The following is a 144,179-nucleotide window of genomic DNA, read 5'->3' as shown; positions in this document are numbered from 1 at the left end:
ATTGTCTTTTACTACAACTAAAATAAAGTCAGAATTGAGAAAAGCAACATGGTTATTCTCTTTTATGCTATATATTAGTGGCAGAAAATTTTAGAGTCAATATGTCCTTTCTTATCTGTTGAAATTACCTAATGCACAGAGGTATAATCTAATTTTAATTTTTCAAGATGCTAGCTTTTATTTGCAAGCATAAAATGGTGCCCTGGTTTCCTGAAAGAACTTTTTTTCCACCTTTTATAAGATATCAAAACGGTCTTGCAAGAAAGTTCATGAGTCCAGCTTGCCAAATTACTATATCAAATAATAATAATGAACCTTTTTATGATCACCTGCAGTGAGCTACTTGTGCCAGAGAACAGCTACATAAACGCTTTCTCTTCCTGATGCGCTTGAATAAAAGAAAACTGCTATCTTCAATTCCTCATCAGAAGACCACTGCTGACTAATCTGATGAAGGAAGGAAGTCTATAGAGGACAGCTGATTGAAAAGGTAAAGTACTCCATAGGATATACTATTTCCTTTAAATGTCAGGAGAGAGACTAACACATTTATTTTTCTTGTGGACCAATATGGGAAAATGGGAGCGAATTGTAACTGATCCAGACATTCTATTTTTACCATAAAAATTAGAGATTTGCTTTTTGACTGATTTCAGTAAAGCCATTTTGTTCCGAAAGCTAAAAAGCTTATACCTTGACCTAAGTTTATTGTAATACATTAGTAATATTAGCAAAACCTCTCTAATTATTCATGGTATAACTTATAATGAAAAATTAGTAAAATAAAATGTCAGAAGAGTAATGGGATTTATAAAGTATTTAAAATAGTTGAGATATTAATGATATTAGAATTTTTATTGACATTATTATGGGGAAAGCATATTTATATTGTAAAATAAAATAAAATGGAGCCTAATCTTGAAGACCCCCCAAACAGACAAAATCCAGGTAAGCCACATAAGCAAAATTTAATCTAGCTCACATAATGAACATAAGAAAAATATTTCTTTTAAATGCCTCTGATAAATATAAATGAAACTTAAGTAATTTCCTAAAATGATATAAGATAATCATATTTATCTCTCTCCCTGCTTCTGGACACCTTCCATGGTAATAACCAGTCATTAGAGATAAACAACTTTCTCATTTCTACATTATAAGTCTTCCTGTAAGGTCAGACTCTGATTTTCATACCAGTTTCAGGTTTGAAATCTCCCTGTTTGTGAATTTGTTCCCTGCCCGATATAATACTCAAATCAAGAAAAAGTTTCTGAATTTTCTTTGGAATAGATGTATAGTCAGTGTATATTCTAGAAGTATATACTTTTTTGTATTTGCCCTTTGATTAATCTAAAGGCTAAAATGTAGTAAAGGGAATTTTTAAATACTCATAAGCAAATTTAAGAAAAAACTTTAAGTATATTTTACTGATATGTACAGTTTATAAAAAAAAAAAGTAAATTTACCCTGAGTTACAAAGTCACGTCAATTTTATTTTTTCTCATTGCTAACCACAAACACTTGAAAATTCAGAGACTACTTTTCTTAAAACCTTCCAAAATACTACTGAATCAGGAGTCACATAAACTCTGTCAAAGTAAGTTTATCTGTTATATATAACCATATAGTAGCTTATTGCTAGATATAAAATAAAATTTCTATCATAGAATGCCAATTCATCATAGCAATCTAGTTTTCTCAGCACCATTTATTGAAGAGACAGTCTTTTCCCAATTGTATATTCTTGCTTCTTTGTCATAGATTGATTACATAAGCATGAGTTTATTTCTGGACTCTCAATTGTATTCCATTGATGTATATGTCTATTTTTGTGCCAGTACCACATGTTTTTAAATTATTATAGCTTTAAAGTGTATCTTGAAATCTGGTATTGTGATACTACCAGTTTTGTTCTTTTTCTCATGATTATTTGGCTATTTGGGTCTTTTGTGGTACCATACAAATTTTAGGATGATTTGTTATCGTTTTGTGAAAAATTCTGTTGGTATTTTAATAGAGATTGAAATGAATATATAGATTGCTTTGGGTATATTAGGTGCTTATGGGAAAATTGTATATTCCCTGCTTCCTATTATCATGTAACAGAGTAAAATGGAAATGAACAAACATTGATATTGCTCAATATAATAATAAACGCAAGAGAAGCAGCAGTTGAAATATGTGAGTAGAATTAGAGACCACTCTTGGAAGCCAAACCAAATTAGAGGAAGAGTTGAGAATCCTTGATCCCTTCACTGAACTTGGTGTTCAGATCCTTGAAAAGCCCTAGTCCTTACTGGTGTGACTCTACTTTTCTCATTATGCTCTGAGCCATATTTGCTGAGATATTCAGTTATCTTCTGAGGTGCTCAGGTGCATTTTGGGCACCTGATAGAGTAGGCATCCTCTTCTAAGATGTTTTCAAGGAACATATAAAAAACAGGATATTTCTTTCTGTGCTTGCATGTGTGTGTGTGTAGTCTTATTTATTTATTTATTTTTTTAACTCAAAAGTACTGGTCTTCTTACTGAAAGAATTTTTATAAGTGTAAGGCACCCTGAACTCAAAAAGCAGCCCTTTTGCTTAGAATTTTCTTACCCTAAAGGATATGTATAGCTCACTCCAGGTCTCACCCTAATTCCAAGGAGAAAGAAGGAGATCTGCCTAAATTCATAGATTCAAAGATGCAGTTAAATCTAGCTAAACTCATAATCTGTGATGTGATTCTTATACCCAGAGGTTTCTCTCTTTCACATACACACAGAGAGGCATATCCTTCAGAAGGTGCATAAGCCCATCTTTGTCCCATCTTTGTTGGGTGGAGTTATCACAGACCTTCTCCATTTCATACCCAGATTAATTTTTTTTTCATAACAGCCCCACTAGAAATAAGATCCATGGTGAAAACCGTTTTTAATCTGTTTTTCATTGCTGTCACTCCAGAACTTAGAATAGTGCTTTATGCATGATAATTTCTTGATAGTCATTAATTGAATAGATTGATGAAGACATGTCTCAAAACTGAACTTAAAATGATCCATTATTGGGGTGTAGAAGGAATGTCAACAGAGAGGATTCTATGAGCTGGGAATCAAAGAATGTTTCAGAAAACAGTTATTAGAGCTTTTTTGGCCATTAACATTTATTTAAAATTCATGTTTATCATTTTACAGTTACTTATATGCTTTTATTTCACTCCTTTTTTAATGTTGGACATTTCTTTTAATATTCAGTCATGATTTACCATATTCTTTTTTTTTAATTTTTAAAATTTATTTTCAGCGTAACAGTATTCATTGTTTTTGCACCACACCCAGTGCTCCATGCAATCCGTGCCCTCTCCAATACCCACCACCTGGTTCCCCCAACCTCCCACCCCTCGCCCCTTCAAAACCCTCAGATTTTATTTCACTCTTAACGATACTCTCCTTATGTATGAATTCCTCTAGCATCTTCTATCTCATAAACATTCAGACTACTCAAGTATATCCTGCATTAGAGAATGTCATCATTCATCTTTACTCAAAGTACAAAGTGCTTGAAAATTGTATTCACTCCTTCACCACCCCACTTCTCCATACAGACTACTCACTCATGCTTTCTGTAGCTGGATTATTGACAAATATAACACATTAATCCAAGAGCCCCAGTTCTTAAACTGAGTCTCTGAACCTTTAATTGAACCTGGTTTGAATTTTAAAATGACCTCAAATCCAAATGTTGATGGTGCTGTTTTGTGGGTGGATGGGTCCGGGTTGCATATTGGCTCATCAAATCCCGTGAAATTCTGATTGGCAGAATTTTGTGTGGCATTTTGGATATATTTCAGAGAAGGGCAATCTTCACAGAATATGCTTTCAGCATTATCATATTACCTATCAATTTCACCCCCCCAAAAAAGTGTTTGTATCAACTATCACCCAGGAGGCCCAATTATCATGCTATATAAACATGTACAATTTATTAGTAAAGACTTTACTATTTATACTCATTCTGAATGCTGTTTTATTCATATAACTCAGAGATTTCACAATACAGAGAACATTATTCTAACCATTAACTTAATTACTGAGAGGGCCATATGAATATACATGAAATGATTCATATCTTTGTGGGTTTTGATGGGATAGTTTCTACTTTTATGCCATGTCCTTTCATTCAACAAAGAAAGAAGAAAGAAAATTGGATACAAATCCAAAATATTTTTATATATAAACACACACAAATTTCTTTTTAGCTAATTTATCTATCATTGTAGGAGTTAATTTTTTTTTTTAGATTTTATTTATTTATTTGACAGACAGAGATCACAAGTAGGTAGAGAGGCAGGCAGAGAGGGAGGAGGGGAAGCAGTCTCCCTGCTGAGCAGAAAGCCCCATGTGGGGCTCGATCCCAGGACCCTGGGATCATGACCTGGGCCGAAGGCAGAGGCTTTAACCCACTGAGCCACCCAGGTGCCCTGTTGGAGTTCATTCTTAATGTTTTTTTTCCAACAGTCACTCTCTTTGAGCTCAAGTGTAATTTCAGTTCATTTTCAGTTCTTTTATTTGGAATAAATTCAGAATGGGTCTGAGTTTTAAACAATATTATGCAACTGCTAAGTGTTTAACAGGTATTTAAAAAAGCAAACATAATGTTTTTAAGCAAATTAAAAGTGAACACATTTGACATAGAGATCTTTTTCTTTTAACTAGCTAAACATGTGATTAGCATTTTAAGTCATCTGTGTTGAAAACAGGTGACTAAATGAAAATTGTGTTTAATAGGTAAGCTAGAGGAGGGCATCTAGGTGTCTCGTTAGTTAAGCATCTGCCTTCTGCTCAGGTCATAGTCCTAGGGTCCTCTTTCTCCCTTTACCTCTCCCCTGGCTTATGCTCTCAATCTCTCTCTCTCTCTCTCTCTCTCGCTCACCCCCTCTCTCAAATAAATAAATAAATAAAATCTTAAAAAAACAAACAAACAGGTAAACTAGGTTTTGTCTACATAGCCAAGATTGGTATCTATGATAGTCCTGAAATAGTTGGCCTAGAGTAAAATGGAATGATAAAGATTTGCCTATATTAGCCCTTGTCTTTATTGTAAGTAAGAGGACATTCTACTTCATCAAGATTCAAATAGTTTGGATTAACATCTTCCTCCATTCTCTACCTGTCAATTTCCCTGTTCCCACTATCCACTAAATTTGTCTTTAATCTTTAATATGTCAGAAAAAAAGTCTAAGGTATAGTCAATTCTTCATGAACACTGAAATGTTAGCATTATTATTATGTTTGTTTATTTAAATTTGCATATGCTCCGTGGATATATGAATAAATGAAGAATATACAAAAAAAATTATTTGAATTCAGTAAACACGCAACCAAAATAATATCATGCTTCTTCAAAATCTGAGCCCTCCAAAATATGTATCAAAGTGAATAACAGTAATGCAAAAGTATTTTGTGAAAATAAATGGGGGAAATTAAAAGACAGAATACCTATTTAAAATAGAAATTAAAAAGTTAAAATATGGTGAAATTATTTTTATCTCAATTAAGTATGTAACTTTCCTTTTCAAATGATAGTTCATATTGAGTGCATAGTAATAGGATGTCTTTCAATCGTCCTAGAATTCTACATTTGTACTTTTATGGTAATTTCATGTTAACCTATGATCCTATTGATTATATTATTTTCCTTCAAATTATTAAGCTAATTTGCTAAAGGAATCTTAAATGTTACTTTGGGTTAATTAATTAAAGTATAATAAGAAGAAAGTTTAAAGACTCCTGTGAATAACCAAACATATTTTCAAATTAGAACCTTAATTAAAATGATATGGTCTAGTAATTACAAACTCATTAGTTAAATCCCCCATAGTGTTTTATAATAATTTGGAAGTTATCATATTTATTTCTGTACTTCATATTTTCCCCTCATGTCCTTCATTTAGTGTAGAATAAAAATAAGAACACCATGCTTCCATTGAATCGCTACCATGCCCAACATATAGGTCATATAGTCACGATTTTTTTTAATAAGCCACATAATTTTCAGCAACAGAATCACTCTAAGTAATTTAAAAATATCAACTAATTATTTGGATAAAACCCTTCAAAACAATTAATTAATGAATAGCAAAATAGTTGCCACGAGGGAAGGAGATCTAGACTAGGACTAGTAAATCAGAACTTAGTGTTTTACTGCCAGTTGATTTGTTCTCTTCCTTTTCCTCTCTGGCTCTCTCTGTCTAGTTACCAATCTCTATCTGTAGCTCAAATTTTTTCTTATTTGAGTTATAGTAATGCTGGTGTTTGACTCTAAATCAGCTCAGCCGGAAAAAACACATTAATTTATTCAATAAACTACTTGGAAACTAGGTGAAGATTCAAATTTACCACTCACCTATGTAGCCCATGAACTCAATCTGTTGGAGTTGGTGGATGCTTTACTTTTAAAACAAATGGGCACCTAAACCACAACCAAAGAATTTGAATAAAGAAAAATATTTAATAAAAACATCACCTTCCAATAGCTTCATAAATTAACTTATACTTGGGGAAAAAAGACTAATTTTGATGGGTATAGCCTTTGAAAGTGAGTTTGAACTCTTTAATTTACTATCCTGTGGGTACTGCTAAAGTCATTTAAACTCTGTGAGACGTAGTTCTTTGCCTTATAATGGAAAATGGTTATCCAGTCAGCCCCTCATCCAACCAATAAAAGATGGAAAATGTAAAAAGTTTAGGTTTAGAGTATGTGTTTGTGTGTGTGTGCATGCGTTTGTGTGTGTGCTTTCACACATGCATAAGGGAGATAGTTGATATGTTGTACTTTTATTTGATAATATTTTATTGGAAATGCTCCTGACCCATCCAGTTAGCTGTTGGGTTTCAATAAAATTGGAATGATTAGATTTACATTTTAGAAGGGATATACAAAGAGAATGAGGATAAAATAAAAATAATATTAAAAGTTATAATAATAAAAACAATAGTGATGATTAAGTCTGAGAGTAGACTCTATCTTAATAATTTTAATATTTTAATAAGGGAAATAATAATACTACACAATGAGGATACCAAAAATATAAGTACAGAACTGTAAGAGGGGAGACATGAGTGAAAACATCATAGACCAAAAAGAAAGAGTTTTAAAATACAGTGGAGGGGCACCTAGGTGGCTCACTTGGTTTAGCATCCAACTCTTGGTTTTGGCTCAGATTATGATCTCAGAGTTGAGAGATTGAGCCTGCCTTGGGCTCTGTGTGCAGCACAGAATCTGCTTGAGATTCTCTCCCCACCCCCCTCTCCTCTTTCCCCTGCTCTTGCTCCCTCTCAAATAAATAGTCTTTGAAAAAATAAAATAAAAAAAGACAATGAAATAGTCAATATTCTCAATTTTTGTAAATGTTTCAGGCAATATAAGTACTGAGAAATTACAGTGGATTTGTCTCCAGGAAGCCATTTATTCAGAAGATATTCCAAGGCATAGTGGCAATAGAAATCGGACTTAAATAGGTGCTAGTGAATAAATGATTTGACCAGGTAAATGTGTAACATGAATGTTCTCTCAGAAATGGAAGTAAACTTTGTTAACAAATTAAAAAAGTAAGAAGGACTTGAAGATCAAATGGTGCCCCATATCATTATGTTGTAGTAGAACTGGTCATAGATATTCCAAGAAAAATGTGAAGAAAATAAAAGGTCTAAATAGAGTAACAGAAATAAGATTTTTATTTTACAAAGATGATTCTGTTGAATAAAATGGGGCAAGAATTGAAGAAGAAAATCATGTAGTCTGAGTGAGAGATTAAGTAGGGTGGGCTGAATCAGAATACAGGCTCTATGAAAAGAGAAGAATAACAAGAGTAATGTATATCTTGGATATAAAATCAACAGAGCTTATTTTTTCAATCTTGTGGAAATCTGCAGGTGTGTGATATATCCAAAATTACTCCTATTTTTGTTTTGTAACCAAATAAGTAGATCAAGCGAAAATCTTGAACAAGAAAATTATACAAATATATAAACTAACTCTTACATAAACTTACAGATGAAACAATCAATAGATATTTAAAGAAAAATGAATTGACAATGCAAACATAATTCCATCCATTCTAGGTAATTCTCCTATTTCCTATAGGAAAAAAAAATAAAAACCCTAAAGATACTCTGTGATGAAGTATGGAATAAAAGTAAGGGTAAACTTTAGGAGTCCTTGGAATCACAACAATCATCCCTACTTGGGAAGACTGATGCTTTTGAATCTCTGAATTCTGCAGAAGTTTTCCTGGTCATATGACAGCACCAAGGCTAGACAAAGAATTCTGTTGAAGTGAAGAAATACCTTTGTATGGTTTGTTATGATCAGTTGCAATTCTTGTAAAGAGAATAGAGTTGGTTCATATTTTTTTTCTGTCCACTCAGCCAATCTTGTAATTTGTTGGTATATTTAGATCATTTACATTAAAGGTAATTATTGGTATGTTAGAGGTAATGTCTCTCACTTTATCATCTTTTTCTGTTTGTTTCCTCTAGTTCTCATTACTCTGTTTCTCTTTTCTTTTCTTTCTTCTTCTGTTTCTTTTCTTGCCTTTCTCTTGGGTTACTTGAATATATCTTTAGGATTACATTTATATACACACACACACACACACACATATATATATACACACATATACATATATGGTGTTTTTGAGTATACCTCTTTGTATTTATTTTTACATTTTGAGTATGCATACATATGTATGTGTGTTTGTGTGTGGAGTATGGAAATCTTACTTCAATTTACATGCTTTTACCTTCCTCACTTGTAAATATCACAGTCGTGAGAACCAGATAGTGTCATAATTTTTAATTCAATCACCTATATGATTTATAAAACTTATTAAAAAGGAAGCCTATTATATATAACCATATTTTTGCTCTTTCTGTTCTTTCTTTCTTCAAAGCTCCAAGCCTTCTGCTTCTATCATTTCCTTTCTGTTCCAAGAATTTCTGTTGGGCATTTTTTAAAAGTTCTACTATCAATAGAGTATTTTTGTATTTCATGGAGGATATCTTTATTTGCTCTTCTCTCCTGAAGTATAGTTTCACCAGATATAGAATTTTCATTCAACAAATCTTTTCTTTCACCATTTGAAAATATTGTACCACTTTCCACTGGCCTCTATGATTTCATATGAGTAATACGCCGTAGTTTAAAGTAGTGATTCCCTTTGGGTAATAAGTTGTTTCTCTCTGCCTTCTAGGTTTTTTTTTTCTTTTTCTTTAATTTTCAAAAGTTTAATTCTAATTTGTCCTAGTATGATTTCACTTTCCAAATGAAATCTTTAGTAGTCACTTAAGTGGTAAAACTTGTGTGTGTATGGTCATTTTTTTACAATAACAATAAAAATTAGATACTTAGGAAAAATCTACCAATATACATACACTTGTTCAAGAGAAACACACACGTGTTTGCTGAAAAACATTAGAAAATAGGTCAGTATATTGAACATAAAAATCAGTTAATATTTTTAATATCATAGAAATTTCAAATTTCCTAAGTCTATGTATTAAATAATGCTTCAGTCAGAATAACCTAATTTATTATAAAGCTAGAGTAATTGAGACAACATTATCTGACAAAGTTAAGTCAGTGGTACAGAAAATAAAACCAGAACTTAATGCAGTAGCTTATATAAATATGAAATATGACAGGTTTCTAATGAAAATTAGAATTTCAGGTTTCTAAGGAAATACAGCTGCCTAATAAATATTACTGGTACAATTGGCTATCTATGAACAAAATACTACCTTACATTATATTTTAAAAGTCAATTACAAATGGATTAATAATACAATGACAAAAATAAAATGTTGAATATCTTTGACAAAACCTAGGATAACTTACTTAAGATCTCAAGGTAGGTTTTTTTTCAAGTAAACATATCTTAAAATACAAACCTTTCATTGATGCATACTTTTGATTGGTAACTTCTTATATTGATATCTAGAGCTTTATTCTTTAAAAATTCTGTTAGAGAAGCAAAGGAATATTTCAAATATTAGAATTAGATATTTATAAAAAGCATTGTTTCTGGAATATAAAGAACAACAAATCAACTAGAACAAAACTAATAAAAAGGTAGAAAAAACATTTAAATAGGAAGAAACATCTATGGAAATAGCAAATATCTGTATGAAAAATTATAAACTACATTAACAATCAGATAAATGCAAATAACATACTCAGTTATTATCACTTCATACTCACAATTTTATTAGATTTTAGGTTCGATGCCACCAAGTCTTGCTGAGGAATTGAAGTAACAGTTACAATCACTTATTGCCAGTTCAAATTTAAATGATTGTAATCATTTCATAGAACCATTTGACATTATCTAGTCACATTGAAGATATAAGGTTAATAATTCCACTATTTAGATATAGTATAAATGAATCCTTTTACATTTTAACGAAGAGACATGTATTAGAATGCTTATGGCATGCAATAACAAATAATGTCACTGCCCATCAAGACTGCAATAGATGTATCCACACTATAAATATCAGGTAGTAATGATATTCTCATCAAGTGGAATGAATCAAAACAATTTTGAACACAAGGTAAGTAAGTCATAAAAAATACACTAAATATTATTTCATGTCATCCAAGATGAAAAACATAGGATGTACAAATATGTCATATAACTATAAGGAGAATAAGGGTTGACTAACAGTATTTTTCATGTGGAAGAGAGATAAGTAGAAGCAGTATAGAGGGAGCAACAAAGATTCAGGTAATATGTTTTTCCTGTGATACAAAATTTTAGTAAAAATCAAGTTATTAAAATGCAAAAATCATGATTACAGCTGCATTTAGGAGGAAATATGGGATATAACTGAGAAAAGTCTCAAATGTACTCAAATATTTCTTAAGCTAAGTCATAAGGATTTGCATATTCATTTATTTATTTATTTAATATAAATACATCTCTGTGATCTGTCAAAGTATGTATTCTTAGTAGATTATATAGGATTAGCTATAGCTTTCATATTCAGAATAACTAAATTAGTTTCTCCTATCACCACATTGTGAGTGAAATTTTTCACTATTTTCGTTTCTTTCTATGTACTCTCTCCCTGTTTAAGTATTCAGTTTCACACACTCTTGTGTGTTTTTAATATTGGTTTGAAAACAAACACAAATGGCTATTTTTTCATGTTTCCAAGTGTAAAAATTAAGTGAAAAGTGAGCTTTTCCCTCAATATTGGTTCTTTTGGGGCACCTGGGTGGTTCAGTGGGTTAAAGCCTTTGCCTTCGGCTTGGGTCATGATCCTGGGGTCCTGGGATGGAGCCCCACGTTGGGCTCTCTGCTCAGCGGGGAGCCTGCTTTCCTTCCTCTCTCTCTGCCTGCCTCTTTGCCTACTTGTGATCTCTGTCTGTCAAATGAATAAATAAAATCTTTAAAAAATATATATTGGTCCTTTTGTGTGCCAAAATTAATTTCAAATATTTCTAAAGTGCCTTGAAATGAAAAGGGATTAGAAGCACTCAATATAGCTACACTTAGTTCTGTTTTGTGTTAGAGCTAATATAATACATACATATAAAGCATTTTTAAAAAAACAACTAAATTTATATGTGACAAGAGGTAAAAGTACTATAGTTATGGACATTAAAGTCTGATGTATTAACCTTCATCGATCCAAGTGCATTGAATTGAAACAAAACATTTGAATATTGAATATTGAAAATTTTAAAAATGAGGCAATGATATTTTGTTAATAAATCAATTGACATTTTGGTGAATAATTAGGACAACATCCAAACCATGCCATAAAAAGAAAGGATGTTCCACTGCATAAGTACAATGAACAAGAGAGTCTGAATAACTGTTGCATGGCAAAATATTAAATATGTAATAAAATGACTTTACATCACTCAAAAGGAAAGGAAATCAATAAGAGAAATACACAGACATCAAATACGCAAAAATTGGAATCCAGAAAAATAAGCATCTCCAATGCTCCAGGTATCCGTAGGGATAACTGAAAATCTCTAACAACTTGAGTAGACTTTTTTTTTTTTTTAAACAGGAGGCAGAGACCTTCCCATATGGAGATGAAAACATAGAGCTGCAATATCCAAAACTTAAGTTTTTTTATTAAAAAATAAACTAGAGGGGCGCCTGGGTGGCTCAGTGGGTTAAAGCCTCTGCCTTCGGCTCAGGTCATGATCTCAGGGTCCTGGGATCGAGCCCCACATGGGGCTCTCAGCTCAGCAGGGAGCCTGCTTCCTCCTCTCTGTCTGCCTGCCTCTCTGCCTACTTGTGATCTCTGTCTGTCAAATAAATAAATAAAATCTAAAAAAAATAAAATAAACTAGCTTAAAATCAAATCCACATGGAGAGACCATAAGAAATCACCTCACTGTCTCAAACAGAGAAGAGTTGGAAAGTAGGGGAAAACCAACATAATAAAACTTAGAAATTTTACAACCACAAGTCACATGTGAGTTTGCTACCCAAGTATGAAATAACCTCAGATCCAACAATCCTGGAGGCAAGAAATTATTTTAAAACGGTCTTTGGATGTTAGGAAAGCAGGTACCTAGGAAAGCAAACAAAATTCTCTCTAGAGGACTTCTTTCTTCCAAGAATTGCCACAGGTAAAGTTTGATCACACATGATCATACAATAAAAAAATCTCAGAATGCATGGGAAAATAAGGTCCCACCATGGAGCGCTGGCAAAAATAGTAAGCAGAGAAAGTGTTATGGAATCATCAGATACAGAGTAAAATACTCTCTCTCTCTCTCTCTCTTTCACTCACACACACACACACACACACACACACACACACACACACACACACACATAAGCAGTTGAGATACTCTTTCATATGTGTGCCAAAATAAGTTACCTGGAAAAAAGTGTTTATAGCAGCAAATGCATTGGAAATGGGAAGTATAGCTCCGAGTGCATTAACAGCTTGTTTCTTCTTGCTAATGACAACCACGTATCTTTCCTCAGCCATCCTTCTCTCCTTTTATTGCATCCTCCCTCCATGATTACAGGAGGGGATTTATAGGGAATCTTGGGAATTGTGAATATTGTATCAAAAATTTTATTTCCTAATGCCTCAAACACCATCAGGAAAACATTTGCTTTCTTACAGGCTAAGGACTGAGCATTAGTTAAGGAAAACAAAAGGTTCAGAATAATAGAGTCAAAATATTTGAGCAAATAATAGCTGTGATATTTGAACAAATAATAGGTATGATGGGGTTTAGCTTTGATGTGGTCTTATCAGAAGGGGATCTACATTTTATCATCACAACTTGCTTTTCATAAAGAGGAGGATAAATAAAGTTGTGGTCAGGGATGAGTAATTAGGAAAATTGTCTTGTGTATGGCCCGGTATGGCATCTCCGGGAGTAAATCCTATTAAGTACTGTTCAGGAAAATGATTTTAGATCTCACACACACAAAAAAAAGGATTACAGGATAAAAAATGTCTGAACACATGAGGGGTGCCTGGGTGGCTCAGTAGGTTAAAGCCTCTGCCTTCCGCTCAGGTCATGATCCCAGGATCCCGGGATCAAGACCCACATTGGGCTCTCTGCTCAGCAGGGTGCCTGCTTCCACCTCTCTCTCTATCTGCCTGCCTCTCTGACTATTTGTGATCTCTGTCTGTCAAATAAATAAATAAAATCTTTAAAAAATATATCGGAACACATGAAAGGGATAACTACTTTGTGAATGAGACCTTTCTTTCTTTTTTATTTTTTTTTAAGATTTTAATATTTTTTTTTCTTTCTTTTCAGTGTTCCAGAATTCATTGTTTCTGCACTACACCCAGTACTCCATGCAATACGTGCTCTCCATAATACCACCACCAGGAAGATTTTATTATTTATTGAGAAAGAAAGAGCAGAGGGGAGGGGCAGAGGGAAAGAATCTCAAGCAGACTCCCTTCTGAGCATGGAGCCCAAGGCTGTGCTTGATCTCACAACCCTCCGATCACTGAACTGAATCCAAGAGTCAGAGGCACAACTGACTGAGCCACCCATGCACCCTGAGGTCTTTTTAATATTTAAAATTAGTAAGCTATGAATGTACATTTGACATTTTCTTTCTCCTAAGTGTTAGTGAGAAAATGAGAAAATTTTAGGTTATACCCAAGGGGTTATTTTTTTTAAATCTAATTATGTATATATATATATATATATATATATGCTCATTTTTAATTTTAGTGTATTTGAGTAGAGATAATTATCAGAGATTATTAAATTTGAGGAGTATATTTTCTGGTTTTATATATCATATATAAGATAATATAATTAATATATTTTTCTGGTATTTATATTATGTATAGATGTGTTTCTTTATATAGACACGATGTATGTTTATGAATAGTTGTTTGTGTAGCATGCTATTGTGTATTGGCTTGTGGTGGTATTTTTGCTTTCTTTCAGTTTTATGTTTCTGCTTGATTTGATTCATGATATTTTTTTGTAATGAGTACATCTCAACTTTTAATTTGGCAACTTTGCCTTTAAACAACATTTAACAGTTTTTATTGCTGGTGTGTCTTTCCCTGAGAAGGCTAGTTCTACTTTCTCAGAAGCAACTTTTCTTTTTAATCTTTTTGAAGATATGAATCACACAATTTCTATGTTCCTGTCCTACTCTGAACAATAAATCTAGTTCAAAGAAAGTTATTTCTTCAATGCTTTAAGGTAGCCTTCTTATATATCTTTCAATAGCCCTTTTTTCTTTTCTTTCTTTCTTTTTTTTTTTTTTTTTTAACTGCTTTGGCTTCCTGCTTGTTATGTGTCTTTCTCTGCTATGGAAGAGCATCACCAGAAAGTTTTTTTTTTTTTTTCTCCCTCTTTAACAGTCTCTTTGAAACCCTCTCAATTCGTTGGTGTTGGAAGAGTTTTATCCCATTCCTCACAAGTTTTCCTTCCAGCTATGTTGCTGTTACTAAAAACAGTTTTGTTGTCCAATGTAGGCCTTTCTTTCTTTCCCCCTTTTTTTCCCTTCCTTCCTCTTTCTTTTTCTTGGCTAAGTTTTATTTAAGAATAGGTAAAAATTGGATCCAAATTTTATGTTCTCATTTTTTCTCAGAATTTGGGAAGAGGAAAATTAGAAACCTTATGGCCATTATGACCTTGCAAATAATTCAAATATTATACTAGAGAAGACAAGGAATTTAATTTTTTTTATTCATAGAGAAAGGTTATACTCCATATAATCATGGCTGAAAATATCATGCTATATTCAGGAAGAATACTGCTTCTGAAAGTCTGGTACACAGTATCACATAATGTCCCAATCTCAACGTATAAATGACCTGGCATGTCACTGAACATTATATAGATTCTTAGGAGGCATCTCTGTATGACCACTCTTTGACTATTTTATGTCACCGTATCACCTTTTTCTTCTATGTTCCAGAAAGCTAGTACAAAAATAAATTCAGTGAAGCAGAAACTTCACTGACTTGAGACTGAACTCAAGAAATATTGTGAAGTTTCTATATACTAAAAAAAAAAAAAAAGTCTTATCTACCAATATGTTTTGGAAACCAAAAGAGAGAACCAATTGAAGAAATTATGATATCAAAGATTTTTAGAAATTGTGTTACTTAAGTGGCACAAGAAGAAAAACAAAGATAAGGTAGACAAAGGAGTTATCTCTAATTCTGAGATACTAAGGAGTTTCTGATGGTGATTATACAAACAACTAAAATTGCTCAAAGGGCAGCTGCAAAAAAAAAAGCTAAACTGCTATTCAGTAGATATGACTAGATTAAATATAGTTTTCAATTTCTGTGTTTCTTTAATACTTTTCCTTATATATTTTCTACAGCTTTCAATATGCCATAACAATTTTAAAGTAAAAGTATCATCCAAGAAAAAATGTATAATACAAGGAATAAAGCATATATTTTTGCATTTAGCAATTTGTTAACATCTTTAAAATAATAAATTCTTATAGAAGTAAAAATATTCAAAAAAATACAGAGAATTCTACCAAGAACTCACAATAAAGCTGAGGCTAATTTAAGCATCTATATCTGAAGTCTTTTTTGTTGTTCTTGTTTTTTATTGTGACTATAGAACATTTGCTCCTGGCATCTAGTGAACAAAGGCCAAAAATACTGCTAGATGTTTTTTTTTTTTTTTTTAATTTGACAGACAGAGATCACAAGTAGGCAGAGAGGCAGGCAGAGAGAGGAGAAAGCAGGCTCCCCGCAGAGCAGAGAGCCCGACGCGGGGCTCGATCCCAGGACCCTGGGATCATGACCTGAGCCGAAGGCAGAGGCTTCAACCCACTGAGCCACCCAGGCGCCCCCCGCTAGATGTTTTATAATACCTAGGACTGTTCCCACCAAAGAAATGTATAGCCCAAAATTTTACTAGTGCTAAATTTAGAAACTTGGATGTATATTAATTTAGAAACGATATAGTGGAGAAAAAGAAGAGAGAGGAGTAGAGAAATGATATAGTAGAGTGGAAAAGTAAGAGGAAGAAAAGGAGTAAAGAGGAAGGGAGAGGAGAAGGAAGGTGAGGACAAAGAAAAGAGGGAGAGAGAAAAAGAAGGGAAGGAAGACTAGCGATGAGGGAGAAATGAGACATTTGGTTGATATATTAAGGAAGGAATCAAAGGCATTTTCCAATTGATTTTCAGGTTTCTTTCTTAGCCTCCCTATATTTGGAAAATATTCCATTCCAATCATGGTCTAATAGAGGTCCTTTATGTGATTATCTTCAGATTTCTGAAAATTACGAACCATTGCATTTTTCCCTAGACTATCAAAATCTTGAAGCATGAGTTATACACCAGAAACAAATTATAATTATTTATCATTACAGATGGGTGAGGAAAAAAAAAAGCTTCCCAGTAATCATGAGTGTTGAGTTTTGTACAGAAATATTAGGAAAATGTCCAAATTGGCACACTTAGGAACTTCTTGATTCCTGAATATTCTTCCCAATGTAATTAATGTGACTGATAATTGTATTTAAAGATTTAAATTTCAGATGAGGAATTAGTGAGTGTATTTCATACAGCATTATTTGCATATATTATTGGCAGTTTCTTGTAAATGGAAAACTAAAAGAGTAGTTCTCTTGTAATCTGGGAGCAACTGCTATTTGGTTAAAATATTACTATGAATCAACAGAGAGAGAGAGAGAGGGAGTGGGATGGGGAGGGGCAGAGGGAGAGAATCTCAAGTAGACTCCCCACTGAGCACAGAGCCCAAAGTGGTGCTAAATCTCAGGACTCTGAACTCATGACCTGAGCCAACATCAAGAGCCAGTTGCTTAACCAGCTGAGCCACCCAGACTCCCCTGGCCTGTTCTGAAATATAGATTGGATTAGCATTAGATATTATTTTCTGACTCTTAATTTTATGTAAATTATCATAAAGGTGATCTTCTTTCAGAATTAATATTTGTCAGGAGTAGTAAGCTTGGGCTATATTTTTCTTCTTGAATTCATTCCTCTCAATAGGGAGGCTCTTCTTCCTAGAACTACATACACAGGGCAAACTGAAATCTCTAAATCCAAACTGAATTTCTGACAGCCTGTCACTTAGTACACCTTTGCTCAATGACAATAGTGACTCACTTATTTTAACTGTTTTGCTTTATTTCTGATAATGAAATAGAGTACATGCAAATATTTATTGGAATATTAAGGAAACTATAGGTAGGATGCCCATATATAGAAAATATACAATAAAACATATTTTAAGTAGGTGCAATAGTTATAAAGTAGATTTAAAATAATGTAATGCCCTATTTTAGTGAGGAAAAAAATGGATTTTGATTCAACTAATTAAAGTTCAAAAGTAATGTTTTCCTCAGATAAATTAGGGACGAAAAGCCTATCTTGCAGTGTCTTTTGAAGTTTAATTAAAATAATTTGCCTTTAGTATCTAATGTTGTAGCAATATGTCACAATTTTCCAACATAAGGCCATTGTCCCTCATTAATCATTAGTTTGACTTGCTCTCTCTCTCTCTCTCAGTACCTATCTATATCTAGATCTGTATCTGTTGAGAAGGGTATCTGTACCTAGAGTCTATATCTGTTGAAAAGGAAAAAAGAGGGAAAGAGAAGAGAAAGTCAAATTCATGAGAAAAGTATGTGTTTAATTAATTAATCAATAAACAATTCTTGATAGCAAATCAAACCATAAGAAAAATGTAATCTATATCTAAGGCATGTATAATTCATTGGAGGCAGCAGGGCATTTACAAATGGAATGATATTTCTAGGCATTAAATAATGACTTGCAGGTCGGAGTCATATAATTTCTCAAGGTTTTTTTGAGGTTGATGTTATTCAGTGCACCACTAGGGACTGATATGCACTTTGTTCACAGAAACAGTGCCAAAGTAGTTTCTGATATTTGTCATCATTTAATGTTTCCCTTTATTATGATGATAATTAATAGTCACTAACTTTGATTCCTGGAAGCATAAGAAATTCAAGTTAGGACAGTGCTTTAAGGTCAACCTGTCCAATACATTCATTTTGCCAATAGAGAAAGTTAAATACTTTCTTTCATTTAATTTTGGAATGGCTGAGAATTAAGGTCAGATTTATAGAACTTCATAACTGCACTCCCACATCAATTGGTGTGCTTCTATTATTCTATAATTCTTTCTCCTCATATTTCTTCCTCCTTAGTTTTTCTTTTGTTTCTTTCTCCCATTCTTCTTTCACAACTCACTACAGTACTCTTTTCTGAATCTAGATAGACTTATGTTACAAATATACTTCTCAAAATGTTATATTCTTTCTTTCTCTATGAATGCTGTATTAAGAGTGATTCCAGGGACACCTGGGTGGCTCAGTTGGTTAAGCAGCTGCCTTTGGCTCAGGTCATGATCCCAGCGTCCTGGGATCGAGTCCCACATCAGGCTCCTTGCTCGTCAGGGAGCCTGCTTCTCCCTCTGCCTCTGCCTGCCATTCTGTCTGCCTGTGCTCGCTCTCTCTCCCTCTCTCTCTCTGACAAATAAATAAATAAAATCTTAAAAAAAAAAAAGAGTGATTCCACAGGAAAGAAATAGAAAAAAAATTCTATATGTACTTATTCATATAGCATTTTAACAATTGTTTGATTAAATAGGAGTCCAATTTCTAATTAATAAATATATAAAAGTATAGAATAACTAGACATAAGCTAATCTTGAACAGAATGCTATTGCTCTGTTTTTAGTAATTGTAGATATTATAATCTTGGTTGTATTAGTCAACTACTATTTTAATTATTTTATATATCTCTATATTAGAAACCTGAAATGATTCTTTGTATTTAAAGTTAATAAATGGCTTATTTTTAAAAATAAAAATTGTGTATTAAAATATTGCATTATAACAAATCCTATGTGATAATACACATTGAAATGAACATACCCCTAAAATATCTTTGACTATAAATATATGTCATAATACTAAGATTGTACAATAGTTTTATGGTTATAACTTCTGTTCCTTTTTATTAACATAGAAGAAGGAATCTTGGATAGAAGAATCTATTCTACCTATTAGGGATTTAGGTAAATTGTCTCAAACCCCCCAATTTGACTTATGACAACATAGAGATAACCACAAGATTTCAATGAATTAAGAGTTCCTTCTTCCCTATGATCCCATGAGTGTTTCTTTACCTGTGTGCAAGCAGCCCATTTCAGTTCCATCTTTAACCACCTACTGGACAAACTCAACTGTCTTATTGGTTCCTACAAAAATCCACTAATCAAAATAATTAAAAGGATTATAAAACTGTCATTTTTAATGTATTACTGTTAAAGGATCATATCACATAGGCTAGTCCATGGCTCTCTGACTTTCAAATCCCATAAGATTGTGCCTCCTTTCTGTTACCTTCTCTCTATTATCTCCCTAACATCTCTGGCTAGGCTTGAGTTTCTTTTATTATTAGCTTCTGGTGCCAAGTACTGAGGGTATAATATTTCTACCATTACATTAAAGAAAAGTCTGGCATGAAACCTTAAACAGATTACAATGAATAGTCAGAGTTATCTTTTATCATGGAGCATTATTCTGGGTCATATTGGAACAGCAACATTCTTCATAAGATTCAAATATCTCCCATTGAATTACTTTTATATGCAGAATCTTTCTCTGATCTTCTGTATAAGAACTTGCACTATCTTCCTTCTAAAACAGCTCTAATATGTTTTTGTTAAATTATTTCTCAGCATTTGGGTTTTATCATATACATATTACAAATATTACTTACCAGTGGACCTGGCTTTTTCTATCTCTTCTTCCTTATGGTTTTATTGATGATGTATGTGCTTTAAGGCCTTTTTTATCCTCTATATCATCAGCATTTTCCGAGCACTATTAGTGAGGGGCTGTTTTGAAAACCTTTTGGCAGAAGGAGTCCTTTCCTGGTTGAAATATCATCTAAAAAATTCATTCTGTCATTAATTTTTCTTTTTAATATTATTTTTCTTTTTAAAAATATTTAATACTGTGCTTCACTCAAAAATATTCCTCTTTGGATGCTACATAACTTGTGTCAAATCACTATTCCAATTAGGAGCTATAACAAAATTTTAATTTTTAATGTAGTCCACCACATTGTTAAGTTTATCAAATAGTTCTTCAAACTCTAATATTGATTAAATTAACACTTCGCAACTACATGGTACTTTTTCAAAGATATTTTTTGTCTTTAACTCCTGTTTTGTCTAAGTTGTTGACCCTATATGACCAAGGTCTTTAGTGACCTAAATGTTTCTAAATCCCATGGGCATAATTTAGTCTTAGTTTTGCTTGCTTTATTTTTGCTTTTACAGCAATAAATGCTCTTGATCATTCTTTCCCTTATGCAATAATGAAATATTATTTTCCCCTGAGTTCCATGCATGGCATCCCATTTTCTTACACTTTTTTTTTTACTGTTATCTTAGCTACTTTTGAGAATTCCTTATCATTTATGCTTCTTTTAGCTAACCCTGAATTGTTGAGACCAACCAACATTAAATTTTAGTCTTATTCATTTCCAATTCTAAAAACTTTTCAGGCAATATCATCTACTCCCTTTTCTTTTCAATTATCATCCAAATTATGTGTCTTCTGATTCTTTGTCTACCTCACAGCCATTTAATCCCATTTAATAAATAGATATCCAAAATATCCAAAATAAATTTTCTCTTTGGGAATTTTTGTGGTTTTTTTTAGTACAGTCTACTTTGTGCAAGTCACTGTCACCCATGCATTAGCCCAAATATCCATTAACATGAGTTATTCCTAATCTCTCTCTCTCTTTCCCTACATACTTTTACCAATTGCCACACTATTTATCTTATAATTAGATTTTCAAATATGTTAATTATTTATATCACAAACAAAATCTGTTTAGTAGTGTGTACTGTCTTCACTTCACTAGAACACTGCAACAGCCTCTAAATTCTTTTACTTTATATTGGTATTTTCTTTATTAAAACAAATTTTAAGTTCTCCAGACAGAGCTGCATATCACACTACATTCCTTTGAATCATTCCATTGCTTCCTTTTGAATTTAGAGGAGAATCCAGAATCCTTGTTTTTAACTCTGTCATATTTTCCTTCATAGTCTCCCATCTTTGACTATGCTTACATTCTTTTGGCTTTTGAAAGATTTTCTAGCAGATGTTTTAATGTAGCATGTTCTTTCTTAGGTCCTAGGCTTTTGACATGTTGTTCCTTCTTTGTGGAACAACTCCCCTATTTGCTACATCTGACTAACTCATACTCATTTCAAGTTTCAATATGAGTATACCTTCCTTGGAGAGGTTTTTCCTACAGTCTTTCTTTTTTAAAGATTTTATTTATGTATTTGAGAGAGAGAGACCATGAGCAGGGGGAGTGACAGAGGGAGAAGCAGACTCCTGACTGAGCATGGAACCCAATGCAAGGTTCCATCCTAGGACACTAGGATCATGACCTGACCCAAAGGCAAATGCTTAATCAACTGAGCCACCCAAGCATCACTTCCCTCAGTCTTGTTGATTACCTGTAAACATACACTTCACATGTGAGTATGTCATCTTTATATTAAGCAAATATATTTTAACTCCTGATTTATGCTTCTTTAATTAAGTGTGAACTATATGAGATCAGAAATCATGTCTGCCTGTTAATAGACAAAAGGCCTAGTAGATAAGTTGAAATTTTATTACATTTTGTGCGATCAATAAAGATAACTATATATATTTAAACACTTCTTCTTGAAATATTATAAAATAGTTTTAAAAGTAGAGAATTCTTTTTAAGTAATAATAAAAATCATTTATTATTATCAATTTAGTGATATATATCTTCATATATTTATATTAAGATCAAAGATCAGTTTCCTGATACAAGCAACCTTGTCAGTTTCATTCTTAAGTAGTAATAGAATGGTTTCTGTTTTTCATGTAATCAGTTTAAAGTACCATTAAATAAATTATCCCTTTCCTGAATAGTTAATGATCACAGAGGATATGGAAGTGTGTGTATGTCTGGTGTGTTTTAGAAGGAAGTGTTTTAGCAGATGAATTTAGAGTCACAGAGCTCCTGTAAACTAACAGTACTTTTAAAACCAAATACACCCATTAATTTGTTAAATGATTAATATCTATTTTTAAGAGCTTATTACTGTATCCAGTGTTGTTTTGTGCATTTTATATCTCCTAGTCACTCCTCTATATCCTGTGAGATGGTTACTAAGGTTTCTTTTTCCTTTTTTTGTTATGTTTTTCCTTTTTTATTTTATCATTGAGAAAATTGGAGTGTCGAGATAGAATATTAACCTTCCCATGGTTACATATAATAAATGGCATCTTTCAGGGATGGCAATAAATCTGTTGAATATCAAATCCCATGTTTTTAATTTGTTTATTTACTTTTATGATGCAAAGTAGCATTTTCATTATAAAGATTTTCAGGAGGAGGAAAATTTCTATTCTCTTAGGAAAAGCCAAGGTATTAAAACTTATAATAACTGTCATTGTAGGTGAAGCATCATTGTGAAATTTGGCTAAATTGGACACTATTTCAAGTTTTAATACTAATAGCTGTTTCCCTACAGCAATTAAGGGTCAGAAGAATATGGATCTTTAAACACTGTAAATTCTTGAATACACTGAACAACATGTCCTGAGAACCTCTTACTGAGATCTCAGAACAAGAAGAGAATTATGGTATAAAATTCTGATATCTAATAAATAGCTCATAAATAGACACTAACAATATCAGTTAAATGACATTTAATGTGTATAATACCTCTATAGATAGCAAAACTTTTTCTCTTCAAATTAGAGAAATGAATTGTAGAACACTTAAACAATGTAATCAAGATCATACATATGATAATATTTCTCAGATTTGATCCTGAGGGTGAAATACTCCAAAATTTAGTTCTTTTTTCTTACACTGGGCATCTTCACACAAAGTTGATACAGATAATCATAAAAACATTATTTTACCATCTAGCCTAAATGATATCAAGTAAATAACAAATCTAAGTAAATAGCAATTATGGTTGTCAGTAATTAATTATGTGACCTCTAGCAATTAACTTTTTAGTTGCAATTTCCACATCTGAGAAAGAAGGAGTCTGTACTCTATTGGAAGTTCTCTTCTTGCTTGAATGCTCTAGTTTATAAGCCATCTACATAATTATGAGTGATTAGTGACAATGGATATTTAGCTTATATATGATTGAAGAGTAAATCCCACTTCCAGTTAAGGAATAATCCTTCTGTAAATGTTTCTACTGCTGTCTATTCCTTGATTATCTTTCTTTTTCTGATTTCATTATTTTCTACTTTGCTCTCTTGTGCTACCAACTGCTGACAAGTGCAGTGTCACTATCTTGCTATTTTTTGATCTCCAGTTAGAAATCATTTCCCTCAAAACCCATTGTAATCTTTATATGGTAAGAACTTGACATTTTAATTTATTTAAATGTTGACTTCACTGTGTTGATAGAGGTCCAAAATTACCTCTGTTATAGCAATCAATCAACAAGTAAATGATGTTGCTGAGAGACCCACCATTCAATAAATTATAGCCATCATGTGTTACTGGATATCCCCTACATATTTCTTGGAGTTAAATATAGTTATTTTACTTAGAGAAACTACCTGTTAGTTTTATAACATTCATGGAGCTTAAAAGACTTTAAAGTAAGCATAGTCTTCACAGAGAATTGGTGAAATATATTTAATGACAAAAGAAAAATATTTTTACTTATCTTAATATACAACTAATTATTAACTACATCATATACATGTCCAATCATTATTTTTTTATGAGATGAATTAAAGTTAGATTGCATGGTGCACACTTTTTATTTTAAACCTGTATATTCAAAGTCTACCTATCTCTCACTATATAAACATAAAACTTTTAACTATTATTTACTGAAATAAAATCAAATCTTTCATTTTTGTTTACTTAATCATTTACAAGTTTGAATGAAAAGTTAAGACAGAATATGTCTAAGCTTTGATTGTAGATATTGAAAGCAGACATTTTTCTTTGTGTGTTCCTTACTTTTAATGTGAACATGTAAGGTTATTGTGAAATATCTGCACTGATTAAGAATGATAAAAATAAATGATTTAGTATTGCTTGTAAAAACTAGTGCTTTTCCTTTCTCCTCATTAATGGTATATGATGATGTGAGAGAACCTTATTTTATAAGCCTACCTCAGTTTTGCCTTTACTTTAAAAAAATCATAACTAAATTTCTTGGAGCTTTGTTACTATGGAAATTTGCCCCTTTTGAAAATTCTGTCATTCCAGATACAGCTAGTTATCACATTTCATACAAAAATGAAAGAAGCTTAGTAATATTTTGTAGTATCAAGCGCAAATAAGCTGAACGCATTCTAACTCTAACATCCAGTTTTGGATAGACATGTGCATGCTACTTTCTGAAACCACTTTTTATTCTCAAATGTTACAAATGTACATTTGTAGAACACCCAGGAGTATTTCCAGTATTTTCTTAGATACTAGTTTGTTTGTTTTTTTTAAACAAGTAAATATAGAAAATATAATTAATTTGGCATATAAAAATACAGATAAAGAGTAGATTAGTAATGTCTTAGTCTTTGAATCCATTCTTTTTTACTGTGATAGATTAACTTCATTCAGAGGGTTCCTTTTTTATGTTTAGGTATTAAGGTATTAGGAAGAGACTCTTGTTTGGCTCGTGTGTGTGTGTGTGTGTGTGTGTGTGTGTGTGTGTGTGTGTTTTAAAAAATGAAAAAGCAGTCTTCTATCAATCCCTAATACCATTAAAGATATATAACATTCAGCCATCAGAGTCAACAGATACTTTTTAAGTGTCTATCAGTCACTATAACAACATCTGGAATACAATATTAAAAATACATTCATATGCACAATAAAACCTTTTCCTGGACTTTAATTTCAAGTAAGAGAAGTAGGAAAACATGGAAAAAGTTGTTAAACACAAAGAAAAGAACCTCATATATTATATAAAGGTAATACGTGGTACAGTGAAAAAATTAATCAAAAAGTGATAAGGGGAGTATTGGGAGATAATTTTAAAAGGATTATCAGGAAGACCTCACTGGTTTTTAAGTATAGCCTGATAGCAGTGAAGACGAATATCATAGAAATCTTAGCCAAAACATCAATACCAGAAAAAGGAAAGAACCAAGACAAAGAACCCCAGAAAGTTCAAGAAACAGCACAGCACGATTACATGAAACAGAATAGATTGGGTAAGAAAAAGGGTGAAAAACTAAGATGAGATGGGGTGTTATGGCTGTTATGTAAGTCATTTTGGTATTTATTCTGAATGTACTGAATTGGGAAGCAGAGCAAACATGGTCTGAAAATTTTTAAAATTATGTATCTTGAGGGCACCTCAACGTCTGCCTTCAGCTCAGGTCATGATCCCAGGATCCTGGGTTGGAATCCTACATCAGGCTCCCTGTTCTGCAGGGATCTTGCTTCTCCCTCTGCCTCTCTCTCTGTCTCTGTCTCTCTGTCTCTCATGCATAAATAAATTCTAAAAAATCTTTTAAAAATTATGTATCTTGAAATAGGGACCAAGAATATTATGATGAAGATCAATAAGAAAGTCATTATATGTCAGGTGGTGGACAATGGACTGAGTCATAGTGATTTGGGTGGAGAGGGAAGTCAGAAGAGATCCGAGAAGGGTTAGAGTCTGGGCCATGAGAGATGGACAGAAAGTCTTGGCAGCATCCAAAAACAGATATCATGGGCATACTATCATTTTGGCACAACCATAATGGGCTTTAGAAGGAGTGGGGAATAAACCAAGTGCTTGCAAATAAAAACTGAAATTAGTCCCTGAGTTATTGTGAAAGCAGTTTACAGTGATTCACACATGAGTTGCCTAAAATACAACTTTGTTTATTCCAAATATCTTAGAACCTAATTTCAATTTGTTTTATTTTTAATGAAGAGAAGGGAGTAAACACTACTATTTAAAAGATCAAGTTTGATCCCTTTCAAAGCTGTTTATTGTTGATGTTAAGTCCCAGAAAAAAAGTTTAATAGACTCAAAATCTGATTTTGAAGGTAAGATTATTTCAGAAATTTAGTACATTTGTTACTTCATCTCATTGTATTAAGATTATTTTGAAGTCATTCAAAAGTGGAATAAAGTAAATCATTTGATTTTCACTGATTATAAATGGTGTATTTACTCTTACGGATATAAATTATCAGCTTTCATTCTGATTAATATTTCTAAAGCTATTTATTTTATGTGGAAGTACTAAATAAATCATTCACAAAGGTGTTCCTGTTAAATAAAAGCCTAGAAACCAAATAAATTTGCATAATATCCGATCTGTAGTAAAACAAATTGCTAAGAATTAGGATGCAAGCTCAAATAAATTATATGCTGTGTTAAATATTACAATTAAAGAATCATTCAAGAAGTGATCCATTGGTTAAATTGTATGCACTTATAATAAGATAACACTTGACATTATAACTCATGTATTACTGATTCCTAACTCTCTTAGAATTTATAAAAACATTATGATGAAGCTTAAACTTTTCTTATTTAAATATAAACTCTCAAGTTAGTGCAATAATAATTCTAGAACTGATAAATATTTGAGGGTTTTTTTTGCAATTTTAAATCATTAGTACAATGATTAACTATTCTGTCAATCATACTAGTAGTGGTAGTGTGTTTATTTTGATTTTCTTTTTTAGGATTTTATACTTGGTTTTGGCCATTTCCTAAAGGCTGTGTGATGTAAAAGGCAAATATCATTACCAAGAAATACTCATTTTCTTTGAAAAAATTGATGGTATTTTGATAGGGATTGCATTAAGTGTGTAGATTGCTTTAGGTAGCATAGACATTTTCACAATATTTGTTCTTCCAATTCATGAGCATGGAATGTTTTTCCATTTCTTTGTGTCTTCCTCAATTTCTTTCGTGAGTACTTTATAGTTTTCTGATTACAGATTCTTTTCCTCTTTGGTTAGGTTTATTCCTAGGTATGTTATGGTTTTGGGTGCAATTGTAAATGGGATTAACTCCTTAATCTCTCTTTCTTCTGTCTTGCTGTTGGTGTATAGAAATGCAACTGATTTCTGAGCATTGATTTTATATCCTGACACTTTACTGAATTCCTGTATGAGTTCTAGCAGTTTTTTGGAGTGGAGTCTTTTGGGTTTTCCACATAAAGTATCATATCATATGCAAAGGGTGAGGTTTGACTTCTTTGCTGATTTGTATGTTTTATTTCTTTTTATGTGTGATTGCTGAAGCTAGGACTTCTAGTACTATGTTGAATAGCAGTGGTAATGGTGGACAGCCCTGCTGTGTTCCTGACCTTAGCAGAAAAAATGAAACAAATAATCCTGAAATTTATATGGAACCAGAGAAGACCCCAAATAGCCAGAGGAATGTTCAAAAAGAAAACCAAAGTTGGCGGCATCACAATTCCAGACTTCAAGCTCTATTACAAAGCTGTAATCATCAGGACAGTATGGTATTGGCGCATACCAAAAACAGACACATAGATCAATGAAACAGAATAGAGAGCCCAGAAATGAACCCTCGACTCTATGGTCAACTAATCTTTGACAAAGTAGGAAAGAATGTCCAATGGAAAAAAGACAGTGTCTTCAACAAAGGGTATTGGGAAAATTGGACAGCCACATGCAGAAGAATGAAACTGGACCATTTCGTTACACCACACTCAAAAGTAGAAATTTCTTATTTTTTATTTCAATTTCAAAATACAATTAAGTTAGTTAAGGTCATCATTTTCTAATAGATTAGTTTTTCAAGGCATATTATAATATATTTCATAAAATATTTTGGAAGATTAGATATTTTCTAAAATTCAGTTTTACAAAACATTTTATAACTCATGTGTCTCATATTCATGACTAGCCAAAGACAAAATTAGATTCTGTATATATTAACCATATACTGTCAGATTTTGCATCTGTATAACTCACATCCTGTAAGATTCAAGCCCCTGTAATACTGTGGTTGTCATTTGCTTGTAAAATATTCTTAATGGTACATTATTGATATCAAATTGCCAATTAAGATCCTTATCCCAGGATGCAAAATCATCATTGCCTTGTTTATAGTCTTAAATGAAAGCTGAAATTAGAACCAAAGTTATTAAAGTATTACATGTTTTATCACAAAGATAAAAACCCCTAGCAGTGAGGGAAAGTAAAAGAGATGGGATGTCAGTCAAGGAAAAATATTAAGCATTGAGATAAGATAGCATTTCAGTCTTGGTTTACATTTGGAAGTGAGCCATGGGAGCAAAGCAAATGTTTGGTTGTCATGTGGGAGTTCTATAAAATGATTAAGTGAAGGAAATGCATCTTGCACTTGTCCATTGAAGAGATAATGCACAGTGAATATCTTTGGACAGTTCTCTCCCATTTCCTATCTCTAATTTTTGACTGTCACTTCATGGGTCATTATTTCCACCATACTCACTGATTATATCTAGTCCTTAGGAGCTGCTTAGGACACTAAATGCCATTTGCTTTGTTTTGGATTCCCAGTGATGCACACCTTAAAGCAAGGGTTCAATCACAAATTGTTTATTTTGAAGGTTTGAGAAACACAGTGAAAACAAACTAGCTTATGACTGGCATATTATCAAGTCAGCCATCCCTAAGTGTGACTTCATGCTTAATCCTCCTGAGATTTTCTGGGAAACAATGTAAAACTTAGATGCAGTGTTCCATAGCTGAGTCTTCCAAAGTATGATCCACTTTATATCAGAACTATTATTTCTGTACTATTGAATATATAGATATACAAGAAAATCTGATTTCCGTGATCTCTGCTACCTCCTTTCACATGTGATGACAACTTTGGTCAAAGATAATGCTGTATGGGATGATGCACTAATCAATAGTGCATAAATGGTTTTTAAATTTAATTTTCTTTTTTCAGTGTTCCAGCATTCATTGTTTATGCACCACACTCAGTGCTCCATGCAATACGTGCCCTCCTTAATACCCATCACCAGGCTCACCCAACCATCCTCCCCTCCAAAACCCTCAGTTTTGTTTCTCAAAGTTCACAGTTTCTCATGGTTCATCTCCCCCTCTGAATTTCCCCCAACTCACTTCTACTCTCCTTCTCCCAATGTCCTCCGTGTTATTCCTTATGCTCCACAAGTAAGTGAGACCACATGATAATTGTTTAAAAAATAGTACATAAATGTTTAGATTGTGATTAAAACAAAAGAACCACCTTCTGGGCCTGCTTGACACCTGCCCTTAATGTACATTCTCAGTCTTTTGACACAGTAAACCAGATAACATCTAATTCCTAATAGGCAGCTCAGAATGTCTGATCATTTAATGTTCTATCATTATCTCATCAAATCATACTAGGAACCTTCTGGCCTACCATATATATTTTTTAACATAGGTTATTTCTCTCTTGTAGAAGTAATGATAACTTTACTCCACATGTTTCCTACTAAGGTGTCTTACTTAATTGCAATTTCTTAATCACCCACTAATGTTGTCTAATTAACATGATGCCCAACAAACACAAAGCTATAATTTCAGTTCAACATTATGAGATATACAGAATGATAATATGATCAAGGTCCCCGTGAACTACATTATGACAGAGAGCTGGACTGCTGACAGTTCTGATTTAAGTAAATAAAAGTACCCTTTTGTCTTTGTCAGATAAGAGCCAAGTCATTTTGATCTTCCCTAATGGTAGGTATGGAAATGAAAATATTGGTAAAATAAATATTCAAATATCAGGTGCCAGAGATTTATTCATTTGCTCCAGTAAATACATTACATTCTCCATAGCGGCTGAATTTTAGACTACAACCTGATTAAACCCATGGTAGTATGCAGTCATCTATGATGCAGCTGGATTTATAGAGGGCAAACAAGTAAATTTAACAGGGATATGATAGGCAAATTTCACATCTTCATTGGTGACAATTACTCCTACAGTTCCTTTCATAAAGTACCACTGATTTTTATTTACTATCATGACATGATTAGTTAACATTTGAATGGGTTTCCACTGTGTCTTCATACCACAATTTTCCTAATTTTCTAGATCAGGAGCAAATGTTACAGTTCTACCTTCTGGTAACTATATATGTCCAAATATATATATATAAATGAATGAGGAAAATAAATATAGGATCACCTTAGACCCCCTGTGAAACTGTCACTTATGATATTCATTAGTTACTACTCTAATTTTGACCACAATTGTGTTTTGAATCATGAGGCATTAGTACTGGCTCAGACTTCCTACCTAAGATTATGATTTCTTAAAAAGTTATGACATCTCTTTTTCTAAGTATATTTGCCTTAGAAAACCATTGCCAGTGTCTTTGAAATGTATCAGAGAAATAATTAATGTGTAGCTTTTAGAGTTGGAGTTTTGGAGCATTCTTTCTCAAGGTAATATTTGTCCTTCAAATATTGGCCTCTGGAACCGTGAATGGGTTCTGAAGTAGGAAGTAAGTGGTAGACTGAATTTTCATAGGGATGGCTGTTATCAGATTTCTGCTACTCAGCTGTCAAGTTTTTACAGTTACATAAATGGAGTAGCACCTTGTTGGGCTTTTACTTACCACACCTGGAAATCTATTAGCAGTCATTCTAGTCTTCATCTCCATTGAGGTTATCAACCTTGCCTGTAACAATTATATTTCTATCTGGTTTTACAATTATATATTAGACGATAATGTGACAATATCTATATCTGTGTCTGCCTGTATCAATCTATTATCTATCTACTGAGAGAGAGAGAGAGGATGAAAGAAGGAATATCAGCTTTGCTCTAGGATATGGATTGTGAGTGCCGTATAATGTAGCCAGACAGTCTCATTAAAAAAAGTGACATCTGAGCAAAGGTCGTAGTGGAACAAATTTAGAAATGTGTCAAGTAGATAAGTAGATATCTAGAATTAGAGTTTTCTCAAAAAAGGGATAGTTAAAGACAAGATTCCAAGGCAGGGATATTTTTCACATGTTTTTCACATGGCAGGACAAGTATGACCAGAGTGGAGAAAGCAACAGGGAAAGTAGTAAAAAGAGATGTCAGCCTTTGTAGCATCTTATAAGCCACTTTAAGGAATTAGAATTTTCTTTTCAGAGAAATGTTAAGACATTGGAGGGTTTTAGGTAGAGAAGACAAGATCTTTCTTAGGTTTCAAAGGGATCACTAGGTGTTTTGTGCTAGAATATAATTCATTGCATGTCCACTTAGTTAATAGTCAATAAGATCATTATTTGCACAATATCCAAATTATTGACAGATATCTCAGATGTCAAGATTAACAAATAAGTTTCCTTTATCATCCTTCTTGGCCATAATACATGGTATATCCCTTCTTTCATGATTTATTACTTTCCTTATTCTCCCTAATGTAGTATACTTGAAGGTTCAACTTCTAATTGAGAGCACCTGTATGAAAGACTATCACTTCTTAAGTCAATATTCAATTATTATATGAGTACATAACTTTAACCTACAATTATTTTAATTTGGTCATCTAGGACACTTCTGGGACATCTATTTCAAGTAACTTCCACTTTAAACAAGGCATTTGTACTATGGAAAAAGTAAGCTAATATATATGACATTCTTTTTTTTTTTAATTTTATTTATTTATTTGACAGACAGAGATCACAAGTAGACAGAGAGGCAGGCAGAGAGAGAAGGGGGAAAGCAGGCTCCCCATGAGCAGAGAGGCTGACGCGGGACTTGATCCCAGGATCCTGGGATCATGACCCGAGCCGAAAGCAGAGGCTTAACCCACTGAGCCACCCAGGCGCCCCTATATATGACATTCTTAAAGAAAGTCTGATACTTGTTACCGGCTAAATAGAAGTTAACTAATCTTATTATTTTTGTATCATAGTCTTTTATTATAACTAAATGAAAGTCATTCTTGCAATATAATTAGTCCTCCTCTAATATATCCATACACAGTATTGTCTATTTTTTTTCTAAAGATTGGACTCTTGAAGTCTTTTTTTTTTTTTTTTTTATTTGACAGAGATCACAAGCAGGCAGAGAGGCAGGCAGAGAGAGAGGAGGAAGCAGGCTCCCCGAGAGAGCAGAGAGCCCGATGCAGGGCTCGATCCCAGGACTCCGAGATCATGACCTGAGCCGAAGGCAGCAGCTTAACCCATTGAGCCACCCAGGCGCCCCTCTTGAAGTCTTTTGTTGGCTATTCCTAAATACTTGTCATTTGTATTAATATATATTAGATTGGTTTTATATGAAACTAGATCTAATAAGAAATCAGGAAGATATAATTGCTTTGCTGATCCCATCACTGATTAGTCATATGCCCTGGAACAAGATATATCTCCACTTAATCCTTCACTCTGAGATGAAAAGTACAATTTGTAATACCTCATTGACTGATTTTACATATGTAAAAATTATACCATGTGAAGTATTTCACAGAATACGACATGACATAAATATGAGAGTTATTTATTCCATATATTAACATATTTGGGAGAAGTCTAAATTGTTTGAAATATAACAATGTTGCATATATTTGGTGATGAAGTAAATAAGTTTTTTCAAAAGGCATTTTGGTGGTCAAAAATTAATCTTTCTTTACTTATGTTTTAGTTCTTTTTAAACTTGAGAAAACATGTCTTCCTTTTATAAATCTTTAGAATGTTTTCATATTAGATATAATTTTTAATATTTTGGCTCTTTTCCTTTCTATTTTATTTTACTTTTTTCTTTCTTTTTTTTTTTTTTTGTTAACATATACTGTATTATTAGCCCTAGGGGTACAGGTCTGTGAATCCCCAGGTTACACACTTCATAGCAGATACGTTCCCCAATGTCCATCACCCCACCACCCTCTCTCTCCCCCCCTTCCCCCGGCAACCCTCAGTTTGTTTCCTGAGACTAAGAGTCTCTTATGGTTTGTCTCCCTCCTGATCCCATCTTGTTTCATTTATTCTTTTCCTACCCCCCAAGACCCCCATGTTGCCTCTCAACTTCCTCATATCAGGGAGATCATATAATAATTGTCTTTCTCTGATTGACTTATTTCACTCAGCATAATACCCTCTAGTTCCATCGACATCATCGCAAATGGCAAGATTTCATTTCTTTTGATGGCTGCCTAGTATTCCTTATATATATATACCACAACTTCTTTATCCATTCATCTGTTGATGGACATCTAGGTTCTTCCCATAATTTGGCTATTATGGACATTCCTGCTATAAACATTCGGGTGCACATGCCCCTTCAGATTACTACATTTCTATCTTTAGAATAAATACCCAATAGTGCAATTGCTGGGTCACAGGGTAGCTCTGTTTTCAACTTTTTGAGGAACCTCCATGCTATTTTCCAGAGGGTTGCAGCAGCTTGCATTCCCACCAACAGTGTAGGACGGTTCCCCTTTCTCCGCATCCTCGCCAGCATCTGTCATTTCCTGACTTGTTAATTTTAGCCATTCTGACTGCTGTAAGGTGATACCTCATTGTGATTTTGATTTGTTTTCCCTGATGCTGAGTGATATGGAGCACTTTTTTGTGTGTCTGTTGGCTATGTGGATGTCTTCTTTGCAGAAATTTCTGTTCATGTCCTCTGCCCATTTCTTCATTGGATTATTTGTTCTTTGGGTATTGAGTTTGATAAGCCCTATATATATAGATTTAGGATACTAGCCCTTTATCTAATGTCGTTTGGAAATATCTTCTCCCATTCTGTCAGTTGTCTTTTGGATTTGTTAACTGTTTCCTTTGCTGTGCAAAAGCTTTTGATCTTGATGAAGTCCCAATAGTTCAGTTTTGCCCTTGCTTCCCTTGCCTTTGACAATGTTTCTAGGAAGAAGTTGCTGTGGCTGAGGTCGAAGAGGTTGCTGACTGTGTTCTCCTCAAAGATTTGGATGGATTCCTTTCTCACATTGAGGTCCTTCATCCATTTTGAGTCTGCTTTCATGTGTGGTGAAAGGAAGTAGTCCAGTCTCATTTTCTGCATGTCATTGTCCAGTTTTCCCAATATCATTTGTTGAAGAGGCTGTCTTTTTTCCACTGGACATTCTTTCCTGCTTTGTTGAAGATTAGTTGACCATAGAGTTGAGGGTCTATTTCTGGGCTCTCTATTCTGTTCCATTGATCTATGTGTCTGTTTTTGTGACAGTACCATGCTGTCTTGATGATGACAGCTTTGTAATAGAGCTTGAAGTCTGAAATTGTGATGCCACCAGATTTGGCTTTCTTTTTCAATATTCCTCTGGCTATTCGAGGTCCTTTCTGGTTTCATATAAATTTTAGGATTATTTGTTCCATTTCTTTGAAAAAAATGGATGGGGTTTTGATAGGGATTGCATTAAATGTGTAGATTGCTTTAGATAGCATAGACATTTTCACAATATTTGTTCTTCCAATCCATGAGCATGGACATTTTTCCATTTCTTTGTGTCTTCCTCAATTTTTTTCATGAGTACTTTATACTTTTCCGAGTATAGATTCTTTGCCTCTTTGGTTAGGTTTATCCCTAGGTATCTTATGGTTTTGGGTGCAATTATAAATGGGATTATAAATGCAATTATAAATTATAGTTTCTCTTTCTTCCGTCTTGTCGTTGGAGTAAAGAAATGCAACTGATTTTTGTGCATTGATTTTATGTCCTGACACTTTACTGAATTCCTGAACAAGTTCTAGCAGTCTTGGAGTGGAGTCTTTTGGGTTTTCCACATACGGTTTCATATCATCAGCAAAGAGTGATACTTTGACTTCTTCTTTGCCGATTTGGATGCCTTTAATTTCTTTTTGTTGTCTGATTGCTGAGGCTAAGACTTCTAGTACTACGTTGAATAGCAGTGGTGATAATGACATCTCTGCCATGTTCCCAACCTTAGCGGAAAAGCTCTCAGTTTTTCTCCATTGAGAATATTTGCAGTGGGTTCTTCATAGATAGCTTTGATGATATTGAGGTATGTTCTCTCTATCCCTACGCTTTGAAGAGTTTTGATCAGGAAAGGGTGCTGTACTTTGTCAAATGCTTTTTCAGCATCTATTGAGAGTATCATATGGTTCTTGTTCTTTCTTTTATTAAAGTATTGTATCACATTGATTGATTTGCGGATGTTGAACCAACCTTGCAGCCCTGGAATAAATCCCTCTTGGTCATGGTGAATAATCCTTTTAATGTACTGTTGAATCCTATTGGATAGTATTTTGGTGAGAATTTTCGCATCTGTGTTCATCAAGGATATTGGTCTGTTATTCTCTATTTTGATGGGATCCTTGTCTGGTTTTGGGATCAAGGGGATGCTGGCCTCATAAAGTGAGTTTAGAAGTTTTCCTTCCATTTCTATTTTTTTTTTGAACAGTTTCAGGAGAATAGGAATTAATTCTTCTTTAAATGTTTGGTAGAATTCCCCTGGGAAGCCGTCTGGCCCTGGGCTCTTGTTGTTTGGAGATTTTTGATGACTGTTTCAATCTCCTTACTGGTTATGGGTCTGTTCAGGTTTTCTCTGTCTTCCTGGTTCAGTTGTGGTAGTTTATATATCTCTAGGAATGCATCCATTTCTTCGAGATTGTCAAATTTGCTGGTGTAGAGTTGCTCATAATATGTTCTTATAATTGTATTACTTTGGTGTTGGTTGTGATCTCTCCTCTTTCATTCATGATTTTATTAATTTGGGTCCTTTGTCTTTTCTTTTTGATAAGTCTGGCCAGGAGTTTATCAATCTTATTAATTCTTGCAAAGAACTAGGTCCTAGTTTCATTGATTTGTTCTATTGGGTTTTTTTGGTTTCTGTTTCATTGATTTCTGCTCTGATCTTTATGATTTCTCTTCTCCTGCTGGGGTTAGGCTTTCTTTGTTGTTCTTTCTCCAGCTCCTTTAGGTGCAGGTTTAGGTTGCGTATTTAAGACCTTTCTTATTTCTTGAAAAAGGCTTGTATTGCTATATAATTTCCTTTCAGGACTGGTTTTGCTGTGTCCCACAGATTTTGAACCATTGTGTTTTCCTTATCATTTGTTTCCATGAATTTTTTCAGTTCTTCTTTAATTTCCTGGTTAACCCATTCATTCTTTAGAAGGATGCTCTTTAGTCTCCATGTATTTGGGTTCTTTCCAAATTTCCTCTTATGAATACTTCAGAGCATTGTGGTCTGAAAATATGCAGGGAATGATCCCAATCTTTTAATACTGATTGGACCTGATTTATGACCCAGGATGTGATCTATTATGGAGAATGTTCCATGTGCACTAGATAAGATTGTGTATTCTGTTGCTTTGGGATGGAATGTTCTGAATATATCTGTGATGTCCATCTGGTCCAGTGTGTCATTTAAGGCCTTTATTTCCTCGTTGATCTTTTGCTTGGGTGATCTGTCCATTTCAGTGAGGGGGGGTGTTAAAGTCCCCTACTATTTTTGTATTAGTGTCGATGTGTTTCTTTGATTTTGTTATTAATTGGTTTATATAGTTGGCTGCTCCCATGTTAGGGGCATAGATATTTAAAATTGTTAGATCTTCTTGTTGGACAGACCCTTTGAGTATGATATAGTGTCCTTCCTCATCTCTTATTATCGTTGTTAGCTTAAAATCTAATTGATCTGATAGAAGGATTGCCACCCCAGCTTTCTTCTGAGTCCATTAGTATGGTAAATTGTTTTCCACCCCCTCACTTTAAATCTGGAGGTATCTTCAGGTCTAAAATGAGTTTCTTGTAGGCAGCATATTGATGGGTTTTGTTTTTTTATCCATTCTGATACACTGTGTCTTTTGATTGGGGCATTTAGCCCATTAACATTCAGGGTAACTATTGAGAGATATGAATTTAGTGCCATTGTATTGCCTGAAAGGTGACTGTTACTCTATATTGTCTCTGTTCTTTCTGATCTACTACTTTTAGGGTCTCTCTTTGCTTAGAGGACCCCTTTCAATATTTCCTATAGAGCTGGTTTGGTGTTTGCAAATTCTTTCAGTTGTTTGTCCTGGAAGCTTTTAATCTCTCCTTCTATTTTCAATGATAGCCTAGTTGGATATAGTATTCTTGGCTGCATGTTTTTCTCGTTTAGTGCTCTGAATATATCATGCCAGTTCTTTCTGGCCTGCCAGGACTCTGTGGATAAGTCTGCTGCCAATCTAATATTTTTACCATTGTATGTTACAGACTTCTTTTCCCTGGCTGCTTTCAGGATTTTCTCTTTGTTGGTAAGACTTGTAAATTTTTCTATTAGGTGATGGGGTGTGGACCTATTCTTGTTGATTTTGAGGGGGGTTCTCTGCACCTCCTGGATTTTGATGCTTGTTCCCTTTGCCATATTAGGGAAATTCTCTCCAATAATTCTCTCCAATATACCTTCTGCTCCCCTCTCTCTCTCTCCTTCTTCTGGAATCCCAATTATTCTAGTGTTTTGTCTTATGGTGTCACTTATCTCTTGAATTCTCCCCTCGTGGTCCAGTAGCTGTTTGTCCCTCTTTTGCTCAGCTTCTTTTTTCTCTGTCATTTGGTCTTCTATATCACTAAATCTTTCTTCTGCCTCATTTTTCCTAGCAGTAAGAGCCCCCATTTTTTATTGCACTTCATTAATAGCTTTTTAAAATTTCAACTTGATTAGATATTAATTCTTTTATTTCTCCAGAGAGGGCTTTTATTTTTCCAAACAGGTTTCTCTAATATCTTCCATGCCTTTTTTGAGCCCAGCTAGCACCTTGAGAATCGTCATTCTGAAATCTAGATCTGACATATTACCAATGTCTATACTGATTAGGTCCCTAGCCTTTGGTACTGCCTCTTGTTCTTTTTTTTGTGGTGAGTTTTTCCTGCCTTGTCAGGAAATATCTTATCCAGATAAGAATATATGAAGGAGAGAATAAAATACTAAAAGGTGGCAAAGACCCCAGGAAAATGCATTTAACCAAATCAGAAGAGACCCCAAATTGTGGGGGGAAGAGAGGGGGTTAAAAAAAAAAGTTCAGAAAAAAAAAATTTTAAAAAGAAAAAATAGGAGACGGGAGGGTCCTCGGCTAAAGCCAAAAGCGGATCAAAGTGGTGGGACTTGCGCCGCGGCCGCGGAGACGTGAAGGCCGTCCGCACGCCTCCTCCCGATCCGGCTCGGTGCTCGCCCTCGCTCTCCTCTCTGCGTCCCCATGGAGAAGACGGAGCTGATCCAGAAGGCGAAGCTGGCCGAACAGGCCGAGCGCTACGACGACATGGCCACCTGCATGAAGGCCGTGACCGAGCAGGGCGCCGAGCTGTCCAACGAGGAGTGCAACCTGCTCTCGGTGGCCTACAAGAACGTGGTCGGCGGCTGCAGGTCCGCCTGGAGGGTCATCTCGAGCATCGAGCAGAAAACCGACACCTCGGACAAGAAGTTGCAGCTGATTAAGGACTATCGGGAGAAAGTGGAGTCCGAGCTGAGGTCCATCTGCACCACGGTACTGGAATTGTTGGATAAGTATTTAATAGCCAATGCAACTAATCCAGAGAGTAAGGTCTTCTATCTGAAAATGAAGGGAGATTACTTCCGGTACCTTGCTGAAGTTGCATGTGGTGATGATCGAAAGCAAACGATAGATAATTCCCAAGGAGCTTACCAAGAGGCTTTTGACATAAGCAAGAAAGAGATGCAGCCCACGCACCCGATCCGCCTGGGGCTGGCTCTTAACTTCTCTGTGTTTTACTATGAGATCCTTAATAACCCAGAGCTTGCCTGCACCCTGGCTAAAACGGCTTTTGATGAGGCCATCGCAGAACTTGACACACTGAATGAAGATTCCTACAAAGACAGCACCCTCATCATGCAGTTGCTTAGAGACAACCTAACATTATGGACATCAGACAGTGCAGGAGAAGAATGTGATGCAGCAGAAGGGGCAGAAAACTAAATGCTTACAGGGTGGTCATCCTTCGTCCCCTCAAGAAACCTTTTTACTCATCTCCATTCCTTATTCCATTTGGATTTCCTATAGCAAAGAACCCACTCATGTGTATGGAATCAACTGTTTATAGTCTTTTCACACCGCAGCTTTGGGAAAAACTCCATTCCTTGATTTTGTGTTTGTCTTGGCCTTCCTGGTGTGCAGTTACTGCTATAGAAAAGTATTAATAGTTTCATTTCCTATAAACACAAGTAACTTCCAAACACTTCTCTAGAGGACTAAAAATGTGTCTGGTATTGAAGTAATCTGAACCAGTTCTGCAAGTGACTGTGTTTTGTATTACTGTGAAGATATGAAAATGTAGTCATTACAATTTACAGAGTGTTCTGCATAACTTCCTAATTTCTACATTCCCTCCCTCCCTCTTCAGGGGTTTCCTTTCCGTAAGCAACTTTTCCATGCTCTTAATGTATTCCTTTTTGGTAGGAATCCAGAAGTATTCGATTGAATGGAAAAGCATTTGGCATTTCTGCGCTGGGGGTCACAAATTAAAATGCCTCCTGTATCATATATGACAGAGGTCCTGTGTATCTGTGACAACAGGAAGTTTCCTTATTCATTCTTCATTTGCTGCTGTTTAAGTTGACAACTTCCCTTCCCAATAAAAATTCACTTACACCTCAAAAAAAAAAAAAAAAAAAAGAAAAAAGAAAAAAGGAAAATATCTATGTAAGACTGGTGAATAGAACAGAGTCACACACTTAATTTTGGGAGTATTTTGGTCTCTTAGAAGAAACTACCTCCCAAAATTTTAAAGAATGAAAAAAATATATATATACACACACAGACACACACACACGTGCACACACACACACACACAAAATAAGGCTACACACAATCACAATGAACGGTTGGAATATGACTATAAGGATGATTTTTTTTTTAATTTCTAAAAAAGGAGTTGATAAGATAAGTTGGTTGGGAGAATAAAGAAAAAAGAAAGAAAGAAAAAGAAAGTGGAGAGAATTTACTCAGGCTGGAGACTAGAACAAAACCCTGTGCTAGGCTCAGGGTGTATTTTGATCTATTAGAAGAAGTTGTATCCCAAATTATTTTAGAGGAGAAAACCCTATGTGTATACAAAAAATAAAGTTAGATACAATAAAGGATAAAATATGACTATAATAATGAAGGTCCAAAAAACATTTTTTTTAATGAACGCTATTGTTAAGATAAACTAGTTAAAAAACATTAAAAGAGAAAAGAGTAAACGTTAAAAAACAATTTTAGCATAAAAAATAAAATTAAATAAAATTAATTAACTTTGCAAGACTAAAGAATCATGGGGAGAAAGTCATGAATTCCGTGCTTTGCTTTCTCCTCCTCTGGAATTCCACTGTTCTCCTTGGTAAGTGAACTTGGTCTTGGCTGGATTTCTTGCTGATTTTCTGGGGGAGGGGCCCGTTGTAGTGATTCTCAAGTGTCTTTGCCTGAGGAGGAATTGCACAGCCCTTACCAGGGGCTGGGCTAAGTAATACTCTTGGGTTTGCTTTTGGGAGCTTTTGTTCCCTGAATGTTTTCTTTAGAACTCTGGAGGACAGGAATGAAAATGGCAGCCTCCCAATCTCTGGCCTGGAGAAGCTGAGAGCTCAGGGCCCTACTCCTCAGTGCACCCTCAGAGAAAAGCGCTCAATCACTCCCTGGCCTCCAGCCGCATTCTGAGCTCACCCCGCCTGTGACCAAGCGTCTCTGTCTCTGGCACACAGCCCTGCCTGGAGTCTCCAAACCCAGCACATCTCTGCATACTTCCGGGGAGGGGGTCTCCCTGGATCTTGTGGGGTCTCTGCTTACCGAGCAGTGGGCTAACTATGCCATGGGTCACAGTTTAAGGTAACCCTGAGTTCAGAGCTCACTCCTTGGCTCTGTCTCTGTAGCTGGCTTCCCCACTCTAATACCTGTGAGCTCTGTGACACTCAGACACCCCTGATCCTTCTGTGACCCTGTAGGACCTGAGACCACACTGTCCCCATGTGGGCTTCACCGTAGCTTAGCCTCTGGAGCGATGTCCCTCAGTGGAGCAGACTTTTAAAAGTTGTGATTTTGTGCTCCATTGCTCTGCCACTTGCTGGGAGCTGGCTCCTACCCCCGCAGTCTATCTTTCTGTCGCTTTGGATTCGCTTGTCTGCTTGTCCGCAGGTCCTACCTTTCAGAAAGTGGTCAATTTTGTGTTTCTAGAATTGCTGCTCTTCTCTTTGATCTCCTGTTGGAATTGTTGGTGTTTGGAACAGTTTGATAAGCTATCTAGCTGATCTCCTGCTACCTGATGATCTCAGCCTGCTACTTCTCAGCCATCTTGACTCCTCCCCTCTCTTCTCCTTCTTTTTAAATACTTTACTCCTTCTCTGAATTTTAAGCAATACTAAAAAGTTGAAAATAACCTAAATATTCAATGATAAAATGATTTGGAGTAGTTTATATACCTAACAATAGGTAATAGGTTGATTAAATTATAGCTAGTTATAAAACAGTATCTAAATTGTAATGTTATTGGGGTCCCTGGGTGGCTCAGTGGGTTAAGCCTCTGCCTTCAGCTCAGGTCTTGATCTCAGTGTCCTGGGATCAAGCCCTGCATCAGGCTCTCTGCTCAGTGGGCAGCCTGCTTCCTCCTCTCTCTCTGCCTGCTTCTCCACCTACTTGAGATCTCTCTCTGTCAAATAAAATCTAAATAAAATAAAATAAGTTGTAATGTTATTTTTAAAAAGGATAACAATAATATGTCTGCAGTCAAATGCTCTGCCACTGAGCTATACCCCCAACAATAATATGTCTGAATGAGAGACACAACTGTGATTAATAGCAAGAACTTCATGGACTTCCCTTTAAACACTGGCCTTTTTCTCACTAATTAACTTCAATCAAATTATTAAACTTTTTGTACCACAGTTACCATTTGAAAAATGGGTGGAATGATGAATAATAATATATCTAGCCTTAGAACATCACCTGTCCTAAAAATTTAGTAAGCACTAAGAATTTGCTATCATATATAACAGTAAATACAAGCAAACATTTAGGCATAGAAAGGACATTGAAGGGTTGCATGGATGGCTCAGTCAGTTAAGTGTCTGCCTTTGGCTCAGGTCATGACCCTAGAGTCCTGGGATCAAGCCCCACATCGGGCTCCTTGGTCAATGGGAGCCTGTTCTCCCTCTCCCTCTTCCCTCTGCCTTCTACTTCTCCTGTTTATGCTCTCTCTCTCTCTGTCAAAAATATAAATAAAATCTTTAAAAAAAAAAAAGATTAATGTGGTCTTCCCTAAATGAGTGGGACTTATGCCATCTTGCTTATTCCTTTAAAGTATTTCATATAACAAATTTTTATAACCAGAAAACTAATGAAGTTTAGGAATAAGTCATTGATTATATACTAATAAGAAGATGTGATATAGATAGATGGATAGATAGATACACATGCACATACATACACACACACACACACACACACACATAATGGAATATCACTTGGCTATAAAAGCAGAACAAAATCTTGCCATTTACAATGACATGGAGGTACCAGAGATAATGTTAAGTAAAATAAGTCAGTCAGAGAAAGACAAATACCATATGATTTCACTCATATGTGGAATTTAAGAAACAAAACAAACGAGCATGGGGGAAAAAAGAGGGAGAGAGAGAAAGAGAGAGAGAGAGAGAGAGAGAAACCAAGAAACAGACTCTTTACTATAGAGAACAAATTATTACCAGAGAGGAAGTGAGCGGGAGGATCGGTGAAATAATTGATGGGTTCATTTGTGATGAGCATCAGGTATTGTATGCAAGTGTTGAATCACTATATTGTACACCTGAAACTAATATTACACTGTATGTTAGCTAACAGGCATTTAAATAAAAATGTGAAAATTAAAAAATTAAAGAATTTTATATATTTAATACACATATATATTAAACTTTATATTTTATATAACAATTCAATGTTTACTATTATTTAGTTTAAACTAGGACACTTAAAGCTAAGTACAATAATACAAAAGTAAAAATAGTACTTAATTTTCACAACATAAAGTAAATGAGCACATTTCTAATACCATTCATTCTAAGAAAGAATAATGTTATTTTTTATTGTGTATCAAACTAATTTCATATGGTTTACATGACTCTATGTTTAAGGTTTACTCATCAATATTTTAGAAATTTTCTTAAAACAATTTTTTCCTTATAATGTGCAAGATTAATAGTAAATCAATGGGAGAGACAAGGAAAAAACTATTAAAGGTCTCTTTATGTCAAGAAACTTATAGCAGGGGCACCTGGGTGGGTTAAGCCTCTGCCTTCGGCTCAGGTCATGGTCTCAGGGTCCTGGAATCAAGCCCCACATCAGGCTCTCTGCTCAGTGGGGAGCCTGATTCACCCTCTCCTTCTGCCTGTCTCTCTGCCTACTTGTGATTTCTCTCTCTCTGTCAAGTAAATAAATAAAATCTTTAAGAAAAGAGAAAAAAAAGGAAACTTATAGCTTACCTCTATGTGTAATTAGACAATAGTATATTAGTCACCACAAAGAAGAGGAAAAGGATCATAGAGCCATAGTAAATTAATTAACATTTATTGAATTCATAAGTTATAATAACTTATATTCATAGTTAAATTGATAGATGTGTACTGACAAAGAGGCTGGAGTTACATGGGATATAAAGGGAATTTATTTGACTCTTTTATAGCTACAAGTTCATAGAAAGCAATCAGACTTTCTTCCCTCTCCATCATTCTCTCTTTATATTCCTAACTTTTGAAGTTTGTAGGATAATAAAAATTAATTTGCACTGGATTGCTTACAATTAACCCACTCCAAAAGAATTGTCTATAAATTTTATGTCTGCTTTCTTTAAGAGAAAGTAACAAATAGAATTTTTCTACTTTGAAACACATCACTACATCTCTGTTTCAAGAAGAATGCTTCAGTCTGCAATTACTATATTCATTTCTTTGTTCCTTCATAAAATGTCTAGTGCTTGATTATTCACTTGATTTTCAGACCCAGTATTTTTCTTGAAAAAAAAAAATCACAAAAGCATATGACATTATCCACACTTTGAATAGCTCAGAGGTAGTTACCTAATTATAGTAATATTAGCAGGAGGAGTGTAGGGAGAGAGAACTCAAACTTTTGCAGCATCTACTCTCTGACAGGCATTCTGTTCAGATTTACAAATACTCTTTTATATATCCTTCATAAGTAAGTGATGGGTTACTATTCTAAATGTATAAATATGGAAACTAAAAGAATAAAGGATAATAACCTTCCTCAAATCACAGATCTAGTAAGTTGCCACTCTGAGTTTTGATAGCACATTCATTTAATAGCAAAAATGAGCAAACTAAGAAAAACACCATGGTCACAGTATTTAATACATTCCTATTCTATTTTCTTTTTTTTTTATTTATTTGAGCTTATGTGGAGTAATTGACAAGTACTCTTTTAACCCATACATGATCTTTAACATCTTTTTCTAAGGAGCTTTGTAATTATTAGTCATAACCTTTAACGTGATAACTGATTAATGTATTCTTTATATTTTTATTTACATATTACAAATTTTATGTAATCCGAATCAGCATATTGTGAGATATTTCATCTTTCTTGTGCCTGCTTACATTAACTAGAGTATAGGAATAGATTCAGGGGAAAAAAAACAACAACACATACTGAAAGTAATCCTAATAAAGTAATAGGAGATTTAAAATGAGAAAATGTTAGCTTTTAAACAGCTTCTCTACCTATTTTAACATCATCAGCTCTATTATGAAGCTTAACCAATGATGATATAATACATTTAGTTGAGAAAGTAGGCATCAATTTTGAATCCATGAAGAAAGGTATTTAAATATGAATTTGTATCCAATATCTTTAAATGAAAATCTTCTGTAAGGGCTGTTTCTTGGAAAACAGCTAGGACTCATGGACTAGTGCTTTTGTAATCCTTCACCAGGTCATTATTCAGTGATACTGATCATGGGATGAAAGGCAGGAGAAGTCAGTCTTCTTTCAACTATCTGTTATCAATTCTATTTGAGAGGTAAGAATTTGAACTCCTTGACAGAGAGAATATTACAGACACTGGCATCTTTTATAATTAATCTTTCTGTCACCTTAGAATAAAAGTTTTGTTTTTAATGAAATTCTCCTGTGAACAATTTCTATCATTTTTGGTTTGTATAAAATCCCATTATTTGACTTTTATTTTAAAGAATCTTTTTCCTGGCTATAGATTTCAAGCTGTTAAGTTTGTCATTGTTGTTGTTTCCCAACATTTTAGAGGTATGATTTCATTTTTCTCTTGGTTTCTGTCATTTCTGCTATTAATCTAGTTGTCAATGTTATTTTTGCTCTAATTATCTATTCCTTCAATTTTATCAATGTTCTGGTATCATTTTCTTCATATTTTTGTTCGGATTTCACTGAGCTTTGAAAAATAATGTTTTATTGCTTTCATCATTTTCAAGATATTTTCACATATTATTTTGTGTAATAATGCTTTTAAGTCATTCTCAATTTCCTCACTCCTTAGGATTCCCATTATATTCACATTAAACTTTTGTTAACACTGTATTTCAAATATCTAATCATTTTCTGCTCTTTACTTCTCTTATCTCTCTATACTTCAGTTTTAATATATCCTTATGACTGTCTTTAGTTTCATTAATCCTTTCTTCTATTATGACAAATCTGTTGTTAAATGAATACATTACTTTTTTAAAAAGATTACTTTTTTTAAAACTATAGTCAAGCTAATTAACTATCTTCTCACATACTTACCAATTTTTGTGTGTGAGGAAGAGAACCTGAAATCTACTCTATTATTAAATTTTTGGTATTCAATACAGTACTATTAACTATGGTCTTCATGCTTTATGTCAGATCTATAAACATTCATCTTATATAATTGCAACTTTGTACTCTTTAATGAACATCTCCCCATATCCCCTACCTCCTGTCACCTGGTAACCACCATTATTAATTTTAGTTGTATTTTCTATTCTAATTTTTCTGTTTGACTCCTTTATGTACATTTTCATTATCTTATGAGCTTCTCAATTCACTGTTGTTCCTTGAACATGTTTTTCAGTTTTTTAAAAGACTCTTTGATATATCCAATATTTAGATGACCTTGGTTATTTTCATATATTGCTACTTTTTCCTTTTTTTTTTTTTTATTATCCCTTTCTTTTGTTTTCCATCATTGGTCCTCTCTCTTGGCATCATAGTGAGTTTTTTTTTTTTTTAATTCAATTAGCCATCAGATTAGTTTCATATATCATTAGTTGCAGATATAATATTTAGTAGTTTATCAGTTGTTTATAATACCCAGTGCTCAGCACATCATGTGCCCTCCTTAATGCCCATCACCCAATTACCCCATTTCCCCATCTATCTCCCCTCCAGCAACCCTCAGTTTGTTTCCTATAGTTAAGAGTCTCTCATGATTTTTCCTCCTGTTCTGATGACTTCTCATTCAGTTTTCCCTTTCTTCCCCTATGATCATCTACACTGTTTCTTATATTCCACATGTGAGTGAAACAGTATGATAATTGCCTTTCTCTGCTTGACTTATTTCACTCAACATAATACCTTCCAGCCAATCCATATAGATGTAAATGGTAAGTATTCCTCCTTTCTGATGGCTGAATAATATTTCATTGTATATGTATATACCACATCTTCTTTATCCATTCATCTGTTGATAGACCTCTCTGCTCTTTCCACGGTTTGCTGTTGTGGACATTGATGCTATGAACATTGGGGTGCAGGTGCCCCTTTGGATCATTACATTTGTATCTTTGGAGTAAATACGTAGTAGTGAAATTGCTGGGTCATAAGGTAGCTCTATTTTTCACTTCTTGAGGAATTTTCATACTGTTTTCCAGAGTGGCTATACCAACTGGCATTCCCACCAACAGTGTGAGACAGTTTCCCCTTTCTCTGTATCCTCACCAACATTTCTTGTTTCCTGTCTTGTTAATTTCAGCCATTCTGACTGGTGTAAGTTGGTATCTCATTGTAGTTTTGATTTGTATTTCCCTGATGTCAACTGATATGGAACATTTTTTCATTTGTCTTTTGGCCATTTGTATGCATTATTTGGAGAAATGTCTGTTCTTGTCTTCTGCCCTTTTCCTAACTAGATTATTTGTTTTTTGGGTGTTGAGTTCGGTAAGTTCTTTATAGATCTTGGATACTCCCTCTTTATCTGTTATGTCATTTGCAAAAATCTTCTCCCATTCCGTAGGTTGCCTTTTAGTTTTGTTGACTGTTTCCTTTGCTGTGCAGAAGTGTTTGTCTTGATGAAGCTCCAATAGTTCATTTTTACTTTTGTTCCCTTGCTTCTGGAGACTTGTCTAGCAAGAAGTTGCTGCAGCTGAGGTTGAAGAGGTTGCTGCCTCTGTTCTCCTCTAGGATTTTGATAGATTCCTATCTCAAATTTAGGTCTTTCATCCATTTGAGTTTATCTTTGTGTATGGTATAAGAAAATGATCCAGTTTCATTCTTCTACATGTGACTGTATAATTTTCCCAACACCATGTATTGAAGAGACTCTCTCTCTCTCTTTTTTTTTCCATTAGAAATCCTTTCCAGCTGTGTTGAAGATTAGTTGACCATAGAGTAGAGGGCCCATTTCTTCGTTCTCTATTCTATTTTATTGATGTATGTGTTTGTTTTTATACCAGTACCATACTTCTTGATAATTACAGCTATGTAACATACCTTGAAGTCTAGTGTTGTGATGCTACCAGCTTTGGTTTTCTTTTTCAACCTTCCTCTGACTATTTGGGGTTTTTTCTAGTTCCATACAAATACTAGGATTATTTGTTCCAGCTTTGTGAAAAATGTTGATGTTATTTTGAAACGGATTGCATTGAATGTATAGATTGCTCTGGGTAGCATAGACATTTTCATAATATTTATTATTCCAATACATGAACATGGAATGTTTTTCCATTTCTTATCCATTTCTTCCTCAATTGTTTCCATAAATGCTCTCTAGTTTTTGGAGTATAGATCCTCTATCTCTTTGATTAGGTTTATTCCTAGGTATCTTATGGTTTTTGGAGCAATTGTAAATGGTATTGATTCTTGGATTTCTCTTTCCTCTGCCTCATTGTTAGTGTATAGAAATGCAACAGATTTGTGGCCATCAATTTTATATCCTGCTACTTTCCTGAATTCTTGTATGAGTTCTAGCAATTTGGGAGTGGAGTCTTTTGGGTTTTCCACATAAAGTATCATGTCATCTGTGAATATGAGTTTGACTTCTCTGCCAATTTGAATGCTTTTTATTTCTTTTTGTTGTTTGATTGCTGAGGCTACAACTTCTAGTACTATGTTGAAAAGCAGTGGTGAGAGTGGGGATAACTTTTGTCTTCCTGATCTTAGGAGAAAAGCTCTCAGGTTTTCCCCATTGAGAATGTTACTTGCTGTCGGCTTTTCATAGATTCCTTCTATGATATTGAGGTATGTTCCCTCTATCCCTACACTGTGGAGAGGTTTAATCAAGAGAGTATGCTGTATTTTGTCAACGGTTTTCTGAATCAATTGAGAGGATCATATGGCTCTTGTCCTTCCTTTTATTAATGTAATGAACCCCTTGATTGATTTGCAGATGTTGAACTTCCCTTGCATCCCAGAAATAAATCCCACTTGGTTATGGTGAATAACCCTTTTAACGTACTGTTGGATCCTATTGGCTAGTATCTTGGTGAGAATTTTGGCATCCAGCTCATCAGGGATATTGGTCTGTAGTACTTTTGGGGGGAGTCTTTGTCTGGCTTTGGGAATAAGGTAAATACTGGCCTCATAGAAAAAGTTTCCAAGTTTTCCTTCTGTTTCTGTTTTTTGAAATAGCTTCAGAAGAATAGGTCTTAGTTCTTCTTTAAATATTGGGTAGAATTCCCTGGGAACCCATCCAGCCCTAGAGTCTTGTTTATTGTGAGTTTTTTTTTTTTTTTAATTTTTTTATATTGTGAGGTTTTTGATTGCTTCGTCAATTTCCTTTCTGGTTATGGGTCTGTTTAGGTTTTCTATTTCTTCTTGTTTCAGCTTTGGTAGTTTATAAGGTACCAGGAATGCATCCATTTCTTCATTGCTTAATTTGTTGGCATATAGTTGCTCATAATATATTCTTAAAATTGTTTGTATGTCTTTGGTGTTGGTCATGACCTCTCCTCTTTCATTCATGATTTTATTAATTTAGGTCCTCTCTCTGATAAGTCTGGCAAGGGATTTATTGATCTTATTAATTCTTTCAAAGAACCAGCTTCAAATTTCATTGATCTGTTCTACTATTCTTTTGGTTTCTATTCCACTGATTTCTTCTCTATTCTTTATTATTTCTCATCTTCTGCTTGATTTAGGCTTTATTTGCTGTTCTTTCTCCAGCTCCTTTAGAGGTAAGGTTAGCTTGTGTATATGAGACTTTGCTAATTTTTTGAGAAAGGCTTGTATGTGCTATGCACTTCCCTCTTAGGACTGCCATTACTGTATCCAGAAGGTTTTGAACAGTTGTGTTTTCATTTGTTTCCATGAAAATTTTAAACTTTTCTTTATTTTCCTGGTTGACCCATTCATTCTTTAACAGATGCCCATTTACCTCCAATTGTTTGAGTTCCTTCCAAATTTCCTCTTGTAATTGAGTTCACATTTCAAAGCATTGTGGCCTGAAAATATGCAGGGATTAATCCCAGTCTTTTGGTACTGGTTGAGACCTGATTTGTGGCCCAGTATGTTATCTATTCTGGAGAATGTTACATGTGCATGCGAGAAGAATATGTGTTTTGTTGCTTTAGGATAGAATGCTCTGTATGTATCTGTGAAGTCCATCTGGCCCAGTGTGTCATTCAAAGCTCTTGTTCCCTTGTTGATCTTCTGCTTAGATGATCTGTCCATTGCAGTGAGTGGGGTGTTTAAGTCCCCTACTATTATTGCATTATTATCAATGTGTTTCTTCAAGTTGATTATTAATTGCTTTATGTAATTAGCTGCTGTTTAGAATTGTTAGATATTCTTGTCAGATAGACCCTTTACGTATGAATAGTGTCCCTCCTCATCCCTTCTTAAGTCTTATTATATATATAATATAATATATATAATATATCACATATTATATAATATATATAACATATAACATATTATATAATATATAATATATATAATATATAACATATTATATAATATATAATATATATTACATTTCTTATTATATAGACTTTGGTTTAAAGTCTAATTTGTCTGGTATGAGGATTGCTACCTCAGCTTTCTTTTGATGTCCATTGGTATGATAAATGATTACATCCCCTCACTTTCAATCTGGAGTTGTCTTTAGGTCTTCTTGTAGTCTCTTGTAGACAGCATGCAGATAGATCTTGCTTTTTTATCCTATCTGATACTTGTGTCTCTTGACGGGGGCATTTAGCCCATTTACTATTGAACAATACAAATTTAGTGTCATTGTATTACCTATAAAGTCCATGTTTCTGTAGATTGTCTCTGTTTCTTTCTGGTCTGTGTTACTTTTGGGTTCTCTTTTGCTTACAGGATCCCCTCTAGTATTTCTTGCAGGGCTGGTTTAATGATCATAAATTCTTTTAGTTTCTATTTGTCTGCAAGCTCCTTATCTCTCCTTCCATTCTGAGTGATAGCCTTGCTGGATAAAGTATTCTTGGCTGCATATTTTCTCATTGAGTACCCTGAATATATCATGCCCGCCATTTTTTTTTCTTATATCTCAGGCTGAATTCATAGGTGTTCAGAATGATTTGATAGTTATCTAGCTAAATTCAAGGGACCAGATGAAACAATGTCCCCTATTCTTCCACCATCTTGCCTTTCTCCATCCTAGTGAGCTTTGATTGGCTATTGTATTTTTTGTATAAAAAGTTATTAATTCTCAGGTTTTAGTAGGATGATAGGATAATGGAAAATAATCATGAAATTGAACAAAAGTTTTATGCTCTGTTAAGGATGATTTGTATTGGCCAATTTATTTTTCTGCCTCTAGAAATTTATTTTCTTCTAGAGGTCAGCCCTTTCAGCTTCTCATTGGAAAGAGAGTTTCTGGAATTACCAGCGATCTTGGAATCTGCCACCTCTGAACTCTAAATTCTGCCTCCTCGGAACAGCGAGACTGCTGAAATCTGTGCTCAAGGTTTATTCTCTAAGACGGTGTTTTGACTATTTTTTTATCCCCCCCTTATTTTCTTAGGTTTGTCTTATACCTTCCTAGTATAGGAGTTAAGTCCTGAAATGAAATTGAACTTGAAATTTTAGTCACACTTCTGGAGGCCCCTTCAAGTCCTAATTGTCTTGGGAACTCTGAATTCCAACTATTTTTTTTCAACCTCCTATCAGATTGTTTCAGGTCTTAGTTACCACTTCCTCATTTATCTCTATTCTCTAAACTACACATCGGCAAAAGCCTTGATCAAAAATGTGAAGTAGCTAAAAGTAAAAAAAAAAAAAAAAAAAAAAAAAAAATGTGAAGTAGGATGTGGAAGTCATTGTGGTACTCCAATGTTTTCTCTGGATTCTTAGACCCTTAAGTCATAAGTGGCTTAGAGTTCTCTAAGACTCTCAGTCATTTCATATATTTAATCCAGATCTTAATCTGGATTAATCATTTGGGGTGGATTGCTGATCTAATACTAGTTCTTTTGTCATGACTGAAAGCACAATTTTCTTGAACCCAAATTTTTGTCACCTGAAACCTTTGAGGCTGATGAAATATCGTCTTATCTCTTCAGAGTCACAGGGCAATTTAGGCTGAAGGTGAATAATATTAATCCAGTCAGAGATTAATTTGAGTTTGGAGATCATCATTTATAAGACCTGATTCATTTCCAGTTGCCATTATTTCTAGTTCTTAGCCCTACAGATCTCACCTGAAAGCCTAGGGTGTAGCCTATATTGGTGTGACAAGGACTTCAATTTTTGTCTCTACTATAGAGTGAAACTACAGAATGCTGTGATTCGTTCACAAATTCCTACCTACCCACTTTGATTTGCTTCAAGTTGAAAAGTGGCTCTGAATTTAATGCTTATCTCTTCATAATTCCATTCCCAAATCTGAGGGTTTTTATCTCTCAAATAACTTTGAGGATAGATAGATAGACAGAGAGATAGATAGATATCTTTGACTTATGAGGAGATTATGTCCCAATAAACACATTATAAATTGAAAGTATCATGAGCCAAACATGCATTTAATTCATCTATTCTACAAACATCGTAACTTAGCCTAGCCTAACTTAAATGTGCTCAGAACAATTACATTAACCTGTAGCTGGGCAACATCATCTAACCCAAAGCCTATTTTATAATATGGTGTTGAAAATATCATGTAATTTATTGACTCCTATACTGTAAGTCAAAACCAGCATGGCTGTATGGGTACAGAATGATTGTAAGTGTATGGGTTTTTACCCTCACATGGCTGACTGGGAGCTGCGGTTTCCTGCTGCTGCTTAGCATCATGAGAGAATATTTAGCACATATTTCTAGCCCAGGAAAAGAGCAAAATTCAAAATCCAAAGTACAGTTTCCACTGAATGTGCATCGCTTTTTAAGGATTGTAAATAAAAAAAATTCATAAGTCAACTATTATAAATCAGGCATCATATGTGTGTGTGTGTGTGTGTGTGTGTGTGTGTTATTAATATTTGATCCAGCACATGTCAGTTTTTCTCAGAAGGAAGTTTGTCAAATACGAGGTAGTTCTCCATAGGTAGAAACAGAACTCACTACAGCTACTTTTGAATAAACACTGCAACTACTATAGCTAATTTAAACTTCACAGATTTGCATCTTGAATTTCAACTAAATAACAGTGTTCATCTCTCAAGCTTACAAGATAAAATTATTTTGACATATAATGAACAGAATAAATGGTATTGGAGACTTTTTATTTCATATCACCAGCATTACAGAAACTTGGTTACAATTTGTCATCTACAATATCCTTTCAACAAATTAAGCACATCCTTCTTTCAGTTAGAAATCATCTTTTTTTCATGAAAACACATGGATAACAAATAATTCTAATTTAACAAATTATAAGCATATTATGCAATATCAGAATTCTGTAATATTATTACTTTGGTACATTTTTCATTAAGGGAAATATTTTTTATTTCCTATGAAAAGTATGATTAGGAAACATGCAAATATATTTTGTATCTTGGCCTCAAATGAAATAGAATTACAACACTGTTAAGGAGGAATTGAAATATGTTTATTTTCATCCCAGATGTACAGTTGAAAATTATAAGAAGAAAATATATATGTTTGTGTTTCAGAAGAGATACACTCTGGTACTTGCATAATTGTCAAGCTCTTCCTAAAGAACTCTAAGGGGAAATTATGATTCTCATTCATATTGCCGAGATTTTATCCCAGGTTTTGTTTACATCTGTTAATATGCAGCTAGCGGTATTTAGCATTCATGTTGCAGATTAGGAATGTAGAATTTCAGGGCTAGGTCATTGCCTTCACTTTTTCAGAGTTTAAGATTTACCTTGTACTGGTAGATCAGTGTGACCTTACCTTAACAAGTTCCTGAAACCCCTTCCACAATAGATGTGTTTCCATTCTTACAATTTTTTTTTTTTTAAAACAGTTACTGTTTATTAGCTACATATAATGTTCAGGCCTTCTTTAAAGAACTTCAAATCTGCTAGCCCACTTTCTCCTCAAAATAGCTCTAGAAAGTATTATTATCCTTGTTAGAGTTTTGTAGAGATTGAGCCACGGACAGTAAGGTTTGGGTCATAGCTCATAAGTGATTAATCCATGATTCAAAATCAGAGAGTTTGGCGTGAGGCCAGGGTCTTAACTAGCACATTTAAAAGCCTACTTAGATTATTTACTGAATTGTCTATTTAAACTATGTGTGAAATTGGCTATTTGCTTTGCTAGATGATAAACATCTCTGTTTTATGGTATACTAATTTGGATCCCTCAATGACAAGCAACAGAAGTGTACCCTATTAACAGAAGAAAATAGTGAATTTGTTGAATGGGTAGATAATACCTCAAAGAATTTAAGTGTGATTTGAAGGACATTATGTCAGAAATGGCAATAACTAGGGCATCAGTAGGATCTAATTAACAAGTATTAGTGGAGAATTTCTTTAGAGTATGCAGAACCATCTATTTCCTGTTCTGTGTTGTTGTTCAACATTCAAATTTCAGTGAGAACTCACATGACTGACCTGTCATGGATTAAAAAGGAGCAAGAAGAAAGTTAATTGTACTAGCAAGATTGTGTCTGTGAGAAAAGTCTTATTTCCAAAGCAGTTTTGTGATGCTATTTCCAGAAAGATGAATAATGGATGTTGGGAAGGCAAAAGTACATAGGATTCAATTCATAAAGCAAATGCTTCACCACAGAATATGAAGAACCATTTGATGATAGTTGTATGCTATACATAAGAAATCATCACCTAACGTTATTCACTTGTTAGGCTAACCAGAGTGTGTTTCCCTTATTAGATAATTATTTCTTTTAATATACACAATTTAAAGTTGTATTTTTAATATTTTTGTATCCCCTACAATCTCCATTTTATAATCAGTAAACTATAATAGTAAAAATGACAACCATTAAAAATGTCTTCATTTACTGTTTATTTAACATTTTCACGGTGCCTGGGTGGCTCAGTCAGTTAAGCTCCTGACTTGGTTTTGGCTCAGATAGTAATCCTGTGGTCATGGGACTGAGATCCGTATTGAGCTCTGTGCTAAGCTCAGAGTCTGCTTTATATTCTCTCTCTCTCTCTCCTGCTTGTGCTCTCTCTTTTTTTCAAATAAATAAATTAAATATATTTAAAAAACAAAAATAGTAATATTTTCATTAGTCATATAACTCATGTTAGATGCTGTAGTGAGATAATTTCTAAAAAGACACAGAAGATACTGTATTCTATTAAGAGCTTTTTAAAATATTTTTAATAATTTGTAATGGTTTTCAGTATGAGATTCATGACCTGAAATTATAAAACAAAACAACTGATAGTTTGAGACAAATTGATTTCCATGCAAGTGAAAAATTGTTTACTAATTATTTTAAAATTACATCAATTCACTGTACTCAAAAATAATGAGATTATGGGAATTTGAAATTTATACAAAACTCCCATGAGTAGCACATATTACTGCAATTTCAATTATTTTATGCATTGGAATTATGTAATTTATCATTCCATACAGGAAATTTTTGAGTCTGAAAGTGAGTGCTATTAATAATTACTCTTGGATCACAGATCCTTTAGTGGCCTTAAAGAAGGTAAGATTTTTATAAGTCACAGGAAGAGATATAAGATAGAGGACTGTGGAAGGCTAAATATCTGAAATTAAAGAGAACATTGGCATCATCCAAGAATAGAGAACATTATTAAGGCTAAAAATAGTGATAGTAATAAAATTAGTGTTGGAGAATAGAAAGAACCTAATGTACGAAGCTAGTATGTGAATCTGGAAGACTTAGATAGTTCTTCTGTCTCATTATCCATTTAGGAACTGTCATGGTTGTTAATATTCTTCATTACATTCTGTGTGTATCAGTCCACTAAGTAAAATTTCATAACCCTTTTGCATTGGACAGCTATATGTTTTTGACGCATATGATTTATAGCAATTTAATATCTGTGTTGTCTATTAATGTTATATAATAGTCAGGAATCAGTGAGAAGCTAACTGTACCAAAATGTATCCTTGGTAGCAAGATTTTGAGACACCTTGATGAAAAAGTTTTAGAGTGTCCATACCTAAGTGTTAAGCAAAGATACTATTTACATATATGTTCTTCCCAATACCTCTTCTCACAGCTTGCAATGGCTAAGGCTAGTTAATTGTTAAGTCAGTATGAGAAAGGAAAACCCTGAAAGGTAGTTCATGAAAGGAGACAGTGTCAATTCGAATTCATTAAAAAAAAAAAAAATTCTCCTTAGAATTGAGTCCCTGAGATTAGTAAAGTTTCCTAGGAATCCAGTAGTCAGAGTGAAGGAGTAACAGGGGCTGCAGAGCAAAAGAAGCATGAGCTACAATAAAAATAATACTTTGGCATATATTTGAAAATTTAATTTAAGATAAATCATAAAGAATCTTGTTCCACATTCAAAGAATTTTTTAAAATATCAGGAGACACCTGTCCATCTCTTGGAGCTTCAGTAGAATATTGACAGGATGAAAATCATACTTAAAGAATATTACTTTGGTAGCAGTATAATGGGCATATTGAACGGGGAAGCAGGGAGTTGAAGCCAGAATGAAGAATTAAAGGGTCATTCATAGATCGAGTCATTTTAAACTGTTGTTTCTGAGTATGCAAAATGTTCAAATATTGGCATTTTCATATGATTAAGCCTAATAGTATTTCTAGATATAATGTAATAGGGTAATAAAGTGATGTTTTTGAGACAATAGAATAATAGAGATAGACGTTAAAAAAAAACTGCCAATTTGAGGAATCTTGTTTCAGTAAAGTAACAGCATGACTCTAACCGCTTTTTGGAGCTTCCTAGGTATAAATAGAACATCTTTGAAAATAGTTTTGTTTACTGAGTACTAAGATAAGCCCAATATACTCCTAATATCTTACATAGATGAGTTCATGGAATTATTATAATAACCTTAAGAAATAGGTATTATTGTCATACTCATTCAATAAGTTAGGAAACAGATGCACTGAGAATATTTCCAACTTATTCAAGGTAACACAGCTAGTAGGAATAAGACGCAGGACCAGCATTTGAATCCCAGGTGAATCTATAGTTCATACTTTGAATAGCTAAAATACACTGTTTGGATTAAGTTTATAAAACATCTTTTCCACAGCACTAATTGCATGTCTATTTACAAGTAAAAAACAATAATTAAAAATAGGACTTATATTCAATAAAATTGAAAAGTAGATGAAATCTGATTTTTATTCCTAGAAATTATTCTCAGCAAATATTATTCAAGATCACTAAATCTTATTAAAGTCTGTACCATATTCTTTCTCATTTCAGGCTCTACCACTGTGATCAAACACATAAATTAATTAAAGCTATATTTTTAATGTTCGTGATGGCTTCCTTTGTTTCCTTATGGTGAATATTTGCTTTATAACTTGGCTTTGTTGGCCTAAACCTAAAGAAGTAATCAATTTATAAAATTGAGAAAACATATCCACATGTCACATTGGAACAAAATTCTCATATCTTACAATAAAGATGACTGATATGTCCTTGTAAATTCTACCCCCTAATATTGAACTTTCTCGATTATAAAACAAGTCTTTGTAAGTACATAATAATAAAATTTGTGGGATAACAGAAGGAAAGAAAAAAATAGGGAAAAACATAAACAAAATTTTCAGTTATTATAGAATTTAGCCATCCTAATGTCTTATGAAACAAATTAATAAAAATCAGGTATAATTTATATGTGAAGCAAATTTATAGCTAGAAAATTCATAAACGTTTTTTAACTTGAAAACAAATTTCAAAAGTTAATTAATCTTTAATCAGATATAGAAACAACAGGGTCTGTAAGAATATCAAGAAAAAAATTTATCCTAATAAAAACAATATTACCACTTCTTTTTGAATGATTAAATTCATGTCTCTAAAGCTCCAGTTTATATGGATAATGTAAACATTTGAGGTACCCTCACACACACACACACACACATGAAATGACCTGCTAAACATCCTAACACCATGTTACTCTGTTCTTTTTCTCTGTGTCCTGTGTTCATCTGCCTCTTATTTTCTCTTTAGTTATGGAATTTTCTTCTGTTCACTTAATTGTGCATCCGTATACTGCTTCTTATGAATTTGTGCATTTTCTTAATTTAGCTTTTAGTTTTTTCCAATGTACCATGCCTCTGTAGCTTGCTTCAAATTATAGAAATTTGTCTCATAGTGGTTATATGTTTCATGTCCTTAGCTGAAGAAATAATATTTTGCAAGTCTCAGTGTTAGGGGGGAAAGAAAAGGAAATGAGATAATTTTTATTTACTTAGCTCCAAGCAATGATTAAATTAGATAAACTGAGAAGAAAGTCCCTATAACTTTATTAATTAATATCTTTCTTTAAACTGTGCAATGTATAATGTAATCATATATCTATAATAGAAAATTTAGTATTTCTTTACTGCTTTAGAATTTGTAAGACTGGGTGCTTGGGTGGGTCAGTTGGTTAAGTTTCTGCCTTGGGTCTTCTCAGGTCATGGGATCCTGGGTCCTGGGATGGAGTCCAGCGTGGGACTCCCTGCTGGGTGGGGAGGCTTCTTCTCCCTCTGCCTCTGCCCTTCTCCCTGCTCATGTGCACTCTCTCTTTCTTCCTCACTTACTTCTCACTTGCTTTCAAATAAATAAATAAATAATCTTAAAAAAAAAAAGAATTTGTAAGGCTTTCACATATAATTTTTCCTAACAGAGAAATGTGGACCACTCCTCTCTACCCAATGCTCCTTCCATTATTTTGCCTGTTACTTTCAAACAAGTTTCATTGTCTAATGTATTGATTCTAATCTATTATACCCATTTACTTTTTTATTTTATTCACTTGATCTCTCTCTATCCCGATCCTGCCAAATGATTTAAGATTTTTGAGAACAAGCATTTTGTTTTGTTTAATGCTATGTCTGCAACATCCGGAACATTGAATGGCACATAGCTGGAAATTAAAAAATAATGGCTGAATACATATAAAATGAAATTATCCCAATCTTGATTTTATAAATGAAGAAAAATTAAGGATATAGACTTCTCCTAATGATACTGAGCTATTAGTATAGCGATAGTATTTGAACTCATTTCTCCTGCTTTTAAATCCAAAATCCTATCAATAAATATAATTCTCCATCTGTTGATTATTTCCCATTTAAAGGCTTAAGATGTGTTTTTCAATGTGAAAGGAATATCTAGTTAATGAAAACATTCAAAGGAAAAAGGGAAATGATTCTAAGGTGTATTTTCTGGGTATTTTTGTTTGTTTTACTTCTAGAGCAGATTCCATAGTAACTGAGAACTCAAGAGTCATCTAAATAAATCATCCTAAATTAAAGTATATACCATTTAAATACTGAAAAAGAGAAACCCTTGAAATTTTTTGAAGTGACAAGTGGAACATCATTGCCAGCAATAGGTTTCCTGTAAGTGCAAAGCCCTTCTGTTTTATAACTGCTAAATTGCAACAGAGGCTCTTATAATATAAAACTCAAATAGGAAAGTATTTGAGACAATGAACTGTAGTTTTAGTAGGGAACTTAAGAGTGAATTGGATGTATTTTAAACACTTATAAACAATGAAAAGGGAGAATTATAGATGTAGTGCAATTTGCTGTGCAAAGTTTAAACAATGTGACTAAATTATATGCAAAATGAGCATATTTTGAAAGGAAATAACAAATGCTGTTCTGAATGGGAGTACCCTGCTCATATTTTGGGAAAAATCTCTATAGTTTTTTAATAAGTAGATCCTTTACCACCTGCTAAGTTTAACATTGCTGTATTATTTTACTATAGATAGAAAAAATTTAAAAAGCAAAGCTAATATTCAACATCTTCTTTTTTGAATATTTTCCATACTAATTTTAATTAAAATGTTTGTAATTACTACTATTGTGAACTATAGTTTAAAAATTCCTTCTAAGTTTAGATCATACATTACCCATAAGAATGTGTGTTTTATATTATTATGAATCTTATGAATAAATAGGAATGTATTTTAGTCAAAATTCCAAATCTTGGGTAATAAAGAATATTAAAATATCATGATCAAATTTATTTTCTAAAGCCAAGTTTCCATATTTCTTGGAATAATATTATGATGTTTTCAAGTGATAATTATATAGTTGCATTAAAAGAAAAATGTTTTATTTTGTTTTTTAATTACCTTAAAAAGACTTTTACTATTCTCAAGTTTAGCTGGCTGAACAAAATAAGTTATTTAGTTGTGGATTAATCAGTAGAAAATTTGAAGTTTTAAACCACCTCTTTCTTGTGTTGTTTTTCCTATTGTTATAAAACTTAGAAAGTTGAAGCATATTTTGTCTGGTGATAGATGTAGGAATGGAGGGAGGAAGGGTATCATAAGAGGCAGAGATAATATTGTTGCCATTTGCGATTACATGCAAAGGGAAAAACAAATATTATTTTTATAATTTTTGTCAAACCATGCCTGGTCCTTTTTGTTCAGATAAAACCTAAAAATATCAGCCCTATGATTTTACTGAAATAAAGTTGCTTTGGAGTGCATCTTCAGGACATAGCCACTTTTTTCTTCTATGTCATGTGTTTTAGGAAATAATAATAGCTAATATTTATTGAATGGTTACTATGTCTCAGGTATTTTCTTAAGCTTTTCATATAGCTGAAAGAATTTAAACCACATGAGAACCATATTCAATGGAAATGATTTATTTCCCCAATTTTCTCATGAGGGGAGTAAATACCTTTCTCTTGATCACACTAATTGCATGGCAGAATGAAGTTAAGAATTAATGTCAGGAATTTCAAAACCAAATGGTTAATGAACACCTACACCAAGATATCTTGAAGCATTAAGATGAATATTTCTATTGTCAATGCTCTTTTGTAACTGCTCTTTAATATTTTATATGAATATAAATTTATTTTAAAATTTGTATTTCTCTGAGAAGCTGCAAATATTTTTTTAGTATTCTACTTTGAAGCCAGCAATTTAATCATGATATCACATTTTGAAACATTATTATTATTTCTGGCACATTTAAAAATTATTTTCTATTTTATTCATTACTTTACTTACCAAATAACGCCAGACCACATTGTCCTTGTACAAATTTAAACATTGAAAATAAGATTAATGTCCTCCTTGAACAGGTTCCCAAGCTCAAATAACCAGTTTTACATTTTTTATTTCAATTTTTTTCTTTCTTCCAATTCTCAAATTTTTATAGGCTCCATGAAAATATATATTAGTGTTTGTTCATATGTGTGTTTATATATGGTGGTGTACTCTAAATGTGTCTAGAATTTAATTGTCCTATTTGTTGTTTTGCAACATTATAATAAATCATTTCTATCCCTTATATTCTGGTATAGTTTTTCATTGCTATGTAGTATTCAGTTGTATACAGTTTACTTTTTCAATCCCCAACTGCTCTTTTCTTTTTTATTTCCTCTGCCACAAACAACACTGCAGTGTTTTCTTATGCATCCATGCTTAAGCTTGGTGCACTCATGTAAGTTAAATGCTAAGAAGTGGCATTGCTGTCTTACAGGATTTTATATGGTTGAGGATAAGTTATACCCACATGTTACTGTGATAATTTTTATTTACATTAGATATTAATAATAAATGTTTTCTAAACTTTTGAGTGTGATACTAATTACAGTTTGAAGGATATAAATTTTTCTTTGCTTTGTATATGTTTGCATTTTTTAATTAAATGACATGGGCTTTTTTTTTTTCCTGTCTGATTTTATTTATTTGTTGCCTTTAGAAAATCACATTTTTTACTGAATTCAGACTCAGACGTAGAAACTCTCAGAGAGGAAAGCCTCTGTCTCTTGGCATTCTGTCCCTGGTGTTTTTCTTTGGCCTCTATCATTCTCCTGGCCAAAAGTTTAGCATACTCTGCAGCTTCTTCCTTATTTTTCTTAGTACACTGTTTTTGCAGAGCAGCATACCATCATTTTTGTTGGTGAACAAGTGGAGTAACAAGATGCAGAATCTTGGACTTTGTTTCTAGGTTTCTTACTTTTTTGTTTAGGGGCTTCCTCACAACATACTGTCAGACATCATCTTCTTTAGAGAGACTGAAAAATTTGTGGATTCTGCTAGCTCTTTGGGACCACAAGCTATGAGGCACAGTAGTATCGATGAGTCCAGGAATGTCCTTTTGCCCTTTTTTACAGTGACCAAGTTGAGAACACTGAGAATAGCATCTCCATTGAAACCCTGAGAAGATATGTGCTTTCTTTCTCCAGTCCTTCGTGGTCTGTAGCAGGCATGCCCCTTACTCAGCAGGAGATGAACGTGGTCATGGGTCAAGACACTCTGCTTCATGGGGAAGACTTGTTTTTTTATTGCCACCAATGATTTGGACCACATAACCTTCCATTCTTCACCTACAGCCTTAGCAGCAACTTCTGTGGCCATAGCTTCTAATTTTGTGTTCATAATCCACTTCAATGAGCTTCTGGCAGCCAGTAGATAGGAAAGCTCCATCCTAAAGCCCCCCTATTGCATCCGAGGTGCCATGAAAAAGAGACATGCGTGGGCTTCTTTTTTAATAAATTTTGAAACCAATATGCATTTCTAAAAACCACATATATTTTGCTTAACTTCCTTTGGGAATTTTGTTTCCTTTTTTGTTTTTGCAGAAATATTTGATACATTCAGTATAGAACTTTTATATATTTGTTGGATATACTTTCTTCTAGGTTTTCAGTTATATTTATTCTATTTGTATAATATCTTTTGAAGTATAAAAGTATTGATTATTTGAGTTGTTGGTTTTCTTTAGTCAAATTGATCATTTTTTTATGTTTTTATGAGAGCAGAGGTAAATAACATCTCTCATGTTTACAAATTCCTACTATTATTACTAGACCCCAGAACAAATTAAACACACAAAAAGTATTTTCATGAATAAAATAATGTATGCATTATCCTACCTTTTTATAGTTTACATTTTTTTCAAACCTTTATTTTTTAATTAATTTGATTTTATTTTTGCAAACAGTGTGAAATAAGATCATTTTTCCCAATTAGATATCTAGTCTTCTCATGTAATTTTATGAACAAAAAATCATTTCCCTACAGATTGATAATACCATTATACATAATTTCATTTGTCAAAGAAAAATTACACTGTACAAGTTAAACAGGCAAGGAGGACTTAAGAGAGAGGCTTATTTGGAAAAGGGGGTAAGGGAATAGGGAGAGAAATTGAATCCAACCTCCACTGAAACAAAAGGCAGAAGTTTTTAAGCACTCAGATGAGCTAGTGGAAAAGAACTAGAGAAAGATTTGTCAATGTAATTAGGTCAATATGCTTGCTAATTGGTGAAATTATTGAAATAAGGCTCTTATCCTCCCACAGAGACTGAGCAATAGGAGCTGTAGCTTTCTTGATGAATACACTTCAGAGGGATACCTCCCAAGTTCTTGAGAAAGGCATTCCTTGGTTGTGAAATTTGGAAGAAAAAAAAAAAAGAAAGAGAGAGAGAGAAAAAAAAAACTGGGAAATGTTTACATCTCAAGGAGCAAAGAAAGTATTTACAATTTTAAGTTTTCTAACGTAAACATTCTGAGAAAAAGTAGGTCAGGAGCCTAGAGTTGAGAAGAAATCTGTGTAGTCAAGTTGAAGAGAATGTTATAGATTTCTTGGTTACATTATATATTAAATCTCTTTCTGGACTTTATTCTTTCACATTAATAAAAGTGTTCATTTTGGAACCACTTCTCATTTAATTGCAGTTGCTTGCTGATGTTTCACTATCCAGACATTAGAAATTTCTTTTTGTTGTCTTCTTTTCATCAAACTTCTCTTGTTTTTTGTTTTTTTTTTTTTGTTTTTTTTTTTTGTGTTTTTTTGACACTTTTCTTGTTGACATGAATATAACTTCAACTTATCAGGTTCTGTGAAAGATTATGTTGAACTATGCATTGAGTGTAAAAGACACTGATACTTACCTATACAAATTCCATTCTTCTTTCATTCCTTGCTAAAAACCCACCATTTTGTTCAGTGCAATAATATACTCAGCTAAAAAGAAAAGGCAAAACATTTGTCAGTGTCAGATAAATGGTAGCCAGTGGTTAGTAAATGAAATTCCACTGAAAATATCTGGGATAATTTTCTTGATGTGGGTTCTACTGCTTTCTCATCATTACTTCTTTTTTTTTTTTTTTTTTTTTTTTTTTTTTTGCTAGGAAGGCAGGAGAGAGAAGTTGATGTTGGAATGAACATCAGCAACCAGAATGGAACCATCCAATGATTCACACCAATACAACTATGCCATGTTCCCAGCTGTTAACCTAAAAACTACTTACACTCTAATCATAATCAAACCCTTCCATAATGGCCCTAGGTTCTAGCCACTTTCATCTGCATTAGGACATCCATGAAAAAAACACTCTTTTTCTCTACAACATTATAAGGTTAGTTTTTACTAAAAACTATATATATTTTCCCCAGCTATAGTTGTAATTATTTGATTTCCTTTGAGCAAAACATACTTCAAAAGATAAAATAATTATGTAATATTTAAAAGCATCAATTATTTCCCCATTCCTGCCTAATTCAAATCAATTTTTCTAATTCCACCGTATTACAAATACTGTGTAATATATCAAATTATCAATACTACTAAAATCAAAAGCCAATTCTTAATCTTTACTTTTTGATTAGTATCTCAGAAACATTTGACACAGTCCCTCAATCTATCCTTTTCATTTCTTTTTCAGGTCGTTATTCTCTTAATTTTCCTTTGTGGATACTCCTTTAAAAATACTTGTATTAGATCTCCTCTTCTGTATAACCATATATTGTTAGACTGTTTCAGGGCTCCATTCTTAATCCTTCCTTCTTCTGCATGTATTCCCTTGGAGATAAATTTCTGTACAGACTTTAAATGACTTCTATATAATCATGACCTCCATCCATCCAAACTTTGCTTAATAGAATGTCAAAATGAACTCCTGACCTACCCTGCCACAAACCAGCATCCTATCTCAGTTGATGATAACTCTGTCCTTCAAACAATTTGGAGTTATTGACATTTCTAACCTACATTTACAGAACCAACAACCAGTCCTCAAAAAGATTGTTTATTTTCAAAAATATGCTTAAGCCAAGATTAATACAAGAGAAAGATAGAAGGAAACTGGGACAGATCTTTTCATGGAGCAGCTATACTAATCCATACAGGCTTTGTCCAAAAATTTTGAATGAATAAAATAAATTCTGATTTTGTTATGTTACTGTGAACACATATATATCATATACCATCAAATTTAATCTTAAGTGATACAGAGAATTATTTTTTGTATAATATTCAGTACATTCTTCCATGAACTTCTTATATATCTCCCTGTATCCTTTAGTAATATATTCATACTTTTCTTTATTATGTTCTAGAACAAATATTATAAAATTATACCTGGATATTTTGTAGATGTTGTCATGATTGCAAAAACATATAGTTTTTCTCGTATAATTTTTTTGTTAGACTTTTTAAAAGTTATTAATCGTATACTAGTAATGGCCTAGTGATTGTTTTGCTTTGGCTTGGTCTTTCAGGGTAATATTGAGTAGAAGTCATGATAGTAGTATTTATATAAATTAACTTCAAAAATATTAAGTCTGTTACAAATTATGATGCTTCCCATAATAAGACTTCATCAAATTAAGGTTTTTTTGACTAACTAGTTATATGTTTTATTTTCTTTTACTAATCTGGCCTACTTTGAATATGCTTTCTGTATTTTAAGATAATCATAACTTATCTTCTTTAACTGTTGGTATGGTAAATGCACATTCCTACCATTCTCTGAGTGTCTTTTGTTCCCAGTAGGACCTCAAGCACAAAAGACTCATGGAGAATTTAGGTATGCTTACGTTATCTTGGGTTGATGTCTTCTTTTTTTACCCAACCGTATTGTCATGTAAGCCTAGTGTGTAAGCATTCTGCTCCTTTTCCTACTCATGTATTCTACTCTTCCCTTAGGAGTGGAACAGTGTAAGGAAACTTAAGAAATATATGGTGGAGTGTGGCTTGGAGCTAGAACTTAATCCCATCCCAATTCACTCTTTGGAAATACTATTTTCTATAAGCACATGTCCTCATTGAAAACTAAAAATTTAGAAAATTAGGAACAGATTATGAATTTTGTCCAAATTCCTTCTTGTTATAATATATCCATGTAATATCCATGTAATTATAGTCACATTTTGAAGGCTGCTGATTCTAGACTAGTGCTAATGATAGACTAAATTACAACATTAGATTGTTCTTGTTTTCTAGGCTACATTTATGGGATTAGCCTGCACAATATTCCATTATCTGCCTTATCCTACTATGTCATTCTGGATCCAGCATTCCAACATTTTCATGCTGGTTACCAAACATGAGACCATCCTGTCTTACAAGTCTGAATATAAAAGTGCATGTTTGAGTATATGTGTGTCACATGACTAACAGAAATGTTTTTGTTTTCACTATGAAATCCTAGTAGAATTTTAATGATTTTACTATTAATAAATTGGAAAATTAAGATTTTGTTCCCAATTTAATAAATTAGTCTTTAATATTTACATTAGACAGTATTTAAAAATCTTTACACTTTCTACTCAGCTGTAATAAACATATATATTTGAGTTTACTTCAATGAGAAATTCAAGGATTTCCTAATACAACCTTTCTGAGCTATTTTCTCATTGGTGCATGCTGCCTCTTACAAAGCCAGTGGTCTTTTTTTTTTAATTTTTTATTTTTTATTAACATATAATGTATTATTAACTCCAAGGGTACAGGTCTGTGAGTCACCAGGTTTACACACTCCATAGCACTTAACCTTTCCCAATGTCCATAACCCCAACACCCTGTCCCTATCCCTTCCCCCTGGCAACCCTCAGTTTGTTTTGTGAGATTAAGAGTCTCTTATGGGAGGTGCCTGGGTGGCTCAGTGGGTTAAGCCTTTGCCTTTGGCTCAGGTCATGATCTCAGGATCCTGGGATCAAGCCCCGCATCAAGCTCTCTCCTTAGCAGGAAGCCTGCTTTCCCCCTCTCTCTCTACCTACCTCCTGCCTACTTGTGATTTCTCTCTCTGTCAAATAAATAAATAAAATCTTAAAAAAAAAAAAAAAGAGAGAGAGTCTCTTATGGTTTGTCTCCCTCCCGATTCCATCTAGTTTCATTTATTCTTTTCCTACCCCCCAAGCCCCCTACATTTCCTCTCAACTTCCTCATATCAGGGAGATCGTATGATAACTGTCTTTCTCTGACTGACTTATTTTGCTAAGCATAATACCCTCCATAATACCTTCCATCCATGTTGTCGAAAATGGCAAGATTTCAATTCTTTTGATAGCTGCATAGTACTCCAGTGTGTGTGTGTGTGTGTGTGTGTGTGTGTGTGTGTGTGTGTGTTTCACCTCTTCTTTATCCATTCATCTGTTGATGGACATTGAGGTTCTTTTCCTAGTTTGGCTATTGTGGACATTGCTGCTATAAACATTCAGGTGCACGTGCCCCTTTGGATCACTACATTTGTATCTTTAAGGTAAATACCCAGTAGTGCAATTGCTGGGTCATAGGGTAGCTCTGTTTTCAACTTTTTGAGGAACCTCTATGCTGTTTTCCAGAGTGGTTGCACCAGCTTGCATTCCCACCAAAAGTGTAGGAGGGTTCCCCTTTCTCCACATCCTCGCCAGCATCTGTCATTTCCTGACTTGTTAATTTTAGCCATTCTGACTGGTGTGAGCTGGTATCTCATGGTGGTTTTGATTTGTTTTCCCTCATGCTGAGTGATATGGAGCACTTTTTCATGTGTCTGTTGGCTATGTGGATGTCTTCTTTGCAGAAATGTCTGTTCATGTCCTCTGCCCATTTCTTGATTGGATTATTTGTTCTTTGGGTATTGAGTTTGATAAGCTCTTTATATATAGATTTAGGATACTAGCCCTTTATCTGATATGTCCTTTGCAAATGTCTTCTCCCATTCTGTCAGTTGTCTTTTGGTTTTGTTAACTGTTTCCTTTGCTGTGCAAAAAGGTTTTGATTTTGATGAAGTCCCAATAGTTCATTTCTTCCCTTGCTTCCCTTGCCTTTGGCGATGTTCCTAGAAAGAGGTTACTGTGGCTGAGGTCTAAGAGGTTGCTGCCTGTGTTCCCCTCAAGGATTTGGATGGATTCCTTTCTCACATTGAGGTCCTTCATCCATTTTGAGACTGTTTTCATGTGTGGTGAAAGGAAGTGGTCCAGTTTCATTTTTCTGCATGTCATTGTCCAGTTTTTCCAACACCATTTGTTGAAGAGGCTATCTTTTTTCCACTGGACATTCTTTTCCTTCTTTGTCGAACATTAGTTGACCATGGAGTTGAGGGTCTATTTCTGGACTCTCTATTCTGTTCCATTGATCTATGTGTCTGTTTTTGTGACAGTACCATACTGTCTTGATGATGACAGCTTTGTAGTAGAGCTTGAAGTCTGGAATTGTGATGCCACAGCTTTGGCTTTCTTTTTCAATATTCCTCTGGCTATTCGAGGTCTTTTCTGGTTTCATATAAATTTTAGGATTATTTGTTCCATTTCTTTGAAAAAAAAAAAAAAGGATGGCATTTTGATAGGGATTGCATTAAATGTGTAGATTGCTTTAGATAGCATAGACATTTTCACAATATTTGTTCTTCCAATCCAGGAGCATGGACATTTTTCCATTTCTTTGTGTCTTCCTCAATTTCTTTCATGAGTACTTTATACTTTTCCGAGTATAGATTCTTTGCCTCTTTGGTTAGGTTTATCCCTAGGTATCTTATGGTTTTGGGTGCAATTGTAAATGGGATGGACTCCTTAATTTCTCTTTCTTCCGTCTTGTCTTTGGAGTAAAGAAATGCAACTGATTTCTGTGCATTGATTTTATATCCTGACACTTTACTGAATTCCTGTACAAGTTCTAGCAGTTTTGGAGTGGAGTCTTTTGGGTTTTCCACGTATAGTATCATATCATCTGCAAAGAGTGATAGTTTGACTTCTTCTTTGCAGATTTGGATGCCTTTAATTTCTTTTTGTTGTCTGATTGCTGAGGCTAAGACTTCTAGTACTATGTTGAATAGTAGTGGTGATAATGACAACCCTGCCATGTTCCCGACCTTAGCGAAAAAGCTTTCAGTTTTTCTCCATTGAGAATGATATTTGTGGTGGGTTTTTCATAGATGACTTTGATGATATTGAGGTATGTACTCTCTATCCCTACACTTTGAAGAGTTTTGATCAGGAAAGGGTGCTGTACTTTGTCAAATGCTTTTTCAGCATCTATAGAGAGTATCATATGGTTCTTGTTCTTTCTTTTATTAAAGTATTGTATCACATTGATTGATTTGCAGATGTTGAACCAACCTTGCAGCACTGGAATAAATCCCACTTGGTCATGATGAATAATCCTTTTAATGTACTGTTGGATCCTATTGACTTGTATTTTGGTGAGAATTTTCACATCTGTGTTCATCAAGGATATTGGTCTGTAATTCTCTTTTTTGATGGGATCCTTGTCTGGTTTTGGGATCAAGGGGATGCTGGCCTCATAGAATGAGTTTGGAAGTCTTCCTTCCATTTCTATTTTTTGGAACAGTTTCAGGAGAATAGGAATCAATTCTTCTTTAAATGTTTGGTAGAATTCCCTTGGGAAGCCATCTGGCCCTGGGCTCTTGTTGTTTGGAGATTTTCAATGACTGTTTCAAGCTCCTTACTGGTTATGGGTCTGTTCAGGCTTTCTATTTCTTCCTGGTTCAGTTGTGGTAGTTTATATGTCTCTAGGAATGCATCCATTTCTTCCAGACTGTCAAATTTGCTGGCGTAAAGTTGCTCATAATATGTTCTTATAATTATTGTATTACTTTGGTGTTGGTTGTGATCTCTCCTCTTTCATTCATGATTCTATTAATTTGGGTCTTTTCTCTTTTCTTTTTGAGAAGTCTGGCCAGGGGTTTATCAATCTAATTAATTCTTTCAAAGAACCATCTCCTAGTTTCAATGATTTGTTCTATTGTTTTTTTTGGTTTCTGTTTCATTGATTTCTGCTCTGATCTTTATGATTTCTCTTCTCCTGCTGGGTTTAGGCTTTCTTAGCTGTTCTTTCTCCAGCTCCTTTAGGTGTAGGTTTAGGTTGTGTATTTGAGACCTTTCTTATTTCTTGAGAAAGGCTTGTATCACTATATATTTTCCTTTCAGGACTGCTTTTGCTGTGTCCCACAGATTTTGAACCATTGTGTTTTCCTTATCATTTGTTTCCATGAATTTTTTCAATTCTTCTTTAATTTCCTGGTTGACCCATTCATTCTTTTTTTTTTTTTTAAGATTTTTTTTTTTTGACAGAGAGATCACAAGCAGGCAGAGAGGCAGGCAGAGAGAGAGGAGGAAGCAGGCTCCCCGAGAGAGCAGAGAGCCCGATGCGGGGCTCGATCCCAGGACTCCGAGATCATGACCTGAGCCGAAGGCAGCGGCTTAACCCACTGAGCCACCCAGGTGCCCCTGACCCATTCATTCTTTAGAAGGATGCTCTGTAGTGTCCTTGTATATGGGTTCTTTATTAATTTCTTCTTGTGATTGAGTTCTAGCTTCAGAGCATTGTGATCTGAAAATATGCAGGAAATGATCCCAATCTTTTGATACCATTTGAGACCTGATTTGTTATCCAGGATATGATCTATTCTGGAGAACATTCCATGAAGCCAGTGGTCTTAAACTTTTGAAAGACATGGGCTTTCAAAAGTGAATAGGTCACTTAGTAATTTGTGTTTCTTTACTTTCAGTATCTTTCTCTTAAACTAGCACTTCCTATATTGATTACTGTTTTAATACAACAGACCATTCATTTGTCAGGAATTCAAAGCACTCCGAAGAAAGAATATTGGAATATCTAAATTCCAATTAAATGCACTGCTGCACTCTATTCCTATATTTGAGAAACTGGGAACAAGTACCATGGGCTGTGACCTAAAAGATGATTTGATTGATAAAGCATGGCCTTTCCCCTATTTTTAAACATATAACTGGAATGGAAAGATACTGTAATTGTAATCAATTTGTGCTTGAGAAAAAATATATATACTTAGAGGTAAATGTTATTTAAACAGACTTTTTCAGGGAGTGAATTTGTATATTTAGAATTTTTCCAGTTTGATGAAGATAATGTAGCAATCTATTTTTGTTTTAAGCCATGTATTTAAAGTCTTTCATAAAAATTCTATTTCTATAAAAATTCAATGGAAAATGAGGTAGCTGAACCCAGTTTGCTTCTTTTATTACTGGAGACTTCAAATGAATTACAACAGGCACAGCAATGCCAAATAACTGATGCAAAGTGAGAATCATTGGATGAGACTTAGTGAGTGAGCTGCCCAAGAATTAATATCAAAAAGAGAGAAACTGTTGAAGAATATTTTATTTAATGATAAATTATTAATTTGAAATATAATTGACAATTTAAAGTCCAATTAGTTTTGAACATCAATGCCTAATATTTAAATTAAGAAGAAACATAAATTTAAAAAATAGAATACTTCTAATATTTTTTATATGTTACTCTGGCAAATTGCTGCAGAATAGCTTTAGAAAGTTGTTTTGAATTAACTTTGTAAATAAATTATTTTTGTTACCTCACTTGAAAAATTCTAAGGGGCACAAATCTTAAATAGTTACATACAATTTGATATGAGCACCTCAAAAAACCATGTAGCTCATGTTTCATGCTAAGAGATGAAATTTGTCTCATTAAAGCTTCTGGACTAATAATTAGCACAGAATTAGACTGTTTGCTCTGCCTCATCAGTCAACCCCTCACCTTCCTTCTCCATTGCTTCCTTGGCTAACTTGTCTTGTAGTTATGAAAATATCCATACCCAGGAATAAGGAATCTGAAAATAGGTAGTATTTCCAGTCTTACATTTAGCAATAAAAAAGATTTCAATGACTTCTTCCCCGGTAATGTATCTGAGTGAAATGTCTGTGTGGGTGTGTGTGTTTAACTTTTTACCTTATTCTTTCAACAATCCCAAATAATAATTTGTTTGAAGAAAAGGAGAACTATGCTGGAGGTTCCTTTACATTACACTGTAATAAACCCAATATATTATAATATTTTATCAATTCAATATAGTCATAGCAAGCTATCACTATTTAGTTGAACTCCACACATTTATTTACCACCAACATCATGCTAGATGACTTTTTTTTTTTTTTAAGATTTTGTTTATTTGACAGAGAGAGAGCACAAGCAGGGGGAGCCGCAAGCAGAGGAAGAAGCAGTCTCCCCGCTGAGCAGGGAGTCCAACGTGGGGCTTGATCCCAGTATCCTAGGATCATGACCTGAACCAAAGGCAGATGCCTAACCACTGAACCATCCAGGTCCCCCAGTGATGGATGATGGGTTTCTAAACTGTTTATTGGTGACTGGCTGAATTGACAAGTTGTTAATGCACTTGTTCCCTCACTTCTATAACCACCACAGCACTCCTACTCTTATCTATTTATATACAGGGAGTTTAAAAAAAAATTGTGACTAAGTCTTTACAATAAGAAATTTAGAAATTATTTTCATGCTATTGTAAAATGGTTTTATAAAATTTTCCTATTATGGAAAGAGCATTATAGGAGCATTGTGGATAGCAAAGAGTAAAGAAATGTTGACTACAACAACCAAAGATATTTAGATACAGCTGTATAATAATTTTGGTTAAATAATTTTAAGGTTCTCAGAGTTCTGTTATGTTTTATGAACTATGATTTAAAGTTTTCATATTTACAATGAGTGACTTTCAAAGTTTCATCCATGAGCTCCTTTTTTGTAGATACATTCAAATATTGTGATGGCTGAGTATATGCAAACCATTGTTTCTCTGTGTAAAGAAAGAGTGTTTACTTACAAATGTTTCCATTGAAAATTAATGTGATAGATTATATTTGAGTATAATCACACTGTAAATTAATAAAATAATGTAGGAATGTGAAAAACTACTTGCATTTTCCAGAATGGAATTCTCAAGTGCTTCTTTAGAAATATTTTGGATTAAAAACAAGAATTTGGCTAACCAAATGTGATTAGATACAGACGTTTTCAAAATTTATAGCAGTTACTTCCATTGGAACTATAAATCTTAAAAATGACAAATGCCAATACCTCTTTAACTATAGATTTTTCAGGGAAAATTTTTTATTTTTACATGTTTTTTTTATAGGGATTATATTTTGTCCATAAAATGAGGAGCATGGCTCTTATTTTACATTATTCTGAATAAAATTATTTGAAGAATTAAAAATTTTTTTAAGTTTTTATTTAAATTCCAGTTACTTAACATATAGTATAACATATAAGTCTCTCTTTTATTTTATATTTTTAAAAAATTTTTTTTTCATTTTTGACAGAGAGAGAGATCACAAGTAGGCAGAGAGGCAGGCAGAGAGGGGGAAGCAGGCTCCCCGCTGAGCAGAGAGCCAGATTTGGGGCTCCATCCCAGGACCTTGAGATCATGACCTGGGCCAAAGGCAGAGGCTTAACCCACTAAGCCACCCAGGTGCCCCATGTAACATATAAGTGTCTCTTATAGCACCAATACCATCAATAGCATCAATACCAATATAGGTATTGATGGGAAATAAGTCATTCTTGAAAGTCCTAATAATTTACTATTGTGAAAACTTTGTTGTGATAAAACCCTAGGTTTGATCCCAACTTTGACATGAATTAATGCACTTGTGATATCCTTGGGTCACATAAATCCACTGAGCCTGTTTTTTTGGTAAGATAAAAAGTGTTTTATTGTTTTTATTTCACTTGATTTTTGTGAGAATCAAATAATGCCAATACAAATGATTTTTTTTCCCTTACTTGAAACTAAAATTCAGCTTGATCGATATAAATATCCCTAGTATGTCCTATTATTTCAGCTAGGAATTCAGGGATTTGCACCACACACACACACACACACACACACACACACACACACTCACACATACTTCTTTGAATTATGATTACTTTCAAACATTGATAGCAGGGTCCATCCTAATTACAAGCATCAAACAGAGAGATTATTGGAAACTAGTAGTTTCCAATATGATTCTCTTCAAAAAAGAACAATGACCCTTTTTCTTCTGTACTAATATTAAAGATTCCCTGATATGTGTCTTCGTACTTGGGAATGGGGTGAGGAGAGAGTAGGGGAAGGCTCATCTTATACTCAAATCTGCTTAACACATACTATTTTATATTTGATCCCCAAATTATTTTACTTTTGTGTTTATTTTTTATACTTACACCCAGTCTTCTATTAATGACTGTTTCTAGTTCTATAATTGTTGAGTCCAAAGAGCGCTTCCACTATATGCATATCTACACAATGTGAACACAACCCTTATACCTCCATGGGAGAGGCCCTGGCATTGAACCTGGTCCTTCATCTCATAACCTAGCTCCACCTTAGTTAATTACTCCCAATAATTCATTGTTATTTTTCCTATACTCGTCTTTGCAAGATTATCTCAGGTATCAGAGACATTTTAATAATTTTAAACTTAAAGAGAAATAATTCAAAATTCTTCCTTTTAGGAGTCTGCTTTTATAGAATGTAAGTCTATCAGCACCTCCCCTACAACTCTGAGCTCTATCAACAAATGGTGAAAGGGATGGGGCAATATTTACAATGCAAAAATGCCCCTGCTCCATGAATTTTTGAAGAGAATTTAAATAAATTGTCAGCTACCTATTTCTTTTTCCTCTCTGGAGTTATTTAGAACTTTTAAACAACAGAAATATGGAAGCCTTTGTTTATAACCTGCTTTTTTCCCTCAAAAGGCATATAAACAAATTAGAAAAAAAAATCAGTAAGGTTAAAAAATAGATTAGATGTATGGTGCATTAAAGAAAAATAAGAAAAACCAGAGGTAGTGATAGTATGCAAATACAACAGTCATAAAACATTCTACACATTTGCTAAAATGAACCACAAATTTGATTGTAAAATTCCTGACTGCCAAAGCTAAGATCCACACAGAGATTTAGAATGTCCCTATGGGCTAACAACAAACAGTTCCTCAAGAGAAGCACAGCTCTCCTGATACTAAGACAGAAATAAATGTCTCCTGTGGGCCCCATAATTGAAGAATCTTAGAAGAGGTAGAGATATTAGTGTGCAGCCGGTCCAAGAGCCTATTCAGTTCCTGGACTCATTGTGCTCTGGTCTTTCTAAAACATATCTCTATTTGAATGCGTTCATTGACAAAAAGCTCAGCACTAATAAGGTATTTCATTATTTAGCGGACAATTTCTAGTTTTTAAAAATGTATTTCTTTTGTTTAGCCTCCTCCTATGTATAATCCTTTCATCATAATTTTAATTCTCTGGAGCAAAGTAGAACAAGAGTACTCTATATTCTGGTTTTAAATAATTTAGGAATAACTGCCACTGCTCCCTTACTCATGCATACATTCATTAAAAAATATGTATTGTATTTCTAAAATTTACTGTATGAAAAGTTTGGTGGATATAATTGTGAACATTGAAAAACAAGGCTTTTACTTCAACTAGGTTTAGAAAAGAAAAAAAATATTTTTTTTACAAAATCTCTTCCTTGGGCTGAATATCACAGGTCTACCTTTTCAGAAGCACTCTTCGTCCCTCACTGCCATGCTCTGTGCCTTGGCAGCCGACTTGATTGGAACATATAAATGGATCCCTTGCCTTAGGGATTCTGGATGGTGGGGGTTCATACAGTGGTGGACAATAAGAAGAGAGGATTGAGGTCAATTATTGATTCCTTCAGTCAGCTCTCTGTGAGAACACCATCAGCTGGCTTCATCCATCAACCAAAGGTCATAGCTTCTGCAAGGCAGCTTTGTTTCCAGTATTTCACAACCTGTCTGTTTGCCTAGAATCCCCCACTCTTCCTAGTTCAATGGTACTCAACTTCCCTGGTGGTTTTCCTGTACTTTGAGCAGCTTTCTAAAAGATCTGCAATTCTCCTAAAATTACTTATTTATTTAATTTGTTTTTTCCTAGGACAGAGACAAATTACAATACCAGCAATAATGCCTGGCATGTAGTAAAGACATATAGTAGGTGCTGAATAAAGAGTTTAGGGGGAAAAAAAAAAACCCTGAAAGCTGAGAGTACAGATTTCATTATATTCTGTCTTTCCCTCCTCCTTCTCTTCCCCCTTCTTCTCCTCCTTTTCCTCCTTTTCCTTGTCTTCCTTTTCCTCCTCCCTTTGCTCTCTTTTTCTCTACACACACATAACCACACACATATATGCATTACAGAGAAACTTTGTGATGCTTAGAATGCCAATATTTGTGATTTATATATTAATAGGCGGTTATTTATATGCTTATTCATTGAACAAATGTCCTTTTTATTGATATTAATACATTATAAAGAAAGCTTTGAAAAGCTTAAAATTAAAGTAACAGAACTAGTTCATATAGTCATAAATATAATCATCTTTAAATCCTGGTTTCAATTTTTCTGGGAATACTTCAATTTGTCAAGGTTAGGCTTAAAGTGTGATGTCTAAATTCTGTAATATAGATGTACTAAAAACACAGTAATGGTTCTTTCATTGTCTTCAGGTGGGTGCATTTTGTAATTAATTGTCTAAAATACTTATTTTTATTAACTTTCATAAAGATAGCTATACATGAAAATAGGAAAAATTACTGATGAAGATTCTTCAGTTTTTCTCCCCAAATATTCAAGTTACATTTTAGTTGCCTAATCTTAACAGGTAAAGTGAATGTAATAAATAATCAGCAAATCAATCTTGATATAAGTCCTTTCTTAATAGAATATTTATATTTGATGAAAACATGTTCCTTCAGTGAATGAAATCATATTATAAAACACATCTAATGGAAATACTTCTGTTTCCTGTAATTGTAGATACCTGATATGTCATGATGTATACTATATGTTTGGTATATACACTAAGTTTGGAACATATTAAGTGTTGGATGATTGTCATGCATTATGGAGGTTATTAAAAACATGAACTGTTCCTTGAAATAAGTGGAGACTTACTAGTATACTATATTTTTGCCTACCATCTTATTAATTTGGAAATGCATGACACATGGACAACACATGTATACTTTTGAGTAAGTAGTAAGAGCGCAAAACAAAACAAAATTAAACTCAGAAATTGATAATTTTATTGAAGAGAAAAATAAGAAACAATACCAGTGTTTTCTGTAAGAAAGTCGGAGGTACATCAGGAATTATGGATGTAAACTTATGAAAAAATTGGAAAGTTTTACCAAATTCAAAACATTTAATTGTGGCTACCCTCTATTTTCCCATAGAAAATTTTGTTACCATCTAGTTCACAGCAGAAACAAATGACTGGACAAGCAACAGCTTCCTCAGCCTCCTCTGCAGTTTCTCAAGATGGTTTAATCACAAATATGGAGGCGGGCATAACAGTATTCTTATAAAATAAAGCAGGCTACAACTTTGGAGAATGGCAAATGGAATCTTGGGAGATAAGACCGTAGCCTAATCATGTCTCAAGTCTTGATCAAATATGTTCAAAGGCCACAACTTTTTGCACTTTATATGATTTTTTTTTCCAATCATATATGATAGCCCACTTGTATTCTTGCTTGCTTAATCCAGTTGGGTAGGGGTTTTCTAATATTTGTAATTAGAAGCATTATAGTTTATATTTGTGGTAACTTTATTATAAACTTTAACAAAATAAAAATTAACACATTTTTTAACGGTTAGGGTTACATGATCACTTTTGAGCCCCTGAGGTTAATTCTACTCAAACATTATAGCTTCTATAAAAGGAGAATGACTTGTGTTAAGGATAACTGGGGTCTGTATAACTTTATTAGCCAAATCCATATTGCTGGTAAACCATATGTCTTGATAAATACTGCTTTCTTAAATGCCAGGCATTTACTAGTATGGCTGGAATCTGACCACACAACAGTGTGGATTAGAACCAGGCATAAATTCTGTCCCTTTGCATTTGGAATTTGTCTTGGTGCTTTAGTCATTTCCCTATCACTCAGGTTAAATAGCTTCATATTTTCTTCAAATTTAACTTGTCTTGGAGTGTGGGGACAAAGTAATATAATTTACGTCTCTTAAGAAATGTAAGCATGATTTTTAGGTAGAGAATTTTTAATATAAGTTGCTTATGAGAGACTTGGCATGTCAGGATTTACTTAAATCGAATCTGTTAAAATTCTCACCTCCATGTCTCAACTGGCACCGACTTCACATTTCATGATACTTTCCTTCATCTGGAAGAGCCCAGTGTGGCCTAGCTCCATCTACCAGTTGAAAAAGTGTGTTAGGTACTAATAGTACATGAGCACTTAACGTTATTTAGTTAATTCTTGAAAACCATCCATGCTCTAAAACTACCCACATAAATCAATATGTAATATGTGATCCAAGAACTGTATAGAAAAGGAGTTATTTTGGGAGCAGAAAAGCCTTTCCCCAGTATCTTGAAATCATACGAATTTGAAAAAATCTATTATGATAGCTCATGAGCTCAACCCTGTTACACAGGAAACTGCTTTTGAAGTGGGTGAAATATATTTTCTAACTTTGGGTAGAACTAAAAATTTAAGAATCTGAAGAAAGCTATTTTATGAACAGCTATTTTATGACACAGATTTGACTCTGGATGACAAGTGAATGAATGTAGAGGAGATAAGTTCACTCATGAAGAGTAATTTCTGGAGGTATTTGGATAGAGTTGAGCTCCTTTTTTCAGTGGAGTGACCACTTCACTAAAAGATTAAGCCAGAGAGGATATACTGACTCTTTTTTTATGAAGTAAGATGGTATGTTGAGATTAATATCATCCTATAGCATTCTTGTTATAAAGATAACTATATAATTTAACTTATTAAAATACTAAATAAATTAAAAAGTCACAATCATAGAAGACATTTATTCCCAGTTTTAATAAAATATTTACTTATGCTTTTCTCTTTCACTTTGGGGTCTTACTATGAGAGAGTAGAGCAAGTCTATTTGATAGACACCCTCAAAACTTCCTTCTTTTTTTTTTTTTAAAGATTTTATTTATTTATTTGACAAGCAGGCAGAGAGGCAGGCAGAGAGACAGGAGGAAGCAGGCTCCCCGCTGAGCAGAGAGCCCGATGCGGGACTCGATCCCAGGACTCCGAGATCATGACCTGAGCTGAAGGCAGCGGCTTAACCCACTGAGCCACCCAGGCGCCCCTCAAAACTTCCTTCTTAAAAGCAATCTTGTTATGGAGGGTTTTAATAAGTGACACCGCCTAGGGGTGCCTGGGTGGTTCAGTGGATTAAGCCTCTGCCTTCGGCCCAGGTCATGATCTCAGGGTCCTGGGATTGAGTCCCGCATCGGGCTCTCTGCTCAGCAGGGAGCCTGCCTCCCCCTCTCTCACTCCTGCCTCTCTGCCTACTTGGGATATCTCTCTCTCTGTCAAAAAAAAAAAAAAAAAAATCTTAAAAAAAATAAAAAGTGACACTGCCTATTCATAGAAAATTACTTAACTTCCTTCCCAACTATAATTTACTCTCAAGCATAGGAGCCCTGATTTTTTTTTTTCCCCTGTAGGTTAGTAAATAAATTAAAAGTTTTTTTTCTTTCATTTTCTCGTTTTTCCCTTTGGGACACCAGGTTTTTTATGATAATATTTGGAAAGAAAAAATTGAGGCCTTTTGTAGAAAATATATTAATTCTTACAAATAGAAAAATAGTAGTATAAACTACAAACAGCTGATAGAGTCTTTAGGATGGCTGAACAAACCTATTTAAAGTTGTGTTTTAAGGAATGCTTCCCAGAACCATGTCATAGAGTTTTGTCACAAAGATATTACTCTCTCTTCTATGATCAGAAAGCCCCTAGATGATATTCCCACCAAGTGCTATAGTATGTAGCTAAGATATATAAGGTGGCCAGTTCCTGGTTAAAAACTAGGTGTGGTTTTTCTGGCCTGACCATAGGCAATTACAAAGGCTTCACCTGAGAGTCCTATGAAAAAGCTGAGTGGTTCATTCCAGGCTTGGTGCACAGCCCCAACCCCAAGCTCTATAAAACTGTTAAGAGTCTTTTGTCTGGGGTCCTTTCACAGATAAACAACCCATGAATGCTCTGATCCATCTGACCCTCGACCTGTGCAGTATTCCACAGGGCAAAATGGAAAAGAGGGAGCCAGCACTTCTCTAGCTTTAGACTCTTGCTTATATTATCTTAGTAAGTGATAAAGAAACTTAATTCTCATTTTTGGCTTGTGGATCTAATTGGTTCCTCTGACACCTGATAGCTCAGCTTGCTCTTTCCCAGCTCCGCTGAGCTCCTGACAATATGGAAATCACCAAAAAAGGAACCTGTTACTGTAGAACTGTGTAATACTAGTTACGTTCTGTTATCAGCACAATGACTGACTCAAATCTAGCCTCTCAGCACTCATGAAACAGATGTCTGAACACTGAGACATCCACTAATGCTGACGCTGAAACCCCTAAAACCTGAACACCGCTGGTGAATTGAAACAAAAGCCACAGCAGACGTCTGGCCTCTGCATCACGTTTACTTTCCAGATCTTGTGACTACATCTGATTGGCTAAGCCTCCGACGCACCAGACTCCTAACTCCAAAATAGTCTTGGAAATGTAGTTTCTGCATTAAATTGCAGGATAAAACATTAGGAAGAGAATGGAATAGATATAACAAAACCTATCCAGCACAGTCAAATTGTTGCAGATAACATCCTCACAAAAACATTTTTCACATTTAATCTTCAAAATAATATTGCCTGACTGAAAAAAACGATTTCCAAAGTAATGAAATTGCACTCAATGTTTCAACCCTGAGTGAAGATTATTCCTCACTTAATTCAATCAAAATCCTATCTATACATATAACGTACTATAGATAATTTACGCTGTAGAACATACTAATGGAATGAGGTGATAGCTCTTGCCATGAAAGTCTTTTAACTTTCAGTTCATTTTTGAGAATAGTCTGATTCAACTTAAAAATCCAAGTTGAAAAAAAAATAGTTGTTTCTTTAAAAATGTTCTACTCTATTCTGGTCCATGTTCCTTGGGGGTGAATTCAATCATAATTTTTATCATTTCCTTTTATGTGATATATCTTCCTTACTGTGCTCATAGTTATTTTGAAAATGTTTTCTTTATATTTTCTTTATATCTGTGACGTGTTCAAAAGTGGTTTTCTATAGATTTATCATAGTGGCTGTTTTTTCACTACAGTTCTTGGACCTGAGGATTGAATTTACAAAAATTTCGTGCACTGCACCCCTAACCCCCTCCCAAAAAAACGAAACACATTAACCAAAAACAATACTTCTTTTCTTTCCTTCTAGGAGTGTAATTACACTTAGGCTTACTTTAACTCCACATTGAGGCTCTGCTTATTTTTATACAATTTTTTTTTTTCTTTGTGGGATTCCATTGATACATCTATTTTCAGGTTGGGTAATATATACATACCTGTCTTCAAAGTCAATGATCTTTTTATTGTTACAAAGTATATAGTAATTTTTAAATTTCAGTTTCTATAGATATTTTTTCAGTTTGTGTATTTATATTTGATTCTTGTAGACTTTACATATCTCTGCTGAAATTCTCTAACTTTTCATTCATTGTATCCATCTTCATTTGAATCATGCAAAAATACTTTTAACAATCATTTTAGAGTATTTTAATTTAATTGCTAGTTCCAATATAAATACTGTTATTTTTTCTACTTCTGTTGATTGTTTTCTTCTTTTTATCATGGGTCATATTTCCCACTTTATGGAAATCATATATTTTTAATCTTGTATATTTTCATGATGTATAGGTAAGAATTCTGGATTCTCTTATCTTTATTGAAAATGTTAGGCTTATTCAGACAGGTTGCTAAATTTCTGGTACATCAGCTTAATGCTGCAAGGTCTTTCTTTTGGGCATTATCCAACAGTATAACCATTTTGATTTTGCTTTTAGGGCTAGGATGCATCTCCTTCTGAGATGTGCTTCTCTTAAAGTTAGATTGTCTGGAGTTTCAATAATAAGTCCGAGGTGTTCATCAATCTCCTCTAAATTGGCAGTAATTGAAATTTAGACTCTCTCAAACTTTCCGCAGCTATTAAATTTATACATATCACTTTTAGCCTGCAAGGTGTCAATTTCTGCTATATTCCGTAAAGTCTCACTTTGTAAATGTATGATTTGAAAACCAGCGAATTTGAATTGAGTTTGACATGTTTTCATTTCTGAGTGGCTTCCTCTTTTCTGGCACCTTCCCTGTGTTTCTCAGCAGTTTTGTCAGCTCTGATTCCAACTTCTGAATCCTCCATCTGATGAAGCTGCATCTTTGTCTTGTACTCTTTTCTCCTGTGTTCCATATGAATTGAGGAGCTCTCTGAAGTAATATGCCAGTTAAACATGGAGTCCCCCTAGTTTTCTCTGCTCATTTGATGATATAACCTCTCTAATTTTCTGCCTGTTTTTGTTTGCTTTCCTATGCCCTCAAATTTTTGCTTAATTTAACCTGAAGTTTATAAGTGTTGTCAAGAAGAGAGATAGTTTGATGTAATTTGGGTTTGTTTTTTTTTCTTTATTTATAAAAGAGAACAATTTTTTAAAAAAACCTTCTAAAAACACTGGAAATATCTCATTAATGATATTTGTCAATGTTTCAGCTACTATATATTTTATATTATCATAAAAAAGATAAAGATGATAGGATGTCGATATGAATGAAATATAGGAAAGTCTAGGGCACCTCTTTCAATGATAAATCTTCAGATTTCTGAAACCTACAAAAGAATATCATTTTTCTTCTACCTTTAAAAAATATAAATTATGCTCTGATTTGTACAAAAATAAATACTCATTTTGCTCACTTAAAATATATATGCAAATGATTTTCATTTTTAATGAATAGTGTGTTTTGTTTTCAAAAGGAATCATTCTAGTATGATTAAAATGTTAGTTTATAAAATATAACATGATAAAAATGAATTTAAATATTTTTGGAGGCAACAAGACAAAGAGACAAACACTCATTATATGTTAAATTGTTTGCTAATTATTGTTTATTTTCATCTAAAAATGGAAATTTTCTTAAGATTATTGTGAGACAGCACTAGGATATTAAGTGCCTTTTTATTGCATGTCACCGAGTATATCCTTCATAAATAAATTTTAGCCTTTTCCTAATTAAGTCAGAATCATTTATAGGAAAATATACAAAATCATATTGCATGACCAAAACTGTATGAGTTTATGTGTGTTTAAAACTAACCATTTTATAATTCTTGCTTGAAAATTTTTTAAACCATATTTTCCATTAATTAACGTGGCACTGTTTGGCCCTTGGTAGTTCTTTGAATTATTACTTTGTTTTCAGAATAAGAATTTGTACATGACTAATGCAATAAACAAGCTGACTTCAACCAGATTTTTTTAAATTGCTCACTTAAGAATCTTTTGTTTATCGGGCGCTGGGTGGCTCAATGGGTTGAAGGCTCTGCCTTCAGCTTTGGTCATGATCCCAGAGTCCTAGGATCGAGCCCCGCATAGGGCCCTCTGCTGAGCAGGGAACGTGCTTCCTTCTCCCTCTCTCTGCCTGCCTCTCTGCCTGCTTGTGATCTCTGTCAGTCAAATAAATAAGTAAATTCTTAAAAAAAAAAAAAAAAAAGAGGGGCACCTGGGTGGCTCAGTGGGTTAAACCTTCTGCCTTCAGCTTTGGTCATGATCCCAGAGTCCTAGAATCGAGCCCCGCATAGGACACTCTGCTGAGCAGGGAACGTGTTTCCTTCTCTCTGCCTGCCTCTCTGCCTGCTTGTGATCTCTGTCTGTCAAATAAATAAATAAATTCTTAAAAAAAAAAAAAAAAGAGGGGCGCCTGGGTGGCTCAATGGGTTAAAGCCTCTGCCTTCGGCTCGGGTCATGATCCCAGGGTCCTGGGATCGAGCCCCGAATTGGGCTCTCTACTCAGCAGGGAGCCTGCTTCCCCCTCTCTGTCTGTCTGCCTCTCTGCCTACTTGTGATTTCTGTCTGTCAAATAAATAAATAAAAATTTTTTTTAAAAAAGAATCTTTTATCATTATAACATTCCTTATGAAAAATACATTAGTATTTTAACTGACAGTTAAGAAATAAATATTATCTCTATTGCTTTAATTCATCTCAGAGTTTTTGATCCATTTCACCATCTATAAATATTTAAATTTCTAGTGACCTTTTTCTTCCATAATTTATTGTTTATACATCATAAACTGTTCTATTATCTAGCATTATGAAACAGGTATGCATACTTTTTTCAAGAGTTAACTGAGTCAGCTTGTACTAATCAATAAGCATCATATTAATCATTGCCAAAAAAAGAACAGTATTAAATCCAAGAGCAGTGTAATTTATTTGAAAGAGCCTAGAAACATGAATTAACTAGCACTGATTGTTTCTGCCAATTCAATTGAAGAATATTAAATTTATCAAAATATTTTATAAGATGTAAAGAAACTTTTATGTTTGGTGACATTAAGTGATTTGTTCAATTACCTAATGGAAGTTGTGCAACCAGGTTTTAAATCCAAACCTGTCTATGGAATCTGTTATTAAAAAAAAATCTTTTAAAAGGTATATAATAAAAACACACACACACACAAAACCTCCTTCAAGCTCATGCATCCCATTCATCTAGCTATTGCCCAAAGTTCCTAAGCAAAGACTACTGAGAAGGTCCAACTCATTCTCTGTTGTTCTATCCTCCACTTCCATTTTTTAATCTACCATAAAAAAAGGTTTACAGTCATACTTCTCTAGGATTACTGATCTCTCCAGTTCTAATTGTTAGACCATATTTAACATCTAAGGTATTTTTATCTGTTACAGAAAGAAAAACCAACCAGCCAATTAACCAACCAAACAAAAAACATTATTTACTTCAGTTTATACTAATAATTTTTGTAATTTTTAAAAATTTTTATTTTCTAATCCCTCTCCACATTTCCCATGCCTACTTAACAAGGAGTTTGGAGCCAAATAGCTGCTGTTGTAAGTGAAGTAACACAATAGAGGTAGAGGTAGGTAGGTAGGTAGGTAGGTAGGTCAGAGGTAGGCCCTGTCAATATTTTGGCTTGTTCCTCCAATCGAATGCTGGTTGCCACAATTCCAGATAACATATCCATATTCAACTCCAGAACAGATCACATTAAGTTTGTATGTTATTCCTTTATTCAAGTATGCAAAACCTCTCTCATGAAAACTCCCCAAACAACTTTCTTTTATATCTCATTGACCACAGCTGGGTTATATGGTCATTCATTGCTTCACTGGAGAACAGGATTCTAATTTTGTCCTATATCTTCAAACTAAGATTCCCTTAGCAAAGAAGAAGGTGGGCAAATACTATTAGGTAGACAGTTACAGACTCTTCTCTACAATAAAATTATTTTTAGACTTTATCTTATTAATATTTGTTTACATTATTGAAAGTCTCTCATTTTATGTCTATGATCCCAGATTCTCCTTCCTTCCACTTCTCTGGTTGTTCTTTATAATTTGCATTGTATTCTTATTTCTTTTTAAAATCTAATGTATTTCCTCTTCAAAAATTCAATCTTAGATTCTCTTCTAATTAATCATAGGAGTTTCAATGGTTCCATTTTAGTATGCTCAATTTCTAATATTTGTATTTCCAGTTCACTCTCTTCCATTCATTACTTCCATTAGACTCTGGGAAGAACATCTGCTGACATGGGCCCCAGGCTAAAGAGGCCCACCCCTCCCTCTTTCTCTCTTTCTCTCTCTCTCACATGCACACATACACACACACACACACACACACACTACAGCACACAGAATCAAGAATAAAGAATAAAATATTCCTTTCCATTCGTTGCTAAGTCATGGAAACAAATGCTGACTGCTTAAGAATGCTGTGGAGGGGCGCCTGGGTGGCTCAGTGGGTTAGGGCCTCTGCTTTCGGCTCAGGTCATGATCCCAGGGTCCTGGGATCGAGCCCCACATTGGGCTCTCTGCTCAGCGGGGAGTCTGCTTCCTCCTCTCTCTCTGCCTGCTTCTCTGCCTACTTGTGATCTCTGTCTGCCAAATAAATAAATAAAATCTTTAAAAAAAAAAAGAATGCTGTGGAGAGAGCTAGGGTACACCACTGCCACTATCAGAGACAGATACTGCTTCAGAGTTCAGGTAGAATTTAATTGGCAGAAGTGAAAAGATATTTAATTTACCTTTTCAAGTCTTTCCACTTAGACTGCAGGAATTCAGTGATACTTGTATAATAAAGTATTGTTTTCCAACAGTGCAAAGTATCAATTTCCTTGTTTCTCCTTCTTTTCACATCTTGGTTCCAGTGGCATTCTGTTAACATGACATTTACAACCATTGACCATGATGGCTGAGAAAGGTTTTAGAATAAATAATTACTGTCAGTATAGCTAGATACCTAGTTAAATTCACACAGCATATTTGAAGAGTGATACCAATACATTTTTGACAACTGGATAATATTGAATACTAGGATTATGAATAATTACATATTCAATAAATATGTAATATAATACAATCATATTTTTCAAATAAATTAGTAAAATTTTAATGCTATTTAATCTACTTAAAATGATTATCTTTGGAATTATGTTCATGGCTCTAAGAGAGATGGTAATGAAAAATGAGTTTTTTAGCAGCAACCAAATTTGAACTAAAAGTCCAGAATCTCTTTCTTTATCTAGCAATATGTAGTTTATATTTGTCACTGTGAGACACAGGATCAACAAATAGCTATTACAGTTTTTACAACAAATTGAAGATTACATAGAATATTTTCTGACTTGTCTATATTTTGAATATCTTTCTGGCCACATTATTATCTTAACTTATAGCTATTCTCAAACACTCAATAAGAATACTGATTAATTATTGTTGATGCAATAGCATTTACTTTAAACAAGATGCTACTAAATTAAATAATTCAGAGAAATAATGGTGCCCTTCATAATAAAATATATATATATATATATATATATATATATATATATATATACTTGTACATATATTTTCAGATATGGGTGGATAGGAACAAATGGATGAAGTTGGTGAAAGGGTACAAACTTCTAGTTATATGATAAGTAATTTGAGGACTCATGTACAGTATGATGACTATAATTAACAACACTGTATTGTATATATGAAAGTTGCTAAAAGAGTAGATCTTAAATGTTCTTACCACATACATATCTATGTATTGTTGGATGTGTTAAGTAGCCTTACTGTGGCCATCATTTTGTAGTATATATGCACATTAAATTGTCACACTATGCTTCTTAAGCTTATACAATGTTATATGTTTATTATATCTTAATAAGGTAGGAAAAAATTCCTTTGCCTTAACCAGTTTGCAAGCTTTTGGTTATGTAACCAAAGATTACAACATATTCCTCCTATTTTTCTGTTGTGAAGATATGGTTGCCAAGGCAGGAGGATATAACATATATGATTTATTTTTTAGTTCAATTTGTAAATTTTTAGTTACATGTTATATTTTTAGACCTCTGCTTGGATTTTTGCTCCAGATGAAAGTACAGAGAAACACATTTCCTAAAGAATGTCCCTCTTACAAAACATAAACATAAAAGTGAGTTTATGTTCTTCCTTTCCAAACTTGCTTTTCCTTTTATGTATCTTAACTCAGTGAATGGGACCATGATTCACCTAGTTGACTGAGTCTGAAACACTGGATTCATTTGAGTGGTGCACCATTTATCATGCCTTCTCAATGATTCAAAGACATTGCTCCAACAGTTTTCCCTTCTCACTCTCCTACATCTTAATTTTTTTTATTATCCACTTTATCACTCTCATCGGTACAAAAGCGTGGTTCTTTTTCATATTCTACTGGAAAGAAGCCTTTCTCCTGACTGCTCTTCCTTGTTTTAGGTATCACTCCGTTACTTTGCTCCCTATTGCAATAAATCTTCTTGAAAGAAACATTTATCTTTCCTGACATGAATTCTTCTCTTCCCAACACCTCTTAACCTTATCACCATTTACTTGTTCTTGGTTTTTGCTTCTCTACTGTTACTTTCAAATATATTGTCAATTTCTATCTATTATGTTGATTGCATTTATTTTTATTTCCTTGATAAAATACAATTCCCATGCTATCAGGGATATTTTCTCTGGATATATTATCTAGTGATCATCGACAGGATCTATAAAGTTGACCAGCACAAGTGTGAGTTCAATAGATACTTGTGGAAGGAATTGATAAAGAATTCTTGACTATTACCTTTCCCTCAGCATCAGCCTATACTTAATAGCCAATATATGCTTTATCTATTCTTGATTCGATCCACTCTATTTTTTTACTTTTATGTCAATCTACTATTACTTCAAAATAAAATGTTTATTTAAAAACTATTTCTTCTTTATGGCTAATCCTAACTATCCCCTTTCTAAGAGCCTTTTCCATTTCACAATCATAATTAAAAGTTCTTTTTTCTATCTTCCAGGACATCTTGCTTATATTCCTGGATCTCTGTAAATGTTATTTACTGTTGATGTTTTTTCATTTCTTCACTTTGCAATTCCCACATTTTACTATTGGGCAAATGAGGAAAAACTGGACTATACTTAACAGTTAAAGTAGGACTTGATTTTTATCTTACTGATAGAAATGGAATAAATAGACCCTCTTCAGTAATATATTAGTCCTGGTAAATTAGTAAAATTTTCTCAACCTGAATAAACATTCATGAAACCATTCCTGGTCATTTTTAAAAACACAACAATCAAAAATATAAAAGATGGAGAAGCAAGCTATCTTTGGAAAACAGTAGAAAACAGTGGAAATCTGACAAGATAAATTCTTGGAGATAGCATGGAATTTCCTTCAGTAGATTTGATCGTGACTTTCCTCTGGTAGTTTTAAACCAGGCTTGGGCTGTTTTAACTTAGCATATGTATGTATATAGATAGATGGATGGATATAGATAGATAGATGATAGATAGATAGATATAAACAAATAAAAATTAATGTTATTAATAAATTTCAGTCAGTCTAGTAGAATGTTTAAAATCTCAAATCTTCATGTCCAAATCAGAAATTCCGCACCCTCCTCATGGTAGACTTTTAACTAGGGGAACTTGAGCTTGGGCGAGATACAAACTGATCTTGTATCCTCTACGTCCTCACTCTTTTCAGAATAGTTACTTCAGGGTTGGAAAAAGGAAAGACAGAGAGGGAAGGCAGGTTGTCTTATATACTTACACTATGTTTGTCCTGGAAGGGTTTCCCTATTATGCCCTGGTTTGGTCAAGTAATATCAGTCCCTTAGCTAAATCAACTTAACATAGCAAATTCTTCTCAAGTGGGGTCTGGCTTAGTAGTTTTTCCAATAATTTTAATAGTTCTTTGCGTAGAATAAAAAGAAATGAGTATTCCACTTAATGATGCAAACTACTAAGATAGAGGAGAAGTTACATTTGTCTTTTCTCTAAGGATATTGGGCTGAATTCCCTTCTAAGCCTACTTTCATAAATTCATCCCTTGGGCTAACAATGGGTTTATATTCCCCCTTGTTTTGTGTGAAACATATGAATCTGTCCAGAGGAATTTCTACTATTCCAGTGAAAGCATTAGAATGGGCTGACAGAAATGACAGTGAATATCTACACAACATTCCCCATTATGTAGCCTATCTAAAACACCATCTCTCTCTCTCCAGGGGCCTTCTAGTATAGAAAGGAGGTGGAAGTGAAATCATGTTCCATGGATTAGGCTGCCTGTCAGACAAGTCAGAAGAAATTGAAATATATGAAATATAGATTTAAAATACTTGTATACATGCTTGAGAAATAAAAAATGAACTAAAATATATAAGAATAAATAGTGTTACAAATGACAAAATGATCAAAACTTTTTAGAAAACGAAATGTAATTTTAAAATTGCAAACTCCTTGAACAACTTGAACAGAATATTAAACAAAGATTAAAGGGAATTAGTAAACAAAAATAGATATGCAAATTTATATGATATTTAATACAAATTTTCAAGGAGAGCAAAAATTTGAAACAGACACTAAGGAGAATTGAAGATAGAATGAGATATGTCATAGTATTTTAAAGATTTTATTTATTTATTTAACAGATAGAGATCACAAGTAGGCAGAGAAGCAGGCGGGGGGGGGGGGGGCGGGGGGAAGCAGGCTCTCTGCAGAGCAGAGAGCCTGATGCGGGGCTTGATCCCAGGACCCTGGGACCATGACTTGAGCTGAAGGCAGAGGCTTTAACCCACTTAGCCACCCAGGCGCCCCTGTCATAATATTTTAATTCAATTTCCAGATAGTGGGAAGAAAGTGTGTAGAGAAACAGAATACCTATCTAAATAATATATAAAAATATAAGTATAAACATACATTTACTAAGAAAGAGATACCAGCCATCACTTAAATATTTTCTGATAACAAAAAATTGTTTCACACCAACATAACCAAGCAAAAGGAAACAGGAATACACAGTGTCCCTGATTGATTAAGCATAAACTCCTATAGACAATACCCAGAACAAGAAAAGACCAGGGAGATATATTACATCATTCTACCATCCTGCTGCTACATAAGGAAAAGGGAAGTGTACAGAGGGATAAAACGCATGCCAAGTTCTTCCAGTTTTCATATGGTGATGGAGTCTTAAAGAAAAGGATTAGTTATTATTTCTTCAGGCAACAGAAAAACTTAAGAATATAGAAAAATATGTATCTATTTATATCTTACATGTATCTAATATATAAAATACGTTTTCACACACATACATATATATGCAGACAAATAAAATACTTGTTCTGTAATAGTAAATTGCTAAAAACATCAAGGTCTAAAAACCAAATAAATTAATCCAAAGTACTTACATGCTTTGAAGTCTCAAAACTATTCACTGTCCCTCTTTTTGAAACTATAACCATTTGCAGCAGCACACAGTCTTCCTATTTCCTTTCATAATTACTAAAGTACTTAAGCACTATTCTAAAACTGAACTTGACCCCAAAGGCAAATTGACCAATTTGCTCTTTTCCTTTTTCCAACTTTACATCATGGAAAATGCCTCTCAGTGGGGATTTTGTACTGAAGAGCAAACACATACATATGTATGACTAATTTGATGAAGAGGCAGAAATCATCACAAAAGCTATTGTTATTAGATTGAGAAAATAGAGTTTGAAGGAGAATTTCTTCACATGTACCTTTTAAAAGTGCATGTTTGTTTTTTTTTTTTTTGGTTGTTGCTTAATTTTATTATTGTTGTTTTATTACCTACAAGCGCAGAACTAAGAAAATAAAGAGCAAGACCTGATTTGATTTTGCCATATATATTGATAAAACAATCTGATTAGTTTAATCCTCAAAGTTATTAAAGATGTAAAAAAAAAGGCACTTTCTTTTGAAAAGATGAACATTTACAAAAAAACATCATGTTAGGAATACTATCCAATGCCTTAGACTGTGCAGAGTAGAAAGATTTCCCATTGGTTACAAGTTTTCTGAAGGGCATAGTCCCCTATGCCTAAAAGTGTGTTTCGAAGTAACGAAAGACATTGTATCCTTAGAAAAAGTTAAACTCAACCTCCCAAACTAATTATCATCTTTCATATTAACATTTTTTTGCTAACCCTAGTATCTCAATAACTTAGGTTAACAGGAACTTCAGAATTAGACAAAAAAAAAGGAAAGAGAGAAAAAAGTATTATCTCACAGCATTCAAGGTCATAATGCTGTACAGGATACCTGGGGTTAGAAATCCAGACTATTGGTTTTTGCATTAGCAAGGTAAGATTTTCTTTTCTTTTTTCTTCAAGGCATGGGAATGAAAAGTATCACCTCTTAATGTACTTAATAGTGAAAATTTTAGTGAACTTTTTTATACCTTCACTAACTTTCAGGAAAGCTTTTCTCAAAGGCATTGAAACTCAAGGTGAATTTAATTTTTCATTTGTGTAATAAAATAATAATAGTACTAAATGCCACAGAAAGTTATTACTTAATATTAGGCAACCAGACATTTCTTTTTTTTTAATTTGTTTATTTATTTTAGAGAGAGAGAGCGCATGCACAAACATGGGAGGGCCAGAGGGAGAGGGAGAGAGAGAATCCTAAGCCAACTCTGCGCTTGGAGCATGGAGACTGACTCGGGACTCAATCCCACAATTCTGAGATCATGATCCGAGCTGGAACCAAGAGTCAGAGACAACTCACTGAGCCACCAAGGTGCCCCCAAACATTTTTTAGTATAAATTACATTTATCTATGCATGGAAATTTTATTTCTATTATTTTCAAATAATCTGAAAAGTATCAGGAATATAACATTGTGAAAATGAACAATGAATTTTCAACATACCTTAATTACTATGCATACTAATACAGTCCTTTTCCCTGTATTTTTAGCTGCTATATATAGATGTTAGGTGATGGAGATGCTTATGTACATATTAAAGTGCATATTTTCTAGGTAAGTGCTTCAATTCAATATAACGTCATTTTTACAAAATTTATTAAATTATTTTAGATTTTATTTTTAAAATATGCATAACTTACATAAAGGCAGCAAAGTGATAATCCTTTTGGTTTTTAGTTTTTTGGCAATCGTAGCAATTTTTTCTTTCTTTCTTTCTTTCTTTTTTTTTTTTTTTTTTGTCCTGGCTTTCCACTCCCAGTCTCTTCTCCAACTATTTAGCATACCAATTCATCTTGACAAGGAACACCCTCTGTCTATTTTCCATTCTCATATAATTATTTGCAAACATAAGTGTATGTATTTATTTGCACGCTCAGAAGATTATTTTTACTGCAATATAATTATTACACATGCATTTGCTTCCTTCACTCAATAATAACTTTTGCAAATTCTCCTGATACATTTCAAATTTATTATTTTTGATTGGATAATATTTATTGATCAAAATGTAAGATAGTTTCATAAGTTTTTCCATTTATAGCCATTCACTTTGCTTGGAACTTGTTGCTACTGTAAAGAATGTGGCAATAAACATCCTTTGGTAGATTGTTTTTTATGTTCTTGTGATTGTGTTTATAAGAAATAAATTTCCAGGAATGGGTATTGGATTAAAAGGTTATCTAAATTTACCCTAAAAATATAGCTGGCTTCTATTTTGTAATTCAGATGTGCACATACTTAGATTTATGCATAAACTGTTCCTATTAGTTTATTAATAAAAAATTCATTATTTAATTGTCATAGCTTGGAGATCAGAAGTATTTTTGAAATACATGAGTTAATTCCATGATAACTTCAGTATTAAATTGATTAATACAACCACTTTTTAAACTGCATATTTTTAATTTCCCTTAAAATGCCATATCATTTCTGAAAGGACTTGCATATCACCTATTCTGAATCAGTATTATACCAGATCTTCCAAAAAAGAAAAGAATTTCAATGACTCATTTTTCAATAGTAATTATTCCAAATGCTAAAATGGTTTAATTCAGGGAAACCCACATCTATCTTGCCATAATTAAATACAGCTGCTTTGGCTCTCACCTTAATAAGGATTCATTTTTTAAAATATAATGACCCTTCTTATGCAGAATACAAGTTATTAGGTCACCTGCCAGCAGTCTTCTCTGAAGCTATCTAATTATCATTCCTTTAAGCTTTATTCATATCTTATATTTCCAAGATTTAGATCATTAATTTTTCTCCCTTATGCATACATTGCATATTTTTCCACATTCTTTTTGGCCTTCAGACTTTCTGCAAAAGTTAGAATCTAGCCAAGTATTACATAAGGTATTTTTATGTTTCTGAATTTTCTAGTTCAAATACTTCAAAATTAAAATTTCTCCATTAACCTGGAGAAAATCCATCATTTTTAGTAAGCATATACCTTATTTCCATCAATTATTACTATATTCAGTGTAATAGGTAGAAAAGGTTTCTCCCCATAAGCCAATGTTATTGGGTGTAGAAATGTCTATGTAATTAAGGGAGGACAAATTATAAAGGTCTCTACCTCTCTCTCAGCATCATAGTGCCTCAGAGATAACTTATATGACTCTGTCCCTCTTTCTTACACGTGCTTCAGATGTGCATATGTTTCACTGTTGCAATTACCGTGGTTATATTCATTACTTCTTGACAGTTGCCACTGGATGTTTACAAATATATATTTATCTTCATTCATTTGACTCCACAAAATTCCTATTATAATAGAATACTTAAACACAGTAATCATTAGTAAAGCTCCTATCATATATCCAGTCATCCAAATCTAATACGTTACAGTTAACACAATTGTTGATATTCACTCAAAAACTTTTTACCATGACAACTACTCCTGACCTTCTAAATAAGTTTTTGTTTACCTATCTTATGGCCTAGATCTTACTTGACTCTTTTATTTTCTGCCTTTGTATGCCAACTGTTAATACTCCTTCTCTAATTTCTAATTCTAATATTCTCATTCTAACATTCCTTCTCTAATTTAAATATGTATTATCTATTACTGAGAATATTGAAATAATCTATTACTATTTGGAGGTTAATTTTACCCCTTTAAAATTTATCCATCTTTCACATTTCAGACAGCATGAGAAAATCAAATATTATGGTATTATTAGTTGGTTAAATCCCTTATATGTCTTTCCATATCCTATCAAAGAAAAGCATTCTTCTTGCAATGGCACATTAGAACATCAAAAAAATTACATCATCTTCTATCATAAATTGCCTAATTTTCAACTCAGTAATACCAACCTGCTTATGGTCTTGTGTAAATGTCACTGTTATGATACTAAATCCTAGCTCATTCTAGGTTTCTGTCTTACACATCTCTTTTCCCTATTAATCAATATTTACTGATACTGCAAGACCCATCTTAAAAATCACCTTGAGAAGATGTCTCTGAGTCCTCTCTACTTACGTGATCCTTCTTGCACTTTTGTAGCATTCAGAACTTGACTTTTTCTTAGCATCTATTATAATAAATTACAATATTTTCTTTAAGGTCCTCGAAGACTGGATCTTATTTTCTTCTTATCTCCAACAGTTGTAGTATTGACTTTTATAGAATAAATACTCAAAAAATGTTCATCAAAATAAAATATTTAAAAATAGTTACTGAGGGGCGCCTGGGTGGCTCAGTGGGTTAAGCCGCTGCCTTTGGCTCAGGTCATGATCTCAGGGTCCTGGGATCGAGTCCCACATCGGGCTCTCTGCTCAGCAGAGAACCTGCTTCCCTCTCCCTCTTTCTCTCTGCCTGCATCTCTGTCTACTTGTGATCTCTCTCTGTCAAATAAATAAATAAAATCTTTAAAAAAAAATAGTTACTGAACCTACTTCCTAAATGGCAGAGGTCCAATTTGTAAGCTCCTACCACAGACTTCTATAACAGTGTAAGCTCATATAATCTTGGACAATTATAAAAATAAAAGTACTTGAAGTTACTAGAAAGTGAACAAAAGCAGGCAGATTCTGGAAGGGAGTCAATACTGGGAAGAAGAGTAAAGCATGGGATGAGAGATCACATTTTTTGGTTTACCCTAAGGGAAGGCTCTACGGTTGGAGGCACAAGTAGTGGCTTGAACTTTGATACAAAACTCCATAGACTTCCCAGCCTGAAGTACCAGATGGCAGAAATCGGTGTAATCTAAACTGGGAATTTAATAGGGAAGCATTCTCAGGTGTTGCTTCTGCTCCATGCTTTCTTTGTTCTGCTTCTGGAAATCCAGTTACAAGTAAAGTAGAACTTTTTAACTATACTATGTAAATGTCCTATGCTCTTTTCTGGGTTTTCCAACATATTTCCCCCCTTCTTCAGCTTGTGTGCTTTTCAGTGTCCTATTCTTCCATTTTTTTAGTGGCCTTTTTAGCTGTGTCCAACATGTTAAATTTGTTCTTTTACTTTCAGTATTAATTATTGTATATTTCACTTCAAGAATTCTCATCATATTTTTATAGAACTGCTTTTTCCCTTAAAAAACATTATATCTCACTATTTTCACAAATACATTAATCACATTGTAATTTTTAATCTATGTTGGTAACTCAAGAGTCTAGACATTTTTAAGTTAATTTCATTTTTTACTGTTTTCAATTGGTCTGGTTTACTAATCTGCCTATTTTTTTAGAAATTATCTGAAATAGTATATGAAAGTTGTCAAAGAGGTCATATTTAATCATCAGGAGGATAATTAAATCATGTTTAATGTACCTCAGTCCAAATGCTAGTTTTTAGAATTTGTCAACTCTCTTTCCCATTTGCTCTTAACTGGGTGAATTAGCCTGTGAGAGACTTAATTGAGAGAATGGAATGTTGATCTGTGCTCTTCCTTCTTGATAATTCCGAAAGTCTAATTTTTTTCCCCTCACAACCAAGAATTCTGATGGTTTCATAAAATTATTCAACATTTTAACAGCAGTTGTTTCTGTTCGTATAGTGTAGGAATTGGGAAACACATCAACAACTAAAGTGTTGTAAAATGTCAAGCTCATTTCTCACTGGGAATTTAGCCCTTCCAGTCTGAGTGCCTTGATGGTCCTAAAATCCAATTTTCTTCTTTCCTGCCCTGTTACCTACTAAAATCTCACAGATATTCCTTCGTTTTCTGCTGGGATTCTCAGTCTTTCTCCCCAGACTGCATATCAGCAAATGTCTTGATGGAAAAGTAGAAAAAAGTGCCACATTCACTACAATGATGTTTTTCTTCTCCCTGGGATCCTGGTCTCTCCAATCGTAGCTAATTTCATGGTTCTCTGATACCTTCAAACTAAGTTTTTTAACCCATTTTACTAGTCTTTGATGAGAGTTTTGATCTTCTGCAAATTGGACTTTTGTGTCCAATTTGCAAAAGATCAAAAGAAAGAGGTAGCACTATTTTTTTATAAGTGGGAAATAGATTTCAAATTGAAGTTTCAATATGCATAATAAATTACTAATTTTATAATTTCTTCTTTGCTAAAATTATTGTGTATTTTCCTATCCATTTTTAATATGAAAAATTGTGTTCTATAACCCTAGGACAATTATTATCTAATTTTGTATCCTGTTTAATTACTTACATTACCACATTTTGATCATATACTAGTATGTGATTTTTTAATTTCATTATTTTTATATTGTTATTTGTCAGAAATTGACAGAGAGAGCAAGCAAGGGAGCACACAAGCAGGGGTAGTGGCAGGCAGAGGGAAAGGGAAAAGCAGGTTCCCTTCTGAGCATGGAACCTCTTGTGGGACTTGATCCCAGGACCTTGGGATCATGACTTGAGCCAGAGGCTGACACTTAACTGACTAAGTGACCCAGGCATCCCTAGTATGTGATATTTTTTTTACTATATTTCTTATGCTGTACTTTTCATCCCTAAATTATTTATTTCATAATTGGAAGTTTGTATCTCTTAATCCTCTTCACCTATTTCACCTAACCCTCTACCCCCCCGCCCACCCTTTGATGAGCATCCCTTTGTTCTGTATATTTGTGAATCTGTTTCCATTTTGTATGTTCATCTGGTTTGTTTGTTTGTTTGTTTGTTTATTCCAGGTATAAACAAAATCATATGGTATTTGACTGACTTATTTCAGTAAACATGAGACCTTCTAGGTCCATCTATCTTCTCATGAATAACAAGATAGTCTTTCCCATGACTGAGTATACTCTATAGCTGTATATTATATCTATACAATATTTTCTTTATCCACTAGTATGATGATGGACACTTAGGTTGTTTCCATACCTTGGCTGTAATGAATAATGCTTCAGAAAACATGGGAGTTCAGATATCTCTTCCATACTGTGTTCCATACTGTGTTTTCATTTCTTTTGGATATGTGATCAAAGTTGGATTGCTGGATCATATGATAGCTCAATTTTTAATTTTTTGAAGAGCCTCCGTATAGTTTTCCATGATAGTTACACTGATTTACATTTCCACCAACAGTCCCCTTTTCTCCACATCCTCAGAAACACTTGTTATTTCTTGTCTTTTAGATGCTAGCCATTTGGACTGGTATAAGGTAATATCCTATTGTGGTTTTGATTTGTATTTCCCTAATGATTACTGATGGACATTTTTTCATGTGTCTATTCATCATCTATATGTCTTCTTTGGAAAAATGTCTATTCACATCCACTGTCCATTTTTAAATAAGATTTTTTTGGTAGTGTGTTTTTTGAGTTCTATTTTGGATATTAACCCCTTATTGGATATATTACTTGAAAACATCTTCTTTTATTCCATAAGTTCTCTTAACTTTTGTTGAGTTTCCTTCATCATGCCAAAGCTTTTTAGTTTGATGTAGTCCCAATTGTTTATTTTTGCTTTTGTTTCTCTTGCCTGATGAGATAGATTTGAAAAAATAGTGCTAAGGCCAATGTTTCAGAAATTACTGCCTAAGTTTTCTTTTGGAATTTATTGTTTCAGCCTTACATTTAGGTGTTTAATCCATTTTAAGTTTATTTTTGTGTGTGATATAAGAAAGTGGTCCAGTTTCATTGTTTTGCATGAGGCTGTCCAGTGTTCCCAGCACCATTTACTGAAGAGACTATATTTTTCCCATTGTATATTCTTGCCTTTTTGGGTAGGGGGTAATTAATTGACCATGTAAATATGGGTTTATTTCAGGGCTCCCTATATTGTTTTATTGATCTCTCTATTTTGTGCCAGTATTATACTGTTTTGATTACTATAGCTTTTAGTGTAGTTTGAAACCTCGGATTGTGAAAGCTCCAACTTTGTTCTTCTTTTTTCAAGATTACTTTGGCATGCTATTTCTATTTCCTGAAGTGTAATGGGTTAAAAATGAATAGGCTATTAGAAGACAGGCCAATTATCCTTTTATTATATAAAAATTCCCTCCATTTAATTTTGCATGACTAGAGTAAAAACAAATTATTTAATGCTTCCATGACAATATGTCTATTAATATTTATAATATTGATGCTATATTTTTTGTGAAAGCTGCATTTTTTTTCATAGGTAGAATGGAAGATAAAGAACAAAGTATTCTTTTCCTATTTCCCCCAACAGTTAAGAGTCACACATATATATTATTCATTTCACATAATCTTTGTAACACAATGTGTTAGTATTATTACTCCCATTTTAGAGAAGGAAATGAAGACATAGAAAGGTTAAATAAATGTCAATTCCCCAAGATGACACATAAGTGGCAAAAGTTAAATTTTAATCCATATCATGACCCTCTACATTTTCAAATCATTAACCATAATATCATAGCAATGTACAAACCTACAGCTGCATGCACACACATATATAGAGTTGTGAAACTAGATAGATATACATTTAAGATATGTGTGTAAAGCTATTCTTGTTTAATAAAAATGTGAATTTTATCAATGTACTATAAAAAATTCTGTAATCACAGATATATTTTTTCTATTGAAAATCTTTATGCCATGGAAGTGAGGAAAATGCCTTCATGGATTTAGCAATACTTAAAAATCTGCAATCATGCTTTTCAAATATTTTTATGTTAATTTGAATATCTCTTTTTTTAAGGTTTTTTTTTTAAGATTTTATTTATTTGACAAAGAGAGCACAAGCAGGAGGAGCAGCAGGCAGAGGGAGAGGGAGAAACAGGATCCCTCTTCTCCCTATCCCACCTCATTGGGAATGAGCAAGGAGCCCGATGTAGGACTTGATCCCAGGACCCTAGGATCATGATCTGAGCCAAAGGCAGATGCTTAACCAGCTAAGCTACCTGGGCACCCCTGTAGTATTTTTAATACCTGATACAACCCGCTTTTTTAATATTCTATTTTTCATCTGGTTTATTAAAATGATAGCTAGAAATGTCTTCACTAGAATATCAAAAACAATATGTCAATTATTTAATATTCTTGTCTTGCAATCTGTTATGTTCAAATTTTGGAGAAAACCTATAATCTCGAATTAATCTATTTTAAATGTAGTATTTTCATATTCGCCTTATCATTGTAAATTAACATCATAAAACAAATAATGTTTAAACATGTGCATGTCATTGATATTTCAAGATTAAAAATCACTTCTCAATAAAGTTGTTTATGGGGAGCATGGGTGTCTCAGTCAGTTAAGCACCTGCCTTTGGCTCAGGTAATGATCCCAGGGTGCTGGGGTCGAGTCCCAAGTCAGGGTCCCTGGTCAGGAGGGAGCCTGCTTCCTCTCCATCTGCCTGTCCCCCGCTTGTGCTCTCTCTCTCTCTGTCAAATAAATAAATAAAATCTTTTTAAAAAATCAAATAAAGTTGTTTAAAGTTTATTCCTTAGTCTTGGAAGACATCACATATTGAAATACATTTTTAAAATCCATCAATGTTCTAATTATCTTTTCCAGGAACAACATTATAAATTACTTACATATGTACTTATTGCATATTTTGAATATTTAGGGACAGAAAAATTTTCAAATTTTCTAACATACAACTTTAATTAGAGAAAATTTTCAGAAATATCAATATATTTATCTTTGTCCCAATTGTTTCTAAAGATTTTATTTATTTATTTGACAGAGAGAGAGATCACAAGTAGACAGAGAGGCAGGCAGAGAGAGAGGGAGAAGCAGGCTTCCTGCTGAGTGGAGAGCCTGATGTGGGGCTCGATCCCAGGACCCTGAGATCATGACCTGAGCTGAAGGCAGAGGCTTAACCCACTGAGCCACCCAGGTGCCCCCCAGTTGTTTCTAAATTACCTTTTACATGACAATGAAAGGAAAATATTTATAATGTGATAATTCCATATTTCATCTTTAACATTGTCAGGAAATCAGCTGAACTAACAGAGGGATTTGAACTGCCAGGTGTCAGAGTAGCCAGTTAAATAGTTAAAAAATTAGTTAAGACTTTAATCAGTTATCGAGATGGTATTAACAAGAGTCTAAAATCAGAGAAAATACTGACCCATCTTGCTCCATTTTGGGTCATCACCAGGGGTTGAGGAGGTTATCTCACTATTGAGGAAGCCCCAGTAAAATGTTCTGGCAGTTTTTAGATTCTGCAGTGAGGGAATGCGTGAGAATTAGCAGTGCCAAAGTATTGGGTATTTATAGTGAGGAGACGTGTCTTTGGTGTTTCTCCCCTGTTGCCCCCACCTCCTAGTACACATACACAAGAAAGCCTCAGCAAAGACAGCTGAAGACCTTGGCCCAAGGACTCAGATAATAGAGATGTAGAAGGTACCAAAAGTAGGAGTGCAGACATGCAGAAAGCATGGTAGCCAGAGGCCCTGAATTCTTGGCTACAGCTTCCTTTCCAGAGTGTGGTGTAATGCACAAGCCAGGTGTGGGGAGAGCACCTTTGCTGGGAGGACTGCCAGGTAAACCTGTTATAATTGTGTGTGGTCAGACCTGAAAAACTCGCCTTAAAAGCATAATACAAGTTTTCACCAGGAGCCAGACTCCTCAAATATATATTGATATATTGTACTTTTTTATTCACTACAAAATAGTTTAGTTATTTCAGGTCAAAGAGGCAAAGTCCATATAGTCTGGATTTGAACTTTTATTTCATTGTTGGTGTAGGTATTTTCAGTGCACCATAGACTGATTCTATCAGCAGTGGGCTAAGTCTAATTTATGCTTGTTGTGGGGCCTGGCACACCAGAAGATTTTTCTAACTTTTCCTGTTCCACAATCTGTAGGTCCTATATACATGCATTGCAGTATATTCTCCAGAAGTAAAAAGTGTTATTATTTGTTACTGAGTCCAAGACTCAAAGAACCCTCCTGCCTCTCTGACTTAATTGGTGCTGTCTTGGTCTCAAGCATGGTCTATATTCCTGGGACCCACAGGTAGGGTTTTCTCAGTGTACCTTCCCCTTTCTTCCCATGGCATTAAGTCTCTGCTTTGTAGCTCTGGGTGGTCTTGGGCAGGAGGATGTTGCTAGCTCTCAAAGTTGTAGCCGTCTCTCCTTTGTGTCAGTATAAGATTCTGGGTCCAAATGTGTCTTCTGCCTCTCTGCTAGGAGTATGTGGCTTTTATTGCTTCTCCGCCCCAGGTGGCATTGTTCCCATGTCTGAAATTAATAGCAGAGAGTCCCTCCTCCTGCCTTTGTGGAAGGCTATTTTTTTGTTTTGTCTTGTTTTGGGGTACTTTGCCAAATGCTATAAGTGCAGTCCTTAATGTGGTGTTTTAAAATAATTTTTATATATGGTGTTTTCTTCTTTGTTTTCATTATCCTTATGTCATTTAGTTTTGTAAGGACTATGGTTATATGAGTATGATGATACTAGACATTTATTTTTCTATGACCCTTTGGGGCATTTATTAATATGTCCTTGAATGATTTCCCCATCAGAACAAATGAATAAATATGCACACCACACCATTGTGGTGCTTCATTGTAGTTCATAGCACAATGTGCTGTAAATCATTTAATTATTCTCATAATGATAGAGACATAGTTTTCCTTTTTATGTTATTGTAATAGTGAAGGAAGCATTTGTACATAAATCTTTGTGCATGTGAGGAAATTTTATTATGGAATACATACTTAGAAATGTAGCATTGCGTTAAAGGGACATTGAGCTTTCCTCCTGTTGCTCTTTTCATTTCTATCATAAGATATCTGAGTAGAATATGATAATGATTTCACTTAGTGAGTTACAATAAAATATTTCTTACAATGAATGTATATAATTCTTTTCTAGTATTTCCTTGATAAGCTATATGTCATTTAAGGAAATCTGCATTTATCTAAAAGAAATGAAATTAGGTTACTGATTAAAAGAATACTTAGACTTTTTCATAGCTCTATAAGTTTACTGAATGTGACATAAAAAATAAGCACTCATTAGTAACTTCAGTACAATTCCAAATAAAGTTTCCATGATTTTATAGCCCAGAATGAAGAATAATTTAGCATTGTAAAGTGAAACTATTTTATATGCTAAAATGCATATAAAATTACATTTAAAACTTATAAACAACTCAGTATGACCCTTTCTATTTCAAAGATTGGATTACGTTTTATCATTTTCAGCAATTATTGTCTCTTGCTTATTTATCTTGTGCTTTCCATGCATGATGAATAGATGAATATTTGATGGTAAACCATTGTGTATTGGTCAGGGTTCTCCAGACAAACAGAGCTAATAGAATATATGTAGAGGATTAAGGCGGATATATATAAGAGGAAATATATTGTAAGAATTGGCTCACATGGTTATGGAGGCCAAGAAGTACCTGAATCTGCTGTCTGCAAGGTCAAGAATCAGGAAAGCTAGAGTGTATTTCAGTCCAAAGATCAAAGACCTGGGAATAAAGGGACCTGTGTGTCATGGTCTGAGTCTAACCACACAAGGAGTCTGATCACCCAAAAAACAGGAGCTCTGATATAAAAGGACAGGAAAAAATGGATGTCTCAGCTCAAGAAGAGAGAGCAAATTTACCCCTCCTCCACCTTTTCATTCTATTTAGGCCCTCAAGAGATCAGGTTATGCCCACAAACAGTGGTGAAGTTAATCTTTATCCAGGCTGCTGATTCAATACTAATCTCTTCCAGAGACATCCTCACAGACACACCTAGAAATACTGTTTTACCTGCTGTCTCCTATCAAAATCAATTTGACACATAAAATTAACCATAACACATTATTTGTTATGGACACCCAAAATAGAGTTATCAAGAATAAGAACAGAACTTAATTATCCATCCCTAATTAAACCACATGACACTTAGACAATAAGTACAATTTGGGATGTCAGGGAAATTGGTAAATACCAAATTAATTTACATTTGTTTTCTTAGGCTCCCCCTTGGATGTGATAATTTTCACAGACCTAGCTTGTTTGTGAGTCATTGACAGTTTTAAAGGGGTACTGGTCAGGTACTTTGTAGAATTTAGAACTCTAGAATTTGCTTGATATTTTTCCCATGATAAGACTGGATTTACAGATTATTGGGAGGAAAATCACAGAAGTAAAGTGCCATTTTCACTGTATCTATCAACTGTGCTTACTAGCAACATAGTGACAGTTGCTGTTGGCAATGAATTACTGGACTGAGGCGGTATTTATCAGGGTTCTCCACTGTAAAGTTCTCTTCCTCCCCATCTACTTCCATATTGTACACTTTTGAAGTAAGTCACTTGCTTAGTCCACATCTATAAAACATAGAATTATGCTCCCTCTCTTTGAATGGAGAAAACCTACATAAATTATTTGAAATTATTCTGTATGGAAAATTGGTGTTTGCTTCCTCATTTTAATTTATTGAATCAGTTATTTAGGTCTATATGGACTCAATATTTATTTTGTATTCTCGGTTATAATTCAGTAGTATTTTTTGTTTGTTTGTTCACAAAAACTATTTTATTAACCTAGTAAATGAAGACCCAGTCCCTTTCCAACCCCAACCCCATCGAATCAAAAGGATGGAGTCAGGAATGGAGAAACCTGTCACAGAAATGTCCCCTGTCCCTCAACATAGAAATCTGGAGAGAGAAAGAAGTGAAGTGCAAACAATTCACCAGAGGTAGGAGGAAAAGGGAAATGTTAGACCAAAGTGGTAACTGTAAAAGAAGAGCAGGAAAGGGGTGGGGTGGGGAACTTGCTGAAGACCCAGAAAAACAAGAGGTATAGAGTTGGGAGCCAAAGGAGGTAGAAAAAGTGGGTCTTATGGGTAGGACTCTGTTTCATTTGCTCTTTGTCAGTTGATCCAGCTGGGGCCATAGACAGTCTATCTTCACTGTTCCCAAGACCAAAACCAGCAGTCCCACAGTCCCTGTAAAGGGATGAGGTAATAGCCCAAGGGGAAGAAGCCATTTTCTGGAACTTTATTTCTGAACCCTCTTTTGGTAGACCAAGAGGGCATGTCTGTCCTGGAGCTCTTCTCCCCAATAATCACAAATAGAGTTCACATCTGCTGTGGAATTTCCTCTCTATTTCATTCCATCTTTGGAAGTTCATTGACATTCACAATGTGTACCACAGCTGGACTACACCTAGCTCTCTTCTGAACATGTAAGACCTAGAAATCAAAGTTGTAGTTGAATTTTGGAAACAGTGGAATAAAGACTAAATTTTTGCCTCAGGCTGAAGATAGTGGGCAGTGGGGCCACAGGTGTTGGCTTGGTGAACCTCCACAAGGAACCCCCAAAGAACTTCTTGCCTCATGGTAGCCCCAAGGAGCTTTATCTTGACTCTTTACCACAGAAACCTTGTGGAATGTCAGGAGATAAAACCCATAAAACTGTGGCCTCAGGAATTTCTCTTTCACAGTATACACTGCCTCCAACAATTTGTCAAAGTTACGTTTAAGTGTACTATCAGATCTAGTAGCTTCTGCTTTCAGTAAGGTCACTTAGGTTGTGACTTTCAGGTAGTGGTTTTCCTTGTGATTTCAGTTGTCTAATAAGTCCATAACAAGTCTTTGATTTTCAAGGTGTTCTCCTTATTTTTGTTGTAAGGATAGGAGTGATGACTTCCAAGGCCTTTACATGTCAGAACTGACAGACCAGAAATATACCAAAGTCACTTTATTCATTTCAGTTTGAGACTTTAGTATTTGTTCACAAGTATAGATGTATCATCAGTCTTCCTCATAAATTTAAAAGAATACTCTGTTCTAGAATAAAATAAAACAACACATATAAAATAGTATTGTCTTTTGAGTCCAAATTTTCTGCAGTGTTACAGTGATCTTGTAAAAACCAGAATTAATAAGTTAGTAGACATGCAGTGAAACAGAGTACCCAAAGAGAGAAACAGTTATATCACCCTGAAGTCAGTTTTTGATATATAAAATAACAACAAAAACAAAACTGAATGTAGTAGTGTGCTGCAATAAAATAAACTCTATAGATATAATATCATATAAAAACACTGAATAAAAACAATAATTCCCAAAATAAAACTAGGTGTATTTATTTGATATATTTTGAAATATATGTTTGATAAAGAAATATAAGATGGATTTATAATTTCTGCCAAATATTCTGTCAAGTAAATTCTTAAAATAATGAAATATGATGACAAATAATAAAGTAGTTTAAAATGAACAGTACCACTATGGCATTTTCTATTCTAAATAGTTTTGTCTTTTCATCTGATGGTTCGTCATTGATGTAAAAATTTTAAAAAAATTAAAATGTAAACAATAATAATTTTTATATTAAATTTCTATCATTACATATTTATTTTATCTTTTTAGTCATGGTCCCAACATTCTTGGTCAAGCTAACAATTAAGTACAATTTTTTTTTAAGATTTATTTATTTGAGAGAGAGAGAAAGAAAGGAAATGTGCATGCATGAGCGACTAGGGGGCACAGAGGGAGAGAATCTTCAAGCAGACTCTCTACTGAGTATGGAGCCCTATGCAGGGACCCATCTCATGACCCATGAAATCATGACCTGAGCTGAAACCAAAAGTAGGACACTTAACCAACTTAGCCACCCAGTCGCTCCTAAGGACAAAATGTTTTAACACATTTTCCTTTACTTATACTCATAATTTAACACTTAATTGAAGAATAATAACAGGTAATTTTTTTAAAGATTTTATTTATTTATTTGACATACAGAGATCACAAGCAGTCAGAGAGGCAGGCAGAGAGAGAGAGGAGGAAGCAGGCTCCCTGCTGAGCAGAGACCCCCCCCCCCCCCCCCCCGCAATGCAGGGCTCGATCCCAGGATCCTGGCATCATGACCTGAGCTGAAGGCAGAGGCTTTAACCCTCTGAGCCACCCAGGCGCCCCAATAACAGGTAATTTGAAAGCAATAAAAATATCTCTGAATTTTCACAAGGTTAATATTTATAAATGGACATATATGGAAATACTAGTGGACAATAAGTTCAAAAGCTACCAGGATTTAATAAGCAGTATATTAAAAAAAATAGCAAAGGATGAGAATTAGGTGAAATAAAGCATTTTTAAATTATCCAAATAATGGCATCTGCTACTCAGCTTCAGATAATTGTTAGTGTAATTACTTTTAAGGAGATGCCAAAAAATCTAGGTTTTTTGTTTTTGTTTTTGTTTTTAAATGCTAGATCAATATTTTTTACATGACATGAGCAAAATCAATGATATCTACTGGCTGAATTTGGATCCAAGCAAAAATTGTTTAATTCCAGAATACAAGTCCCAGTAATTTATGATAAATAATAAATTTCTAATTTAAAAATTATTATATATGTACATGAATAAGATACAACTTTTTAAAAGACAATTTTGGGGTCAGAAATAATTTGTAAACCAAGATAAAACATCCAGACTCCATATAAGCTATCACTTCCAATCAGGATAGACATTAATGGTATTCACTGAAACCTCCTTTTCATTGTGAATACAGAGAAAACCTATCCTCCCTATCCCTTTATACTGAAAAGGAGCCATAGGAGTTGTTCTTTTCAGTGAAAAACAGCTGGCAGATAGATATGTGTATCATATGTAGTCTGAGAGCATGAAAGTTACAAAGTAAATCACCAAGCTCTCTACCTCCTGCCATGCATAATTTAGAATGCCCATGTTCAGGTAATGGAGGAGTAAGATTGAAATATCTTGGTTTGAGGCCCTGGAGATTTGCCAAAACCTGCAGAAGACTTTGGATGAGCAAAAAATTAACATGTATCTATAGAGCCACTGACATTATAAGTTTAAGTATTATTGCATATAGTATATATCTGAAAAATATAAAAACAGAACTATGATATTTTAAGACAACTACTTTAATTCACCCACTCAACATTCTCTAACACAGTAGTATTAAGAATGAAAATGAAGATATTCATTACTACAGATTTTGCTGATATCAAAAAGATGAAAAAAATTTATGAAATCAAATTTGGGTGACACACAACAAATTTGAAGGAAGAAATGAAGAGAAATTTTAAAAAATCATTTTTAAAAAGTCTTAAGTCTAGAATACTTCACTGGTGAAATTTTTTTTTTTAATTGAGGGCTTCACTGATTTTTTTCCCCAAAATTGACTGCCCATCACTAACAAACTTTTCCAGATAATAGAAATAAGTCAAATGTTTCTTAATTCTTATCACAAAACCATAATTAACTTAGTACAAACTCAACAGGACATTACAAAAAAAAGAAAGGTTTAAGACCAACATTTATTCTTCATGTAGAAGCAAAATTCTTATGAGAAATTATTAAATCGATTCTAGAGAGTATAATGCATTATATCCAGATAAAATCTAATCTAGAAAGGGAAAAAATATTTAATATTTGAAATTCACTCAAGTCAAATAATTCAACTGGTTAATGGAGAAAGTGAAACTTAGGTATGATCATAGATACATATAGAATTGATTGATACAGAAAAAAATTACAATTATAAGCACATTAATATTAGGTACATTTATATTAAGACATAATAGACTTGAAATAAGTACCTCAGAAAGATAAAGAATTCTATAGAGAGTGTTTCATATTATAATGAAACACTTAACATACCATCATTTCCTAAGAACAAGAATAAGATTAGAATGTCCAATATCACCACTCTTCTTCAACATTGCAATGTAGGTATAGTCAGTGCAATATAGCATATATAAATACAAAACATGAGACTTGGAAAGAAAAAATAATACTTATTTATTTACATAAAACAGCATTGTCTACCTTCAAGAGTCAAAAGAATACACATATAAACAATATAAATTAATAAGTAAATATAGTAGTCACTCCATAAAACATGAATAAACAATAATTAACTTTGGTTTAGGGGCTGTGAAAAATGAAAATTATTTTTTAAAGATTTTATTTATTTATTTTTAGAGAGAGAGAATGAGAGAAAGAGCACAAGCAGGGAGATCAGCAGAAGGAAAGGGAGACGCTAACTCCCAGCTGAGCAGGGAGCCCTATCCGGGGCTCAATTCCAGAACCCTGAGATCATGACCATCACCAAAGGCAGACACTTAACTGATTGAGCCACCCGGATACCCCAAGACAAATGAAAATTAAATTTAAATTACCGATTACACTAGCAAGAAAAACATCAAATTTATTGTAAGAAATCTAATTAAAAATAATGAAAGTCTTCTTCAACTAAAAATTACAAAGCATTATTGAGAAATAAAACAAGCTAAATAAATGGGGCAATATACTAGAATCATGAATTAGCAAGCTCATTATTCTAAAATTGTCAATTTCCCCAAATAATTTCCTATATATTGTTCTTCAGACTTTGCTTTCATATGTCCATTAAGAAATTAAAAGCTGGGGTGCCTGGGTGGCTCAGTCGGTTAAGTGTCTGCCTTAAGCTCAGGTCCTGATCCCAGGGTCCTGGATAGGAGCCCTGCATAGGTTCCTTGTTCACTGGGGAGTCTGCTTCTCCCTCTGCCCCTCCCCCTGCTCATTGTCTTTCTCTCTTCTCTCTCTCTCTCTTTCTCAAATAAAATAAATAAAATCTTTAAAAATTAAAAGTTGATTAAAAATTCATATGGAAATGCAAAGTCTGGACTAAGGACAAATAAAGTCATCTTAAAGGAAAAACAGCATGGCTTAAGAAGTAATACTATAAAATATTAAGACCTGTTATAAGTTGAGATAATTAAGACAGAAAGGTGATGTTGCGAGAACAGAAAAAACTGAATAGTGGAACAGAATAGAAAGTCCAGACTTGCACGTAAAGGGTCACTTGTTTTATAACAAAGAGAACACCTCACACAGTGGGGAAAGGATAGTCTTCAATAAATGGTGTTGTGTCACCTGGAAAAAAGTAATTTATGACACTTAAACAGCCAGATGAATGATTAATATAATTGTAAATGTTAAAACAAAGGCTTATTAAAAAATAATAGGTGAACAACTTCAAGATTTTGAAACAAAGATTGAGGAAGGCATATAGTAACTATTGTGTTGGGGGGGAAAGTAGAAGGATGGGTGTGTTTATGTGTGTATATGTCTAACACCATTTTAAAATTATGAACTTCTGGTCATCAAAAAATAGCATTAAAAATAAATAGGCAGCTATCAGAATGGAACATGTACATAAAATATATTTATATTTAACAAAGGACTTGATTAAGAAAAATTCACAAAATTATTACAGAAATTAGTAGAAAAGAGACAAAAAATATTAACAGAAATGTAGTTTAAAACTTGACCAATTATATTACATAAGGGAATATATAAATAGCCAATTGGGGTTCCTCAGTGGCTCAGTCATTAAGCATCTGCCTTGGGCTCAGGTCATGATCCCAGGGTCCTGGGATCGAGCCCCACATCGGGTTTCCTGATCTGCGGGAAGCCTTTTTCTCTCTCTCCCTCTCCCGCTCCCCCTGCTTGTGTTCCCTCTCTTGCAGTCTCTCTCTCTCTGACAAATAAATGAAATCTTAAAAAAATAAAAGCCAATAAAATACTTACAGGTGTAGCCATCAAGGGTATACAAATCAAAAAACACAATATGGTAACATCATATACCCACCAATATGGCTAAAATGAAAAAGATAAAAAATGCTGGGGTGCCTGGGTGGCTCAGAGGGTTGAGCCTCTGCCTTCGGCTTGGGTCATGATCTCAGGGTCCTGGAATCGAGCCCCACATCAGACTCTCTGCTCAGCAGGAAGCCTGCTTCCCCCTCTCTCTCTGCCTGCCTCTCTGCCTATTCGTGCCCTCTCTGTGTCAAATAAATAAATACAATCTTAAAAAAAAAAAAAATGCCAAGGGTTGAACAACTGTTATTCTCGTAAAGCACTGTTGATAATTTAAATTAGTACAATCACTTTAGAATTTTGTTAGGCAAAGTGCATGCTCTAAGACACAATGATTTTACTACTAAGTATATACTCAAAAAGAATATATAAATATATTCATCAAAAGCCATACACTGGAATGATCATGTCAGTATTACTCATTAACAACCTCCAAATGGAAAATATGTAAATGTACATCAATGATAGGATGGATACATATGTTGTTTTGCTGTATTTCCAAATTTAATACTGTTCAGCAAAAAGAATGAACAATCTACAGCAACATGTTATAATATGGATGGATATCATCACTATAAATTCCAGCAAATTAAATCAGAAACAAATGAGAATATGCTGGTCAATTATTTTTATCTGAATACACAAATATGATTAATCTTTTAGAAGTCAGGATGTTGGAAATTTTGAGGATAAAGTAATAACTTGAAGGAAGCAGCATAAGGATAGTTTCTGAGGTGCTAATAATGTTTTGTTGCTTAATTTGGGTACTTTGGGTACTAGTTAAACAGCATTTGGAAGCAGTCCTCTATGGACTTCTTTTATTTGTATACATCTTGCAGAGTATTTCCAGATTGCAGGGCCTTGATCTCCCCTCACCCAAGACCATTTTTTAGGATTGTTTATACAACTAGCAATTCTTTTTTTTTTTTTTAAAGATTTTATTTATTTATTTGACAGAGAGATCACAAGCAGGCAGAGAGGCAGGCAGAGAGAGAGGAGGAAGCAGGCTCCCTGCTGAGCAGAGAGCCCGATGCGGGGCTCAATCCCAGGACTCCGAGATCATGACCTGAGCGGAAGGCAGCGGCTTAACCCACTGAGCCACCCAGGCGCCCCGTATACAACTAGCAATTCTAAAAGGTCATAGTATGGCTCTCTCTGCACAAAGAATATTTCCCATAAAATCAGCACTATTATGATGCAACCCAGTGTTCATGGAGAATATCTGGATTTCCAGATTAATGGGCAGCCATGCTGATATTCTGGCTATTACTTTTTTTGGAAGTAAAAAAGGTCTTTGATCCAGAAGCCTTGGGTCTTCTGTCAGCATCCTTGTGACCGCCGCAAGCTCTCTTATTAACTTGTGAATAGAGTAAAATCAATCTCTCACAGTTTTGGTGAAGAAGATGGGATACTTGATAGAGAAATGGCTTTTTGGGAAAATGTCTGCTTATGTGCTTTGAGGAAATCCTTGAGAACCAGTGATAGATATCTTGACTAAATGATATGATCATTTGGCCAAGAAATAGTTCTCCAATTTGGTGCCTGTGGTAAGGAGGGAAAATACCAAGTGATAGTCTCAAAACAGCTCTCCTGTAGCATGAACCGGTCTGCCAACTGTACTGCAATAACTAATAATGAGACCTTTCCAGAGTTGAAGGAAGTCTCTACAACCTTCAACAATATTTACAGAGATATAGCTTTACAGTGAGCATGACATGAGAGGAATTCATAACTGCTATACCTACATCACCAGAATATTAGCAAATTCACCTGGAGCATTCAAATGTAAGACATACAATGCTCAGTAAGAAGGAATGACAGCAGATAGTCTACCTTTCTGGTTAGCCTCTCTTGTAGTTTCTCAGGCCAAACTTAGACCTATGCTGCAATGTCAGTAAAACCTCTCAAAGTTGTCAGTGGGTCCTCGCCATTATTAGGGAGATTTGGCTGATTTTACTGAGACAAGCAAACTACTGTAGAAAACAAAAGACTAAGCATTGACTAGTATTAGCCTCTTATTGTCTCAAAATTTTTCTAATGCTGATGGAAATGACTCTATGTAAATTTACTTCTGTAGGTATATTTGTGTCTCCTGATCTTGATCCTTCTGTTTACCCCTGAACTCATCTTTTCTAAAGAAAAATAAGTATGCATTCTCCCTGTTTCCTGTGGGGAGAGTGAAAGCTATGTATCACCATCAAGCATTCTGGAAATTCCAAGGAAAGGGATAGAGGGACATAAATTTTATGACCCTGGTGGAATCGGGTGCCCAAATTACTATTTTACCAGGTTTTATACGAGGAAAATCACACAAATTCAACAGATGTGGCTTGGAAGGAACCCATAGTGAGGAAGGAACTTTAAACTGATGTTGTTTTTACCCCCTCAGCTAAAAGGATAATATAGTTGCTGTGCTACATGTTTGCAATTTCTCATCCCTTTTGTCAGAGGAGATTCTCCCATTGTCTCAAGAATGGCTGCATGTAGAGATAGTGAGACAGATCACTCAGCAACCTTCTTTCCTATCTTCTCCCAGGTAGCCAAGGAGAAATGATAATTATAGCAGGAAAAAGACAATACTTCAGAAAATTATTTGCAGCTTAAATACTCAGAGAAGCTATTTCCCAAAACAAAAGTATCACCTTTCTTTTTTTCTTTTTTTTTTTTTTAAGATTTTATTTATTTATTTGACAGGGGGAGAGAGAGAGATCACAAGTAGGCAGAGACGCAGGCAGAGAGAGAGGAGGAAGCAGGCTCCCCGCCGAGCAGAGAGCCCGATGCGGGACCCGATCCCAGGACCCCGAGATCATGACCTGGGTCGAAGGCAGAGCCTTAACCCACTGAGCCACCCAGGCGCCCCCAAAAGTATCACCTTTCTGACGTAACCACAAAACATACTGTTTTTGAATAGCTGAATGCATACCGCATACATATCTGTGAATCTCCAGCCTGATATCCACATTTTGTTGTGGTCACTGTAGACTCAACAAATAACTGTGCAGGAAGGGCCTTACTAGTGTTGATTGTCAAACAGAAATTGTATTTCCAAGAGAGTAGCTGACTTGGTCTTGGCAGCGTCTCAGATCTGCACTGAAAAGTAAAAGCTACCCCTTTGGGGGAATCCTTATCTTTCACTTCACTGCCTCAAGCAAAACTGCTGGCTCAATGAGGCTTTCCATTCACAGAGATTTCCCTAAATGCCTGGGCCTGGTCCACTGATTGCTCATCTATGTTGAAATATGATGGTGTGCATTGTAGTGCTATGGAAAACCATCTGTGCAAAATCAGCACCCGCTATGTATAACCAAGAGCCAATATGGTCTCTTTTCTGAGTTGGCAGAACTCAGAAAATTGTTCACAGCCAGGCCAAGTCTACTCTTGATGAACTTTGGGACATTTTTATTATCTCCTAGGCAGTTGTCTATTGCCTAGTTGTTTGGTCTGCCATTTGGGATATTATAGACTGACAGATTAAAGTCATTTCTCTTTGAAGCTATGAACTGTAGGGACAAAAAAACTTCCCTTGTTGCTATTGAGAAATTCTGGGTCATAAATGTAGATGCCCATGGTAAGGAGGGGTTCTCTGATGGGACCAATTGGAATCAAGCCTCCCTTGCCCTGCCAACTGAAGAAATTCCTATTGGGAAAACCTCAGTCATCAAAATTATACTTTTACTCTGGAACTACCATGGTTACCACCAGGACTATACTTCTTATATGGAAGCCTGGACAAACTTCCCTGCTTCAAAGCCATAATAGATTGCACATTATTGAATAATATAACACAATTTAAAAAATGATTATGAGGCAAAAAAAAAAAAAAGGATTGCACATTATTGTGGTCATAAGAGACCTTTACATTTTTAAAGGAATTTCCATCAGTATCTCTCAGACAACTCCACAAATCTCGCCAACATGGGGTGACCCTTAGTTATTTGGGGAAGTTCCTCAGAATGCTAACTGACTCATTTTTTATGCACACTCTTTAGGAGTTAAATGCTGTGATAGGGATCTTCCAATTAGAAAAAGTAGTAAGAATTTTCCTCTGATGTTCTCTTACATTATCAATGACACTACCTTGGCCTTTGAAGGCATTCAGCTCAGGCTAATTCACACCCAGAGTGTTTATGAATGATAGAATTACCCTAGATTTCACCCCAGGCCAAGGCAGTCAGTGCAACCAGTAATAAATCCTGTTATATCTGGATTATCGCCTTGGGGGAAATAGAAGGTCAAAGCAGAAATATAATGAGAAAGCCTCCTAGTTTTCTAAGATGGACTCAATGGCTTATTTGCTGTTTTCCCCCTTTCATTAGGCATGTATCCCAGAGAGCATGATTGAGGAAAATACTGTATGTTAGTGATATAGGCAGAATATTTGTACCTTCTCCAAATTCACATGTGTTGAAATCCTGTGTTCTGTGTTATGGTGTTAGGAAAAGAGCCCTCATAAATGAGATTAGTGACATTATAAAAAAAGGTCTGAGAGATTCCCCTATCTCTCGCTCTGTTTGAGGACACAAAGAGAAGACTGCAACCAAGAAGAAGGCCCTTACCTGACCATGTTAACACCCTGCTCTTGGACTTCCATTCTCCAGAACTGTAAGGTATAAATCTGTTATTTATGAGCTATGCAGTCTGTGGTATTTTGTTATAACAGCTAGAATGGGCTAGGACAGTTGCCCCATATTTGTTCTCAGAATCTTGTTGATAGGAGTCCTATTTAAATTCTGTGTGAGAAAAATTCAAAGAATTTGATTTCAGCCTCTGTTGGTCACATAAGATTGGTCAAATATGAAACTGTTTTAGAAGTTAAGATATGTCTCCTTAAATATGCTGTCCTTTATCAGGATATATATGTGCACACTGGTACAACCAATAAAACAATTTCAAAGAGTGTAAAGGTTGATCATAAGAAACCTAATAAAAAAGAATGAACAAAATTCAAGTTGACCTGCTGTAACTGGATCCAACAGGATATCTCAGTAAGCACCGCCTTAATTCACCACACTGTCACCAGATAATGATGAAACCCCAACTCTTTACTATATTCTCTTCAACCCTGGTATCTTTAAATGCATTTTATTGCCTAGAAAAAAATACATCATGTCTGATGTTATTGTTTTTGAATTGCCAAATTATTTATGATTAAACCATGAAAGCTATAGTCAGACAGTCATAAAGGTCATGAACAAACTTCAAAAGAAGGAAAATTAAAAGTGAAGCAGAGATTTAATACTTCAATTACTCTTTTATGCCTCTCTATTGCATTACATGATGAACAAACGACAAATCAATATTTGACGATCTCTTCCTAAAAACAAGAGTCCTCACTTAAAATTCTACTAGTTAACTCTTCCTGCTCACAAAAGACTGATACTATTTTTTAAATATATTTCAAAAAGTAAAAATATGCTTTTTGTGCTTGGTTTATTTTCCTTACAAATATGCAGTGAATTAGAAATTATCCTGTAAATTACAAGTATAAAAGTTAAAACACATTAAGCAATTTAAAAATATTTTTACATCTCAGTAAGCAGTATTTTTGGAGAGCTATACAAATCTCTAAAACAGTGGTCATTAGTCTTTATTGGTGGTTGGTAGGAGAGAATTCTAAGAACCTTTAGCAATCTGATTAAAATTGTGGACTCATTCATTTGAAAAAAGAAAGATCATATGCATACACCCCCAACTGTGATATGGAGCGATATCTGCTCCCCCAGCTGGTTGTCAAGTCCATTTCTGTCTGCTGCCTCTTCCTTTACTGCCTTATGGCTCCACGTGTCTCTCTAGTGAAGCTGCCTGCTGGGTGGGAAACAAAATATTGCAGAGAGAGAAATGGACTTCCTCAAATAGTGGAAGTTTGTTGTTTGTTCTTTGATAGATTTTTTTTTTTAATAGAAGCTGAGCCCTCCATATTTTAATAAAAAGTGGCATTTACTCTGTTGTTATTACTAGCAGATTAAATTGCTGATATACCATCCTGCATTTAAATGCCTTAATGTTTTAATTTTATAGTGTGCATTTATACTGCTTTGAGTTTGAGTTTTAAATAGTCTGTGGGTGAAACTTCATGATATATTTAAAATATTTGCAATACATGCATAGTCCATTGCTTAAGGTAATATTCTCAAGAAGTAGTGGTATGTCAGGAAAACAGATATCCAGAAGAATATGAACTGATTCGAGTCACTTACCTTTTATGACCCAAGTAAACAAAGAAGAATCTTTTCTTCTAGATGCTGTTTCATCTCTAGAATGGATGGCATTTGCTTTTGTTGTTCTTATTTGATAATGATAGAGACAGAGAATGACCTCAGACATTAGACCATGAAATTCTAAATCATTTCTTTTTGCCAACATTTCTGTACCCTCTTCTTACAGAAACCACAAGGTAAGCATATGCATAGAGGGGACTTTACTACTGCTGAACTTTTATTTTGCTTCTTTCCCTCCCCTCTGTAGTTTCAATGGATTACTCCAATGATAGCAAAAAACTTGAACAAGGTAATTCATTCCAGGGCTTAAGCCACTGGATGGGGCAACTTCCAGATGGAATCACCTGAGGCTCTTCTGATGCAAGAACTGTGGACAAATAAAAAGAAAAATTCTCAAAGAAACCATACTCTAAGTTAAAAAAAGAGAAGTTGTGCCTGTATTATGGTCTAGTAAATATCCTAAATATTTGGTGATGAAATCATAGGAAGTGAGTAATTGAGATTAACCTAGAATTTCCCCTGAAGGTCAAATAAGTATACCTTATCTCATTAATATTAATAACCTATTAATAATTAGCTGGAGAGCGCTGACTAGAACTATTATATCTATATCTCATATAGATATAGATATAATATATAGATATATAGATATAACTATATAGATATATATAGATATATATAGATATAACTGTTATATCTATATCTAATATAACTATATTATATTATTTCAGAAACCTCTATCCAAGCTGTTGTATTAATTTGGCAACAATGATATCAACACAGTGGTCAATGAAAGCTCATACAGTATCTCTTCTCTGTTATAAACAGAAGCTTCTTAAATGGAACATTACAGGACATTAATCTTTAATCTGACCTCAAGACCTCCTATTTCAGTCGAGAAGTCAATCAATAGGTTTTTCTGATCTGAATTTTATACTTCTATATTATCCAATAAAATTCAAATGAAAGTTATATAATACTACAGATTTGATCCAGTGAAAATGTTATAAATCCTCACTATTAAATCAATTATTCTATTTGTAAAAAAATACTGTCCCCAGAAAATATTTCCAAACAATTCCCTGGCTCTTCCTAAACTCTTTTACTATCCAGCAGCCACAACAAATACAAGTCTCATGTGTCCCCTTTGGACGGCTGAACCACAATTCCTCAATCCCGTCATCAAACAGTGAGCTACTAAGACTGCATCTAACTGCTAGGTTGGATTCTAAACGAAGATATATGTAGAGGATATAAGCATAGACAATAAAAACCATTCCTTGTAAGGATGCTAGTAATGGTTGATGATTCCCAAGCCACTATATATTTCCCAGATCAGCTTAAATTTTGCAGCATCTTTTTCTTCATGCTAGAGGTAAGCCTAAGTAAGTGAAAATTTTCTTTAAACTTTTCCTCTAAACTCACACTCTTACAATTCTAATACCCACCCCTACCCTCTTAGGTGAACTAAGAGCTATTTTTGTTGCTATTGGTGGTTGTTTTCCCCCTGGTCACACATTTTCACTGTAAGGAAGGTCTGGTTATGAAGGAATTGTCAGCCCCCTGGCCGTAACAGTAGTATCTGTGCAAGGAGTTGTTGAAAGAGAGAGAGAGAGAGATCTTAGAAACCGTATAACCAAAATAGAAAAGAAAAGTGCTTCCAGTACCAGAACCCCAAAATTCCCATTTGTTGACTGATTTACATCAACTTCTCTCATCCAGGCATAGGAGATGAACAGTGGCATGGATGGAGCTTATGTGCGGTTAACTGATCTTTCTTCTGTGGAGACCTAACAGTGCTGTTATCAAATGAGCATTTGGTTGTCAGTATCTGAGGATTTTATAAAGGTTCCTGAAAAATTCTTCCTTCTACTGCAAAATTCTGCTCATTAACTGTTGACAAATATTACTTCATACTCACTGGGTAATGAGATGGACAGTTCATCCCTGCCATGCCCATTTAAAGTTATGTTGCCCTAGAAAGCGTCTTCAATAATCTTCAGTTTAGCCATAGCTGAAATTGATTCCAAATCTGTAAATGCCCCCCTTAAAAATACTATATATCTGTCATTATCAAGCTAATTTCTTTAACTGAAGAAATTTATAGAACTACAAGACAATTTATCTATTCTGCCTTTTTTCCTACAAGAAAATTAAAGTTTTAAAATCTATTAAAAATATATGTCTACCTTCAATTTTCTTATTCATTCTTGTTTTAAGCAAGATAATTAATTTAGGATTAGAGTACAGGTATCCTCTTCAGCAGCTTCAGTTTTAAACATCTTCTAATATTATTGATACTGGTGTAGCTACCTAAGGTTTTAACATTAACAAAGTATTGTTTGACAAACTTTTTGCATTTACTCATATTTTTCTTGAAGAAAAATTCTGACTTTCAAAGTTTTTCTTTTAAAATGGACACCTCAAGGGGCACCTGGTGTCTCAGTCGTTTAAGCATCTGACTCTTGGTTTCATCTCAGGCCAAGATCTCAGATTGTGGATCCAGTGTGTTGGGCTTTGCGCTCTATAGGAAGTCTGCTTGAGATTCTTCCCTCTCCCTCTGCCCCCTCCCTCTCTCTTTCTCTCAAATAAATAAATAAATCTTAAAAAAATAAAAAAAAAAATGGACACTTCATAATGTCACCATAGAGACAGTAATGCTAACATAACCTCTTCTACTTTAGGTAGGTTAGAAGGGGCAACAGAGTCATCCATACTCAAGAATTTTTTTTTTCCCCAGAGCATCACAAGATTACAAGACAAATAAATTAAACATTGGAATTACTTGTATGTGATTTTTACTAAGGTAACTTGTTTATTGTGATTTAAATTTTAACAATATGACTTATTTTATGAACACATTAAAATAATTTAGCACATTAAAATAAATGACTCCTATAATTAAAACAAAAATATTGTTCCTATATCCAATGTGTGAAGCATGCCCCCTAATTTCACTTATACCCACAATAATATTATCCCTTCCTTTCTTTTTGAGGGTTTAATTTAGAAAAGCGTGGTGATCTTAATGCTCTTCTTTTTCTATTATTATTATCATTATGTTATGTTAGACACAATACAGTACATCATTGGTTTTTGATGTAGTGTTCCATGATCCATTGTTTGTGTATAACACCCAGTGCTCTATGCAACATGTGCCTTTCTTAATACCCATCACCAGGCCAACCCATCCTTCTCATTTCTAAAACCCTCAGTTTGTTTCTGTGTCCATAGTCTCTCACAGTTTGTCTCCCCTCCAGGATCCCCCCCTTCATTTTTCCCTTCCTCCCCTTAATGTCCTCCATGCTATTCTTTATGTCCCACAAATAAGTGAAACCATATGATAATTGACTTCCTCTGCTTGACTTATTTCAATTAACATAATCTCCTCTAGTCCCATCCATGTCAATGCAAACCTTGGGTATTCGTCCTTTCTGATGGCTGAGTAATATTCCATTGTGTATATGGACCATATCTCAACTATTTCTACAGTTTGGCTATTGTGGACATTGTTGCCAAGAAAATTGGGTACATATGGCTCTTCTTTTTACTACATCTATATCTTTGGGGTAAATAACCAGTAGTGCAATTGCTGGGTCATAGGGTAGCTCTATTTTTATTGTTCTTCTAATGCTCACTTTCTGTATGTACACTAGCTCCATCATAAAATCATTTTAACAATGTTAATTTTACCTAATACATATATATTTAGATTTACTTTTTTCAAATTTATTTTAATCATCCTCTTAACACAGCTAAGAATCAGAGTTAATCAACTCTCTAACATAACTGCATAGACTATCTTTATACTATGTACATAGAGTTCTTAGGGACTTTCAAAACCTCTATCGTGATTTGCTTGAAAAAACTTGCATCTCATTCTCTTTGTTTTGGGAAAAACAGAAAGTCACATGCAGTTTGCTCCCTACTCTTGATTTTTTTTTTCACTTTGTTTTAGAACAAGCTGCCTCTTCTCTTTATATCAGCTGTCCCAATATAACTTATCTCAAGGCTCAGACTCTTCATTGTGTCTTTCTTCAAGGCTTTCAAGTGCACTTAGAATCATCTTCATAAAATAGATCTGTATGTGTACTTTATATTTTTACTTAACTACCTCATGTATGTACTTTGCCTCTTTACTAGCTTGTAATGCCTTTGTGAAAAGAGAGTTTATTCTTCTTCTAATTCCCCAGTATATCCCCATGATGGACATCAGAGTGATGGAGTTAAATGAGGGATGCATTCTAATATTTCCTTAAAATTATGTGTACCTCCACTTTAAGTTATGTTGCTGTAAAGTTAATCACTCCTCAAAACTTTATTATGCAATTTTAAAATTTAGGCAATACTGTTGGGAATGATCTGGTCTCTCCTCATCAAAGTTTTAAGTAAAATAAAAGTTTTAAAACAATTATAGGTATTTCTTTGGTAAGTGATAGAGTATATGAGATTTTTTGGATAAATTATCACAAGAATTCTTATTTTTAAGTATTAAGAAATATTGAAATAGTATCTATAATTTGGCTAATAAATCAATATATAGTTATGTATGTGTTTTGACATAATAATAAATACTGTTCACTAATAATTATTAATAGTACTTAATGATTATTTAACATTTTAGAAATTTTTTTCAGTAATCAAATATGTCAGCTTTCCAGCTTATATTTATTTTTATTTTTTAAAAGATTTTATTTATTTATTTGAAAGAGAGAGAGATCACAAGTAGGCAGAGAGGCATGCAGAGAGAGAGGGGGAAACAGGCTCCCTGTGGGGTTTGATCCCAGGACCCTGAGACCATGACCTGAGCTGAAGGCAGAGGCTTAACCCAGTGAGCCACACAAGCACCCCCAGCTTATATTTTAAAAAGCAATCAAAGCAATTAAAAATATATGGAAAACATTAAATATAAACAAATATTTGAATACCTACTTAAGTTCTAATTTTTCATAAAGACGGATTATAATTACAACTTTATAAGAATTATTTCTGTTAAACATGTCCTAGAATATACATATTGCATTGCACTTAAAGCAAACACTACTACTAAGAACCCTCCAAAATACGTGCTCCTTCTTTAATAATGTAGAATTTTATTTTAGGAGGAAGTTCATGAAGGGGAGATTCCATTTTCAATTTTTGGTTTGTTTTGTCCACAAATTGTCTTCCTGTACCAGATATATCCATCTCTATTAGTAATATATGTTCCTTAAATTTTAGCATCCTCCTTAATAAACACATGTGGATAAGGAAGTACTAAGGAAGGCATACCTCTTCCTGAAATGGCATTACTTGAAAAAATCGTCTCTAAATTGTCATTGATATGTTTTCTTTTCCTACCTCTAAAATGTTGACTGTCTTCTGCCTGATGTGTGTTGAATTTGGTTTTAAATTCAAATTAGTTGCTTTTTAGGCATGTCCTTGAATCTGTCACAGTAAACTGATGCAAAATTGTTTTGTTTACTCATATTCTCATGCTCCTTCTTGCAATTAGATAATAAACATGATCTATTCTCATGCAGCACTTTCTTGTGCTTTTAATCAAACCACAATAGATAATTTATAAACTCTTTTTTAAAGATTTTTTTGTTTCTGATTTTTGGATGCTAAACAAGGATTGAATTATAAATCTGAAGTTAAAATGTAGAGTTTAATATAACCAGCAAAAAAAAAAAAAAAGCTCACATGATAAAGTTAGGAAATCTCTAAGGATACATCCCTTCTAATTAAGGGTAAACATTACAGGAGGCACCTGCGTGGCTCAGTCAGTTAAGCATCTGACTCTTGATCACATCTTGATCTCAGCATTGTGAGTTCGAGCCCTGCACTGGGCTTCACGCTGTCCATGGGGCCTACTTAAATGAAGAAAAAGAAGAAGAAAAGAAAACAGTAAATAACACAGTAACAAATGTATTCCCCTGTGATAGCAACAGTTGCTTTGTGTTTTAATCAAGCTGAAATTGGAATAGGATTGAGAAATGTGGAAATAATTGTGGAGTATTCTCTATCTTCTCTGTAGTCCTTACTGTTCAATCCTTTGGCTTTTGCAGAAAGTGTCTCCTTTTTTACCATCTGGCACTCAAGGTTAACACAATAACAGATATTCACATCTCTATCTTATTTTGTGCTACAGCAGGAAGCTAAAAGGCTTTGGCTCCTTAAAGGTTGATCACGGAAATAACAAATGTATGCCTCCCTGTTTTACAAAACAGAAATTAAAAAGTAAGTTGACAGATAAAGGTTAGCCCGAATGACTCAGAAACAGTAATAAGGTTTTGGGAAAAAAAATAAAGGCTACACACACCATTTTATTTTATTTTATTTTTTTTCTTTTTCTTTTTTTTTTTTAAAGATTCCATTTATTTATTTGACAGACAGACCACAAGCAGGCAGAGAGGCAGGCAGAGAGAAAGGAAGGGAAGCAGGCTCCCCGCCGAGAAGAGAGCCCGACGTGAGGCTCGATCCCAGGACCCCGGGACCATGACCCGAGCCGAAGGCAGCGGCCTTAACCCACTGAGCCACCCAGGCGCCCTACACACACCATTTTAAAATCCACAAATGTTATGGAGAAATCTAAAGTCCATACTTATTTATATAGTAAAGATTTTTTGTTGTTATCAAAGTTCTTGATTGCAAGACATTAAAGTTCACTGTGGCTATCTTAAGCAGAAATAAAATTTATTGGAACACCAGACTAAGAGAAGCAGGCAAGTGAATTCGACAGAAACCATGGAAACAAGGTAGGTTAAAGGAAGAAGAAACAGAAACAACCTGGCCAACATACCACCTTAACTTCAGGCCATCATTAATACTGTTTGCCCAAGTGAAAACCTAAGCATCCCTTTATCTTTTGCCTTACTTGGTTTGAGAAAGCATTGCCTGGACCTGTGCAGGTCATGTTTCTATCCTCTGGATAAGGCAGTAAAATTATTTACAGATCCCCTTGGCCTCTGTCATGGAAGTATAAAATATGCATTGTAAAACAGTGCAGAACAATGATGCATTATTAGAGAAAAATGAAAATTATATATTTAGAAAATGTCTATAAATTATTTTCTTACTTATGATTACATTCTAGTATGTTTACATAAAAACGTTTCTGAAAATTCCTTAGACATTAGTCACTCTTTTTTTTTTTAAGATTTTATTTATTTATTTATTTACAGACAGAGATCACAAGTAGGCAGAGAGGCAGGCAGAGAGAGAGGAGGAAGCAGGCTCCCCGCTGAGCAGAGAGCCCTATGTGGGGCTTGATCCCAGGACCCTGAGATCATGACCTGAGCCAAAGGCAGAGGCTTAACCCACTGAGCCACCCAGGCGCCCCTTAGTCACTCTTTTTTAGTCACCCCTTGAGACAGACTGTGGAGGTGGGTATGATTTATCCCAGGTACATGTGCCCTGGATCACAAAGTGGATTCTAAAAAACACACCTTGAAGGAGGAATGTAGTCAGTATTTGTAAGAGTGACTACAACACATTCTATCCTCATTGTTTTCTCACTTCCAGGACAGCAAATAGTCTCTTCTCTGTGACTCTAAAATTTATTCATCTCAGCTCATTTCCAGAAACCAAATTTTTAATTTAAAGTGTATCTTGTTAGAATGAATAACTTAGTGAATGAATGAATGAATAAAAGAATGAACAAATGAATGAATGAATGAATGAATGAATAAAAAGACTCTAAGGAATACTGTGCTAGATGATCTTGTCTCTTGAGAGCTAGAGAATACTGAGCATTGCTTCTTGACCAAAGTTTCAGACTCTTTCAACCAAGGGGCTTAATCTACTTTGGTTCTCAAATAATTGTTTCTCAGTCATCCACCTGCATAAACACTTGTTGAATGACATTGTCCAGAATTCATTTTATTTCACTAATGCAAAAGAACCATATCATTTTGGAAAATTGAAATATATAAGACAACAGAATTAAATTGATGCAAATTTTAATTGAAGTTATCCCTTTGCTTATTTTCCCTTTAGTTTGTAAGGCAGAAATTCTGATTTAGAAACTAACATTGAAGAATAGATTTAAAATAAGCTCCTTATGTTAGCCAGATACTGTTCTTAGTACCTCATTTATCTTTCCCGTGACCAAGGTCAAATCATTTAACCTCACAGAACCTGAAGGTTGCTGTAATCTGTTTTCCTAACCAATCTCTTGAACACAATGTGTAGTACTGGTAAATGCTATTTGAGATAGAAATGCAGTAACATTGTTGCAGAGAGCACTGAAGGAAAATCAGAAGCCTTAACTCCACATGGGTGTTTATGTTTATGAGAGTAAAAAGAAGAATGCTGAATAACTAAAAGACAGTCTTTACAACTGCAGGGACATTTGTAAAATACAATAATCTATAATAATAATCAATAATCAATAGTAATAATCTCCACCATAAAGTATACACAATTTCAAGATGTAAAACTCAAGTAAATATAAAATGATTTGGTCAAACAAACATCATAATATGTATTCTGTATTCATCAGTGTTTCTGTAAGAAGGAAATTTTGCTTTATAATTACTATGTAAGTGTCAATCCTTAGGTGGTTCACAAATAAGAATTCTAAAATATGTCAAAATTTATTACTATATGTTTTCCAAGTAATCTGAATAACTTTAAAATTCCATTTTATCCATTGGCTTTTATGTTACAGCTACTTGGATTTTGTATGTGTGTGTGACTGATCTAGAGATTACAGAAATCATCTTTAATTGTTCACAGTCTGCTTAGAGTTAATATTTTACCATAATACATAAAATATATAAAACCATATAACTCTGTGTCCATAACTAAGCCCCATTTATGTTTCATGTTACAGTTATCTGTAATATATCTACATACATCAGAAACCCCACAAAAAACCTGCTATATTTTTTATTTTAAATGATCCTTTTTATTTTAAAGAAATGAAAAAATTGTTGTCTTTTTTATTTATCCAGATAGATCTCATTTCTGATTAACTCATTTCTTTCCACAGACTTAATATCTTCTTAGAAATCTAGTAACAGTTCTCTAAATTGGGTTTATCTAGGAATGTATTTATTTCACTTTATCTTTGAAGAATATTTTTCCTGGCTATTGACCTCTGGGTTGACAATTTTTTCTCTCAGTACTCTAAGGAGTTCAGTTTGATATCTCCTTGCCTCTATAGTTTTTGATAAAAATTCATTGACAGTATAAATTTGTCTTCCCTCTATGTATTATGATATTTTCTCCTTGAGTTTTCAAGATTTTCTTCTTCTCTCTCTCTTTTTTAAAAATTTTATTTATTTATATTAACATATTATTTGTTTCAGGGGTATAGGTCTGTGAATCATCAGTCTTAACACAATTCATAGCACTCACCATGGCATATACCCTCCCCAGTGTCCATCACCCAGCCACCCTATCCTTACCCTGCCCCCCAGCAACCCTCAGTTTGTTTCCTGAGATGAAAAGTCTCTTATAGTTTGTCTCCCTCCCAGGTCACATCTTGTTTCATTTTTCCCTCCCTTCTGTCCATGATCCCCCGCCCTGCCTCTCAAATTCTTTATATCAGTGTGATCATATGATAATTGTCTTTCTCTGATTGACTTATTTCTCTTAGCGTAATACCCTATAGTTCCAACCATGTCATTGCAAATGGCAAGATTTCTTTTTTTTTTTGATAGCTGCATAATATTCTTTTGTGTATATATGTACATCTTCTTTATCCTTTCGTCTGTTGATGGACATCTAGGCTCTCTCTGTAGTTTGGCTATTGTGAACATTGCTGGTATAAACATTCAGGAGCACATGCCACTTCACATCACTGCATTGGTATCTTTAGGGTAAATACCCAGTAAGGTGATTGCTGGGTTGGAGGGTAACTCTATTTTCAACTTTTTGAGGAACCTCCATACTGTTTTCCAAAGTGGCTGCACCAGCTTGCATTCCCACCAACAATATAGGAGGATTCCCCTTTCTCTGCATCCTTGTGAACACCTGTCATTTCCCGACTGGTTAATTTTAGCCATTCTGACTGGTGTGAGGTGGTATTTCATTGTGGTTTTGATTTGTATTTCCCTGATGCCAAGTGATGTTGAGCAATTTTTCATGTGTCTTTTGGCCATTTGGATGTCTTCTTTGCAGAAATGTCTGCTCATGTCTTCTGCCCATGCCTTGATTGGATTATTTGTATTTTGTTTTTAATTTAAAAATTTTCGATTTTTGTGCCAGAGCATAGTTGGCATTTATTCATACTGCTTAGGGTTTGATGAACTTCATTTTGAAAATTTATATCCTTCACCAAATTTTAGACACTTTGGTCATCATTTCCTTAAATATTTTTCCTGTCCCATTATTACTCTCCTCTTGTCTGAGGATATATATACACCACATATATATTGAATTCTTTACATGCTTTCCCAAAGATTCGATTCATTTAAGTCATTGTTTTCATCTTCTTCAGATTAGAGTATTTTCGTTTACTTATTTTCAATTTCACTGGATCTATTCTGGTCACTGGCTCTATTCAAGTTCACTGGATCACCATTCTAAGTAAAATTATTTAAGTGAAGAGGTTTTTTCTCATTCCATGTGCATTCTTTTAAGTTTTGATATTTTTTTAATCATTTACCTGTAAACCTTTTCTATCTTTTCTATAACTGGAAGTATGTTTCTTTAATGTTATTGACCATAGTAGTGATATCTATGATAAAATTCAGACTTGCTAATTTTAACATCTGGTCATTTGGAGTTATTCTCTCTTAATTATTTTTCTTTTGAGAAACTGTAGTATTTGTCTTCCTTTTTTGTTATATTGAATAATTTTGATTCTATTCTGGATATTGTGAATGTTATATTGGGAAGACTCTAGATTCTGCATTACTTTTCTGAAAATTATGGTTTCCGTTATTAAACAATCAACAGAGCTGAAATCAATTGCTGAATCTCTCTTTTGTATGGCAGCTCAAGCCTTTATTCAGCTCTTTTTTGTCTAGCTAGATTGATGAAAGTATGTATGATTCAAAATATAGCCCAAAGATTTGGACAGAATTTGCACACAGATTTTAAGATTGCCACTGACTTGGAAGATTTTCTACTAATGCTCTAATGACTCTGGTTGTCCTGAATTCTGATTTTTAGTTCTTCAATAGAGAAAGACTCTGTTGTCTCTGTGTTTCTGTCCCTCTCTCTCCACCCTCCCACCTGTGAGCGTGCACATGCACGTGTGCGTGTGTGTGTGTGTGTGTGAGAGAGAGAGAGAGAGAGAGAGTTTAAGCCGACCCTCATGTTGGCATCTTGGCTCTAACCTCAGGGTAAAAGTTATGAAAATAGAAATATCCAAACCTTATCAAATTTGTACCAAATGTTGTCACCAGAGTCTGCCTACTTTTGTTTACTTTTTAGTGCCTTCAGAACATCATTTATTTGTATTTTGTCCAGAGTTTACCGTTCTATTCTGCAGGAGGGTTGGGTTTGACAGAATCTGATTAGTCTATCTATTACAATTATTGTATCAATCTATATTAACGTTCACTGTTAAAACTCACTTTGAAACCATTGATATTTTGAATCATCTTTTTGAAACTTTATAATTTTGATTGGTAAAATGCTATTTAATGTGTGCTTTCTACTTTTTTTTCTACTTTTTAATTCAGTGTCAAATGTTTCTGTGTATTTACTTACTGACTGAATTTGCTCTACTGAAGACTACTCATTCTTTATTATTGATTTCAGGTCACTAGTAATATTCTTATTTTTAATTTTTTTAAAGGCTCTTGAATGGCTTTATTATAATTATTAAATTATAAATTATATATACATACATGCATTAATATGTTGTATTTGGGAGTCACTTATTTGATTTAATTTATTTATACACAAATGCTTATTATGTATTCTAAATATTATAGTCTTAAATACAGTTTGCTACTTAACCCAAATGTTCTTTGTGTTTCAAAAAAGTAAACTTTATTTTTAATTATTTATTCTTCCAGATACACTCACAATTAGTGTTTTTTTCAGTTCCCCCCAAAATTCCATTATAATAATGGTTGAAAAATACTACAAATATAAAAATAACTTGAAAGAATTAGTAACCTTACTGCTCACTACTTCTGATTAGAGCCATTTATATCTTCTCAGATATTTAACTCTTATTTTGCTTGGGTTTAAATTATTAAATATTATAAGAAATATTTCTTATAAGAATTGTGTATTTTCTTTAATAATAGTGAATATTTATTTTTAAATATTATTTTGAAAGTAATTATTGATATTTTGCAAGAATGTTGACATATTTTATGTTAAAAATGTTAATTTATTATTATAAAATGTTTGTTACCCACACTATATGTGGTATAGTAAATAATTATGAAATATTTTCTTTCTAGTTTATTTCTCTCAGTTAGCTATAGGAGTTAACAGTGGTATCCTATTCATATACCTGTTTTTAGAAATAATAAATTGTGGGTGACAGAAATAATTGTGCAGGGTGGATACCTGATTTAATCTCAGTAAGAAGACAGTCTTCAGGGAATATAAATTCAGTCATAGAAACTCTGATCAGTTGCTTCTGATGATTCCTGAAGCAGAAAGACCATAAAGTGTTAATAGATGGCATGGTTTTTAAAAAGCAGAATGACCTATTACAGGCAGAAAGGATTCAGGGAATGCATCTACACTTCTTTTATCACTGTCATCTGATCAATTATTATTTTTAGGTGAATCCATCAATGAGAACTTGGGTTTAAGAAAAATCCAATTTAAATTACTTCTTATTCATATTTTACCTAATTCAACTTACTTAACAATGAACATTATAAACGGATATTTGCATAGGAAATATCAGTAACATATAAAGGCTTCCTTTCATACGGAACAAGGAAATTCATGGTTTTTTTGACAAATACAAAAAGTCAAGATCCAAAATCTGATTCTGTCCCCAAGGTTTAGCGACAGTGTTGTATCCAGCCATTTCACACCATCAGTGGTGACATCCACGTCAAAAACTCAAAAGCATCATCCTTACTGAAGGAATCTGAGCTCTCTATGATGGGAACTAGTATCCTGTTGTGCAAGTAGAATTGTAGCAATTTCCCCTAGACCTTTGCATAAATGTGTGGTAGAGCACATTGCAAACATTCTGGCTCTTTATAGAAATGGTGAACATGAGGGAGTCACCTCCATCATGCCCCTGTGAATCATCTAGCTTCAGAAATATTCTGCCCTTTTACTCTGAAGCTCCAGGAGGAGCATGATCAGCATTTGAATTGTTAGAACTCAACTCTAAAAATGTCCTTGCCAGAATATATTTCATGAAAGTTGTATATCGTTTTTAAACACTGAAAAAGAGAGCAGTGCTTGCTTTTTCCCCAGCTGTGCTAGTGAGTGAGTCCTTCATTCTAATTTTCATAACCAAATTTGCAGATGCTTAAATTTCACTGCTTCAAATATTTTCTTGAGTATTTGGAAGACCTTTAAATCTAAGTATTGTTCTCTCTTGAGCAAAGGTGGCTTCAAGTAGAATAATTTTCACTTTTCATACTGTTGGCCTTCTCTTCTCTTCTAGTCTTTCCTCCCCAGAATCAAAGAATTTACCTGATTTCAGAATCTTTCCCCAACGTTGAAGTGATGCTTCACCTCCATAGCGAGTTACTGTGGAGTGACTGTGTCACCAGTGTTTGACCTTAGAGCATTGCTGCCACAGCCTTTGAATTTAAAATTCATTACTAAATGTCAGAAATTGCACTCAACCAATTTGTGACAAGTTATTAGCTTTGACCCTCACCCCTACAGTTTATTTGATGCTTTGAGATTTGTCACAATTTCCTTTTTCTACCTCTTGTAACGTCTCACAACTTTCTTGCCATCTGTAGGGTGGGAGCTCGTACTTAGTGATTCCCTTCAATCTGCAATCATCTGTCATGTATCTTAAAAAATGACATGTGTGAATTTTATACAATATGCTTTATCTTAATTATTTTGTTTTTTTTTTTTACAGACTTAAAACTTATTATAATTTTTTCAATTATAAAGATATATACCTGGGATGCCTGGGTGGCTCAGTCCATTAACATCTGCCTCTGGCTCAGGTCATGATCCTGGCATCCTGGGATAGAGTCCCTCATGGTGCTGTCTGCTCAGCAGGGAGCCTGCTTCTCCCTCTCTCTGCTGCTCCTGCTGCTTGTGCTCTTTGTCTCTATGTCTTTGATGAACAAATAAAATCTTTAAAAAAATAAAAATATATACCCACTTAAAAAAGAAAACAAAAGAATGAAGGAGGAAGAAAGGTTTTCTGGCAAGGGTCAGGTGTGCCTGGTGGCGCTCACAACTTTCTCCTAAGAGTCAGCAGTTTATGAAGAATTGAGATGCTCTAGGAATAGCCCTCTTGAGTCACTTCCTAACGAGGCGTGGTTTGGGAGGATTGATAGTCATCCAAGTTTCAGATTTCCAAAGTCATTCTCTAAATCATTCAGGGACATCAGGATCCTCCTGAGCCATTAGTTTCGTGCTTTTACTATAGTGTTCCAGGTGGTCCCAGGGCAGGAAAGGCCTGTCTTGGGTGTTTACAAACTTCCCCCTGCAGTCCTCAAACTCCAGGCAGCTCACGACAGCCACTGGGATCCTCGATGTCTGCATAAGTCTCAGCGTCTGCTGATACTTCCAGCGCCAGCGGAAGTGCAGGCGGGAGACAAAGTTCTGAAAGCGGAGGTGAGGGCCATCTTTGACCAAGGCAACCAGTTCTCAGGCACAGGTGGGGCAGGGACTCCACGTGACACAGCAGGGAATTTCAAATCTCTGGGATCAGTCTACTTGCAGTAACTTGATCTTGTCAATAATCCAAATTTTTCCATGGTGCTTTTTCTTGTTTCAAAGGCAGTCTTCAGCAATTATAGGGCCTTCGCTAGCTTCAGCTGGTAGTACGGGGAGATCTTCCTCCAGTCGTAGGGTGTCGTGACCTGATTCTGGCTGCCGAACTGACAGTAAAATACTTCTTTTAGTGGAATCATTGTGGTTCTGACCCTGGGAATCCCTATGCAGCTGCCTCTCCTCAGTTGCCTTGTCCCAGCCCTGCCTTTTGATGGGGCACGAGGACTCCTTCCTTCTAAATGGCCTTGCTTTGGAAAAGCCGCAGACTGAGAGCGACCTACAAGGCCGCCTCCGTGGAGGCCCTCAATGCTTTTGTTTTGAACACTAATTAAGACCCCTCTGCCACATTTTATTTTTATATTTATTCTCTCTTGAACCCTTCTGTCAGATTGTAAAAAGGAAGAGGGAGGAATTAAAGCTCACTCTTTCTTATGTTAACATCTTGCTTATAAGCTTCCAAATTCATACATTTAATCATAAATACCAAAATAAAAAGTATATATCACCTTTAACTTTAGACTATTAAAGATTTACATTTGAGACTTAATTATTCTTTGAAATTTGAAGCTTAAGATAAGTTTCTTTGGAAGAAATAAAGCCAACTTTTTATTTGAGGGGGCGGGGAGAATCGTGCTCCACTAAACAGCTAAAGTAAACATGACTCTTACAGTAATTTGGCTAGACCAGTAAAGATGATGGTGCAGCAAAGAAACAGAAGTGATACCCTCAGGAATGAAATAGGGTGTGATGGTGGGATAGTATGGGAATGTGGGTACTGGCTTCTGTGGGAGACTCACGATATGGAGCCAGAGGACATTAGCGAAGGTGAGCTTAGCATAAATGAGGAAGGTGATTGTGATGAAATATCACAGAGGAAGTAATACTAGAGAGTAAATTTCATGTTGATAGAATTCTTAGAGGTGTTTCATAGCATTGAAGGTGTTTCATAGCATTGAAGGTACAAAAGATAAAACATCAAAAGCTGACCTAAACTTAAAAGGAAGGATGACAATTCAATAAGGCATTGATTGTTCCATATCATAAGTATCATAAAACAGAGATGGGGAAACAAACACTATTCGATCTGCTTTTTAGGAGTTGGTTTTTATTTATTTATTTATTTATTTTTCCAAAGAAACAAAACACTTTAGTTGTCAATGTTTTGAACATTTTAATATAGCCTGTTCTAAGTAAATACTAATTTTACCATTTCTTCATTCCCTGTAAGTGTATAACTAACAATAAGAGAGTTTTTAATATTGCAATAAAGGTTTTAAAAGGTCATGGAACAATTATAATTCTTCCCATTGAAGTTTCAGATAGCTTTGCTTGGTTTAAGCTCACACTATCAATTTTATAATCTCAAGTGAGGACTGTTCATATGTTAAATGACACAAGAGGAACTACTCATTTATTTAATTAAGTTAAATAACTCAGAAATGCAGAAATAAAACAAATAAAAACAAATAACAGCACTTCCCTTATATTTAGTGTTAGTTATCATAGTGTTCATAGTTTTTTGCAGTCTGTCTTCAAATTAATTCTCTTTTTGTTTCTTAGAAGAACAGATCCATTTCTCTCACCTTATACTATTTTTCACAGTAGTCAATGAATTATTCTACTACTTTGCATTGAAACAATGTGAGTCGATATGGAAAACAATTGTTTTGATACTCTGTGAACTAGCAGATGACTCAGATTCCCTATAAAGAATTATGATTGATTATTCATTAATGTCTAGAGATAGACTGTGACTTTCTTATTCTGGTTAGAAAACCAACTAAAAAAATCTTTATCAAAACCCTGTTATCTCTGTAACCTCCATTGTCATTGAATAAAATGAATTGACTTAATCATCACTACAAAATATACTGCATCTAAAATCTGAGTGAATATAGAGAGGCAAAAGAGTTATTTTTAAATGTTAATGGTTACATTTTGAGGAGCGTGAAACTGAAGCAGATATATGGTATTAATTTCATATTCTTTGAAATAATATTGAATTTCTCCTCTTCAGATAAGCAACAGAGCCATTTCTCCATTCTGTTTTTGTTTGCTACAGACTCAAAAACTTTCCATGTTGCTTTCTTTACTAGTACTTCTTTGTTATTTTGAGATTGTCATCAACAGTAAAATGTCTCAGTTTTTCAGATTTGGAAATCCATGCACCTAACCCCAAAGAATTGTTTCATATACACTGTTTACATTGACAGTAATAACTTTTGCTCATTTCTGGACTGATAGTGCTCATTGTCTAGGTTCTGTCGACAGCCACAGAGAAGGAACCCAGATGCCCCATGGTTCAGACTCTTACTCTCCATGCTCCTGCAAGAGTGCCAGTCTCAGCGAACCTTATTGTCCACAGGTCGGAAGTCCCTCTGGTACCTTTCTTCTGAGAATAACTTTTAGTCTTTTCTTAGAAGAGTGGCGACCTGACTTTGCAGGCTGAAGGAAAGTATCTGAGGAAACAAATAGTCCAAGTACATACTTTCAATCTATCTTCCCGATTTTTGTTCTAAATTTAATTATCACCTTTTTTGGTGCTGGTGCTCCCAAGTCTTGATACTTTAAGACTCAAGTCATTTTTTCCCCAACATTACATCCCAACCTAAGTATTTAGTTTATAGTTTACTCCTAGTAATCAAGTGACCAGCCCCTCTATCTATTATTTTCTTCAAAATTTTTTGAATTCTTTGGGGAAATGTGAGTCTCTTTGTCTAGATGGGCTTAGACCAGTTTATTTCTTTACTTTTTTTTTACTATTAACTCACTGGTGCTTCCAGGGGAAAAGATTCACTCCACTACGTTTAACCAGAAATTTAGTACTTTTTTTTTTTCATGTTACAAATATTTTATTTGATTTTTTATTGTGTCTCCATGTCTTACTCAAGCATTTGGGGGAAAAGTTATTACTCTCAACTCAGGCAAAGCCAAAAGGGATATAAAATAAAGGTCAGAGAAATTTCAAGGAATTCAAACACAAGTACAGCTGACCTTCAAATAAACTGTAAGCCATCACATTAATTCAGTAGTGAGGAGATGCATCAAATAGCCAGAGGGATTCATGGACCTTTGAATCAGTCTTGGAGTTTTTCAATTATGGGCAACAGCACATATTGTGCGAGACAAATTATGTGTTTGTGTGGGTGTAGGTGTGCGGATGTATGTGAGTTTCCTGCTTGAAAAAGAGATAAGAAAGGGCTTTCAGAGTTTAATCAAATTGTCTTTTTCATATAATTATTTTGAGGAATTGAAGGACTGCACACTATCAATTTCTGCGATCACTTGACCTTGTATGCCACCATCACTGTGTTTAGTTTTAGATTTTTAAGGACAAGAATACGTATCATTTTTTTCCTCTATTTTCATTTAAGGAATTCTCTTTTCATTGTTTTAAAGCCATTTATCACAAAAAAAATTATTTGAAATTTGAAACCAAATGTTTAACCAATTCAGTATTTTCTAACATAATTTTATAAATATTTTTAATATCATATTGGTAAGAATTTATGTGGTCTACATATTCAACAAAATTTTTAGGACCAATTTTCAACAATATTTCTTTTATCAATATCTGGTCCCTTTTTCTTTTTTAATTACTATTTTTTATTTTTTGCTTTTAATATTTCAATTTTTTCATTATGAGTAAGTGGGAATATAGAGCACATCATTCTTTTTAAAACTTGAGCATCATTTATCAGCTTCTCCGATTTACTTCTACTTCTCCAAATAATAAGTTTTATGGAAAAATATTTACTAAACAAATGTTACATGAGTATTCTGCCTTTAATATTTCAAAGCATGTTGCATGCTGCAGACTATGGCAAGTCTTGCAAGAATCTTATTAGAATCTAATTGATGAACTTATTAGAACAAGATAAGAGTATCACCTTAAATATTTACCTTCTTGTTCATATTCTGTTCTCCTTCCCTCAATCCCTTCCCTCTTCTGTTAAAACTTTCTTTTATATACTTCAGTTTGGGGAGTTCCCAATTACAGAAATGAATTCTTCTATTTATATGCCTTTATATTCCATTTGTTAAAAGCTCTTTACCAAATGGCTTTTTCTAACACTGAGATTTATATGGTATCACTGTACCAGACAAATGGACATGAGCTAATCCTATGCTAACACGTGTTTTCCCTATTTTGTCATTGAGGTTATAAGCAAATTGAAATGTGAGTCACTTATTCTGTAATGTCTTTTATATATCTAAATCATTATAATTATTAATAAATAAATTACTTTCCAAAATAAAAAAAAAATATTACTAAGAAGAAACTAGAGATGATATGTTTCAATGCTTTCATTTAACACTGTGAAAAGAGACCCAGAGAATTTAATATACTACCTAAAGCCATCTTAAGACTAGTAACCAAATTTCCCAGGTCCAAAAGTGAGTGTACTGGTTTTCCCTCAATGCAATTGTACAATTGCTATATTTTGTGTTCACATCATTCACAACCAAGACAACTTGATCACTATGGTTAATGTATAGCTTTAAAAATATATTTTTAAATTTATTAATTAATCTTAAACCCATCCAGAGATTAATATATTGAATTATTCAAATTTTAAAAATTACAAAGTGAACATAACATTGACTTTTCTATATCAAGGGTATTTACTACAAATTTAATGTTCGAACCACTAGCTTTAAGTTCCAAATTGCCAAGGTAAAACACATGCTTGAATTAGAAGATACTGCAAAGTGGTCATAGAAACTATATTGAAATTGAAGGGTATGGCAGAAATCTGTTTGCCCGCACATGGAAAAAGAGTTTTATAGTGGAAAATATCCCTTTTATGAATATTACTATAATTTTAAAAGAGATCATTTTCAAAAACATAACTAGCTAAATAAATCTATTTCATACTTAGAATGTGAAATTCTATATAACAAGAGGGAAAATATATTCGTCTATTAAGAAAATCTTCTATTTAATTGTCGGGTGCCTGGGTGGGTCAGTGGGTTAAAGCCTCTGCCTTCAGCTCGAGTCATGGTCCCGGGGTCCTGGATTCAAGCCCCACATCGGGCTCTCGCTAGGCAGGGAGCCTGCTTCCTCCCTCTCTTTGCCTGCCTCTCTGCCTATTTGTGATCTCTGTCTGTCAAATAAATGAAACAAAAAATCTTAAAAAAAAAAAGAAAGAAAATCTTCTATTCAATTGTAAATATTCCATAAGTAAATTTCACCTCTTAGAAATAATCTTATTACATTTAGTTTCATATTTTGTATTAAAAACAGAAATTTTATATTAAAAATACACACCTTTGCAAGTTGTATTTTTAGTCATATTTCGTGTGTTATAGTTCTTTAATATTTTAATATATTTATCTATTTATTTTGGAGAGAGAGCACAGTGGGAAGGGGCAGAGGGAGAAGGAGAGAGACTCCCAAGCAGATTCCTCCCTGAGCTTATAGTCTGTCCTGCTGTTCCATCTCAGACCTTGAGATTATGACCTGAGCCAGAATCAAGAGTTGGGCGCTTAACCAACTGAGCCATCCAGGTGCTCCGAATAGTCTTATTCAGCAGCCAAAATTTAACTTTTATTTTTAAATAATATATAATTCAAATCCATATCTATTGGTACAAAATTTTCAATAAAATATATTTTAAAACATGAGGATAAATCAACTTTAAAGGAAATAGATAATCAAAAATAATAAGATTATATTTTTATCTTATAAATCACTGGGAATTTCACATTTACAGAAAAGAAAGCCACTTATAAAATATTGTAGACATCTATTTACCTCCAGGCATCCAGTGTAACAAAATGAATCTATTTCCATTTTTTCTGTGACAGGAAAAAAATAGCCAACCAACCATGGAGAACATGTTTTGGAAGAATTTGATTTGTGGGCTCTTTCACATTGATAATGTATATGAGGCTTTATTCAATTTTATCTCGGCTTTATTTGGGAAACAATACCCAAAACATGTATGTTGTGATTGGAATACTAAATTATGTGTTGTCACTTAGATTTGTAATAGTCTAACAACTTGTTTTACAGATGCATAAAAGACTTAGATGTCCTATCTTTTTAAAAAAGATTTATAAACTGTTAAATTATTACACTGTGAATTATTTACAGTAGTAATTTGATTAAGTTGGAGTATAGATAAAACATGTTAATATGAGGTTGAGGTTTGACATAAATCATTTTAGCCTTAATTATTTTGTTTCTACCTATCGTCATAGTGCACATTTCTCATCTTCCCAAATGAATCAAGAATAATGAAGTCACTGCTTATGAAAATGTTGTAAATAAATAACTTCAATTACTTGAGAAGAAATTTATTACTAGGGAACACAAAGTACCATATGAAAATTTGCAGAAAATGAACAACCGAAATTGCCATTAAAAAGTTTTTTGCATGTATCACACACAAATTTACATAGAAAGAACAATCTGTTATAATCTTTCTAGGGTATATAATGCATTACATTTATTTTATATATTTAATATGAACTCTTAAAAAGAATACAGTTCCATTTCTATTTTCAAGCTATGAATAATTTTATAATTATTAATAGCTATACTGTGTGAGTCTATATGTGGGGGGAATGAGGAGGGAGATAAAGAAAGCAGGGGAAGAACAAGGTACTGTCATTTCATTTTAAGCTAAATCTGAAAAGTCACATAGGTTTTATGACTTGTGTTTTTGAGTTAAAAATGATCTTTATAAATTGGGAAGAACCTATTACAACTATCTAATCTCTGCCATCTTTCTTCATTTTAGTTACTGACAAAAGAATCCAAGACAAAGAAGCAATGGAGCAAGAAAGGGTAAGAGGCATGCTAAGACAAGTGCTTTGAACAGTTAAATCATTACTAGTATTTCTTTTTTTGGGGGGGGGTATATGACACTGTTTAATTTGCCTTTCTTTTTTTTTTTAATTTTATTTTTTATAAACATATATTTTTATCCCCAGGGGTACAGGTCTGTGAATCGCCAGGTTTACACACTTCACAGCACTCACCATAGCACATACCCTCCCCAATATCCATAACCCCAACCCCCCTCTCCCAATCCCCCTCCCCCCATCAACCCTCAGTTTGTTTTGTGAGATTAAGAGTCACTTATGGTTTTTCTCCCTCCCAATCCCATCTTGTTTCATTTACTCTTCTCCTACCCCCTTAACCTCCCATGTTGCATCTCCTCTCCCTCATATCAGGGAGATCATATGATGGTTGTCTTTCTCCGATTGACTTATTTCGCTAAGCATGATACCCTCTAGTTCCATCCACGTTGTCGCAAATGGCAAGATTTCATTTCTTTTGATGGCTGCATAGTATTCCATTGTGTATATATACCACTTCTTCTTTATCCATTCGTCTGTTGATGGACATCTAGGTTCTTTCCATAGTTTGGCTATTGTAGACATTGCTGCTATAAACATTCGGGTGCACGTGCCCCTTCGGATCACTACGTTTGTATCTTTACGGTAAATACCCAGCAGTGCAATTGCTGGGTCATAGGTAAGTTCTATTTTCAACATTTTGAGGAACCTCCATGCTGTTTTCCAGAGTGGTTGCACCAGCTTGCATTCCCACCAACAGTGTAGGAGGGTTCCCCTTCCTCCGCATCCTTGCCAGCATCTGTCATTTCCTGACTTGTTCATTTTAGCCATTCTGACTGGTGTGAGGTGATATCTCATTGTGGTTTTGATTTGTATTTCCCTGATGCCGAGTGATATGGAGCACTTTTTCATGTGTCTGTTGGCCATCTGGATGTCTTCTTTGCAGAAATGTCTGTTCATGTCTTCTGCCCATTTATTGATTGGATTATTTGTTCTTTGGGTGTTGAGTTTGCTAAGTTCTTTATAGATTTTGGACACTAGCCCTTTATCTGATATGTCGTTTGCAAATATCTTCTCCCATTCTGTCAGTTGTCTTTTGGTTTTGGTTTTGTTTTTTTTTTTTAAAGATTTTATTTATTTATTTGACAGAGAGAAATCACAAGTAGGCAGAGAGGCAGGCAGAGAGAGAGGAGGAAGGAGGCTCCCTGCTGAGCAGAAAGCCGATGTGGGGCTTGAACCCAGGACCTGGGATCATGACCTGAGCCGAAGGCAGCAGCTTAACCCACTGAGCCACCCAGGCGCCCCTGTCTTTTGGTTTTGTTAACTGTTTCCTTTGCTGTGCAAAAGCTTTTGATCTTGATAAAATCCCAATAGTTCATTTTTGCCCTTGCTTCCCTTGCCTTTGGTGATGTTCCTAGGAAGATGTTGCTGTGGCTGAGGTCGAAGAGGTTGCTGCCTGTGTTCTCCTCGAGGATTTTGATGGATTCCTTTCTCACATTGAGGTCCTTCATCCATTTTGAGTCTATTTTCGTGTGTGGTGGAAGGAAATGATCCAATTTCATTTTTCTGAATGTGGCTGTCCAGTTATCCCAACACCATTTATTGAAGAGGCTGTCTTTGTTCCATTGGACATTCTTTCCTGCTTTGTCGAAGATGAGTTGACCATAGAGTTGAGGGTCTATTTCTGGGCTCTCTATTCTGTTCCATTGATCTATGTGTCTGTTTTTGTGCCAGGACCATGCTGTCTTGATGATGACAGCTTTGTAATAGAGCTTGAAGTCCGGAATTGTGATGCCACCAACTTTGGCTTTCTTTTTCAATATTGCTTTGGCTATTCGAGGTCTTTTCTGGTTCCATATAAATTTTAGGATTATTTGTTCCATTTCTCTGAAAAAAATGGATGGTACTTTGATAGGAATTGCATTAAATGTGTAGATTGCTTTAGGTAGCATAGACATTTTCACAATATTTATTCTTCCAATCCAGGAGCATGGAACATTTTTCCATTTCTTTGTGTCTTCCTCAATTTCTTTCATGAGTACTTTATAGTTTTCTGGGTATAGATTCTTAGCCTCTTTGGTTAGGTTTATTCCTAGGTATCTTATAGTTTTGGGTGCAATTGTAAATGGGATGGACTCCTTAATTTCTCTTTCTTCTGTCTTGTTGTTGGTGTAGAGAAATGCAACTGATTTCTGTGCATTGATTTTATATCCTGACACTTTACTGAATTCCTGTACAAGTTCTAGCAGTTTTGGAGTGGAGTCTTTTGGGTTTTCCACATATAGTATCATATCATCTGCGAAGAGTGATAGTTTGACTTCTTCTTTGCCGATTTGGATGCCTTTAATTTCCTTTTGTTGTCTGATTGCTGAGGCTAGGACTTCTAGTACTATGTTGAATAGCAGTGGTGATAACGGACATCCCTGCCGTGTTCCTGACCTTAGCGGAAAAGCTCTCAGTTTTTCTCCATTGAGAATGACATTTTTTTTTTAAAGATTTTAGTTATTTATTTGACAGAAATCACAAGTAGGCAGAGAGGCAGGGAGAGAGAGAGAGAGGAGGAAGCAGGCTCCCCGCGGAGCAGAGAGCCCGATGTGGGGCTCAATCCCAGGACCCTGGGATCATGACCTGAGCCAAAGGCAGAGGCTTTAACCCACTGAGCCACCCAGGTGCCCCGAGAATGACATTTGCAGTGGGTTTTTCATAGATGGCTTTGATAATATTGAGGTATATGCCCTCTATCCCTACACTTTGAAGAGTTTTGATCAGAAAGGGATGCTGTACTTTGTCAAATGCTTTTTCAGCATCTATGGAGAGTATCATATGGTTCTTGTTCTTTCTTTTATTAATGTGTTGTATCACATTGATTGATTTGCGGATGTTGAACCAACCTTGCAGCCCTGGAATAAATCCCACTTGGTCGTGGTGAATAATCCTTTTAATGTACTGTTGAATCCTATTGGCTAGTATTTTGGTGAGAATTTTTGCATCTGTGTTCATCAAGGATATTGGTCTGTAGTTCTCTTTTCTGATGGGATCCTTGTCTGGTTTTGGGATCAAGGTGATGCTGGCCTCATAAAATGAGTTTGGAATTTTTCCTTCCATTTCTATTTTTTGGAACAGTTTCAGGAGAATAGGAATAAGTTCTTCTTTAAATGTTTGGTAGAATTCCCCCGGGAAGCCGTCTGGCCCTGGGCTTTTGTTTGTTTGGAGATTTTTGATGACTGTTTCAATCTCCTTACTGGTTATGGGTCTGTTCAGGCTTTCTATTTCTTCCTGGTTCAGTTGTGGTAGTTTATATGTCTCTAGGAATGCATCCATTTCTTCCAGATTGTCCAATTTGTTGGCATAGTGTTGCTCATAGTATGTTCTTATAATTGTCTGTATTTCTTTGGTGTTAGTTGTGATCTGTCCTATTTCATTATATGATTTTATTTATTTGGGTCATTTCTCTTTTCTTTTCGATAAGTCTCACCAGGGTTTTATTGATCTTATTAATTCTTTCAAAAAACCAGCTCCTAGTTTCGTTGATTTGTTCTATTGTTTTTTTCGTTTCTATTTCATTGATTTCTGCTCTGATCTTTATGATTTCTCTTCTCCTGCTGGGGTTAGGCTTTCTTTCTTGTTCTTTCTCCAGCTCCTTTAGGAGTAGGGTTAGGTTGTGTACCTGAGACCTTTCTTGTTTCTTGAGAAAGGCTTGTACTGCTATATATTTTCCTCTCAGGACTGCCTTTGTTGTGTCCCACAGATTTTGAACCGTTGTGTTTTCATTATCATTTGTTTCCATGAATTTTTTCAATTCTTCTTTAATTTCCTGGTTGACCCATTCATTTTTTTAGAAGGATGCTGTTTAGTCTCCATGTATTTGGGTTCTTTCCAAATTTCTTCTTGTGATTGAGTTCTAGCTTTAGAGCATTGTGGTCTGAAGATTCTTTAAAATGCAGGGAATGATCCCAATCTTTTGATACCGGTTGAGACCTGATTTAGGATCCAGGATGTGATCTCTTCTGGAGAATGTTCCATGTGCACTAGAGAAGAATGTGTATTCTGTTGCTTTGGGATGAAATGTTCTGAATATATCTGTGATGTCCATCTGGTCCAGTGTGTCATTTAAGGCCTTTATTTCCTTGTTGATCTTTTGCTTGGATGATCTGTCCATTTCAGTGAGGGGAGTGTTAAAGTCCCCTAAGATTATTGTATTATTGTTGATGTGTTTCTTTGATTTTGTTATTAACTGGTTTATATAGTTGGCTGCTCCCACGTTAGGGGCATAGATATTTAAAATTGTTAGATCTTCTTGTTGGACAGATCCTTTGAGTATGATATAGTGTCCTTCCTCATCTCTTATTATAGTCTTTGGCTTAAAATCTAATTGATCTGATATAAGGATTGCCACTCCTGCTTTCTTCTGATGTCCATTAGCATAGTAAATTCTTTTCCACCCCCTCACTTTAAATCTGGAGGTGTCCTCGGGTTTAAAATGAGTTTCTTGTAGGCAACATATAGATGGGTTTTGTTTTTTATTCCATTCTGATACCCTGTGTCTTTTGATTGGGGCATTTAGCCCATTAACATTCAGGGTAAGTATTGAGAGATATGAATTTAGTGCCATTGTATTGCCTGTAAGGTGACTGTTATTGTATATTGTCTCTGTTCCTTTCTGATCTACTACTTTTAGGGTCTCTCTTTGCTTAGAGGACCCCTTTCAATATTTCCTGTAGAGCTGGTTTGGTGTTTGCAAATTCTTTCAGTTTTTGTTTGTCCTGGAAGCTTTTAATCTCTCCTTCTATTTTCAATGATAGCCTAGCTGGATATAGTATTCTTGGCTGCATGTTTTTCTCATTTAGTGCTCCAAATATATCATGCCAGCTCTTTCTGGCCTGCCAGGTCTCTGTGGATAAGTGTGCTGCCAATCTAATATTTTTACCATTGTACGTTACAGACGTCTTTTCCCGGGCTGCTTTCAGGATTTTCTCTTTGTCACTAAGATTTGTAAATTTTACTATTAGGTGAAGGGGTGTGGACCTATTCTTATTGAATTTGAGGGGGGTTCTCTGAGCCTCCTGGATTTTGATGCTTTTTCCCTTTGCCATATTGGGGAAATTCTCTCCAATAATTCTCTCCAATATACCTTCTGCTCCCTTCTCTCTTTCTTCTTCTTCTGGAATCCCAATTATTCTAATGTTGTTTCATCTTATGGTGTCACTTATCTCTCAAATTCTGCCCTCGTGGTCCAGTAGCTGTTTGTCCCTCTTCTGCTCAGCTTCTTTCTTCTCTGTCATTTGGTCTTCTATATTGCTAATTCTTTCTTCTGCCTCATTTATCCTAGCTGTGAGAGCCTCCATTTTTTATTGCACCTCATTAATAGCTTTTTAAATTTCAACTTGGTTAGATTCTTTTATTTCTCCAGAAAGGGCTTTTATATCTCCCAAGAGGGTTTCTCTAATATCTTCCATGCCTTTTTCGAGCCCGGCTAGAACCTTGAGAATCATCATTCTGAACTCTAGATCTGACATATTACCAATGTCTGTATTGATTAGGTCCCTAGCCTTTGGTACTACCTCTTGTTCTTTTTTTTTTGTGGTGAATTTTTCCGCCTCGTCATTTTGTCCAGGTAAGAGTATATGAAGGAGCAAGTAAAATACTAAAAGGGTGGCAACAACCCCAGGAAAATATGCTTTAGCCAAATCAGAAGAGATCCCAAATCGTGAGGGGGGAGAAAGGGGA

General features: G+C 34.2%; 1 protein-coding gene and 2 pseudogenes across 1 annotated transcript; 1 reads left to right on the top strand and 2 right to left on the bottom strand.

Annotated features, from left to right (window-relative positions):
* Window positions 1-38,515: 38,515 nt before the first annotated feature.
* On the top strand, window positions 38,516-40,064 carry LOC125094736 (14-3-3 protein theta-like). The gene has a single exon (XM_047720217.1). The coding sequence runs from the start codon at window positions 38,652-38,654 to the stop codon at window positions 39,387-39,389; it is 738 nt and encodes a 245-aa protein (XP_047576173.1). The 5' UTR covers window positions 38,516-38,651; the 3' UTR covers window positions 39,390-40,064.
* A 17,886-nt stretch (window positions 40,065-57,950) lies between these two features.
* Window positions 57,951-130,698, bottom strand: LOC125095658 (40S ribosomal protein S6-like; annotated as a pseudogene).
* Window positions 130,699-131,203: 505 nt separating this feature from the next.
* LOC125095657 (DNA dC->dU-editing enzyme APOBEC-3H-like) lies at window positions 131,204-131,782 on the bottom strand (annotated as a pseudogene).
* Window positions 131,783-144,179: the final 12,397 nt, after the last annotated feature.

The sequence above is a fragment of the Lutra lutra genome, chromosome 3 (assembly GCF_902655055.1).
Source record: "Lutra lutra chromosome 3, mLutLut1.2, whole genome shotgun sequence".
Taxonomy (NCBI): domain Eukaryota; kingdom Metazoa; phylum Chordata; class Mammalia; order Carnivora; family Mustelidae; genus Lutra; species Lutra lutra.
This window is presented reverse-complemented; position numbering and strand designations above follow the sequence as displayed.

What these genes read in the sequence shown, in the direction of transcription:
- LOC125094736 (XM_047720217.1), top strand. Translation starts at nt 38,652, where the DNA reads ATGGAGAAGACGGAGCTGATCCAGAAGGCGAAGCTGGCCGAACAGGCC.